Below are 130504 nucleotides of genomic sequence, written 5' to 3'. Positions count from 1 at the left end.
GAAGAAGGCAAAAAAAAGGAAGTTAAAGACAAGGAGAACGGCAAAAAAGAAGTAGAGAAATGTGAGAAGAAGGCGAGAAACTAGGAAGTAGAGGCATGAAGGGAAAGATGAGAAAACAGAAGACAGGGAAAAAGGAAGTAGATAGAAAAGGGGACGAGAAGAGGCAAAAATAGGAAGCTAGCAGACTAGAGTGGAACGACAGCGCATTAAAAAAGGAAGTTGAAGAAACAGAAGAAGGCAAAAAAAAGGAAGTTAAAGACAAGGAGAACGGCAAAAAAGAAGTAGAGAAATGTGAGAAGAAGGCGAGAAACTAGGAAGTAGAGAACAGGGAGAAGGCGAAAAAACGGAAGTGAAAGAAAGAGGAGACGCAAAAAGGAGTAGAAGAAAGGAGAGAAAAGGCGAAAATCGAAGCAGAAGAAAAGTGAAAGAAGGCGGGAAAAAGGAAGTTGAAAGAAAAACAGAAGAAGGCGACAAGGAAGTAGAAGAAAAAGGGAAGAAGCAAAAAAGGAAGTAGAAGAAACAGGGAAGAAGGCGAACTAGAAAGTAGTAAGACATGGGAAGAGGCGAAAAAGAAGCAAAGAAAAGGAAGTTAAAGAAACAGGAAGAAAGGCAAAGAAGAAGTTGAAGAAAAGAAGGCGAAAAGCGGAAGTTTAAGAAAGGAAAGAAGCGAATAAAATAAGTAGAAGATACAGGGAAGAAGGCGAAAAAAGAGCAGAACAAAAGTGAGAAGGCGAAAAAGGAATTTGAAGAACAAGAAGTAGAGCGAAGAAAGAAGTTGAAGAGAAACAGAATTTAAGAATTAAAGAATATGAGAAATGGAAAACTTGGCATGTAAGAGAATTTGTGAAATTGACAATTTAATTAATCGCCTGACATGCGAGATTTCGCAAATGTCGGCCAGATCTCGCAAATTTTGGCCGAATCTCTCGAGACCCACTAGCCTCGCAAGCAAATTCCGAAGTAGAGAATAAGGAAGGAGCAAAAAGGAAATGAAGAAAACAGAAGAGGGAAAAAAGGAAGTGAGAAAGGAAGAACAAAAAGGAATAGAAGAAAAGAAGAAGGCAAAAAAAGAAGTTAAGGAAGTAGAAAAGGGAAGAACGAAAAAAGAAGTAGAAGAACAGGAAGAACGAATTAGAAAGTAGAAAGAAACATGAAGAAGGCGAAAAGACAAAAAGCTTAAGTAAGAACAGGAGAAAGGCCAAAGAAGAATTGAAGAAAACAGAAGCGAAAAAGGAAGTTTAAAACAGGGTTAGGAGTAGAAGAAACAGGAAGAAGGCGAAAAGGAAGCAGAACCAAAGTGAAGAAGCGAAAAAGGAATTTGAGAACAGGGAGTAGTGCGAAGAAGAAGTTAAGAAAACAGAATTTGAGAAAAGAATATGGAGTATGAAATTTGACAATTTAAGAAAGAATTAGAATTAAAGCATATGAAATATTTGATTAATTTATCGACAATTAAGAATTTATGAATAAAGAATTGCAGCAATGACAATGATGACAATTTAAGAATTTGAACAAGTTTAAGAATTGACATTTTAAGATATATGACAATTAAGAATATGACAATTTAAGAATGACAATAAGAATATGGATTTGGGAATTTGACCAATTAAAGAATTAGAATTTGAGGATTTTTATGGAAATTTGAGAAAATTGAGAATTAGGAATTTCGAATCGACTTTTTTCAAACATTTCCTCCTTTTCAATTCCATCTGCCTACTTTTCATCAAATTTTTCCATTTCATCATTTTTATTCCATTTTCACATTTTTCACCATTTCCTCCTTTTCATCATTCTCCCTATTTTCATCCATTTTCCGCATTGTTTAACTTTTGTCTGTCCATCCCTTTTCATTTTTAATCATTTTGCCAACATTGTCCTCCTTTTCATCAATTATCCCTATTTTTCATATTTGTTTCCCATTTCATCATTTTAATTATGTCATCAATTTTTTCACCCATTCTCATTTTTCTTCCTTCGCGAGGTGCAGAATTTCGCAATTCAACCTGATTCGAAAATTTTGGCGAGATCTCACGAACCCACGAACCGCCGATTAATCGCAAAATTCCCCGAAATTCTCGAAAAAAAATTCGTTCTCCGCGAGAAGCCGCAGAGACTATCGCGTACTTGCGAGATTGTGCAAAATTCGACGATCTCGCAAATTTTGGGCGACACTTCTCACTACCTCCGACTATCGAAAGTTCGCCGACAGTAGAAAAACGGAAGGAGCAAGAAAGAAGCATGAAGCAAACAGGCAAGAGAAGAAAAGGAAAAGCAAAAGGACAGTAGAAAGAGAAACGAAGAAAGCAACGGTAGAGAAAGGAGAAGGCAAAGGATACAGAAGGGAAGAGTTAAAGAAACAGAAGAACGAAAAGGAAAGCAAAGGAAAAGTAGAAGAGGTGAAGGCAGGAAGGAAGCAAAAAGGAATCAACAGAAGTGGCTAGAGAAGTAGTAAGAACATGGAAGAAGGCGAAAAGAAGCAAAAGTTGAAGAAGAAAAGAAGTTAAAACAGGATGAAAGGCGAAGAAGAAGGAAAAAACAGAGAATTAAAGAAATATGAAAAGGGAACTTGGCAATTAGAGAAACAGGATTAAGAAGTTAAGAAAAAATTAAGTAGAAGAAACGGACCAAATTTAAGATATACAAATTTAAGAATAGAGAAGGAATTGACAATTTAAAAGAACAGAAAAAATCACTTTTAGAATTTTGATAATAGAATTAACCGCAATTGACAATTTAAAGAATTAAGAATTTAGAAATTTGGAATAATGCAGTAAGAAAATTTAAGAAGATTGTGAGAATTTAAAATTAAAGAATAGGATATTTAGGCAATTAGAAGAATTGTAAATGACATTTAAAGAATTATGATTTAAAGAAGTTTGAGAATATCGACAATTTAAGAATTGTGACATTAAGAATAGACAATTTAACACATAGACAACTTTAAAGAACATTTAAAGAAATGAAGAAACTTTGGGAATTTGACCATTTAAGAATTTAAGAATTTGAGATTTTAAGGAATTGAGAAATTTGGGAGAAAATTCGAAGAAGCTTTTTCATTGAAAGTTGAAGAAAACGAGATGTCGGAATCTCATTTACCAAGATAAAGAATATGAGAATATGGGAACTTAAGCAATCTTTTCTAGAGAATTGCTAGTGCAAAATTGAATTAGGAAAGAAGTGACAATAAGAAAGGGAAGAAGGCAAAAAAAGGAAGTTAAGAGACATTAGAAGAAAAGGGAAGAAGGCAAAAAAAGGAAAAAGTAGAACTAATATAAGAAGCGCAGAAGAAAAGGAAGTTACAAAGAAGGAATTGAAGAAAAAGAATATGAGAATATGAATTACAATTTAAGAACTATCGACAATTAGAATATAGAATTTTGGAATTTGACAATTTTAAGAAATTTAAAATTGAGAATATTGAATATTAGAATTTAAGATTTTGACAATTAAGAAATTAAATGTGAATTTGGAATTATGGGATATGAGAATTTGACATTTTAAGAATTTGAGAGATTTAAGAATTAAAGAATATGAGAATATGGAATTAGCAATTAGAGAAACTGACAATTAAGAATTTATGCATTAAGAATTGAGAATATGACATTTAGAATTGAATATTCAGATATGAAACCAATTTAAGATTGACATTTACAAATGACCAATTAAGAATTTACAATTAAGAATAGTGAGATTTGGAATTGACAATTAAGAATTTAAGAATTTAGATTTAGGGAATTTGAGAAATTTGAGATTCGGATTTTCGATACATTTTTCCTCATCATCTTCTTCCTACTTTTTCAATTATTCCATTTATCATTTTTATTCCAAATTTTCCCCATTTTTCCTTCCTTTTTTCATTCTCCCCATTTCATTCCATTTTCCCAATTTTTAATCTTTTCTTCATCCCTTTTTTTCATTCCTTGAATCATTTTGCCAACATTTCCTTCCTTTTTCTCATTTGTCCCATTCATTATTTTGTTTCATTATTCATAACATTTTTTATTCATTTCTCATCCTCGAAAAAAAAAATTTCGTGTCTCGGCGAGAGCCCGCATTTTTTCATTTTTTCTTCCTTCGCGAGTACTTGGCGAGATTTCGCAAATGTCGACCGACATCTCGCAATTTGGCGACATGCTCTCGAGACCCACGAGACTCGCGACTAATCGCGAATTTCGCGAAGTAGCAACAAGATTAAAGGACGCAAGAAAGGAAGATGAATGAAAAATAGAAGGGGAAAAAAGTAGAAGAAAGGGGAAGAAGGCGAAAAAAGGGGAAGTAGAAGAAAGGGGGAAGAAGGCAAAAAAAAAGTTGAAGGAAAAAGAAGAAGGCGACAAAGAGGGAAAAGGAAGAAGTGAAAAAGGAAGTAGTAAGACAGGGAAGAAGCGAACTAGAAAGTAGAAAGAACACTGGAAGAAGGCGAAAAAGGAAGCAGAAGAAAAGGAAGTTAAAGAACAGGGAGAAAGGCAAAGAAGGAAGTTGAAGAAAACAGAAGGCGAAAAGGGAAGTTTAAGAACAGGGAAGAAGGCGAAAAAATAAGTAGAAGAACAGGGAAGAAGGCGAAAAAGGAAGCAGAACAAAAGTGAAGAAGGCGAAAAAGGAATTTGAAGAACAGGGAAGTAGGCGAAGAAGGAAGTTGAAGAAAACAGAATTTAAGAATTAAAGAATATGAGAATATGGGAACTTGGCAATTAGAGAATTTGTGAATTTGACAATTTAAGAATTTAAGAATTTAAGAATTAAGAATTTGAGAATATGGGAATTTGACAATTTAAGAATATGACAATTTAAGAATATGAGAATTTGGGAATTTGACAATTTAAGAATTTAAAAATTTGAGAATTTTGATAATTTAGGAATTTAAGAATTTGACAATTTAAGAATTTAAGAATGTGAGAATTTGGGAATATGGGAGTATGAGAATTTGACAATTTAAGAATTTGAGAATTTAAGAATTAAAGAATATGAGAATATGGGAATTAGGCAATTAGAGAATTTGGTAATGACAATTTAAGAATTTATGATTTAAAGAATTTGAGAATATGACAATTTAAGAATTTGACAATTTAAGAATATGACAATTTAAGAATTTGACAATTTAAGAATATGACAATTTAAGAATTTGACAATTTAAGAATATGAGAATTTGGGAATTTGACAATTTAAGAATTTAAGAATTTGAGATTTTAGGAATTTGAGAATTTGAGAATTTCGGAATTTCGATCACTTTTTTCAACTTTATTCCTCCTTTTTTTCATCATTCTTTGCCCTACTTTATTCAAATTTTTCCATTTTCATCATTTTTTTATTCCATTTTTCATCATTTTTCCACCATTTTTCCTCCTTTTTCATCATTCTCCCTTATTTTCATCATTTTTTCCCATTTTTTAATTTTTTTCTTGTTTCCATCCCTTTTTTTTTCTTTGAATCATTTTGCCAACATTCTTCCTTCCTTTTCATCATTATCCCTATTTTTCATTATTTTGTTTCCATTTTCATCATTTTTTTATTCATTTTTCATCTTTTTTTTTTTTCATTTTTTCTTCCTTCGCCATTTTTCTTCGAGATTCGAAAAATTTTCGAAGATTTCCGATTTTTTCGCGAGAAGTTGGCGAGAGCAAATGTCGACCGATTCGCAATTTTGGGCGACATCTCTCGAGACCCACGAGACCTCCGGATCTATCGCAAAATTCGCGAAGTAGAAGAAAAGGGAAGGAGGCAAGAAAGGAAGATGAGAACAGAAGAAGGGGAAAAAGGAAGTAGAAAAGGCCAGAAGAAGGCGAAAAAAGGAAGTAGAGAAAAGGGAAGAAGGCAAAAAAAGGAAGTTGAAGAAAACAAGAAGGCGACAAGGAAGTAGAAGAAAAGGGAAGAAGGCAAAAAGGAAGTAGAAGAACAGGAAGAAGGCGAACTAGAAAGTAGAAGAACATGGGAAGAAGGCGAAAAAGGAAGCAGAAGAAAAGGAAGTTAAAGAACAGGGAGAAAGGCAAAGAAGGAAGTTGAAGAAAACAGAAGGCGAAAAGGGAAGTTTAAGAACAGGGAAGAAGGCGAAAAAATAAGTAGAAGAACAGGGAAGAAGGCGAAAAAGGAAGCAGAACAAAAGTGAAGAAGGCGAAAAAGGAATTTGAAGAACAGGGAAGTAGGCGAAGAAGGAAGTTGAAGAAAACAGAATTTAAGAATTAAAGAATATGAGAATATGGGAACTTGGCAATTAGAGAATTTGTGAATTTGACAATTTAAGAATTTAAGAATTTAAGAATTTAAAGAATTTGAGAATATGGGAATTTGACAATTTAAGAATATGACAATTTAAGAATATGAGAATTTGGGAATTTGACAATTTAAGAATTTAAAAATTTGAGAATTTTGATAATTTAGGAATTTAAGAATTTGACAATTTAAGAATTTAAGAATGTGAGAATTTGGGAATATGGGAGTATGAGAATTTGACAATTTAAGAATTTGAGAATTTAAGAATTAAAGAATATGAGAATATGGGAATTAGGCAATTAGAGAATTTGGTAATGACAATTTAAGAATTTATGAATTAAAGAATTTGAGAATATGACAATTTAAGAATTTGACAATTTAAGAATATGACAATTTAAGAATTTGACAATTTAAGAATATGACAATTTAAGAATTTGACAATTTAAGAATATGAGAATTTGGGAATTTGACAATTTAAGAATTTAAGAATTTGAGATTTTAGGAATTTGAGAATTTGAGAATTTCGGAATTTCGATCACTTTTTTCAACATTTTTCCTCCTTTTTTCATCATTCTTCCCTACTTTTCATCAAATTTTTCCATTTTCATCATTTTTTATTCCATTTTTCATCATTTTTTCCACCATTTTTCCTCCTTTTTCATCATTCTCCCCTATTTTCATCATTTTTTCCCATTTTTAATCTTTTTTCTTGTTTCCATCCCTTTTTTCATTTTTGAATCATTTTTGCCAACATTTTCCTTCCTTTTTCATCATTATCCCCTATTTTTCATTATTTTGTTTCCATTTTCATCATTTTTTATTCATTTTTCATCATTTTTTCACCATTTTCTTCATTTTTTCTTCCTTCGCGAGAGTTGGCGAGATTTCGCAAATGTCGACCGATCTCGCAAATTTTGGGCGACATCTCTCGAGACCCACGAGACCTCGCGATCTATCGCAAAATTTCGCGAAGTAGAAGAAAAGGGAAGGAGGCAAGAAAGGAAGATGAAGAAAACAGAAGAAGGGGAAAAAGGAAGTAGAAGAAAAGGGAAGAAGGCAAAAAAGGAAGTAGAAGAAAAGGGAAGAAGGCAAAAAAAGGAAGTTGAAGAAAACAGAAGAAGGCGACAAAGGAAGTAGAAGAAAAGGGAAGAAGGCAAAAAAGGAAGTAGAAGAACAGGGAAGAAGGCGAACTAGAAAGTAGAAGAACATGGGAAGAAGGCGAAAAAGGAAGCAGAAGAAAAGGAAGTTAAAGAACAGGGAGAAAGGCAAAGAAGGAAGTTGAAGAAAACAGAAGGCGAAAAGGGAAGTTTAAGAACAGGGAAGAAGGCGAAAAAATAAGTAGAAGAACAGGGAAGAAGGCGAAAAAGGAAGCAGAACAAAAGTGAAGAAGGCGAAAAAGGAATTTGAAGAACAGGAAGTAGGCGAAGAAGGAAGTTGAAGAAACAGAATTTAAGAATTAAAAGAATATGAGAATATGGGAACTTGGCAATTAGAGAATTTTGTGAATTTGACAATTTTTAAGAATTTAAGCAATTTAAGAATTTAAGAATTTGAGAATATGGGAATTTGACAATTTAAGAATATGAGAATTTGGGAATTTGACAATTTAAGAATTTAAAAATTTGAGAATTTTGATAATTTAGGAATTTAAGAATTTGACAATTTAAGAATTTAAGAATGTGAGAATTTGGGAATATGGGAGTATGAGAATTTGACAATTTAAGAATTTGAGAATTTAAGAATTAAAGAATATGAGAATATGGGAATTAGGCAATTAGAGAATTTGGTAATGACAATTTAAGAATTTATGATTTAAAGAATTTGAGAATATGACAATTTAAGAATTTGACAATTTAAGAATATGACAATTTAAGAATTTGACAATTTAAGAATATGACAATTTAAGAATTTGACAATTTAAGAATATGAGAATTTGGGAATTTGACAATTTAAGAATTTAAGAATTTGAGATTTTAGGATTTTGAGAATTTGAGAATTTCGAATTTCGATCACTTTTTTTCAACATTTTTCCTCTTTTTCATCATTCTTCCCTACTTTTCATCAAATTTTTCCATTTTCATCATTTTTTATTCCATTTTCATCATTTTCCACCATTTTTCTCCTTTTTCATCATTCTCCCCTATTTTCATCATTTTTTCCCATTTTTAATCTTTTTTCTTGTTTCCATCCCTTTTTTCATTTTTGAATCATTTTTGCCAACATTTTCCTTCCTTTTTCATCATTATCCCCTATTTTTCATTATTTTGTTTCCATTTTCATCATTTTTTATTCATTTTTCATCATTTTTTCACCATTTTCTTCATTTTTTCTTCCTTCGCGAGAGTTGGCGAGATTTCGCAAATGTCAACCGATCTCGAAAATTTTGGGCGAGATCTCACGAGACCCACGAGACCTCGCGATTTATCGCAAAATTTCCCCGAGAAATCTCGAAAAAAAATTTCGTGATCTCGCGAGAGCGCGAGACTTCGCGAGACTTTTGGGCGAGATCTCTCGAGACCCACGGGGCCTCTCGATTTATCGCAAAATTTCATCGAAATCTCTGAAAAAAATTTGGTGATCTCTTCTACTTCCTTTTTCGCCTTTTTCCCTTTTCTTCAACTTCCTTTTTCGCCTTTTTCTTTTTTTTTCAACTTCCTAGTTCGCCTTCTTCCCTGTTCTTCTACTTCCTAGTTCGCCTTCTCTCCTGTCCTTCTACTTCCTTTTTTGCCTTCTTCCCTTTTCTTCTACTTCCTTTTTTGCCTTCTTCTGTTTTCTTCTACTTCCCTTTTCGCCATCTTCCCTGTTCTTTTACTTTTTTCTCATTCTTCCCCTTCGCCTTCTTACCTTTTTTACTACTTCCTTTTTCGCCTTCTTCCCTTTCTTCTACTTCCTTTTTTGCCTTCTTCCCTTTTCTACTACTTCCTTTTTCGCCATCTTCTGTTTTTCTTCAACTTCCTTCTTCACCTTCTTCCTTGTTCTTCAACTTCCTTTTTCGCCTTCTTCACTTTTCTTCTACTTCCTTTTTCGCCTTCTTCCCTGTTTTACTACTTCCTTTTTCAATTTCTTCCCTTTTCTTCAATTTCCTTTTTTGCCTTCTTCCCTTATCTTTTACTTCCTTTTCCGCCTTTTTCTGTTTTCTTCAACTTCCTTTTTTGTCTTCTTCCCTTTTCTTCTACTTCCTTTTTCGCCTTCTTCCCTTTTCTTCGAAAAATGGAAGGAAAAAAGGACGGAAATGGGGAAAAAATGATGAAAAAATGGGGAAAAATGATGAAAAAGGGAATAAAAAAATGATGAAAAATAGGGTGAATGGTGAAAAAGGAGGAAAAATGGTTGAAGATATGATGAAAAACGGAATAAAAAATGATGAAAATGGGGGAAAATGGTGGAAAAAATTATTAAAAATGGAAGAAAAAAATGAACAAAATGGGGAAAAAATGATGAAAAATGAAAGAAAAATGGATGGAAACAAGAAAAAAGATGAAAAATGGGAAAATATGAAAAATAGGGGAAAATGATGAAAAAGGAGGAAAAAATGGTGAAAAAAATGATTAAATATGGAAGAAAAAATGATGGAAAATAGGGGTGAATGATGGAAAAGGAGGAAAAAAATGGTGAAAAAAATGATTAAAAATGGAATAAAAAAATGATGAAAATTGGAAAATATGATCTTCTTCTTCGTCGTTCACTCAAATGGACACGCCTGCCTCCTGCACAAATGATGCTGTGCGCCGCAGGTCCTCCAGGCTGCCGTGTAGCTTCCTCAGTACTGGCGTCTCATCAGTCCAAATGCGGTGCCTGAGTTCTTCGTGCATGGGACATTCTTGCAGTAGATGTACTGTTGTCTGACTGCCTGTCTGGCACGGGCACTGGTCTGTCTGGCCGATCCGGAGCTTGGTATATAGATGGTGATTGAGATGGTTGTGGCCTGTCCTCAGCCTGAAAATAATGACCTGCTCAGCTCTTGTAAGCAGGTAGTATGGGTCGTTTCGGTTGAAACGTGGGTGCTGCTGCAGCCACTTGTTGTGCTGTTTGGCCTTTATGATGGATTTGACTTCACTGTAGGTGGTGGACCTGTCTTGCTGCTCTTTTTTGGATCCTTCCTTGGCAAGAGTGTCTGCGGCTTCGTTGCCAAAAACCCCACAGTGGGAGGGAATCCACTGTAAGACGACTGTGCAGTCTCTGCATAAGGAGGAGAGAGCAGTGGACAGGTCGTTCAGTTTCTTGTCTCTGGCAGTCTGTAAGGCCTGCAGGACAGACAGTGCGTCCGTAAAGATGACGACGTTGTTGGAGGTGTCTGGACTGTTTTCAACGTGGGTGGCACCGGTCTGAATGGCAACTGCTTCAGCCTTGAAGTTGGTGGAGTAGAGGCCGGTTGCGAGAGAAAGACGGTCTTCTCTTCCTCCTGGGTACCGGATGTAAATTCCGGCGCCACCATTCCTCACGGCTTGTTCAGCTGACCCGTCGGTGAACACGTGAGTCCACTGATCTTGTGGAAAGTTGTTGTGGATATACTCCATAGTACAGGACTTCTTTACAGCGTCTTGGGAGTCTTTCTTGCTGACACCAGGGATGCTGCAGTGAATCAGGGGGAAAGCAGTTTCATTCCATGCTGGGTTTGTCCGGCACAGGGGGATCTCTCTGAGGTCGTGTTCCAAGATGTCTCGGTGTTTTCGTTCAAGGATCCTAGCCTGTGGATGAAACTTCCCCTTTTCAACCTTCCCTTCGTCGGCTGAGCCAGTCTGTTTCTCATGGGGTGATTTGGAAGTCTCTTGAACTTGGCGGCTTGGACGAGCATCTTTGTGTCACGTCGGTCCTCAAGTGGTTCCAACCTGTGATTGTCTCCAGTTCTTGTATGGGCGTAGATCTCATGGCTCCAGTGATGAGTCTGGCTGCTTGGTTCTGAACCTTGCTGACCTTCTCAAAATTGGATTTTGCTGCTGTGCCCCATGCTGTCATGCCATACTCTAGGACTGGTCTGACCCTTCCGGTGTACAGCTTCTTGAGGATTCTGTCATCCGCGCCCCAGTTCGTGCCAGCCAACTTCTTCATAATTGCAAGTCGCACCTTGGCTCTGGCTTCGACCTTCTTGGTCTGAGGCTTCCATGTAAGTCTCTTATCGAAGGTTACCCCAAGGTAGGTAGGCGTTGTCCTCCAGTGGGAGAATCTGTCCATCGAACTTCAGAGTGGCCTTCTGTTCCCTAGTGGACAGACTAAAGATAGTGTAGGTGGTCTTTTTGGGGTTGACTTTGACAAGCCACCTTTTCGTCCAGTCCTGCAGGACATTAAGCGCCTCTTGGAGTCGGTAGTTGGCAGTTGTCAGGTGTTCTTCTGTGCACCAAAGGACCAGGTCATCTGCATAGATGGCTCCTTGGACATTTCGGGGGAGGTCCTTGATGATGTCGTTTATGAAGACAAGGAACAGGGTAGGACTGAGTACTCCCCCTTGAGGAACTCCTTCTCTCAGCGTCTTCTTTCGGCTGTATGTTCCGCCAACGTGGACTCTGGCCTTCCTATTTTTCAGGTATTGAGAGATCCACTGGTACATACAGCCGGTTACACCACACTTCTGGAGTTTCAACCTCAGTCCATCTTTCCAGACCTTGTCGAAGGCTTTTTCCATGTCTATCCACACCGTCAGCGTGTGCTTCTTGTCCTGGTAACCATCTTCGATCTTCTGGGCGATGTATGCAACCTGGTCTTCAGTTGAGCGATGTTGTCTGAAGCCTGCTTGTTCTGGTGTAAGGATGTTGTTCTTTTCCAAGTGCCATGATAATCTGGTGTTGATGAGGCGCTCCATTAACTTGCCCACGCAACTGGTGAGGCTTATGGGTCTGTAACTGTCCACCTTCTCTCGGTCTTTGCCTTTCTTGTGGACGGGCACCATGTCTGCCTCTCGCCAGATTTGTGGTACATGGCCGCTGTTCCAGCTGTTGTTGAAGAGGTCGAGGAGTTTGGTCTTGGCTCGTGGGCCCAGGTGTTGCAGCATTTCATTGGTGACCTTATCTGGTCCAGGGGATTTCTTCTGACTTAGGGTCTTGACTGCTTCTTCAAACTCTCTCATGTTGAATGGTTTGTTCATGTAGTCTTCCTGGTGTTTTTGCTGGCTGAATTCTCTTCTTTCTTCATGAACTTGCTGTTTCTTTTCTTCTGGTACTGTGATGTTGCTGACCTCTTCATAGCTGTCAATGAAAGCGTTTGCTGCTTTTCTACCTGTTAGCATATCTTGTGCTTGTTGTATGACGATCGGTGCACTTCTAGTATCTTCATCATTCATCGCCCTTGCCAGCTTCCATAACTTGTTTCCTTCTCTGTCTAGATTCAGTTCCTCTGTCTTTTCTCTCCATCTCTTTCTTGCAGCTTCGTTGCAGGCTTTTCTGTATTTGGCGCTTGATTCTTTCAGTGCTATGTTGTTTTCTATGGTGGGGTCATTTTCAACCTTTTCCCTGGTCTTGGAGACTTCATCTTCTAGTTCTTGGAGTTCTTCTGTCCAGTATGGCCTATAGTTCTTTCGTGCGCCTCTTGGTATTGCTTCTGAGGCAGCTTTTAAGATCGCCTTGTTGAATGCATCGATGGCACGGTTGATGTTCTGGTCCGCCACACGTATTCCTTTGGTGTACTGGTCTGACAATGAGACGAAAGTATCCCAGTTGGCTTTCTTGTAATTCCACCTGGGAAATGTCTTTGAATCTTGGGGCCTGTACTGCAAGTTGATGGCCAGTTTAACTGGTCTGTGGTCGCTGCCGCCTAACTGGTTCTGTACCCCTCTGGTTGTTTTCTTGGAGAGGTCGTCAGTGGCGAAAGCAAGGTCAGGGGTCGTTGAGGAGACCCATCTGCGCGAGAAGAAAGTCGGTGGGTCTTCTGGATCGTTCAACAGGATCATCTTGCTATCGATCTGCCAGTTCTCCACTTCCTCTCCTCTATTATCCGTCTCGTCGTAGCCCCAGCAGGTTGAGTGGCTGTTGAAGTCGCCGACAGCCAAGCAGTTTTCAGCAGGGATATCAAGAGTCTGCAGGGAAAGTTCTTTGTCGGGTGGGCAGTACAGGTTGAAGATAGTGAGCACAGTGCTGTCTACTGTAATCTTGACTCCATTTATTTCAGCTTGCTGATTCGTGTCCACTTGAAAATCTCTTGCTGGGATGTTATTCTTTACAAGAATCAGCACACCTCCCTTGTGTCTTCCTTCTCTGTCCATCCTGAAGGTTTGGTAACCTCTGATGGTAAATCTGTGGTTGGGGTTCAGGTGTGTTTCTTGAATACAGGCCACATCTATTTTTTCAGCATGTAGTCTTTCGGTGAGGGCTAATTTTTTGTTGTAAACGCCCTCGGCGTTCCACTGTAGGATGTTGAGAGGCCTCAGGGTCTCTTCTGTGGTTGTTGTTCCTTTTCGGCCAGTAGCCATTTCCCTCCGCCTCCGAAGCCTGGCTCCTCGCATCGGGGCGTGGTGACCACCAGTATTATGGGGTGGGCCCTGTTGAGGCGCAGGGCCCGGCACTTCGCCCGCCTGGCGGGACCTCACAGGCAAAGCACCATATCGTTTAGAGTGAGCGTTGTCCATTCCATGCGAGTGTCAGTGCGTTGTGCTGCCGTTAAGCGCACGATGGCCCAGCACATCCGTCTTCGGCGTCAGTTTTCTTTTCCGAGTGTCTTTCTCGTAGAGAGACTTGCCGTCCAAGGCTAACGACCATCCTCTGGCCGGGTGCAACACTTTAGTCTGGCCTCTACCCTGACAGACCTGTTCGGCTTGGTTGGACCTGCCAGGAGCACAAGGCTCCCGCCGACATAGCTCTGTGGGTCGACGAGGCACACAAGCCACCACACCACTACAAGGTAAGTTGCACCAATTGGTGGTGGGGAAAATATGATGAAAAGTAGGTGAGAATGATGAAAAAAGGAGGAAAAATGTTGGAAAAAATGATTAAATATGGAAGAAAAAATGATGGAAAATAAGGGGTGAATGATGGAAAAGGAGGAAAAAAATGGTGACAAAAATGATTAAAAATGGAAGATATAAATGATATATGTCAAAATAAATTCACATGATCTAACAACATCTGAATGAGACTTTAGCAAAATTTTTACGAGATTTCCAAAAATTTTAGCGTGATCTCGCGACAGGTAAACGAGGCTTAGCGAGATCACGCTAAAATTTTTGGAAATCTCGTAAAAATTTTGCTAAAGTCTCATTCAGATGTTGTTAGATCATGTGAATTTATTTTGACATATCGTAAACATTTTGCGAGAGATCTTGCAAAGTCTCGTTTAGATCTTGTTAGATCACGTGAACTTTTTTTGAAATCGAGTAAAAATTTTCCGAGATCTCGCGAGATCAGGCGAAAATGTTCGGAAATCTGGTAAAAATTTTGCGAGATCATGTGATGTCTTGTTGACCTCTCACGAGATCACGCAAAAATTTTTTGAAATCTCATAATAATTTCTGAGATCTTGTGAAGTATTGTTGAGATCTCGTGAGATCACGTGAAATTATTTTGAAATCTTATAAAAATTTTGCGAGATCTCGCGAGTTCACGTGAAATTATTTTGAAAACGGATAAAAATTTTGCGAGATCTCGTGCACTCTCATTGTGATTTTGTACACTTTCGTCGTGATCTCGCGCACTCTATTCGTGATCTCGCGCACTCTCCTCGTGTTGTCGCGCACTCTCGTCGTGTTCTCTCGCACTCTCGTCGTGATCTTGCACACTCATGTCGTGATCTCGCACACTCTCGTCGTGTTCTCGCGCACTCTCGTCGTGTTCTCTCGCACTCTCGTCGTGATCTTGCACACTCTTTCGTTGTGTTCTCGCATTGTAGTCGTTTGGCAAGTGAAACTCGTCTGTCAGATAGATCCTTCTTTCTTTTTCGAGCAATTTCATTGTGTTGAAAAATTGTCGGAATTGCATCTGGCAGAAGCTGTGCCTTGAAGGCCAAACCTAACTGTTTGTACATTCGGGTCCGGCGAGTAAAGCACTCGTCAACAAAATGCTTGCATAACATGTCCCACTCTCTGGGCTCCCAAATGTGTGGGATCAAGCCTTGTTCCCAGCCTGCATGGGCTTTGGGTGTTTGAACGGCCCCGATAGGGAAGTGAGACTTTGGGATGGGAAGCGTGTAACTCGATCCTAAATTGACGCGTCCATCGCGCTTTTTTTCTTCAGCCGCTCTCGATTTGGTAGCCACGTGATCGTGTCGCATCCTTCCACCCGCTGTTACCCTCCCCCCTCTTTTCCCCCACGTGTACCTGCGGGTTAATCAGAGGTCACATCGGCCGGTTCAGCTTTGACCGGCACGCAGACATTTTGAACTGTACGTCCATCTTCAAGTGAAACACCGCCGATTTCTGAAGTAAGTCTTAATAAAGTTAAGTGAAAGATGCCATTAAAACAACTATACTTTATAACAGTGGATAGTCATGAATAATTTATGATCATATATAAGTATTGTAGTGCTTTTTGTGAAATGTTTCACGTGTTGTGCCCGGCAGGTCTCACACATACATCGCTAGCAACTCGCTTTTACATGACGCTGTCTTCTATATGTGCTGTAAATAATTTAAATGGTTTAACCATATCCTTCTTGTTGTAAATAATCAAATTGCTTAATCGTATCTCTTGCCTACTAATTGCACGTATTTACTAATTACAGAAACGAAATGTTGAGCGCGAATACGATTGGCGGAAGCAAGAGGACAGTGCATGATGGGTTCAAATCAACTAGTCAAGAGGTAAAGTACACACACACACAATCTCTCGTATCATTGATGATTAACTTCGAAGTTGAAATCTATGACATGAACTCATTGAGTCATGCTTGAAATTCGTCGTCTGCTTTCTCAATAACAGCGGTGCTGCGATTACCAAACGTTTGTGTCCGTCTTGGTGCATTCTAGGGGAAAGCAACGAGACAATCACATTGCTTTCTGAACAACTAAAATTTTGGAAAATTAATGCAAAGCAAAAGAAAGAATTTTATTTTGTACTTATACACTTTGAAATTAAAACAAAATGTATGAAATCCAATGCTATGCAATGAACTTTGTCAAAGTCTGTCATTTTTCTAACAATCACTTATCTGATCACATATATTTTCTTTGTCTTTAAAATGCTGCATGCCATTTTTTTCAGTTTATTTACATGATTTACAAAAAGAACTAATTATAACAATCTTTAATTGCAGATCACACTGACTAGGTCTGACTCAGTGAATTTTACCAGTAAGTTTATTTTGTCTCCCTCTATGATTTCATCAGGATCACTATACAAGCACAGGTTTTGTGTTTTTAGTGGTCTACATGCACATCCTTATTATATCCATCTAAACATTTTCTGTTAATTAAAAAAATTGTCAATAGACTTACATCCATAGTTTTGTTTTGTCATTACTTTAAAGACTAAAAGTAACATTTTGATTTCAAATACATTTTTGAACAGAGTTCTCAGCAAAGTTGATGAGCAGAGCAAAGCACTACAGAATGTAGTTCACAAACTGAATCAGGTCACCCTGCTTCTTCAAAATATGGGGAAAGAGGAGCTGATGAAGAAAGGAATTAGAACAAAAGTGGTATGTCATTTAAGTATAATGTGTTAGTACTAGACACCTTTTTTAAATGTTACCTTTAGCTTTAGCTAATATATCAGTTAATATGTATGTTATGCTTTACAGTCTTGATAAACCATTTAACAAACAGGCAGGCATAGCATCGGCTTACAGGTTAACTCTCCTGACAAGAATGTGTGGTCAGTGTAATATTTGTATTAAAAATAATACACATTTTATGAAGTACAAAATAATGTAGTATTTTATATGCATAGATTTTATTTATAAAATAATTCTGTTACTTGCTTTTCATGGTGTCAAAATGAGCAGTCTGTGTGTGTCTATTAACTATGACCACTAAAATTGTTCTACTTTCATAAAGAACAGCTTTGATTAAACTCTTAATTAACTTGGTGATTTGAGTCACTTAATGCCATTATTTTCTCTGAAGTCCCACTAGGTTTATTTAAGAGACTGGGTCTGGTTTGTAGCTATATTCATCATGCAACCATTGATCCCTCATCAGTGGAGTAGGGTTCAGCATTATATCTTAAACTTATCCAATCCAGTGAATTAATTTATTTCGCATTTGTATTGTAGTATTTTACATGTGGAAACAACTAAAGATTTTTTTTTAACAGGTTCAGCACCTCTCGTGCACGGAGAATTTAAAAACGGCTGCTATCTTCAGAGTTGGCTCAGTGGAACCAAAGGGGAAAAAGTTTCCAGTCACTTCAGCTGAGAAGTATATTAATTGGTGTGTAGTTTTTGTTTGGTTTTGATTTCTTTGAGGTGTACGTCAATATGAACTTAAAAGGACAAGTTTCCGAACAATTTAAAAAAAATAGTGAATCTAAGTATTATTTTCTCTACATTTACAAATTTATTATTGTGTACAATAGCATTTAAGTCTACCTTACAATTTCTATTTGTGCACAGCTGCAGTCCAAGAGACATGGATTGAGGAATGATTCGAAGGGTGATGCCATCTAAAAGTGAGTGGAATTACAAAATGAGTTTGTCAAGTTAAAATTATTAATGTGAGCATTGTTTTATTCTTCGTGGATTTATTCAGTAGGCCTATTTACTTTACTTTTTGTACTAAAGATTAATTGGTTACTTTCAGATATTATCCAAAACTTCTTATACACACAAATGGCCATCAAGACATTACCGTTTAAAAATCTTTTTATTCCACTCTTGTTCAAGTTCTTGTAATCTCACTAGTAATTAGTAGATTTATGAAAGCTTTAACTCTTTCTTTACACAAGGCTAAAGGCGGTCAAAGCCCCTGTACGCATGAATTTAACCTTTTTCAAAAAATTATTAAAAAATAACTAAACAAGATGGAACAGAAATTTAAATTGATTATGACAGATCAAAATGTGTAGAAGTGGAACAATTTTACCGTAATCTTGCTCTTGAACTCACTTTTATGATAATCCAACCAAAATTAGGTATATTATGTGAAGTTTGGAAAAAATTTTTTTTTTTTACACATTTCAAACAAAAAATTCGGGAGCAGATGAAAACCATTTTTACACCATTCGTGGTCAAATTCTCCTTCATCTGAAGCAGGAATATCCTCTGGGATGTTCTTTCTTTTGTTATTCGACGTTTCAGATGCATGATGTTCGCAATGTGTACCATCGAAAAGGACAGGTAGTGTAGAATATCGGCGAGACTTTCGTTCAAACGTACGTCCTTCGTCATGTAAGGGAGATAATTGTGTTCGTAAAGGCCTAAACTATCTTATTTATTAATTTTTTCTTTTAAACCACGAGCTGTAAAGGCCTAAAAAAATTACAACAATGCATAAGCCCAATGTAAATACTGCGTAACAAGTGAGCAGGGCAAAATCGGCCACCCGTGTTGAGTGCATAAAGAAAGAGTTAAGCTTTCATCTATGTGAGAGGTTAGTTCTACTTACATAGCAAAAATCAAAATATGTAAATGCATTGTAACTTTTTTCTTTTCTTCTACAGGGATTCCACCACTCATGGATCGATTTTTGGTGTCATATTTTTCTATCTTTTATGTAAATTGTTTGACTTTATGTTATAAATAATTATTTCAAAAATAACTTTCATGGGGTAAAAAATTATTGACTGCAATTTTTATGTAAATAATTGGATGAATGCTTATGTTCAAAAACAATTTTAATGCTTTAAATAATGTAAACTGTTAAAATAGTTTTTTGGTGTAAATAATAAAATTGTTTAATGATATCTCTTGCCTACTATTTATGCGTTGTGAGGAAACGAGATTTTGAAAAGCTGTTGAATGTTTTCTTCATGGTGTGCAAGCCTGTGTACCAGTGTAAGTAAAAGTGAGAAAGGGTGAGGAATGCAGCAAGAGGGGAGTGGGAGTTGGGAGTTTGATGGGAAAACACGACTTCTCATGGGCGATCGGTGGGTATGCAATGGTTTTTTCGTGGGAAGGTGGGTGGGTCTTTCGTGGGAAAACATGGCAACCCGTGGGAATTCCCTACGAGGTCCCCTTAGGGTCCCGCCTCCAAAACCCGAGAGGGACCCAACTTTCTTCCCGAAGAGGTCCCATGAGGGACCCAAGAGTTCTTGCAGGCTGGGTTATTCGTATGACCCACTCTTTTTTGTAAGGCTCGATCTGTCTTTTGGAAACTGATGAAAAGACAATGTCGAATCTTTCCCCACCTTTTCGTGGCAATCGGGTGCAGCACATTCTCCAGGCATGGTTCGGTCTCACAGGTAAACAATCCTACTGAAACGTCATAAGGTCACGTGACCGAGAACGAGACTTCTTCGAAACAAACGAAAGAGTCCGTGTAATTTCTCTTATTAAACACAACATTCTACTAAAAACCTTCAACTTTTTCCACATGAACAGACATGAAAATAGACGAGATTCAAATTGATCCTACTCTTTACGAGTTTCTAAGCAGTTTTATTTTCCCTTGAGTATCCCTTAAAATTTAAGTCTGTAAGGGTGACCAACCAACGGCCCGCTTATTTTAACCAGACACAACATAATTTCATTGTTAACGCCATGATTTTAGCAAAACCGCCATGTTCTAGCCAGCGAGATTGTATGTCATGTCTAGTGCGGCCCTCAGGAGACAAGCGGTTGGGCATCACTGTGATAGAAGTTGGTGCCCTCATGGCGGTCTTCACCTTTAACCTACTGCTGACTCAACATCACAACAAAGTCAAACTTTGGACTCAAACTTTCGAATTTATTCGATATTATAATCCAATTCTCTTTTCGAATCATCTTTACCAAATTTACATCTACTACGTTTACTTGACTCAACAAATGACATCCAAAGTCCGTTTACAGAAATTACACTCGTATAGCTTTACATTCACCACGACCTTGACCTGTTGACAAGAACGACCTTGCCAGTCAGTGCAGTCCGCAAGCACACAAGGCAACACACACTCTCTCCTACAAGTCCTAGTCAATCATGGGCGACCGTAAATTTTTCGTAGGAGGAAACTGGAAAATGAATGGTGATAAGAAATCCATAGATGAAATCATCAAGTTTTTAAAGGAGGAACCATTGGATCCAGCGGCAGGTGAGACAGTTCATCGCAGAATGTTCAAGCTTTTTTGTTTGTAAGGATAGTTATGAATTTCTACCCGCTATATATTCTAGTACCACAATTCATTTACATCTGCAAGTGTGAGGGCATTTCACATTGCTTATTAGAGACACCGAAAGTTGCAAAGTCGGTGCTAATTATTTTCATCTGATCCATTTATAATGGCAAGCAAAAGCTACAGTACGTTATAAGTACTGGAAGTACAAGGCTCAAGCTCATTAATATAACAGTAAACTTAGTCAAAATAAAGTTAGGGCAATAGGCAGCCTTCCCCCTTGCAGCAGCAAAAAGGTGCTTAATCCTATCCACTTTCACAAATGTAGTGGAATAGGTCACACACAGAAGCATAGTTCTAGTTTTAATAAGGCAGTTCAGTAGACAGCAGAGGATTTCATGATGGCTAATAATTTCTGGATCGACTCTGAAGAAAAGGTAACTGGCATTGTTGCTTGATGTTGATGATGTGTACAGTTGTGGGGATAACAGGGTAAACTTTGTGATTCAGCAACAAATGACCATAGTACTATTCAGCATTTAGAATTCAACAACAGAACATTTTTCATCAGTGAATTCTATCAAGATATATATATATAGACTTTGATAATGATTTTTTTATATCCAGATTTTGTTTTTCAGAAGTAGTTGTGGCCCCTCCAGCACCCTATATTGATTATGTTTCTCAAAAACTGAGTTCAAAGGCAGCTGTGGCAGCACAGAACTGTTACAAAGAAGCCAGTGGAGCTTTCACCGGAGAAGTTAGGTATTCTGTTTCATTCTTATTGCAATTAAAACTAGGATAAATGATTTAACATGCTTATAGCAATAAACGTTGCATTTTGTAATGAGTTTGAACCACAACATTTAACATAATTTAATATAAATATCGTAAGTTCTTTCTCTCTTTCTGTGTATATTTAACTAAAAACTGAAATAAGACTGTAAGGGGATTTTTTTTTAAATTTAGAAAACATGAGAACTTAGGAAGCATGTTAAAAACTGAGTAAAAGTTACAAACATGCATATTATAAATAAAAAATTGTAATAAAAACAACTAGGAGGGTTTTAAATAATTTATAAAACCTAAACACTTAGGATGTATGTTGCAAATTGAGTAAAATCTAAAACTGACAAAGTTACTTCCTGTTTCCATACTGAATGTTTCAAGTGTGATTCAGTAACAAAATGAATAATGAAAACTTTTGTAAATGGTCAAACAAAAAATAAAATTAAAAAAAAATTGTGGGCAGTATGAATAGTAAACTTTTTGGATGGGGTGGGAGAGAAGGCTTCCCTATCATAAATGGCCTTGATAGCTCAGGAAATCACCAAACCTAAAATCTTCACATCAGCGCTGACATTAGAAATATGCTCAGGTGAGGAAATGCAAATTGTGGAACCTCAAAAGAAAAAGATAATGGGCTTCCAGAAACTCCATATGAGATTAAACAAAACTAATATAAATGGAAGCTGTTTGAAATTGTTTTTCTATGCTGACATTCATAAAGATTACAAAGAAACTAATCCTGTAAGTAAATGGACGTTAAGGATTTAAGTTATGGTAAAAAATTGCAATGCAGTCTCTACAGATTGTGCATAAAGGCTAGTTTGGAGTGTTACACTTCAGATAAGAAGAATTTAGTAGTTGTACTAATTATATACTGTAATGTAAAAAATTAAGGCATCAACCATAGTATCATCATCATTCTAATTTTTTCTTTGTTTCTTACAGTTGTGTAGATAACAAGCTTCTTTGTTTGGCGACTTTAGATTCTGAAGGATATCTTTTGTTTTGGAAACAAAGTTCTACATACATTACACACCTACAATGATTCATATTATGTCTGGTTATATTTAATAATAATAAATACATGATTTATAAAGCTCATGCTCGTAAGGAGTGTGCTTGTTTTTTGGGTTTTTTTTTCTTCTTTTGTCTTTGGTGTATGGAAATTATTAATTAGCAGAGGGAAGATATGGATACTGTTCCTCTCTTAGATAATTACTCATGGCATGGGTAGTCAGGAAACCCAACAGTAAATTGCACTTTTATTCTTTAGCCCTGGCATGATCAAGGACTGTGGTGGTACATGGGTCATTCTGGGACACTCAGAAAGGAGGCATGTCTTTGGAGAGTCAAATCAGGTGGGGATGTAAGAATCCTAGCCAGCTGTACAAAGCACACTGTGAAGAAGCTCACTAAACATTGAGACATCCACTCCTGCTTTGTTCTTGAAAACAGCCTGGAGATAGGAACTTGTTGATGTGCTGTGCACTTCCATTACTTCCTGCATTTCTAGCCCAGCTACATTTCACCATAACAATCTTCCTTAACCACTAGTTCACCTTAAGCATAACCTTAATCTCTAGCCCAGCGTATCCACAGATAGCATTTTAAATACATAAAAAGTATCCAAAACATTTGGAAAGTGATCTGATCATTGATCCTTTACACTATTTGGTTTGAGTGATTTTCTCTGTCTGCAGATGAGGAAAAACCATGTAATTAATAGGACTTTAGACTTAGTGTTTGCAGATGACAAACTGTATAGTAGGATATAAATGAGAGGATGGGCAGTACCACACACACACAATGTCATCTGGCAAGAAAATGGCAATGTTAACAAGAAATATTTGGTCACAATGACAACAGAAGACACATTCAGCTAGAATATGTATTGATACAGTAGTGGGAATAACACTTATACAGGTTTTGAAAATGCATAGTCATTGTTGATGTTTCATTCATCTAGAATGTGTATTGATACAGTTGAGAGAATAACGCTTAAAACATGTTGTAGAAATGTACAGTCACTATGTGGATATAAAACAGAACAGTGCTTTCTAATGCCTGCTTGTCTGTGTTGCAGTTGATTGGAGAAAAGGTCAAGTTTGCCCTTAATGCAGGCCTCAATCTCATCCCCTGTGTTGGTGAGAAGCTGGAAGAGCGTGAAGCTGGGAATACAGAAGCTGTTGTCTTTGAACAGATGAAAGCCATTGCTGGTGAGCTTCATGGAGTTTAATAGCTTCTAAAATATTCTTCCCTTGATGGATCGACATGGCAGATGATAAGACCTGCCACTCATGCCTGTCTTGGGTGATGGTGAGCAGGTCCTGAATAAGACAACCACTCCACTCCTTTATGTGGGTAAGCCAGTTCTTCCTCAGGCCACCACAATGTTGACCCTCCAAAGTACCTTGAAGGATGGTCTTTGACAGAGTTTCGAACCAGGTCACATGGCCTAACCAGACCAGTTTACATCAGGGCTTTTGCTTACGCAAACAATTGTGTACAGTACGCATTAAAAGTTCAGAGGACCCCTTCAAATTTGGGCGAAGAACAGATACAAAATAGGGTAAGTGTAGTGTCTGACGTCGTACCCCAATCTATTGTTGTTGTCCGCTACAAGGTGAGAGTTACTTCCCTTGCACTGAGTTTTTTTACCCTTACCGGGAAGAGTTCCATCATAGACAGCATGGTTAAAATCATCGTCTCAGAAACGGAAAGAAAGTGAGCACCTCAAGTACAGTGAGCATAAGCTCATCACAGATGCTTGTACACTCTTCACAGCACAGAAATCTCGCCGTTTCTGACTAGAGATTACAGTGCTTTGTGTGCCTGAAAGGCAGTTGAACAAAGTATGTTGATTTGTTTTTTTCACATTGTAAAGGAACCCCTTAGAGTTAGCCTGGGACCCCTTAGAAATGTGTGCATTATACAAAGAGGTCAGTTTTTATGTTTTCTAACCGAGATCTGGCCTTGTATGCAGGAAGACCCGATTGGATGATCATTGTGATAATACATGAAAATTTGGATGCAGGGGCCCCTGTTACTGTGCTGTATCTTACGATAGCTAGTTACTGGAGGCTCCATCAGAATTTTCAAATGCTATTGTGATGATTGTCTAGCTGGGCCTTCCTGCCTTCGAGGCCTGGAGCAGTCTCCTCAGACTCTTGTTCTTGGATGTCTGACCTCTTCGTATTGGCAAGTAGAGTCCACAGTTCACATATGTAAGGCAGGACTGGTGCTATGAGGGACTTGTACAGATTGTGATGATGATGATGATGTAGTTTTATAACGCGCTAGTATCCGCATCACAAAGATGCGCTCAATGCGCGGTGATCCCGGCAGCCACCAAACTGCAGGTCAAATGATAACTTCAAATAATTTTAAACAAGTGAGTCTTAAGATTTTTCTTAAAAGATGCAAGACTAGCAGACTCCTTGGTCGAGAGGGGAAGCGAGTTCCACAAAAGCGGGGCTACATTTGAGAAGGATCTAAAACCCACAGTCTTCTTGTTAGTATTCCCTGACTGAACGGTCGGTCGATCAAGTCTGAATTGGGCTGCTGAATGAAGGTTCCGCTGAGGTTGGTGACGGTGAATAAGATCCTGTAGATATGCAGGCGCAAGGTCATGAAGACAGCCATATGTCAAGGTTAACAATTTGTGGTCAATTCTTTTCTCCACAGGAAGCCAATGTAGGTCACGTAGTACAGGAGTAATGTGGTCAACCTAATGTTATGGCTGTGCCAGACACTGTCCATCCTAGCCATTGCTGCTGTTATTGTCATGATCCTGATGAAGATCTCTTATCGTAGAGTTGCTGCTGTCATGATCCTGATTTAGAGATGTCATGATCTTGATCCAGATCTCTCCCGTAGAGCTGCTGTTACTTTCACTATCCTGAAGTAGATATCTCTCATGATCCTGATCCAGATATCTGTCATAGAGCTGCTGTTGCTGTCATGATCCTGATGCTATGGGTGTACCAGAACCTGTCCAGGCCAGCTATTGCTGCTGTTACTATCATCCTGATGCAGATATCTGTTGTAGAGCTGCTGTCATTGGAAATGATTGCTCCCATTAGTGATGCTTACCGGTAAAGGCTGACTTATTGACTGCACATTATGGTGTAGTGATGGCAGGTTTTGTGCACTTCACTATCCTGATTTCAAATACCAAAAATATTTTTTTTTGCGATAAGCAGAACACTTTATTACAACAAGAAATGTTCTTCAGTCGAAATTGTGATCTGCTATGTTTACTTAATAATAATAAATGCAAAATTTGTAAAGCACATACTCACATGCCTAAGGAGCATGCTCTTAGCGCTTAAAAACAAGAACTAAACAGGGACAGCATATGAGGGACAGGAAAACAAACAACATATGAGCTATAAAAGAATAAACAACTGTACTAAACGAAGAATAAAATCAAATACAGAAAACACGAAGAGGAACCAATTAACCAGAACAAGAGCTGAGAGTAACAGGATGTTGCAAAAGGAAAGGGCATGAAAAAGGACTAGTATTGTGGGAAAGGGTGTAATGTTTGTGGAATTACGGAAGAGGTGTGTGTAAAGGATTCAGTAATGGGTAGGTGGTGGATATGGAAAGGGAGAAAGTTCCATTGTTTCACTGCACAATAACTAAACATCCTGTGGCCATATGTTGTTTTGGTGACAGGAAAAGTAAGGAGACAATCATCAGACAAGGAGCAGAATTGTCTAGCTGGGATGTAAGATAAAAGCAGCTCAGAAATAATCAGGACAGGTGCCAATGAGAAATTAAAACACAGCACGGACAGATTTTTCATATTTAAAATCATTTTCTGCATGACCTATAGTCACCTTTTTTTTCCCCCCTTAATGGATACTCATTGTAGATATTTATTGGCGATGTTTTACTATTATTCAGCTTGGCGCATTAGCGATGAGAGTAATAATAAGTGACTTCACACATAGCAATAACCAGCAAGCAACTTCAGCCATCGGCTGATGATGTTGCTATATAAACAAGATTATGTTTGTTGTGCCATTCTCCTCTCTTCCAGATTGTTCTAGACTGCTTGAGCTGCATCGTTTCTTCCAATCAACACTTTCATCCACTAACGGCTTCTGTGTCACTTTGCCATCTTGTTTTGGGTTTTTGGCTTACCAGTATTATGAGCCTTCATTGACACGTAAACTTTTTCGATGTGGTAAACCATGTTGCTTTAATTCTGAGATCTTTGATCTCTGCACTTAAGCAGTGTCATCTGGTGATAAAATGCGTTTCATCCTGCATCTTGCTGTGCTTGATTCGTCAGTGCCAGGATTGTACTCTTTCAAATGTGTTGCCCAAAAACATTTTACTGGGCTGAATTTGTGGTCACTTCACAGGAAAGGCTGGTGCTGGTGAGAAGGAAGATCTGTCACTGCTTGCCACATCTGACAGACAACCAAATATCTCTACTGACTAGTGTGAAGGTGATGAAGACTGTAGCTTTATGTCAACTGTCAGCAACCTCACGCCTTTCACTAGCTACATGCTGCTATGGGTCCCTTGTTACTGTGGCTATGACCATAACAACGAAAACTCTTTAGTTCTTTAGACAACAACAGCCCCAAAGGATATCCAAAGAGACCCTAAACCTGCTTTCTAACAGGACAGGAATATAGTACCAATACCAACCATTGCTTTGGAAGCAGACCGACATGGAGTGTTAAATAGGGCAGGTGTGGCCATCATCTCAGGTGGACTAATGGCATTATTAGCTTGAAAGACAGCATCAATAAATTATTGTCGATCATCACAAAGTATGGAGGGCTCGACAACAAGTTGAGAAGGGCTTTAAGGGCAACTCCTATGAATCACGAAGAGGAAATCATGGCAATATTTTTTGGTTGGCGAAAAGACGTGACACTGGTGAGAGAGAAAAGAGGAGACAAGTGGTATAGTATAAGGAAATTGAAGAACACTATGTAATGATTGGTGAACCTGAAACTTTCTATCTGTGCCATTGAACGCTGGAATGAGACACAGGTTCTTGCTATTGCTGTTAGCATTCAGTGCAGTTGAAAATATGGGAATTACAACCAAGATCATGGGAAGCCTGGACCAATATCAATGGCCAGGTGGCTCACAAACTGTGAGTGAGGCATCAAATTCAGTCTATAGGATGGATTCAAGGGATAGTTACATTCGAGCTGTCATCAAAAGACTTTATGCTATCATTTCACACTAAGCAAGATTTTCATTCACCGTGTGACTAGAAACAAAAACCAGGGCAGAAAACTAGGTGTTCTGCTTATTTTCTTTGCTTTACATTTTTTAACTCAGCATAGCTGGTTGTACAAAACCCCAAATGTGCCTATTGATCCGTGACAATTCATATGACTACACCCTATTGCACATTGTGTCTTGGAAGACGTATATGGAAATAGGGTTAGTCTAGATAGAAGTTTGCCAGATTTAAAATTCAAGCATCTTGAAAATAGAGTACAGATTTGATAAATGACAATTGTTTATATTTCTAGAGTTCTAACGATTTATTATTTTTCTTCAAAGATAACACCAGTGACTGGAAACGTGTGGTGATTGCCTATGAACCTGTCTGGGCCATTGGAACAGGTAGAACTGCAACACCAGAGCAGGCTCAGGAAGTGCACAAGGCCATCAGGAACTGGCTGGCCAAGAATGTCTCAGAATCTGTGGCTAAATCCACAAGAATAATTTACGGAGGTAAGCGCCTGTTTGGATTTTATATTAAGTTTTAGAGAGTGTATCATGGATTATTTATATCAAGTTTTCCCTCATATTACACGGTGAACTTTATATAAAATCCTTGTCATAATTTTTTTGCCTAGGTAAAGTTTCGTCCGCCTATCCAGTAAATGTCTCGACATCTTGACAGTTTTTAATACTAAGATTTTTAAAAAAAATCTGCTGAACTCTTGAGAAATCACAACCTCAACTTTGATGCTAACCTTAACTGACTCAGTTTATTCTGAACACTAATGCTAGCATATCCAAAGCTGCAGGTTTGTCATCTTATGTTTTTTTATATCTGACAGGATCTGTTAAAGGAAGCAATGCTAAGGAATTGGCTGGGAAGGCTGATGTAGATGGTTTCCTGGTTGGAGGAGCCTCTCTAACTCGAGATTTTGTGGCAATTGTTAATGCAAGAAAGCATGAAAGTGGACCTCTTGATTGTTGCATGTCTGTTAAGACCAGCTCTTAGCCTGTCGTAAAGCTGTAGGCTATCAGATCTTGGTGAACCATTTAGCAGTTTAATATTTGGAACCGCGAAATCCCTTAGGTCAACAAAAGACCTGCAATAAATTTGTAAGTTATTTTTTATTTCAAAAGTCCTCAGCTTTGCTTACCACGACTTAGAACCAATAAACTGAAAACACGAAAGACCATAAAGCTTGAGCTTTTGTACCTGTCAGCATAAGAGTTCACATTGTCTACTCGTTCATGTTAAACCAGAGGTGAATTTGTGTTGTGGCCTCGTTCTAGTGGAAAATTTGCCTTCAAGCAGTCCAACAAAGATATACATCTGTTCAATCTCACTGCACTGCATCGCACCAATGTGCAGAGCACAAAATCTGACAAAGCACAGCAAATAATCTAGGGGAGATTTTTCTTCTCTCTAGAAGAGGCATACATGTAACTGTGCCTCTAGGTGTCATGTGACAGTGTTTTGATCCCTTCACCTTTAGTGGATGTGTTCTGCACAATTCTAGCTAATAAACTTATTTGAAGCTTGACTTCTTCTGTGTGTTCATGTACTTTACAAGAACCAGTGAAGTCAGTGGGTGGAGGTTAGGGTGACTGTTATTTTAACTCAATCATACGGGTGTATCCACATAACTGAGGGCTATAGCTATGAAGACGTTTGCAACCATAGGTGGAAACTAAGGGAAGAGTTAAAGGTTGGGTCATGTCAAGTCAAGTGAGAGGGATAAGGCCTTGAAAGTGTGTATGTTATTTTTGCAAATCTGACATTCCTGGTGACTAGAAAACTGATGCCTTACTAGAAGAAGAAATAAATATGTCTGCAGAAAACTGATAGCTTACTAGAAGATGAAGAAATTAAATCCCAAAGGAAAGATACCACTTCACTATTTTTGTCAGTCATTAATGCTGCTGGGAATATGTGGCCTCTTTAGATGGATACATACTACTGAATATACGGGAGGTAAAAAATATTATGCCAAATCGCAATATTCCACAAAATGTGTCAGGCCACAATATTCCTTATTTATAATCAAACATCCATTCATAAGTCAAAAAGATATTTATGCACCTTCCACCTTTTGTTGGGAATTTCTGACTTCCTTCCCTAACCCAACTGTCTTAGTCTTCAGTTCTCAGCAGTGCGTTTGTTCTTGCTTTTTTTTTTTTTCTTTTTTTTAGTTAAGTCCTTTCCTTGTTACTCCTTGAGGAGCAGAGGGCTGCAACAGCACCTCGCCAGCGGACTCGGTTTTGGGCAGCCTCCTTCAGTTGGGCCCATTTAGTTCCAACATCCTTTGTCTTGCTTTCTACTGTTCTTTTCCAAGTCTGCTTCGGTCTCCCAACTCTCCTCTTTGAGGGTTCCAATCAAGTGCCTGCCTGGCCATGGTCAGCTGGTGTGCACAGGGTGTGTCCTATCCAGCCCCCATTTGCACTTTTTGATGTCTTGGCTAGTGACATTCTGGTTCTTTTCCACAGGCTGCTGTTAGAGATCTTTTCAGGCCATCTTATTCCCAGGATATGGTGTAGGCATCGGTTGGTAAAGGTCTGCAGTTTGTTGTTGATGGCGTTTGTCACTCTTCAGGTTTCAGAACCATCCAGTAGGACTGCCTTCACATTGATGTTGAAGATATCAATAGACTGCTTAATGGTAATTCCACACACCAGAACTAAGTTTCAAGCATTTTCATGTAGTAGGCAAGATAAAAACTTCAGATTTGCTTTGTCATTTATTGAACACAGTGACAGAAAGTGATTAAGGAGTGAAATATCGGTGAGAAACCTTCACACTGCCCTACTAGAATATCAGTGAGAAACCTTGACATTACCTTACATGAATACGCCAACAGCTCATTTGTTAATGTTGCTTAATAGTAACCAAAATCTGTTGGCTAAAGTTACCAGACGTGAATACTGTGGACTAATGTAAATAATGTGCTAATACAGATACTAAAACAGTTATCCGGCACTCCCAAAACTGTTGTTCCACCTGATGTAGACATCAAGATCGCTGACAGAGACACTTGGTCGTACATGGAGCAGAGCTGATGCAAAATCACTCATAGTGATTGGGGGCACCTGCAACAAGAGTTTAGCCTTAACAAAACCTTTGAAACTTACTCTTCTGCACATCTGGTTCCATAAACGTAATTCTAAAGTCTGCATATCATAATTTATATATTTTACTGATGAACTGTTTGAAAGTTCTACCTGAATAGAATCTACCTAAACAGAACTGGCAATAAATTAATTGCTGTTTCCTTTAGTATTTTTCAACTTCTGAATTAACACTTTGGCCAAGACAGCATTATCGCACCAGAACAGACCCAACTGTCATTGCAGACCTCCGGCATTTGAAAGTCCATGTGCTTTGGTGACATGGACAGACATGAAGACATTCTTGCAGCCATCCCCACACCGCACTCCATATGTGGAGGTGAAATAATGTTGAAATGGTTTGTGACAAATCTGCTGATCAACAGAGTTCTCTCTCTGATGTCACAATTCACTGCTTTGTATTAGGAAGCAGCTTTAGGGTTGGTTTTTCTCTCTTTACTCAGCACTCTCAGATGTCAAGGACATCATTTGCCACCCAGATAAAGTTAATGAAGTTGAGAAAAAGATCCTGCTGATGAAGATGTTGTTCTATCAGGATCAGATAGTTGAAAACTGAAGAGCTTTTTCTTTGTCTAAATCCAGCCTGTCCTGGTAAGTTTCTAAACAGTGGTCTCATAAGATTTTTCTGATGCTGTGAATTGACATTCAATGCTTGTGACCCTAAAAAAAAAAGAGGGGGGGTTATTGAAATCAAAGTTTAAGCACTTGATTAAGGTTAGCCAAAAGATCAGCATGAAGAGGCTTAGAGAGTGGTGTATCTTTGCTGCAGCGTGATGCTGACCTGGCTTGCACAAATAGTCTCCATCTGCTCAAAAGGTATACTTCTGATAGGTCCCAAGGCTGCCTCCCGACAAAGATTGGCCATGTCTGCACCTGAGAAACCTGCAGGCATAAAGTTATGTATGAATAAAATGTAACATAACTACAATAAAGTTATGATTATGGATGGAACATAGCAAAACTGCAATAAAGTTGTTCAGAAATTAACATACCTAGTAGTCATTTAAAATATAAAGAACAGCTAAAGGTGGACTGTGCTGCTGCTCTAGTTCAATTTGTCATGCATTTCTGAATTTGTATTCATGAACCATAACTACTACAATTGTAGTAACTACTGCATATCACAGCTGAATTATTTCTACACAAGTTTCTTTTGTTTGAATCTAGTGACAAGATGTCATAATTTTCACATATAATTCCTTTGCATCGCAAGGCTGTGCACTCATGGACATGACAGAAATGGTCTAGTGCTAACATGAGCAAAGGTACAAGGCACTTAATATAATAGCCTTGCATTAACATGAGGTACAAAGTACAAGGGATACAAGGTCCTTGTCTCAGTGGTACTGAGATGTTCAAAAGTCAGTTATCTGCATGCCATACAATGTGAAACCTATATAGTTTCATACAGTGGAACCTCCATTATCACCACACCTCATCTGGATAATAAAAAATCACAGATAATCAAAACTTTGCAAATGCTAGAATAAATGCAATATCACGCATTGTTTGATTAACAATGGAAGCTTAGCCATTGATTTCCCCTTTTTCAACACATTCAACAATTTTACAGTTTTGTAGCAATCGATTAAAGAACTTTTTTTTGGCACCAACTTACACAGCAACTTTCTAGCCTAACAACTGAATTAACTTGGAACAAGGCGTCACGTACACAGACGGTGCAACCTGTGCACAATCTTTTCCAAGAAAAGCATGGAAGCAGAAGACAAATGTCAAAACTTAGTAACAAATGGCAGTTGTGAGATTTAGGGAAAAGGAGAGGGAGAATGTTCGGAACAAATCTTCTGCATTGGATTAAGTCTAATGGTTTTTCACAGAAGGTGTGGCTGGTGCACAGATTCTATACTTTCAATCCTTTTAGAATAATTCTCAGAAACCCATTGACAAAGAAAACTTGACCCGTGGCACATGTAGTGTACATTTCTGTAGTCGAAATTCTTTGCAGTCTTGTAATATCTAGCAGTTTTTTTTTAGGCGATCCCTGATAACCGAAGGCAAGGTTAATTGAAGACCAGATAATCAAGGTTCCACTGTGTATATGTGTGTATATATATATCCACACACACTTGTATATCTGGACACACATGGGACACCAACAGTGCACATTTAATGTTTCATAACACATGGAGATTAATATATAAGAGAGCAAGAAAAATATTGAATGTTCAGCAAAGTCCTAGTTTGGTGCTAACAAACAAGTGGTCAGTACTGACTAACTCTAAGGATGTCTGCCCACCTTCAGTTTGCTGACTGATAGAGATAAAGTCCCACTCAGTCAGCTGACAGTTCTGTTCTGCCATCAATCTGCTGACAATGTGCTGCCTGGCTTCACTGTCAGGAAGAGGGATATACAGGCGCTTCACAAAGCGACGCCTTGCAGCCTCATCTATCTCCTGTGGTCTGAATATAGTACAATTATGTCGGGTAATTGAAATCTAGTCTTTCAACAAACAAGACCTTAATTATAAAAACAAATAGACAATTTAAATGATCCACATTTTAAATACCACCAAATATTACAGACTGAGGGCAAGTCTTGCACTGCTGTGCCACTGAGTGGAGTATTTCAACACCTCTGTCAAGTCAATCTTGATAAAGGTCCCATTCCAGCCCTCTGGAAACTACACATCAACCTAATGATTTTTTTTTTTTAACCAACATCACTAACCTCCCTTGTAATGAAGATGGGAGAAAAGCCTCAATAAATTGACCCCCTGCAATTTGCTTACCAGAAGTGCAGGGATGTTGAAAATGCCAATTTATTCATTTTTTTTAATGCATTGTATAAACACCTGGAAAAGCCAAAGGCACATGCAAGACTATATTTTGCTGATCCCTCACTTTCTCTCTACCAATGCTACCAACAGTCTTGTCTGTGTGTGTGTTCTTTTAAAGAAAATCTTGATGCTAACACGGAATCAGCGGGCAAAACCTTTCACAATGAGACGGCCAGGACCCAGCGAATAAGTGTTGATGACGGCGACTACCGGCTGTGGTTCACTTGGAGAAGAGTTGGGCTACCCAGTGCATAATTCTCAACAACTCACCCACCAGTTAAAACGGTACCAGTGGGACATTGTAGGACTGGCGGAGGTCAGATAGACAGGCTATGGGGAAACAACAAAAGATGACGGCCACAAACTGTGGTACAGTGGAGAGGGCACCAGACTTCTATACGGCGTGGACTTCCTTATGCACAAAGTCGTCCTGTACAGGACCTGCTGACTATTGCCCAAAATAGACAAGAGTGGCGGGCCCTGTCAGCTGCCTCCTCTACCCATGTCATCCCCCCAGCGGCGGTTAAGGGGCAACTGACTGACTACTTCCCTGCTCATCTTCCTCTGCAGAATCATGATATTCTCAGTTCTTGTTACATGGTTCCTCTTTGCATTTTTTTATTTGTCTTTTATTCACCATCAGTACTATTGTTAATTCTTCTATCCATTGTATGCTGTCCGGCCATGTCTCATTCTTGTATTAAGCGCTAACAGCATGCTCCATACCAGTGTATGCGCTATGCAAATCTTTCATTTATTATCTTAAGAAGGGTCTAGATATAAGATTGTGTGTTTTTAAGTTTCCTATTAAGCACAGCCTTGTTCTTATACAATACAATACATCATTATTGTTTATGTCTGGCTGCAACAGAGATAGAAATTTTCCTTTGTTGCTGGGAGCTCCCACAGTCAACTGAGAAAAATATACATAATAAAGTGAAGAGATTACTCAGGCAGTTATACTCATGCTTAACCCACTCATACGACACAATTGTCAGATACACTTCCTCTCTTACACACACATATATATTCAGACTAGGTACATTTGGGAGATCTGTTTAAGAGTGCTATTGCGGTCGGTAAAAATGACTTGGCAAAGTTATTTAGTAACTAGCACTCGTTCCGTCTTTATTATTGTGATCTGAAGTACAGATGCCCACTGGTAATAAAACTGGTCACTGTCACTGCCCTCTGATGAAACCAAGATATTCTCACGTGCCACAACAAACCAAGAAAAGTTTATACCCTAAATAAAAGGATGAAATACTGTATCTTCCAACAAAAATAAGTAAACCTTTCCCATACAACTTGTAACAAGGAAACATTTCCTCAAACCAAGCAAATATGAAATAAAATGCTCTCTACCTGTTGGTAGCTCCAATAATCAGAAGTCGCTCTTCCGCTTGAGTAGCAGCACCATCCTGTAGTGACAAGCAGTTATAGTCAGTTCTTTAAGAACATGAATGTACAATAAAGTGACACTTATTTTACTTATCAAAGCTTTGGATATTACCATCATATTGTGAGTTTCAGATTTCTCGTGGCTCATGTGCTGTTCGGGCTGAGCTCAGCCTTCATCCAAGTGGACAGGGCTGGGTATTTAAGCCCGACTGTTAATAGACAGAGGTTGCTGCTGGTTGCTGTTGAGAAGCTGCTGCTGGTGTTTGGTTGGAAGCTGTTGAAGAGACCCAAAGCTGTCATTGGGAATGCGCTTAATGCTTGTGTGCCGTAGCATAGCATCTGGTTGAAAATGGAACAGAAACCCGAGCTCAAGGGAAGGCTGGGACTGATGCTGAAGCACAGGACCACTAGAGCAGGTGTAAGGAAGGCAACAAGAGACTGGCAATCTGATGTTGAGCAAAGGGGTTCCATCGTTTGCTTAACAGTCATGGAGACACATCATAGAACGGCCACCCACTGAGCTACTCAGACGAGGGGGGACAGTCTGGTCTCAATCTATTTTTGGTATGCTCTAGTCTCAGGTGGGTGAATATTTAATTCTTTAGTCCCGTAGCTAAGTCAATCGCTACAATACTGCCTTAATTGTCATTTGTATGGTACACGGACTTTTCGCCGACGGACGTTTCGCCGCCGGACGTTTCGGAGCCGGACGTTTTGTCGACTGGACGTTTCGCCGCTGGACGTTTCGGAGTCGGACGTTTTGCCGACTGGCTTTTCGCCGCCGGACGTTTCGGCGCGGGGCACTTCATTTCGGCATTTCACGTGGGACCTTTAGCCGAAGTCAAGTGTGGGACGCCCCTTAGCTCACACATTTCTCTCGCCATTGTATCAATGTATCAATGAACTCTCTCTCACTATCCCTCCTCATGTGAACCGTTAGCTCACACATTTCTCTCGCCATTGTATCAATGTTTTTTCTCAAAGCTGTTGCGCATAATCTGTGACAATCAAAGTGAACTGTCTGTGAAGTCTGTGTGTAAAATTTGTTTGAAATAAAGAATTATTGTGTAATCTAGTAGTTACTTTCATTCTTTGAGAAGTAAGTAAGCTCTCTCTCTCTCTCTCTCTGACATAATGCGGCGAAACGTCCGGCGGCGAAAAGCCAGTCGGCAAAACGTCCGACTCCGAAACGTCCAGCGGCGAAACGTCCAGTCGACAAAACGTCCGGCTCCGAAACGTCCGGCGGAGAAACGTCCGTCGGCAAAACGTCCGCACACGCATTTGTATATGTTGTAACTGTTTGTCTTTGTATAGCCCATGTTGGTATCTTACGCCGGGCTATGTGACTTTTATAAAAGGCTGTGGTTTAATTATTTCATCTTACATAAGCTTTAAAATTGTGTGTAGGCCTGCTAGCAGAATGTGCACCGCTGTTTTGTGTGGTTTTTTAACTTTGTATTATGTTATTTGTCTGGATTGCTATTTTTACTGAATAATTACTTGTGGTACCTTTTAGGCAGGGACGCCCCAAACTGAAGTGATCTGAGTTTTTCTGTTAGAAAGAATGCGCATGTCCACCCCGAGCATTTGACAAAAACATGACTGATGTACACCGTGCATCCAACCACTTTACTTATTAATGCTTCGGCTATTACTATTAGATCATGACTAATGTAATAATAGCTTGTACAATAATGCTAGCCCCAACACAAGGAAGCTCAATGCACTTTAACATCATGTAGATCAATGTCCTCTTTGTGCCGGCTGGCACATGAGGAAACAAGGGACCTCCATCTGTCTGCTGCTGTTCTGGGGGCTGTTTTGAGTGACAGCTCTTAAGTCTTCTTGATGGTTCGCCTTCCTGTTTCTTTGTGCCTCCCGATGTTCCTCTTTTCTTGAGGTGTCTATAGTTCTGAGGATGGAGTTTAGAGGCATGTGGCACATGTGACCTAGCCATTGCCAGTCCTGCAGCTGATTTGCTTCTGCCCAGGTGCACGTCCCTGCCTTGTCTTGCTCTTAATTCAAGATGGTGTTGGGCCAGGAGATCGTTTGTATGCGCCGCAAACACTTGGTTTGGAACTCTTCTACCTTTTTCTTGATGGAGGCTGTGGTCTTCCAGCACTCTGATCCATATAGGGTAAGACTAAGGATGTTGCTTCTGAAGATCCTGATCTTTGTGTGGATGTTGAGGAGGTCGGTGGATCTCCAGATTGGCTTAAAGCACTGCAAAAGCTTGGTTTGCAGATAGTGATTGTGTCTGTAAGGTAAAGGGTTCTGTCAGCTGGTTGTTGTGGATGACTTGGCCCTGGGTGTTTTCATATAAAGAGTTGATGACGTGTTGACCAGTTTCTTTGGGATGCCACATAGTGAAGTAGAATCTTCCACAGAGTGGCATGATGTAGGCTGTCAAATGCCTTCTTGAAGTCAAACATTTGGATAAGCTCAAAACACATGCCAGATTACTCTTCACTCATTTTTAGTTCTGCATTCAATACAGTGCAACCAGACCTTCTGGCTTTGAGACTGATTTCTGATTTTGATCTTTCACATCAACTGGTTCTGTGGATAGCGGACTTTTTGACTTGCAGACAACAGAGGGAGCATGTCAATAGTAATTATTCTGATATTGTTTTTTCAAGCATTGAGTCCCCACAAGGCTGTTGTCTATCACCCCTGTTGTTTATGATATACACTGACATATATACACATGTTGCATAAAATGTTAGGATCTCACCAGTTGAACTAGAAATTCTGTCTTGATGCGACGTGATGCCTCATGCTCCCCATCACATCGCTGAGACAGCAAGGAATCCACTTCATCAATGAAGATGACTGCTGGCTGGTAGCACCGAGCTACTTGAAACAGTCCTCGAACCATTTTCTCTCCTTCTCCAACCTGTTCACACCGACATCCAAATAACTCTGTCATAGCAAATAGGCTACATACTTGATGAAAATGAGGCACATAACATTTGTATGTTTTTCTGCACTACACAAAGACAATTTAACAGCCATGAGAAATAAAAACTTCACACACTGTCACACACACACACACACACACACTATCCACAAGCAAAAAACAAAAGTTCAGTTGAGCAATTCATCTTCACGATCTGGATAAGGTACAGGCCAGAACAGAAATGTGTCCTCCATCCCAACCATACAGTTTACCCCCCCACCCACTCCAAATAAAATAATGCTAAGAAAATATTGTAGAATACAGAATCCTTCTGCCTATTACTGAGGATGGCTGTAAATATAAACAAAGGACCTCTGGCATGAATTTCTTCTGTATGCTGCCTCTAGCAGAGCAGAAGCTGCAGTTTCCCATAAAGTACAAAATCTGCTGGGCCAGGGTTAGATACATGGGTTGTGTGATTAGAGTGAGTAAGTACCCATGGTTTGTTGTTCAGTGTTAGTACACACGGTTAGTGGGATCAAAATGAGTACATATAGCTTGTGTGATCAGGGATGGTACATGTGGTTTGCGTGATTGGGGTTAGTACGCATGGTTACTAATATAAGTGAGACTTTATAAAGTGCAACATCTCAGCCAAAGGTGACTCATTGTGCTGAACAAAATCACAAAATAGTGACAAAGATGTAGAAGGAAGAGCAATGCGAGGACTCGCTGTGCTCCAGCAGTAAAGGGCGATCAGGAGAACACAGGTATTGATTAATCTTGTGAATATGAAGAAATATTATCACATGAAAACTGCAAGAGGGTGATTATTACTTTAGTTTACTCAAGGTCGCTGCTGAAGCGAGTGAAGTGGAATCCAGCCAATAGATTCTAACAGTTCGCACCTCAACATAACATTATATACCGTCCTGTTGCAAACCAGAAGAAGAAAACGCAGCAGAAGCATGTGTAAACATGAAGGTCAAACACTTTTATCCACACCGAAGCACTACAACAAAACATAAACAAAATGAAGGAGGCCAATCCCCTCAGCCTGTTAGGCCCAGGGACAGAACTCTCATCCTCCAATTAGTGTGATCAAAATGAGAGTACACATGGTTTGTGTGATTGGGGTTAGTGCAATGGTTTCTGTGATCATGGGTTAGTACACATAGTGTAATCTCCATCAAAATTAGTCCACATGGTTTGTGTAATCAGAATGAGAGCCTTTCATCCATGACTGTGACAAACCAGATTAGGTCACTTGAGTGTTACAAATAGGAGTTCCTGGTGTCCTATAAGTGTGGTGACCAAGCTTCATAAAAAGTCATTGGTTCTGTTTTCAGTACAAGATTTGGAGCAGCCTCCTCAGGCACTTGTTCTCAAATACCTTGATTCTCCTCTCTGTATCAGCAAGCAGAGTCAACATCTCACATCCATAAAGCAGAATCAAAATGAGAAGCTTGTACATATTTGCTTGGTAGTAAGCTCCCAGCGACAAAGATTTGAGCCTGTCCCAGTCCAGGGACAGGCTTGTGGTGTCTGTGACGATTGCAATATCATGTAAAGCTGCCAAATGAACACCATCTTCATGCGAAGTTCTCTGTTCCTTTGGAGAGGCGGCAAACCCAGCAGATGTTCTCCTCCCTTGGGAACAATGACTTCTGGTGGCCTTGGCATTGAACATGACCTCTCACAGGTAGTGCAAGTCCTGGTAGTGTAGTTCTTCCATTTTTTTCTGGCGACAGCAGGCAGTCCTGATAGCTTCTTGTTACTGACTCGCCCCCTTTCTCAAAGTTCTCTAACCCAGGCACCCCTCCTCTTGAGTCTTGCCCCAAGACTTAAAACTCAGTCTCTAGGAAAAAGTGAAGTCATTTCGACTGCTGACTGGTTGCTCCGTTCATGCTGATATCGTGCTGAGAAATGTCTTGCAATGTTCTTGTTTCCCTATTTTGCTTCGTCCATTTCTACAGACACGTACACATCATCAAGTAGCCAACACTGACAAGAGGAAAACCACTCTACTGACCTGACTCACCTAAGTGGAGTGGTGGACAGCAGGTGACTACACCCCTCCTCGTCAACCTGGCAGAGGTGTGGGACCCCTGAGGTATCACTCTCTCCCTAGGGGGCGTTGATCCCTCCACCAGTCGGGTGGTTATGCTTGGCGTACTGTAACCGCTCAAAGTTATCTATTCCGTGTAGCACCTCTACGCTTCTACCTCATACAACACCTCTATGCTGGCACATACTTCCCCCTTTCTGCCTTGTAAACAAGCTACCCTAGACCCTAATTGGGGTGATTGTCACTTCCCCTTTAAGGGCAGGGTGCCCAGTAGTGTAGTGGTTAAAACTTGCTTGTCACCACTGAAGTGAGCAGCTTAGGTATCAGATCTTGTCTCAGAACACTCTGATCTGTATGTGACACCTGTCTGCAGGGCTTGGTGTTGGGGGTTTTCTCCGGTTTCCTCCCTTTCCCCCATAGTGCGAAATCACTGTTAACTGGAAGCACTTTCCTACCAAATAAACCAACCAACCAACCATCCCCTTTAAGGTTACCACATAACAGATGCCTTGTATAATGCCTCATACACATAAAGGCACAACCTCTTAAGATACAGGATGCACAAAGCTTTATGTAGCCCTACTTTGAAGTGAGAAAGCATATAACCTACCCACTTGGATGTCAATGATGAGGCGCTGATACAGAAGAAAGTTGACTTGGACTGGCTGGCGATGCACTTTCCTGAAGTGGCCACACCAAAAATGTTTAATATATTCAAGAACCCAGTCACAGACAGATGTAACCCAACACTCCACAAGCAAACATTTATATACTGAGTTGTCAGAAAAGTCATGATGCATTTCTACAACAGGCAATAATAATAATGGAAAAAAATATGTGATAGCTCTCACTCTCTGCGAAGACCAGTAATGATGAACATTAGATAACAGCCAGTGGATGGTGAGATGACACTAATTTTCATTTTTGAAAGTACTAGTCATTCCCATCATCATCATTGCTATGTCATTTGATAGCTGACAGTTCTAGCTTTAGTCTAAAAAAAGTTTTAGCAGTTTGGTTGAGTTTTTGAGATTTTACAACAAGCTGAAGAAAGAGGACCAAGCTGTGCATTTTTGGCAATATTTTACTGTTTTACGTAGGTAAAGGGAAGAAAGAGTGTCAAGTTTGTGAAAAGTTGTGTAAAGTTTATGGTGACAATGAACTAGAAAAACATCAGAGCCAACAATGGTTCACGAAATTCTGTTCTGGTAATTGATCTCAACAACACTCTTCAGTCAGTGAGGCCTACCAAGGTTGATGATGTCAAAACAAAGATATTCATCGAGTCAAACCCACATTACACAACATGAGAGATTGCAGAAACATTGAACATCAATCATTCAAGCATTTATGACCCCAGGAAGAAGTTTTGATACATAAGCAAGCTTGATATTTGGGTTCCTCAAGAACTCAAAGAAACACCAACAATATGCTCATTAAACGTGAAGAAAGCCATCCTTTTTTTTTGAAGTGACTGATAACTGATGATGAGAAACTGTTTACAACAATGTGGTGTCCTGATGCGATGATTCACCTGAAACGACATCAAAAGCAGAGATTCCTCAGCGGAAGGCTATGCTCTCAGTGTGGTGGGATTTTAAAGGTGCCATGTTTTTCGAGCTCCTACCAATGAACCAAACAATCAATTTCGATATGTACCGTCAGCTATTGGATAGTTTAAATGAATCCATCATCAGCAAACGTCCAGGTCTCATTAATCCTAAAGTTGTGTTCCATCATGACAATGTGAGACACCACAAAAATTACACTGGTCAACACTGAAATTATTACTGACTTAAAAAGGTCCTAATGTGTAGTATCTTGGTGAGCGGAACATGAATATGACCATGAAAAAAGTTTTTGGGCTCTCGTTTTGAAGATATTTGATATAGTTTATTGTCTATGTTTCACCGCGTCAATGTATCCAGTAGGACTGTTACAACATCCTAAATAAGCCTAGAATGTTATCTGATGCAATGCAGTACTACTGCCAGCTGATGTCACAGTATACTATATATAGCCCAGTCACAAAGGTTGAGCATTTAAAATATTTCAAACTTGGTGGGATACAGTTTAAGCTACTATTACATAAAACTGTTATTATTTTATCCATTTAGTTACTATACACAACACTAATGCCTCCAAAGTGTGTTAATACCCTGGACAAATTTTGCTGTATTTGTGGGCAAGTGACATTTGCCAACCAGAAGCAAAGTATCACATCTTAAGTGAAGAAGGCAAATCATCTTTTCTTCGGATGCAAGACTGACGACCAAGACAAGCCTTGGGCCCTGCATGTATACTGTGCTACATGTGAAACACAACTTTCACAGTGGGTGAATGGCAAAAGACCATCAATGCCATTTGCAGGCCCCATGGTATGGAGACAGCCAAGCAAGCACACAAATGACTTATTACTTCTGCTTGGTTCCTCCTCTTTCCGGCAGGATAACGAAGCAAAAGAAGTGAAGAATAGTCTACCCAGATTTTCACTGTGGTGCATCATCAACCCCACAGGGAATAACAGGAAGAACTAAATGACCTGGTTCATGATTTGAACTTATCCAAGAACAAGGCAGAATTTCTAGGTTCAGGGCTCCAATGAAATCTTCTAGAAGATAATGTTACAATTACTTCATATTGAAAGCGCCACCAGCAGTTAGAGCCTTTCTTCACAAAGGAAGGTAATCTGGTATTCTGCTCTGATATCAAGGGCCTCATGAATGCCTTAGAAATCACTCATGACCCACAAGAAAGGAAAATATTTGCAAAATCTCTGAAACTGAGTCTTAAGGCTGTGCTTTTGCACAATGGAAACCGTCTTCCATGTATTCCAGTAGCACACGCTGAAAGAGACTACGATAACTTCAAGAAGCTACTGAATTCCATTGAGTATAACAAGTACAGTTGCCATCTCTGTGGTGATTTGAAGACAGTTGCTCTTTTAACTTCATTGCAGCAGGAAGATACAAAATAAATGTTTCTTATGTGAGTGTGATAGACGAGCAAGGGAACTGCACTACTTGTTTGTTTATTGTTGGAGTTTTATGCTGTGCCAGCAACTAGGGCTATATCACGGCAATAAAAGTAATTTTAAGTTTGCAGAAGGAATGGACTTGCATACAAAATGTAGCAGTTAGAGAGAAGAATATCCAGTACCCAGCTCTGGTTAAGGCTCATAAAATCCTGCTAAACCACTCTTCATATCAAACTAGATTTGAGGAAGAAATTCGTGAACGCCATGGACCAGACTTAACCAGCTTTCTAATACCTGCCTGAAAAATTCTTTTAACTCAGATAGGCAAAGATTAAAGAGGGAGTTTTTGTGGGTTCCAGAGCTCTTCAAAGATGACTGGTTCAACAACCTGCTGCAGGATGATGTAAAACAAGAATGGAATGCTTTTCATCTAGTGTCTCCAAAATTTCTCAGCAATGTTAGGGCAAAAAACTACAAGGAACTTAGTAGAAGACAGGCTGATGCAGTATCAGACACTTGGCTGCAATATGTCTCTAACAATCCACTTCCTTCATTTCCATCTGAATTTCTTTTCTGGCAACTGTTGTGTGATTTGTATGATTTATACAAACATGGCCAACGTTTTCATCAAGATATCGCAACTATGGAAAAAAGATAGCAGGGAAAATTGCCCACTACCATGCTGCCTGACTATTGCTGGACACGCCCTAGAGATGCTCCCAAACAAGAGACAGGCAAAGACATCTAAGAAGTCTATGACTTGACTGTTTACAGGTGTTAACCAGAGGTCAGTTAGTATCAGCATGCATTTCTTGATGTACACAATAATTATTGCAGATTACAACAAAACTAGAGCCAATTTTGCATTTGATTGTCACATTTGTGTTGAGCACATAAAAATGTATGAGAAATAACTAATTTTATTTCAGTAAAATGACAGGTCTTTCTACAAATGAGGAATTATGAAGCTAACTGAAAGACGACAAAAGGTTATTCAACAAAACAGGCAATATGTCTTTAGTTGATCTTTCTTCTTTATAAAAGACCTTTGAAAAACAAACAAAATAAATCCATCATGATTTTTCTGACAACCAACAATATATATATACACACATATATATATATAACCACATCTATATGAGCAGATATATATTATTATACAGTCATGTGTGTGTTTTTCTCTACAGTCATGCGTTTTCAAGTCAATGCTTAGTCTCCCCTAAGCCTCTCCTGCTATTTGATCTAAATATGTATGCAGCATGTATATATATACAGTCATGCAGCATATGTGTAAATGTCTACATTTAGTTATGCAGCTTATGTGCCACAAGTGATCTATGATGTTACTCTTATAGGTATAGCAGCACCTGGACCCTACCTATTAAGGTTTTCCCTGTGCCTGGTGGTCCAAAGAGTAACAGTCCTTTAGGGGGTCCTCTTAATCCTGTGAAGATGTCTCTAGAAAAAATAAAACAAAAGCAAGTATTTACTCTTAAAAAAGTCATAAGTATTAGGGAAAGTGACAGTGGTAAGAACTCTAAATGTATCCAAAAGTTTATCTATTTTTAACTACTATTGGTCCTAGTGACCAAATTCTGAAGGAACTAGATACTCAGCTTTTCAGATTTGCATGGAATGGTAAATAAAGAAAACAACTATATGTCAAGTGCACAAAGAAAGTTAAAATGATTAATGTTTATTCATTTGTAATGGCATGAAAGATTACTTAGTTGAAGGGCATAGACTAAGATTACAAAATTAGTAATCATATTTCTCTTAGTTCTTTTGATAATTGCATTATACACCATAATGTAAATACTGAGTGTTGAAGAATGTGTCAGAGGGCAGGCAGAAGGAAAACAGGGGTAGAGTTACTGTAAGAGCTTTTTTGCTGGGTGAGGAGAGCGGAACGCCGTGCTCAAAGGAGGCTGAGACTGAGGATGAGACACAGGACAGCTGGTGCAGGTGTGAGAAAGATGACCCGGGACCAGCAAGAAGGTACTCCACCGCCAACTTGATAGCAGCCACATAGGAGCACCGTGGAATGGCCACCAACTTACTGAGGGGAGGGACGATTGCTGCGAGGGCCAACGCAAAGCCGATGTGATTTACACTTCTTCATCCGGAGCCGTTAACCGTTCAGTCTTGAGGACCACGTGGGGCAGAAGCGTGAGCTGGAAAGGGACTAACTACATCAGGACAAAATCGTACAGTAAGACTTTTCCATCTTGGTAGACGGATAAACAGAGAAAGGGGATGGTTTGGTCCCTATCTACTTTAGTACGATTAGTCTTTTCAGGCAGGAGAACTGAACTGTTCAAGGTTTTTCTGCAATCCACCTCCTTCAACTGTGAGTGTTGGAGAGAAACATTGGGCAGTCTCCCAGTACTTATGTCATATGGAGCCGTTAGCCGTATAACTGTTCGTGTTTTTGCTTAGTCAGTATTGTTGCTCAGTGCACAGTGTCACATTATATTTCAGAAAAGTGACTGTAAATTTGATTCATTTAAAATGGTGCATTTGAACAGAACATTTTTTGGGAGGTTGATTTTGTGCTTGCATGTGTTGCTGGTATTGGTACTTGTGCTTGGTGTCGTGAACTCTGGGAAATGAGCACGCGAAGATGGTCAGAGGTTGTGATTCCGCTGCCTCAGGCTGATCACACTCTCGACACCTCTACCAACTCGCGCCAACATAACGTGTACGCGCACACTTACACTAAATTGCTAATTACACTTTAATTGACTCAGAGCCCCCAGTGTACCTCCCCAATAAACAACGCAAGGCAATTTAGTGTATTAAAGAAAGTTATTAATACTCGAGAGCATTTTCAACAATTTGCAAGATGATGCAATCACACAATATGGCCGTTATCTAGGGTGTCCCGTTATTTGTCTATCCCTAGTCTAGGTAACGTGAGCCACTAATTAGCTTAGCTAATACACACAACACACGCACTCGTGTAACACACACTCGCCTTTTATCTCTTCACGCAAAAGTCTCTTGTCACGTGAGGGGGCCCCTCCCATGTTGACGTCCGAGAAACCGTTGATGATGCTCCGTCGTCGTAGCTGACTCCTTCACGAGCGCTGAGACTCTGGCACCACCGCGTGCCACCACGTGCCTGTCTCATCCCTAGGCCGGACTGCTGTCTCAAGCTTAACAGCGCCTACAGGACCGACACTTATCTACCAGCTTGCCTCTACTGTTTACGACCAAACAGATACTGGAGATGAAGCGTCGTACACTCTGCGACAGAGCGGGTCTTCCACACCTCTGAGTCGGTTGTGCTAGAGCCGTCACGATTCCAAGACAAACTCACAGCGGATAATCTGAATAGCCTTGAACAGATTTCTGCTACAACCTTCTTCTTCGACCACCAGTGCGAAAGACCACGAGTCTTGACCGATCACAATACTAAATCTTCATCTGCGAGGATCATCCTCTCTCGTGAAACACACTTCAGTCTTACTTTCGACCATTCTGCTACACTCCGTAGCTAACACATGATAGACAGGTGGTCACTGTGACTTATTCCAGCACAAACTACACCCCCTCTTTACCCCCTCTCACTAGTAACGCGATCTGCGACTAGTGCGCCATCCCGTCTGGCTTCCTATTCACTACCTGTGTCCACCGGGTGGCAATAAAAGGTAGCGCTGTTGTCCTGTTTCAGGTGTACCGCGGACTTCTATAATTAACGGGCGTAGACTGACCACTGCTCTCTCCTTCTCTGAGAGATCCCCTGCAGCGACAACTACCCTCCCGCATTCCGACCTGACCCTGCGCCATGTCCGTCGTGACGTAAGCGGTTCACAGGTCTACTGATTCCAGGGGAGATAAACGGTGGTGAGACGTCTTGGCCCTTTGTCCCCCAGACGGTCAAGTGCCGCCAAAGGCCGACTACTCTGTCCTCGACATAACTCACCGCTAACACGTCCCCACAGTTACCCATTTCACCTTCTGACAGTCAGCTTACAGCGCGTCCGCCTGTTTTGTGGAGGGAGCAGAAGTGGGACACCAGCACTATAGCCCTATACTAGTTATCACATGACACTTGGATAATTTAATTGCTTCATATGTGCCCTTTTGGCTAAGGCAATCTTGTGTTGCATTTAGGGAAGAATGTGCATGTCCTCAAGTGGTGTGTGACAGTATGCGTACACCATAATGTAAATATTTATTGCTAAAGAATGTTTTTGTCATATTCGATTTGGAATCTTGGTCAACAAGTTTCAACTAGGTAATCTTTCATTCAGTCACAACCAATGGACTGAATACTGTTGTGACATGTACCACTTCCCATTGGCAACAGACCTTAACATCCTCCAAGACAACCAGGATACAAACGCAGACCCAGCAGACATACAAGTCCTACAGGAAGAGGTCAAACTGGCTTTTCGCAGTCTGAAGGGAGAATAGAAATAGGTAAAGACAAGACCACAGAAATGGTGAACACAACTGGACCTGGGAAAGTGGATATCCCCATGAATGGAGAACAACTGTAGGGGTTTCAGAGCATTAAGCACCTGGGCGTGACCAGCACAAAGGACAGTGTCTGTGGCAGACATTCATCTCAGAATCACATCAGCGGCAACATTATGAGAAACAGGTCTTTTGATTACTCACGGACGCAACAAAGGCCAAACAACAATTTCTTTTATTGTTTTCTTAGCATAGCTGAGGCCAGCAATGTCCTCCCAGTTCATGTGCGGCTTGTGATCCATTATCTGTTTAAAAAGCAGTTTCAGTGAGATATGAGAAACTGAAAGATACTGCTTTTGAGAAACAAATTATGTGCATGATACAAAGAAACAGTCTGCAACTCAAATAGTAAGAAAGTCTACAGAAAAGGTTACAGTTATAAAACAGTTAAAACAAACAATATTTTCATGTGTTTTTTCTTGATATTTCCAGTATATTACTAAATGAATATAACTAACGAATATGCTATATTTTCTCTCTTTTATATATCTCTATATATATATGTGTGTGTGAGCTGCCACCATAAAATGAATCTTCAGTTGCAGAGACCAGTTTTGTAGCATTGGCCTAAAAAGTTGATTAGAGTCAACTCTGTGCCATTGGACTTGCACACTTCAAACCTTTATAACTCAATTTTAGGACTAGAAGAACAATATTATCAAAAGAAATGTCAAAACCTGCACATTTTACAAATATACAATTTGCAAAATCTCAGCTTTATGACTTAAAAACTCATTCTGAGGCAGCGGGTCACATGTATATACATTTGTAAACCTCATTCTTAATAAGCTGTATTATCTTCGGGTCAATGCTTTTCAGTCTGTCATCAGGTTCCATCTCAGCAACAGGACACTGGTTATCTCTCTGAAGAACACCACCAGTGCTGGGCACAACATGAAATCATTAAAGGCTAGGGTTAGCAGTTTACACTTTGGCCAAACAACATAGTTGGAAAAAAATGTAATAAAGAAGACATCTTAACTTGTAATACTGGATTTTGGAATTCATTCCATGTTTTCTTTTTTCAGATTAACGAAAAACAAAGACAAGGAAGACTACTCGTGCACAAGCATATTTCGAAATTACCTCTCCATGCCTCTTCCCATAACAGGTGGAATGAATCTATTATTTGGACCCCTCCTGCATGAACAAATTACAGGAGAAAAGTTACTTTATGCAAAGCCATTTGGTGTGTGAAAATAGTTGATTCATAATCATGTGGCGTACAAGTATGAACCTCCCACTTTAATCTATTTCTATTTTCATGGAATTATCATTTGTAGCACACAGCACGAGAACATAAGCCCTCATTCATTAAGCATTATAAAAAGGCTCTTACCTTGTCCCTAGTGACTTCTTTCCCTGTCTGTAGGAACAAGCTAAAGTCCCCTGGTCTTGCCCAGAGTTTTTCATGATATCCGTAATCTGCCAAATCAAACAAAACTACTGACTGGTTGCAACGTGAGAACAGAACTGTCTACTGGTCAAGCTGCTCTGTCCCAGTTACACCTGTCTACTGTCTACTAATGAAGCTGCTAAGTGTCTGTCCCAACCAGCAGTCTACTGGTAAGGTGACCAGACGTCCCGCTTTTGACCTCGTGTCCCGCCTGCTCATCGGGCGGCACGCCCAATGTCCCGCTTTCTGGCAAGTCCATCAAAGTGCCGCTTGTCTTTACAAATCTGTTTACCGTACACCGAGTCGTATCCGCGCCTTTGGTTTTGGCTTTTGCATTTTGGCGTTGTCTTGTTGATCCCTATTTATTTTTCGCTGCTGTGCGGGCTCCGGTGTTTGACCCGTGACGATAATGACCTGCCGGCCGATATCTTATTGCACGCGCCGCTGGTACATCGCCGGTGGTCGTCTGATCGTTCCTCTTAAGGTGTCATCTTCTTTGGTTACGGTTGTCTGAGTTCCCTCACTTCCCAGTGGCATTAACTTTTCTCCCTACCCTAACCCCACGCCAGGTGACTACACCCCAAACCTAGTGATAATGGAAAGGACAACCAATGAGTACATAATGGCTTTCACCTGCCGACTTTATTGTGTAAAGCTGTTTGTAGTCGCTCACTTTCCTTTGAAGGCAGCCACCCCCTTTGCCCTCTAACGACGTTTCTCCTCGCCTTTCGGCATTTCGTCCTCCCGCGTGTTTTCCGCTGCACGGCATTTTATTCACTTCCAGTAATTCTTTTCTTTGACTTGATTAGTGACTAAACTAATGTCGGGGACGAAACGAACATCGCCAGTGAAAAGACAGTTAAATGTGGAAACACTGAGAGGACTTTTAATTGTGAAGTGCAACTTTAACAGCGAAAATTCAGGAAATCCTTGTGAAAAAATTTATGTCACTATCTTGCACGAACCAAAGCTTTACAAGGAGATTCACGGTCTATGAAGTACGGTTTGGGGGCAACAGCCCCGCAAGATGACGAATGTGCCGGACCATCGTCGGCACGATATTTTATACAGCGCCTCACCTGCACGTCCGCAAAGTTGGCTGAGCGGTAGATAAGGTAGGAATATTTTAATTTAAATTTTAAATACCGTTTTTCTTTTTTTTTTTCTTTTTAAAAATGGAATAGTATAGTGGCGTGGACAGATTTGCCGTTGAAAGCACCACGACTCGTTAAAGTCAGAGGAAAGGTTCCTTTTCGGCGTTCTTTGTCGGTGACGACACCATCATCGCCACGCGTCCCGCTCTCGCTGCCGAAACGTCTGGTCACCTAAAGTAGTCTACTGGTCAAGCTGCTAAGTCTCTCTCCTAATCAGACTTTAACCTCTGGTTTTTCTTTGAAGCATGTGTTGCACAACTCTTCTTTATCAAAAATGAAGCTGATATTTACTGAAGTTGTAGTGTAATAATCTGTCATTATATAATTAACTATACAAAACACAAGTTACATAAACCTTCATCTGTCAATTTATCTGTTTCAACAACCAAACACATACAGCTAAATGCACATGTGCACACATATGCTGTATGCAGAAACACAAAAAAATCACGTTACTAATATTAATAGACAGAGATTGTCCAAGCATAAGCTATACATATTGCTCTCTGGCTGTTCTGAAAAAGTTCTGCTGAGATGGCCTTTCTTCCCTTTCACAGACTTGCTCCTCTGTGTCTAATTCTTGACAGGGAATCTTCCTCTGTGAACATGTTTGGTTCAAGATTTAAGACAAATTGCAACATGGAAACATTTTAACATGACAAACTCCATTCTTATTAATTATAATTAAAACAATATAAATTACACAGGGCTGATATTGGAGATTTGTACAAATGTTATCAAGCTCTAGATAGCCAGCATGCTTCTAAGCGGCTTTAGCTCATAACCACATACTTTTCATAGTGCACCATGATCACAGCTAAAACCCTCAAGTTATGTCAGCATGCTTCTAAGTGCTTTAGTTTATATTTCATAACCACATATCAGAATTGAAAGGACTGTCAAGTTATGTCTTTACAGTTTTTAAGATTAGACCAAGAAGAGTTTAACTTCTTTTAACTTTTAGGTCCTGACCTTCCCACTGCATGAGGCCATCTGAGTTACTGGTGTTTGGCATTCCAACAGGTGATGTGATGCATGACTGGATTGATGACCACAATATTTAGATGCTGTTGAAATAAAATATCTGTTAGTTAACTTACCATACAAACCTACAATTACCAAGCCGACCTCACACTCAAGAAGTGCATTTACCCAGCCTGAAGGTAGACTGACTAACTGGATATAACAACTCTAACCAAATATTAATGGACTTAGAGCAGGTCTACCCAAATCATTTTACCAGCCAGTATTTTATGGGAAGAATCCCTTTTCCACAACCTTCTCCTACATAAAACAAATATGGTGGCAGTGAAGAGTGACTCAATTGAAGCCAACACTAAATTCTAGATCTATCAAATAAACTGGATAGATATAATGGCTCAGAACTGTTTGGTAAATATCATTTTCGTTAAATTCATAATCTGGGTAGCAGATTCCATAAAACTTAACAATGCAATTGACATTGCATCCTTTTTTCCTGCTGTTGATTTGTTTCCCAACGGTACACGGACGTTTCGCCGCCGGACGTTTCGGAGCCGGACGTTTTGCCGACCGGACGTTTCGGAGCCGGACGTTTTGCCGACCGGACGTTTCGGCGCCGGACGTTTTGCCGACCGGACGTTTCGGAGCCGGACGTTTTGCCGACCGGACGTTTCGGCGCCGGACGTTTCGCCGCCGGACGTTTCGGAGCCGGACGTTTTGCCGACCGGACGTTTCGGCGCCGGACGTTTTGCCGACCGGACGTTTCGGAGCCGGACGTTTTGCCGACCGGACGTTTCGGAGCCGGACGTTTTGCCGCCGGACGTTTCGGAGTCGGACATTTTGCCCACCGGCGTTTCGTCGCGGGGCACTTCATTTCGGCATTTCACGCGGGACCTTTAGCCGAAGTCAAGTGTGTGACGCCCCTTAGCTCACACATTTCTCTCGCCATTGTATCAATGTATCAGTGAACTCTCTCTCACTACAGTGGCGTAGGTGGTGGAGAGACCTGTGCCCGTCTCTGGGAGTAGTCGGGGGTTTGCCACGTGCTGTGTGTACTGTCGCTGGAACTGGCGTACGTGGTGTCTAGAAGAGGGTTCCAGCAACCAGCGTATTTTCCCCGCGTTTGTTGTGAGATAGAACAAAGCGTGTCACGAGCCGTTGGGTGAGTAGGCTTAATTAATCTTTACTTTGTTTTTCCACCCGATGGCTACCCTGGCCAGTATGCAGAACGCAGTTTTTTCTGCCTTAAAACGAACAAAAAACATACCTGAGAAGTTCCATGACACAAACGCGCTTGAATAACTGTCTCATTATGCATGTATTTAAAGAGAGGGTTGATCTACTTAATCTGGACGAGATTGCAATGGAGTTCATTAATAAAAATCACCGAAGACACAGTTTTTTGGCACACTGACTTGCCAACCTTGATTAATATGATTTATATGATTATAACGTTTATCACATTTCTTGTGAATGCGTTAGCCGGGGAGTCATTCTTTAATTTGTTTTTTCTTATTTAATGCTGCTTTGCCTTTTAACAATAAAGCAGTGTGTTGTGATGCTACCACTGTGTACGTGCGTGCAGTACTCCCCACCCCATCCTTTTTTACGTAATGTGCGAGTGCGAACACCGTTCACTGTCAGCAGGGAGTTTGCCCCCCCCCCCCCCAACGCCGAACATCTTCCTACGCCACTGCACTATCCCTCCTCATGTGAACCGTTAGCTCACACATTTCTCTCGCCATTGTATCAATGTTTTTTCTCAAAGCTGTTGCGCATAATCTGTGACACAATCAAAGTGAACTGTCTGTGAAGTCTGTGTGTAAAATTTGTTTGAAATAAAGAATTATTGTGTAATCTAGTAGTTACTTTTTATTCTTTGAGAAGTAAGTAAGCTCTCTCTCTGACATAATGCAGTGAAACGTCCGGTCGGCAAAACGTCCGGCTCCGAAACGTCCGGCGGCGAAACGTCCGTCGGCAAAACGTCCGCACACGAGTTAAGACAATGGTTTTATTGGTTTCTCCATAGACTGAAGTATAATAGTATAATTAAAATCACACAGTTGCTGACTATCAGTTGTATCCAGCAAAGAATCTTTAGTAAAAAAATGTGCCCTAACCCTCTCTCGATCTCGAATCTCTCCAATCTCGAATATTTATATACCTTCCCCCCATTGAATCTTCCAGAACCTCTTTCACCACCTCTTGTCTGGCACGTGGCTACATCCTGGCATTGATTGGTAGGCCTCATTAAATAAGTATGCTGGCTGGCCAAGTCCTGAGCCCCACAACGTGTGTGTGCGCGCGTGCATGCATGCATCCCCCATCCCTCTCTGCCTGACCTAAAAGCCCAAAATATAAAGTCAGGCAACCTAAGTTGGGGTGGGGGCAGTAGGCCAAGTGGAAGGACGAGAGGTTCAAGGTTGATCGAATGGGGATGTTTCATAAATAGCACAAAAAATGAAAGAAAAAGAAAGACATTGCTAACTGGGTCACTAACATCCTGTATCTGACTAACAGAAATAAAATAATATTTAAAAAAAATGATCAGCACATACAAAATACTCAATTCTTGTAACAACTAGGGTGTTCCTAAGTTCCTGTGATGGAGAATCTTAAAAACGGATTAAAAAACTCTGAATCTCGATCTGAAACTCTGAACAAGACTGAATCCTGAAACCTCTAACCTCGACTAGGCATTACCAGTTAAATCTCTAACTTCGACTACTGATATCCATTAAACTCTCCAGCAACTGTCAATTCATCCATTCACCCATTTGCCCACTCTTGAGCAATTACAGAGGTCAAGTTGGCTCAGCGGTAAAGTAGCTGCCCAATTCCTAAGTGCATTCGTGCATATCTGTGTGTGTGTACCCATGCACCAACCATGTGTGCAAATGTATCAGGGACCTAGTCAGAGTACTAGGACTGAGTGCACGTGTGCGGACGAAAGTCGTGAGTGATGGGAGTTTCTGGAATGCATGGCCGTTTGATGTTAACGAAGAAAGAAAGGAAAGGTGTGACGGGAGATGGAGAGAGCGGCCAGCGAGGACAGATTTGGGGTAGAAAGCAATGGGCGAGAGGCGCTTAATGGTGGGGACCCTAGTAGCATTGAAAGAGGAATAGGAGGATTGTGTTTCTGATGGAAACGAGAAGCAACTGCCGGGACAGTGTGCTGACAGAGAAGGGATTGGGACATTGAGGTGGACGCATCATTCAGAGGAGAGAGACATTGCCAAGACAGTGAGCCTCACTAGTGTGTAAGGGATTGAGTGTGTTAGTCAAGGGAAACTCATTGCCAAGACAGTGAGCTTTAATAGTTCGTAATAGATTCAATGGAATTTTGTGACTGTGTTGTTCGGAGTAGAGGCCATTGCCGAGTCATTGTGTTTCATAGCGTGTAGAAGATTCAGTGGATTTTGTGATAGTGTTAGTCGAGGGAAGAGCCATTGCAGAGACTGTGCTTTAATTGGGTGTAAGGGATTCAGTGGATTGTTGGCGATTGTGTTAATCGAAGAGGAAGCCATGGCAGAGACAGTGTGCTTTAATGGTGGGTAAGAGATTCAGTGGATACTTGTGGTTGTATTAGTCGAGGGAAGAGCCATTGCAGAGACAGTGTGCTTGACTGGAACATAAGAAATTCATTGCTTTTGTGACTGTGTTTTTCATAGTTAGTTTTTTTATATTTTGTTTTGAATAAACGTAGGCAGATTCGTACAGGCAAATCATTTTGTTTTATTGGAGAGAAAGAACGCGCTATTGTCTGACCCGCTGGTGTGCATCGAGAGAGTGTGACCGAGTGTGACCGAGAGACGCTAGCGGTGTCGTGACAATTCGCTCGTGTGCAAGTATGAAACATTGCATGTGTGCAAGCACGCCACTGTCTGTGTGCAAGTATGCCACTCTGTGTGAGTGCAAATATGCGACTACATGTGTGCAAGTATGAAACATTGCATGTGTGTGTCATGAACCAGCCTGGTTCAAGGCCAGAAAACAGGGCCGAACTAGTAATAGAAACATTAAAGAGGGGCAGTTGGTACCCTGAGGCGATACCAGGCTGAGTGGACAATAGGGGTCACCACTTCTCAGGTACGTTACTTCACGGGTGCTAATGGAAAGGCCAGGCCCCGTATGCAGGGAGCACCGATAGCGCCGCTATAGGTACGATATCCCTTTCGTCACGATAGCGCGGGAAAATTCGCAAGCAGGGACCGCCGATAGCCGGCTATCGTAGCTCTACGGCTAATGGAGCCTCACCCCTCCGTTAGCTCGCTATCGTACCGAAAGCACAAGATGGCGGACTGTGTTCGGGGACCGTATTCGACGCTGTTTGCGCCGCGAACGTGTTTTTCGGGACAGGAATCCTCCCCTTGACTGGTACAACGACCAAGAACTGTACTAGAAATATAAATTTAGAAGACACGATGGTTTAGAACTGACAAATGACATTGCAGCAGCAATCGAATCGTCGAATCGACGTGGGTGGCTTTCTCCAGTGTTACGGGTACAGAATAAATGAGTTATTATGCTGCTGATAAAACTTGTTCAGCTTGTTGTATATTTGATTTTAGCCATGATTAGTTGCTTTTTAAATGATATTTTAAATTTGAAAAAGGCAAAATTAACATCCTAGCTTAGGTATTGTGGAGACTAACATGACTGTAAAGTGACAGTCAAACCTTCTAGTTCTTGACATAGGATTGTGTGAGAGAGTTTGTGTGTGTTGAGGCTTTGTACTGTAACCCAAAAATTTTTAGTTTGCATTGCATCTCACTTCTGAATACCTGTTGCAGGGTGTGTGTGTGTGTTGATGCTTTGTAATGTAACCCACATTTTTTTGTGCATTGCATCTCACTTCTGAATACCTGTTACAGATATGTGTGTGTTGAGACTTTGTACTGTCACCCACATTTTTTCATTTTGCTTTGCATCTCACTTCAGAATATCTGTTGCAGGTGTGTGAGTTTGTGTGTGTTAAGGCTTTATACTGTAACTGACAAATTTTTATTTTGCATTGCATCTCACTGCTAAATACCTTTTGTAGGGTGTGTGTGTGTGTTGATGCTTTGTAATGTAACCCACTTTTTTTTTTTTTTTGCATTGCATCTCACTTCTGAATACCTGTTACAGGTGAGTGTGTGTGTGTGTTTTGAGACTATGTACTGTAACCCACATTTTTTTTATTTCGCATTCCATCTCACTTCAGAATATGTGTTGCAGGTGTGTGAGTGTGTGTGTGTTGAGGCTTTGTACTGTAACCCACATTTTTTAGTTTGCATTGCATCTCACTTTTGAATAGCTGTTGCAGGGATGTGTGTGTGTGACTTTGTACTGTCACCCACATTTTTTCATTTTGCATTGTATCTCACTTCAGAATATGTGTTGCAGGTGTGTGAGTGTGTGTGCTGAGGCTTTGTACTGTAACCCACACTTTTTAACTGTATACAGATCCACTCTAATATACAAAAATGCATACACTGGCAGTACTGCTAGTTTTAATTATCATTTATCTCTTTGTCTAGCTTGCTTATTTAGCTTTTAGCAGCCAGACTTCTAGTTTGAGATTTTAAATTCTAGTTCCATTTGGCTTATTATAGACTGCTTTTTGGTCTTTGAAATGCTAGATCATGAGCTGTTGCTCTGTATCTCCTTTGCTGGCTGTTTTTCTTTTTTTCATTCTAAGGGTTTTCTAAGGGTGGTGTTGACGAGTAGAAATTTGCCAACGATTTGAAGGGACTTGAATATTCTGTGGCAGAGCAAAGAAAAATATGTAGTAAATGATGGTTGCAAGAGTGGCAATTAGATTTCTGCATATACATCAATAGCATTCTATAGAAAAGTGATGTTATCCACAAACTGATTTAGTGTAAAGTGGCAGAAAATTATCAATCCTGCAAAAATTTACTGAAAATATCATTTAAATGTATATATATATTTGTGTGTGGATGCAATAATTCACTTTTCATTTTGCTTTTGTTTTAAAATGTGTGATTGTGACTGTTTGAGAGTAAAATAAATTTCTCTATGTAAATTTTAAGATATTGTGTATGATTTGCAAACATAATCACATTTTCTATTATAATATTATAATTTCATAAAAAATATAAATAAAAATAATTAATTATTCTGTCATTTACTGTTTTATATACTTTTTTAGCCAGTTAATGTGTCACTTTCCTCCAATACCACTGTTCAGGGTTTTCCATGGATATATCCTCTAACAAAATTTTTATTTCCATGTCACTGAAATTGGCTTTTCACATACGTTTCGTTTCCCGTTTTTCTGCAACTAGGACATCGTCAGGGAGAAAAAGTAAACGCTACTTTTAAAACAAATACATATGCGCAGTAGCGCATGAAAATCGGGTCTACCCGGAAGCTATTTATAGAACTGCCTTCCCGCGCCGAAAGCTAGTGGAGCTCTATCGGCGTTCCCTGCATACCACGTTAGTGGGGAGACTATCGCTGCTATAGCTTTCGGACCGAAAGGCTCTATCGCGACGATTGGCTAACGGTGTTTCTTGCATACGGGGCCAGGTGTATGCAGGCAGCTGCACCCGTCTTCAGGAAACAACGACGTCCAGTTCAGAAGTCATCTCTACTACGAGTATCGTCGCCGCATCCATTGCCTGGGGCAACTGTGGTGGGACAGTGACAAGGAATCGCCTAGAAGCCCAGGTGTACGCAGCCAGCTCCACCCATCTTCAGGAAGCAACGGGCGAAGTAGTCTAGTGGGACTATCGGTACGATATTATTCCAAGACTGTGAATTGTGGGTCAGGGACGGACCGTGTGTCCGGACATATGTGCAGATACGTGCAGATGCGTAAGACCAAATCATCTTCTAAATTCATTGTTGTTTAATTGTCTTCATGTCAACCTAATTTGCTTTTGTTTTAATTATAATCTTTTACGTTGTACACTGTCTTGTCAGTTGAGTGTTTGCGCACGCGGGTGAGACTGCTAGTCAGGACGCGTGCAGACGTGCGTACAGGCGGGCGATTGTGTGTGAGGGCGAAAGCCGGGTGGAGCGAGCCAGCTAAAGAGACCCTTTCCCCTCGGGCGAGTCAAACCAGCCTTCTCCCAGCCTAGTTACGTCACAGTGTGCAAGCACGCCACTGTCTGTGTGCAAGTATGCCACTGTCTGTGTGCAAGTATGAAACATTGCATGTGTGCAAGCACGTCACTGTCTGTGTGCAAGTATGCCACTCTGTGTGAGTGCAGATATGCGACTACATGTGTGCAAGTATGAAACATTGCATGTGTGCAGGCCTGTGCTTGTTCAAGTGGGTGCATGTATATTTCCCCCCTCAATCCCCCTCTGCCTGACCTAGAAACCACAGACTTCAAATACCCAAATGGACTTCAAATGGATCAGGCAGCCTTGTCTGAGATACTTTGTCCAGAGAAAATAAACCAAGAAAGCTGGAACCAAAAGATTTAAGGTTAGTCAAGTGGCTATATTACATAACTCGTGTTGTAAAGGGGCAAAGAACAGGCGAATTAACTAGCGCCGTAGTTACACATTAAAGGTATCTATATGTCAACACCAAAAATACAGGAATAAATTATCAATATAATTCTTTCCAAGGTGCTATATGTTAGGAACATCCTGCTAAACAAGAACACAAAGAGCAGACAAAGAAGATAAATGAACGTTCATGTACTTATTAGATTCACATAAAATGCTTAAATACATGTGAATAATCTCTAGGATATCAACAAGGAACAAACATACCCTTCTGGTCTAAACTCTCAGCTTGTAAGTGCTTGTCATCTTTAGCCTGTGAACTAGATTCAGTCTGGCCTTGAAATAATTTTTTTTCTTTGCATCCTTCAGGCAACAGTTTCCATTGCAACACCTAAGGTAAAGGGACCCAACAGGTTTATCCATTATTCATTAACAGTATCTGTAGTCTAAATATACATAAGTCTACCCTAAACATCAAAGCACTGCAGCACAGTGCCTGCGATAAAGACACTTCTTTGTTAAAACTGGGAACTCCATAGACCATATGGTAAATAAAACTTCTTTGTGGACACCTGATAATGAGATGTTACATGGGTGCAAGTTGCAGGTTGGGCATCTATAAAGATAGCATAGGCCAGAATAGAATTGGTGTTTATTAGTGTCAACTTTGTCCGTAAAATATTTCTTAATACTCTAGCAGATATAAATAATGAAAAGATCTCCTAATAGAATCTGAAAAGATATACTCAGATGATATGCTCAGAGTCAATTTAATTAAATTAATTTATTTAATCAATCTATCTAATCCTCTTCGTGCATCAGGTTGCACATAAGGCCTCAACCAGAGTCCGCCACCGATGTCGATCGGCTGAAACCCGCTCTAGGTGACCCCATGTCCAGCCCTTTCCTTTCATCTCCCTTTCCACTGTTCTTCTCCAAGTTTCCTTTGGGCGGCCTCGCTTTCTTCGGCCGTCTGGAGTCCATCGTAGGGCGACTGTGGAGAGGTCTGCTGTCTGCTGGCGGAGCACATGTCCAATCCATCGCCAACACATTTGTTGAACCTGCGTGGTGATGGACTCGGTTTCAGTTCTTCGGTGGAGTTCTTCGTTGGTGATGGTGTTTGGCCAAAAGATGTTAAGTATGCGCCTGAGGCATCTGTTTTGGAAGACGTCAAGCTTGTTACTGATGGTTTTGGTCATCTTCCATGATTCTGATCCGTAAAGGAGGGTGCTGATCACATTTAACTTGAAGATTCGCAGCTTGATCTTCTTACTGATGTTTTTTGCCTTCCATGTGCTCCTGAGTGAGGAGAAGGCCTGGTTGGCTTTCGCCAGTCGGGCTCGAATCTCCACCTCCGCATCCCCGGTGTTTGACATTTTGGACCCAAGATAGGTGAAACTGTCAACTTCCTCAATCTCTTCTCCATTTAGTTTGATGCTGTCTTGGACTCTGGCGTTCACTCTCATACTTTTCGTTTTCTTTGCACTGACCTTCAAGCCAAGGTTTCCAGCTGTTTCTGAGAAGGCATTTGTTTTTTCCTGCATGTCTTGGTGGCGATGTGACAACAGGGCAATGTCATCAGCAAAGTCCAAGTCTTCCAGCGTTGTTGTTGCTGTCATAGTCATGGTCCATCTGATCCCTCTCCTCTCACTGTCGGTGGAAGTCTTCATGATCCAGTCCATGGCCAGGATGAAGAGGAACGGCGACAGAATGCAGCCCTGCTTCACCCCAGTACTGACGTTGAAGGGGTCTGTGAGCTCCGTGTCACACACAACCTGGGATTTGAAATCGCTGTACAGCATTGCAATGACCTGAACAAGTTTTGCAGGGACTCCGTAATGCCTCAGGATCTTCCATAAAGACTCTCGGTGGATGCTGTCAAAAGCCTTCTCCAGGTCGATGAAATTGATGTACAGCGGTGTGTTCCACTCGTTGCTCTGCTCCAGAATCTGTCGCAGAATGAAGATGTGTTTGGAGCAGGATCGCCCAGGGCGAAATCCTGCTTGCTGTGGTCGGAGGTCTTTCTCAAGAGTTGCCGTAAGTCTTGACAAAACAATCATGCTGAAGACCTTGCTGGTGAGGAAAAGAAGTGTTATGCCCCTCCAATTATTGCAGTCTCCAAGATCTCCTTTCTTGGGTAATTTGAAGATGAGCCCTGTCTTCCACGCATCCGGGACCTGCCCGGATTCCCAAACTTGCCTGAAGATTTCAGTCAGCATGGGAGCTGTCACATTCACATCTGCTTTCAACATCTCTGCTGTAATTCCATCTGCCCCTGGTGCTTTGCCACTCTTCATTGCCTTGATTGCTGCTGTCACTTCTTCCAGGCTTGGCGGGTCTGTGCAGATGTCAAGGTCTATAGCTGCTGGCTGGATGTCTGCAAGCTGAGGGGGATCTGGTCTGTTCAGAACTGACTCAAAATGCTCCTTCCAGCGCTGTAGTTTTCCTGCCTCTCTATAACATTACTGTTCATGTCTTTCACTGGCACATCACTGTTCTTAAACCCGTTGTTTAGCTGTTTGTTCATCTTGTACAGTGTCTTCAGGTCATTTTTGCTAGCTGCTTTTTCAGCTTCATCTGCCAGTTTCTCTGTGTAGTCTCTTGTCGGCTTTTGTCATCCTCTTTACCTCTTTGTTTAGTGTTGTATATCTTTGTCTGTGTTGTTCCTTCAGGCGTTCGGATCTAGTGCTGTTGATTTTTGTTTGGCTGACTTTCTCTCATCTATCTTCTTCCATGTCTCTTCTCTGATCCACTGTTCTTTCTTCTTCTGTTGGAAGCCCAGTATTTTCTCTCCTGATTCCTGTAAGACTCGATTGAAGTCGTCTAAGGTCATCTCTTGTTGTTCTCCTAGTGCCTGGAACCTGTTCTTTACTTCCATAGCAAAAGCTCGTTTGGTGGCTGGATGTTTTAGTTTGCCGGAGTCCACTCTCTGCTTCAGAGAAACTGCGGCTATCACAAGAGTGTGGTCACTGGCAACATCTGCTCCTCTGTAGGCTCTGACATCTTGAAGTGTATTCCTCCATTTTCGGTTGATGATGACATGGTCTATCTGGTTCTTTGTGATCCCATCTGGTGATGTCCATGTTGCCTTGTGGATGTCTTTGTGTGGGAAGAGTGTGCCACCAATCAGTAGGTTGTTTTCTTCACAAACGTCTGCCAGTCTCTCTCCGTTGTCATTGATGGTTCCAATTCCTTGCTTGCCCATGACATGCTCCCTGCAGGTGTTGTCACTTCCCACCTTGGCATTGAGGTCGCTGATGATGAGCAACATATCATGGGCTCGAACGCTCTCAGAGGCTGCCTGGAGCTGATCGTAAAAAGCATCCTTGTCTTCTGTTGGTGCATAGCAGGCTAGCACTGTCAGCTTGGTGTACTTTGAATGGAATCTTGCTCTCAAAAGCCTGGGTCCATAAGGCTTCCATTCCAGCAGTGCCTTTGCCGTTTTCTTGTTGAGGAGTAGAGCTACTCCTTCAGAGTGCTGAGCGTCTGATCTTCCTGAGAACAAGATGGTATGTCCTGACGCTAGTCTCCTCTTTCCCGTGCCGGTCCATCTGACCTCACTGACTCCCAGGATGTCCAAGTTGTAGTTGTCAAACTGCTTGACTAGTTGGCGCATCCTGCCAGTCTGGTACAAGGTCTGGACGTTCCAGCACCACACCCTCAACTTTTGCCTCGGCTTGAGTAAATCCACTGTCGGGGCGCCAGCTCCCTTTTGGGTTTGGCTGTTGTCCGTCATGTCCAGTCTCCTGGTGTGCTTCATTACCTTCGCCAACCGTAGCGAGTATTCTGGTATTGGTTTCTGTAACATCTATTTTTTACATGGTGGGGTTGTTAGCCCTACCACAACCTATTTTACCTCTAGGTGAGGTGTCCACCTTAGTCGCCTCTTACGACATGCTTGGCTGGATGGCAGGGACCCTATTCTTACAATGCTCGCTAGGCAAGCATACCCCGGGGTCCCACAGAGGATTTAATCAATATCACGCTGCATATATGTCCAGTAGTTAGGATCTCTGTAAAGTGTAGACTGATAGAGATATTTATTTCACTGCAATGCAACAACAAAGTACAGATAAAGAATTAAGTCCATTATCTCAGCAGTATGCTTCTGCTGATCATGTGGCTGAATCATATCAAAATAAGGATGGGATAGAGTGGAGTTGAAAAGACAGGCTAAGACATTGTGACATAAGGCAAGTGTTGGCCTTATTCCGAAAATGTAAATATCCGTAAAAGGTTTAGTGCGTGGTCTGACTGGAGAGTTTATTGAATGCCACCACTCATAATACCCACAAACCAATAACACCACATGGTGTCAGAAGTGAGCAGCAAAGTGCTAGCTATGATTTCTCCAGAAACTTTCAGGTGGGCAAGTTTTTCCCATTTCGAAATATTGCGCAGTACGTTCCAGTTCGCAATGTGACATTTCTCGCAGCATGTCTTTATAGTGTGCAGTTGGATGATTCAAAGTTTTGTGTACTCTACATAAGTTTTGACTTGCGGTGCTTAGTACAAACATTCGTGTACGCCACTTCAAGAACGTTGGTTACTTCGTTTTTTGGTGGACGCCAGCAACATGGCAGAGACACACCAGAGAAAACACTTCACTGCAAATGTTCCGGTTCCCTCAAAGCTGGATTTGTCTTCTAACATTGAAGTAAATTGGAAAAAATTTCTTCGTCAGTGGCAGAACTATGAGGTAGCTACGCGCCTTGATAAAGAAGATTCAGCTTATCGTTGTGCAGTTCTATTAGCTTGCATTGGTGAGGACGCACAAGAAATCTACGAAGGATTATCCTTTGCAGAAGGGGAGAACAACAAAGATATCCAGACTGTCATCGACAACTTCAACGACTTTTGTTTGGGTAGCACACATGAGGTGTATGAGAGCTACAAGTTTCATAGCCGAAACCAAAACAAGGATGAGTCAGTTGATACTTATGTCACAGCTTTACGCAAGTTAGCAAAATCATGTGATTTCAAGGATGTTGACCGCATGATTCGTGACAGACTTGTGATCGGTGTTCAAGATGACACTATGCGTGAAAAATTGTTGCAGAAGAAAACACTCAAGCTTCCAGAAGCAATAGAAATTTGCAGAGCTCATGAGACTTCCAAGACTCAAGCACACTCGATGTTGGTAAGCAACAGCGGGAGTACAGTTGAAAAAACCATCAACAAGATGCAGAAAGGTCAGCGAAAAGTTTGTTGCGGTATGAAGCCAGGCCTTCTGGGAAAACCAGAGACTAAGCCATGCTCTCGATGCGGCAAAGGTTCCCACAACAGAGATGGTTGTCCTGCAAAGAACGCTAAATGCAGAAAATGTTCCAAGATTGGTCACTACGCTGCAGTCTGTCGCTCTTCAGGTTCTTCTAAGATTCACGCAGTGGAAGAGGAAGAAGAAGACGAAGAAGCTTACATGGGTATGATTGTGGGCAGTGTGACAACAGATCCTTGGAAAGTCAGTCTCCTGATGGAAGACGCAGAGAATGTGCTTAAGCTTGACACCGGAGCTGATGTTACCGTCGTACCTCAGACCGCAGTTCCAGCAGCCAAGCGACCATTGCAGAAAGTGCGCAAGAAACTGTATGGTCCAGGTCGTGTTGAGATAGCTGTGGAAGGCATGTTCAAGGCAAAACTGACATACAAAAATGTCTCTACACTGCAAGATGTGTATGTCGTAAAAACACTCGAAGAACCATTGCTAGGTCGACCAGCCATTACAGCGTTGAAGTTGATTAAGAGAATCAACACAGTTATAGAGGATCAGGAAAAGCAGTACAAGGAAGAATTCCCAAAACTTTTCAGAGGACTAGGAAGTCTACAAGATCCTTACAAGATTCGTCTGAAACAACAAGCTGTCCCATATGCAGTAGCAGCTCCAAGGCGCTTACCTTTGCCCTTGAAACAGAAAGTCAAGACAGAATTGGATCAACTTGAAGAACAGGGAGTGATTCGCACAGTCACCAAGCCCAGTGATTGGTGCGCCCCAATAGTAGTGGTGCCCAAGAGCGACGAGAGAGTCAGAATCTGCGTCGATCTGAGCAAACTAAACGAAGCAGTTCGCAGAGAGAACTACCCGTTGCCGTCAACAGATGAACTGTTAGCCCAGCTGTCAGGAGCAAAAAATGTTCACAAAGCTTGATTGCAAAAAGGGCTTCTATCAACTTCCACTGGATGAAGGAAGTCAGGAGTTAACCTTCATTACACCTTTTGGAAGGTACTGTTATACACGCTTACCTTTCGGGATAAGTTCAGGGCCAGAAGTATTTCAACGACGAATGTCTCAACTTCTTGCGAACAATGAAAATGTCATTTGTGACATTGAAGACCTGCTCATTTTCGGTAAAAACAAGCAAGAACATGATCGTCACTTGAAGAAAGTGATGTCGACGCTTCAAGAAGCGGGCATTACCCTGAACGACGAGAAGTGCCAGTTTGCCAAAGAGAAGATATCCTTTCTCGGGCACATCATCTCGAAAGACGGGATCGCCATCGACCCAGAGAAACTGTCTGCTGTAAAGAATTTTCCCAAGCCAGAGAACATTTCTGATCTCAGAAGATTGTTAGGAATGGTTAACCACGTTGCGAAGTTTGCAGGCCCTAACCTCGCAAACGACAGCAAACCGCTACGTGACCTGCTCAAGAAAAACATAGAGTGGTGTTGGGACACTGCTCAAGAAACCTCGTCTGAGAGAATTAAGAAACAGCTGACTGAAGCTCCAGTGTTGGCACACTATGGTACTGACAAAACGACCGTCGTCTCAACAGATGCTTCATCTTTCGGTCTCGGTGCAGTATTACTTCAGAAACAGTCAGATGGTCACCTCAAGCCAGTTTTCTACGCATCAAGAAGTATGACGGAAACTGAGCGCAGGTACGCACAAGTTGAGCGTGAAGCACTCGCAGTGACTTGGGCGTGTGAAAAGTTCTGTGACTACATCACAGGACTTCGTGATCTGACAATCGAAACTGACCACAAGCCATTATTGGCTCTACTGAAAACAAAGAACCTTGAAGATCTACCTCCGAGAATTCAGAGATTCCGCATGCGCCTGATGAGGTTCAAGTACAACATTGTTTACACAAAAGGCAAGAATCTCGTGACTGCTGACACTCTCTCACGAGCCCCAGCAAGAAACACTCCGAAAGATGAGAGAAGTGAAGAAGAAGAGATCTTCATCAAGCAAGTGATTCAGAGCATGCCAGCCAGTGAAAAACGCATTGAAGAAATCAAGAACGAGACTGCAAGAGATACTGTTTGTAAGACAGTGCTGTATTATCTCCACAATGGATGGCCACGTTCTAGTCCAGAACATGAAGAACTGAAAGCGTTTTGGACAGTACGTTCAGAAGTCGCAGAACATGATGGACTTCTTCTCTACAGATCAAGACTGATCATCCCTGAAGTACTGAGAACAGACATTCTCCACAGACTTCACATTGGACATCAAGGCATCGTAAAATGTCGTCCCTTGGCCAGAGAGAGCGTTTGGTGGCCAAAGCTTTCTCAGCAGATAGAGTCCATGGTACAGAAGTGCACAATTTGCATCAAGGAGAGGCCAATCCCCCCTGAGCCACTCATTCCCTCTGTCACACCAGCATTCCCTTGGCAGAAAGTTGGCATGGACATCTTTGAACTGAAAAAAGAGCAGTACTTACTAGTGGTGGACTATTATTCACGTTATATTGAGTTGGCACACCTGAAGAATACTTCGGCGGAAACAGTCACCAACCATGTTAAGAGCATTTTTTCCCGCCATGGAATTCCACAAATCGTCATCTCAGACAACGGCCCGCAGTTCTCCAGCAAGCAGTTCCAAACGTTCGCTCAACAGTACGAGTTCACTCACACAGCAAGCAGCCCGTACTACCCACAAGCGAATGGCGAAGCCGAACGCGCCGTTCAAACCGTAAAATCAATCCTGAAGAAGGCAGATGATCCTTATTTAGCGATTCTCACATTTCGCGCTACGCCACTTCAGCAAGGTCTCAGTCCAGCAGAACTGTTGTTCGGGAGAAGACTACGCACCATGGTCCCCACAATACCATCTCAGTTTTCCGAGAAAATGGAAAAGGAAAAAGAAAGGAAGGACTTTCATAAGAAAGACGAGATGCAGAAGTTGAAACATAAACAGAACTTCGACAGAGCACACCGTGCCAGATCAGCCGCTAAGTTGGAACCAGGTCAGCCGGTTTGGGTGAAGCCAACCCAGACACCAGGGACAATCATCAAGTCTCTGCCCAACAGATCATATGAGGTAGAGACTCCCTACGGTCGCCAACGACGCAACCGCCGTCTCTTGATTCCCAGATATCCCAATCCCGAGAATCCCAGACCTATCCCAAAGAATCTGTCGTCCCTTATTCCAACAAACTCAAAGTCCGAAGAGGATCCCGACCCCTGGTCTGGTACACACTCAGACGATCCAGACGTTCCTGTTGCCAATCCAGAGCCATGTCCAGGAGCCGCAGAAGAAAAGGTGCCAGCGTCCAAAGTCATCGCTCCTCCAGATCAGCCTGTCAAGACGACCAAGAGTGGTCGCACCATCAAGATCCCACATAAACATGACTTGTAAATGATTGACTCGAATCAAACGCACATAGACTTGAATAGGAAATTCAAGAATATTAAAAGTTGTGTTATAGTGTAAGAAAATTGCAAAAATAATAAATGCACTAACTAGGAAAGTTAGGCTTGAAGGATACAGGCTAAAATTAATGTTAATTAAGTTAGGTTGAAACATTAATGTCCATTTTAACTAAAGAAAGGGAGATGTGACATAAGACAAGTGTTGGCCTTATTCCGAAAATGTAATTATCCGTAAAAGGTTTAGTTCCGTTTTGGGTTGAATATATTTGGGCCAGAGCCTACAAGAAGATGTCTCTTGTGCGTGGTCTGACTGGAGATTTCATTGAATGCCACCACTCATAATACCCACAAACCAATAACACCACAGACATGACTGAGATGTTAATTTTTCACCAAATTATATGTAAATATCCATGCAAACCCTCTCCCCCAAAAAAAAAACCCAATAAAATTAAAATATGAATTTATGCACCTACATTTGAATGACCACAAAAATCCATACACAAACATTTGCATATACATACACATGTGATCACATATACAGTGGAACCTCAGTTAACGAACACAATCCGTTATGGAAAGTTGTTCGTTATCCAAAATGTTCGTTATCTTAAACAATTTTTCCCATTAGAAATAAAGGAAATATATTTAATTGGTTCCCAGCCCCTAATGACTCGCTAATATTTGAAAGTTACAGGCTATATTAGTATATACATGTAGGTATTTTTTAATGAGAACAGCTATAATACAATATAAAGGAGTTAAATAAACATAAAAAATTAATGAAAGCATTTAAACATCAGGAAACTTGCCGTTTTGACGGCGTGGGTGGATGGAGGTGTGGGGAGGAAGGGGTGGAATTACTGCTTTGATTCCTCCTCCCTGAGCACGTGACATTGTAAAATTGGGGGTGACTTCCCTTTCTGTCGCTTTGAGGTTGAAGGAAAAAACTTTACAGTGTCTGTTGCTTCTGTTATTTCTTTAAGCTGCTCCTTTTGCTTTCAAATAGTTGAGATTATCCACCTCGACATGCCGTATTTGGCGGCGATATCTGACAGATGCATGCCTCCTTCATACTTTGAAATCATTTCCTTTTTCAATTGAATTGTTGGCCGCTTCCTTAATTGTCATTATCTCACTGCTATTGCTCTTAATCTTTTTTGAAGCCATGATTGATGATTATCTTATTAAAATTATTAAAATAAAGCACAAAAATCACTAAATAAGAAGGATGCGCACAGATAAGGAAGACCAATCGTAACTGTGTCTCGAGCGCGAATGATGACATGTGTGGTTCACGTGGCTGTTCGTTATCCGAAATTTTGCTCGCTATCCGAGACAAATTTTTAACGAAATTTTTGTTCGTTATCCGAAATATTTGCTCTCTGAGATGTTCGCAAACCGAGGTTCCCCTGTACAAACATACACTGCCTGTGGAAAAGAACCAACCAGAAAGCTGCTAGCCAAGACATCAAAAACGCTCAAATGGGGCAGGGTCGGACACACCCTGCACAAACCAGTCCTGCGTACCGTAACGCGTGCGCTCACCGCGGATGCCCGCGGGCGCTCACTCACGCCCTAGAGAGCCTGTGATACCCTTCGCCCACCGTGGGCGCCTGTTAAAATGGCGGCTGACAGCGAAGTCGAGAATATAATTTTTTTGATGGACATATTTGACAACGACGACGAATTAATACAAGCAATTTGTCGTCACGATTCGAAGTTTCAAGGTCGAAGGCAAATTCATCTACCATCTCTAGAAAGACATGACGATGAAATCTGAACTTTTAATACACTTCTTTGTCGTCGTATATATCTATCTGTTGCAAAATACTTATTTATTAGAAGATAAACCGTAAATATCATCGATACGCCTAAACTCGACAACCATGGCGGCCATCTTTGCCCGTGGCGTACTACCTCTAGAGCAGGGGTCTCAAACTCATATTAACATGTGGGCCGCAGTGGAAAGTAACAGCCAGTCAGCGGGCCGCACCACGAAAAGAAAATGTTTTGTCATTAAATTTTACGAACACTACTGTCACTGCAGTTAAATGCTAAAATTAAGTTTTTATAATTATTAATTACATTTAGTGTAGTTTATTACATGCACAGGCAGTTTAGTTTATTAAAATAAGTTGACGTTGTCTCTGTCACTAATAAAAAAAGCAGAAACTGTAGTTCCCCCCCCAAAAAAAAAACAAAACCCAACTATAATTACTAGGCCTACTACAGATGGCTCGTCACTCATGTTTCTGTCCACTCAGCTGAGATCGTTTGGCAGAGACCAGACATGGACGTTAGGCCTGAAGTCGCTGTAGTGGCAAGCCGCAAGGTTGCTGTCAGATGCTCATCAGTCAGTCTTGATCGTAATGCTGTTTTGTTGATCTTCATTCTGGAGAAAAACTGTTCGCAAACGTACGTACTCCCAAACATCGCTAGAATTCTAGCAGCTGTGCAGAAAAAGTTTGGAAAATTCTCTCTAGGAAGAAACTGGTAGAAATGTGGAACTCCAACATCAACGTATTTTTGCTTCAGAACAGTGTCACACTGCAGGTGCAGTAGTTCCATCTGGACTTCCTCTGGAACGTTTTTCACGTCAACTGCGAACGGAGTGGCAACAAGTAAACACTGTGGTTCGAGAGCAGTGAATTGCTGAAAGCGGTGTTCAAAATCTTCCAGTAGTCTGGAGAGGATGTCTACGTAGTCTTTCAGGCGCTGTGGTTCAACCGTTATGCTCTGTAGAAAAGAGAAATGAGCCAGGTTTCCATCTGCCACCTGAGTGGCCCCCAAAGTCAGCTTGCATCTGAATGATTTGATGCGGTCAAACATCACGGTAATCAGCTGCTTCGAGCCCTGTAGTTGTGAATTGAGTGTATTGAGATGTTGCTTGATGTCAGTAAGAAAAGCAAGATCCGACAAAAACATTGGGTCACTGAGCTGAGGTATGTCTCTAGTCTTTCATTGCCATGAACAATGCTATTTCCCGTCTCAGTTCAAAAAATGTCTGCAGCACTTTTCCACGACTCAACCATCTGACTTCCGTATGATACAGCAACTCTCCGTATTCCGTTTCTAAATCAGCTAGAAATGACACAAACTGTCTGTGGTTGAGACCCCGTGCACGTATGAAGTTCACCGTCTTCACAACAACATCCATCACGTTCTTCATTTGTAGACTTTTGGCACAGAGTGCTTCTTGGTGCAGAATGCAGTGTAGGGCTGCAAAAGGTCCCGCCAAGCTGAGCTGATTCCGTTTCTCTACCATTAATCCAGCAACACCAACCTTCTCTGAACACATTGCTCACTCACTCACTCACTCACCGTCCGTAGCCACTGAAACAAGTTTTTCCCACGGTAGCCCACACCTGTCAATACAAGCTTCCAGTTCTTGAAACACGTCCCGTCCAGTCGTCGTAAGTCCAATAGCTCTTCAACAATGTTCAAGTTTTCGTCGACCCCACGAATGACAACGGCACAGTATGCGGTGTGTGTTACACCAGTACACTCCTCCAGTGCAATGGAATATGCTACAAAATCTTTGGCAGCGGCAATCAGTTGCTGTTGAACATTTGTCGCTGACTCGGTGATCCTGCTTGCAACTGTGTTCGCAGACAAACTTATGCCTTCGAAGAGCTTCTTTTTCTCGGGGCAGATAATTTCACACGCCTGTAGCATACACTCTTTCACAAACTGGCCTTCCGTGAATGGTCGCGATGCCTTTGCTATCATCTCGCTAACAAAGCTTGCCTTCACAGAATCTTCGCTTGCTGTGTTGATGCGTGCAAAAAAGTTTCTTTGTTTGCTGAAATATGCATATACACCGCGGACGTGGCCGCGGGCCGCACAAAAATGTTTCGCGGGCCGCACAAAAACGTTTCGCGGGCCGCATGCGGGCCGCGTGTTTGAGACCCCTGCTCTAGAGTCTAGAGCAAGTACGCGTGCGCCCGCGGGCGCTCACTCAAATTTCGCTGCGGTACGGCTCGCCCGTCGTAGGCGCCCGCGCGCGCCCGCGTTGCGGTACGCAGGGCTGATACCATGATCAGGCAGGCACGTGACTGAAACCCTCAGGGGAAGAGGAGAGTTGGGAGACCAAAACAGATTTGAAAAAAAAAAAACAGTAGAAAGCGAGGCAAGGGACATTGAAACCTCATGGGCCCAACATGGTTTTGGGGCTGTCCAAGACCAGGTCCACTGGCAAGGTGTTATTGCGGCCCTATGCTCCTCCAGGAGTAATGAGGAATACTATGAACACATAAACATGTGCATCTATATATATATACACACACATATAAACAAACATGTGATCACAATACAGGTATACCTATAGTCCTCGGGTTACGGCAGTCTCGAGTTACGTCGTTTCGTGGTTACGACGTTCATTCCAACTTACGAGGTTTAGCGTCATAAGTCGAACTGTACGTGCGCCACATTCCACAATCTGAGAAGGGGGAAACAACAACAGAAATTGGCAGGTCATTAAGACTTAGTCGTTCGACTGTCACTACGATTATCAAGGATAAAGATCGCATCCTTGAACACGTGACAGGATCTGCTCCGATGACAGCGACAGTGATAACAAAGCGTACTGTACTGCACAATATTGTACTGTACTTATGTTTATTGATAATTATGTAGGGTGCTGTGTTAGGATAGGTGTTTTGATAGGCTAAGTGTTTGCAGTACTGTACTGTTATTATGGTACAGTACTGTATGAACGTATGATCCGACTTACGTCGAAATTCGGTTTACGACGCCGCATAAGAACGGATCAGCGTCGTAAGTCGAGGACTACCTGTATACAAATACAGTGATACCTCGGTTCTCGAACATAATTCGTTCCGGGAGGACGTTCGAGAACCAAATTGTTCGAGAACCGAAGCAATGAAACCCATAGGAAATAATGGAAACTGGATTAATTGTTCCAAGCCCCAGAACTGGCCTAATTTGTATATAATATGTAGAAAAACATGAGTCTCAACAAGAAATAAGAAATAAAAGTGTATTTATTAAAACAAAACAAAAATAAATAAAATGTACTGTACAGTACAGTACAGTACAGTACAGTACAGTAAATTGTGTTTCATTTACTGTACCTGTACCAAACTTTATGGCAGGAGGGAATGAATGTGGTGGGAGGAGGGAAGGGGGATGGTTATTGTTTTGAAGGGGAGTCCTCTTCAATAAAAACAGAGGGTAACTGCTCTTCGGGTGTTTCTGTTCTCTGTATCTTTTGCTGAGGAGAATCAGAATCTTGCTCTGCAGTTGCATGTCTGATTTCTTTACGGAAGAATTTGTCAATTGTTTGTTGTTTTTTTCTCCTCTGCACTCACACTGATGACGCAAGCAAGGCGCGCTGGGCCGAATGAACGCCATTCGGCTCAACTCGGCTTATCTCGGAAGTTCGGATGTTCGAGTTCCAAATATTTGTTCGGATTCCAAGACAAAATTTTCTCGAATTTCCTGGTCGAATACCGATTTGGTCGAAAGTCAAGGCGTTCGAGAACCGAGGTATCACTGTATACACATACATGTGATATACACAAGCATGTGATCACAAATATAAATACACATTTATATAAACATGTGATTACAAATCTATATATATATAGATACACACGTGCATCCATATATACATATAAACAAGCATGTGATCATAATATAAACATACACAACCATGTGATCACAAATCTATACATGCGATATATAAATATATATGCACACACAAGATCACACATATAAATGTACATACATACATGAGATATATACATACCTGACTATATGATCACACACACACACAAGCATGTGCATATATATATATACACAAGCACATGCTCACCTATACACAATTATGTGTATGCCCATACACACAAGCATGTACATATATACACCTGTACTTATGCAAGCCTTACCTTGCAATTGTTGAGACTTTGTTGAACACTGTCAAGTCCTTTCACCTCATTTATGGTAAACAGTGACCCAAATGTGGATGGCACTGTAATAGAATAGAAAACCAAAAGGATTGATAAGGTTATGGGCACTAATCACCTCATCTTAGCTTAGCTTAGCTACCTTGTACACCACCTTTCCTCTTAGCTGCCTGGTAAAAGGACTGATAAGTTGTGCACTAATCACCTCATTTTAGCTTAGCTATCTTGTACACCACCTTTTCTCTTAGAGTAAATTGAATCGAAGGGATTTGGAGAAAGGTAAAGGTTTCTCCAGGCCTCAAACAAAGAACAGAACCAACAACTTTGTACAAAACAAGACTGCCACACTTGCAGGACACCAGGACTACTTTCAATGGGCAGGCGACATAAGCTGAGTCTATGAATGAGAGTAGTGTGGTCTATAGTATCAAAGGTCTAACATGGTGAGAAATGAGATGTCACCTGTATCCAGAGCAGACAAAATGTTGTTTGTCACCTTAAGCAGGCCAGTCTCAGTGCTATGAAAAGGATGATAAGCGGACTGTGATGGAGAAATAAAATTTTCGGGATAGAAGTTGCTTGAAAATAGTGTGGCAGCTCTAGCCCTAACCCTGTGATTTAGAGAACCCCTACAGGATTGATGCATATTTGGAGCACGCCTACATGATTTGTGCATATTTGGAGCACTACTACATGATTTAAATATATTTTCACACAATGAGAAACACCAACTATATATGTATAGCAAGTATGTTGTCATATATTACCATTTAAAATATCTACATTCCTTCATGACTGAATTTCCTCATGTCTAGCTTGATTAAAAAACATTCTTTTAATAGGCTTCTCATGGACCAGGGCTGATGTAAGGGAATTTCTAAGGATCTTTTACACAACCATATAAGGACTTAAATAATAGTATTTATATCTAAGTGTATGTGGAGTTCATAAGGAGTTGGTTGCTTGCTTGTTGGCAGCTGATGTCAGCAAGATCAGCAAGAAAGGCTATATAAAAACAAGAAATGCCCCATAAAATTCTAAGGATAAACATCCATAAGCAGAAGTAATAAAAAAACTTAAATCTTTCTAAATTATATATAGTATATTACTAAATACTGAGACAGAAGAAGTTATTTTTGATGCATCTGTGCCAATATTGTATAAATCACATTGGAAACAGTCTCAAAGTTAAAACTGGCCAATTCAGAAGGTAAAATCTCCTGATGGCCATACAGTTTAATTCTTTTTCATGAAAGGATCTGTAATCTAAATGTAAGATTGAATGAGTTTAAACTATTCAATACTTCATTATGTTCATAGCAAATTTTTTAGAAGAAAAATTGTTCAGACTTATTTGTCAATATGATGGTACAGATTTTCTGTAGTGTAACAGTTGCCAACCATCACAAACATGGTGGAATAGAACATAAGGTGACCAGACGTTCCGCTTTAGGCGGGACAGTCTCGCTTTTGACCTTGTGTCCCGCCTGCTCATGGGGCGGAACGCCCAATGTCCCGCTTTCTGGCTTTCTGGCAAGTCCATCAAATGTCCCGGTTGTCTTTAAAAATCACTTTTTTCGGCTTTCTTTGACGAAGACGACACCATCATCGGCACGTGTCCCGCTTTCGCCGCCGAAACGTCTGGTCACCTTATAGAACATCTACTACAAGGGACCATGGTTATGAATGTTATGTCATCTGCTTTGCCTAGTCAATACCCTAAACCTAGATGTCCCCTTAAAACTAACTTCTAAGTGATGTCACTTGACAAAGCTCCAGCCTAATTGTAAACAATGCCAAAAACTAAAATTTCTGTCACCCAGTTCATTAAAAGAAATTCATTAATGGGACACAACTCCATGTCTGCTTCCCTTGTTCAATCTGAACTCAGTCTAATTGGATAGCTTCTATCACATCACCTATCTACAGTTATGCTATACTAAACTTATGCCAAAATAGTCACTGGTAACAAAAGATAAACTTATTAACCAGCCCACTGGTGTCTCTAACTCTAACCCTAAATTCTTCTGATTCTCATCTCACCCCTCCAGAACCACCGTCTACCCTTAGTTCTCTTTGAGATACCAACAATCCAAGTTAAAATATAATCCTTATACACTGCCTGATGTACCAACAATCCAAATTAAAATATAACCCTTACATTCATTGATGTACCCACAATAAAAATTAAAATATAACTCTAACCCTTACTGTTGTAACAACAATACAAGTTAAAATATAACACTCATCCTCATAGAAGTACCAGCAATCCAAGTTAAAATATAACCCTTACTCCCATCGAAGTACCAACAATTCAAGTTTTATTTTCCTCTTCCCCATCTCTTCTGCATAAAGAATCATCTACATTCTGCACTCAACAATTAAAGAGGTGCTCAAATATCAACTTGGAATTGAAATAGGACTGCAGAAAAAAGTGGTAAATACTTGATCAAGCAACTGAAAGGGCCAGATGATGAACACAAAGACTTGTAAAGAACTACATAGCAGAAAAAAGGACTTAAATTGTAACGACTGGTACAAATCCAGTGAGCCCTGTCTAAATTGGACATTCTCTGTGATTGTGACAGTAATAGTATCAATAATTGTCATTAAATTTACATCCAACTCCAAAATTCACTAACCTTTTTGCATGTCCACACTGTCCACGAATTTTCCATATAGTTCGTCATAGTATCTTTTATAATGTGGTGTGAAAGATGCAGGGTCGTCTGTGCTGCAATTATTACATGAACAAATTGTGAGAGACCAATACCAATTTGTTAACATAGTTTGCATTTAACTTTGTATTTATGTGCTTCTTTCTTCAACCTTGCACTAAGTACAGTGAGGACTTAGTGTCTTAGTCCTTCTAACCTTTTCTTCATAACCTTACCGAAAATACAGTAAAAACTGATCCTTCAGTCTTCATTGAAACTGTAGTTCCCCCTTTATGACTTTAATTATATATCACTTCAAATATAACATAACATCTCTTTATGAAATGATTTAGAACACCTTTGAAAATGGGTAATTCGACTTCATAAAAAGTGCGTCGTTTTCTGCCTCGAGTGTCCTTAGCTCGCACATCTGGAGTACATACATGATGTGGAGTAAGTACATCATGTGAAGTACATACAACAATACAAGATAAGAAATGACGTTTTTATGAAGTTGAATAGCCCATTTCTATTCTCTACACACCTTTGCTCATGCGAGCAGTTATACAACCCCGTCTCACCTTATTTTTCGGGTAGACTGACAATGAACAAGCAGATTTCGCACTTTGCCGCTGTTGCTATTTGTGCCACAGTCACCATTCTCATGCTGCTGATCATCTACTCGGAAGAAATGCAATTGATCGTAACGCGTTTGATCCGAACAGTCTGGGCTGCTGCATCGGCCACAGTGATGAAACATTAGTGTTTCCTGATACTAGTACTGTACGGGAGAAAAGTAATATTTACAATTTTTAGATGAAAGTAAGCCTTTTTCCTAACATTTATTTCTACTGCCAAGTCATGAAAGTTCAAAACTTCGCGGCTACAAAACGGGCCGGTATTCTTATACAGCATTGTGGCCAGTGTCAGGATGCTAAAAGATAATGGGCAGAGGGTTGGGCTGGTGGACTCAAAGTCTGTAGTAGACTTAATTTCTATCAAATAGATAAAACTGTCTCTAAAAAAACAAAAACAAAAAAGAACGTTGAAAACAAGGACGTTTAGTTTCATACTGTAGTGATCAGGAATAAATGAAGGTGTGTACGTGCAACGTTTAAAATACTTTGAGGAACGATCGCTTTGGGCAGTCCGTTTTTTGCACGCTATGATTGTAGGTAGACAAAATGACACGACTGCTCAGCTGATGAACTCGTGCTTGATGTCGGCATCTCAAGTGTACTAACATCACGGGTCACAATGACTCTAGCTTTTCACCTTCGGTATTTGCATATAGTTCAAACTTGCAGCCTGGTCTCCACGTATATTGAAGTAACCTACAGAAAAATAATACTTGACATATTACATAAGTCAAATGGTCGAAATGCTTCTAGGCAGTAAATATGGGTTAATTAAGTCAGGGTTTCATTTCTTTTACAGATAAAGTAAACCCTTAACTATTGGCTAAATTTGCTCAGATGTGGCCAACTCTACAAATTTCAACCAATGAAACAATGCGTTGCTGGGGAGTGGCGCATGAATACCTGCGCATGCTTCAAAAGTTGGGCATGTCGTGGACCTTGTCACACACAGGGGTGTTTGGTGAGTAGCTGGGCCACGTACCATCGCGATAACCACACATAACTTGTTTGACTTGCTTCTTTTCTTACACCTAATGTGCAATTTTCTTCGCTTTTGACAGAACAAAGGGTCATCCACATTGGAGTTAAAGGAAGGACATCACAGTTTTTAGGACGGACTTTCGCGGACGCAGTACTTGTAAGTACCACACACTAACATTGACACGTTCCATAAGGTAACATGCTAACCTTATCTCGCCTTCTTACATGTCCATGTGACAACGTGGACATCAGTCAGCAGGCAATAACAATGCCAGTTTGTAGAAATACATATGCTTGTCGCGTGTCAAGTAAGTCAGTGAGTAAACGGTAACAAAAAAAAAAAAAAAGACAGGATGCCACACCTGGATTAATGCCATTCACTTGATTTAGTGCTGAGTTCATCAAGTTGGTGAGTGAATTGTAGTTGACTGGTAGATTCTTTCACACAAGATTCACATTTATAGTTTTTCAGACCATTTGCCAAAGAAGAATTATGCTATAAAAATAAGAGGATGAAGTTTTAAAGACAGTTGTGAGAGAGTGCTTAGAACAGTGATGAAGTTTAATATATAGATATAATTTATTAAGCAACATTTAACAGTTGTGTTCTTGTGACTTGCTTCTTAAAGTGTGTTAAAAAGACTTCTGTTCACAGCTACTATTATGTTGGTTATGTTTTATATGCATCAGCCAAAATCAAAGCTGTTTTATTCTTGAATAAATACATTTGAAAAATTCAGAATAGTGTGCCAGACAGCTAAGCACTTAAACTTAAATGTTTCTTTGTGGGTGAAATGGGTGTGCATGTTGATAACCAACAGTGTTGCCTTCTTATTTCTCATGTATTTTGTCCCAAAAATGTCTCGAGGCAATACAGTAAGATAAGCAGACCTAAAAAAAAAAAACCATTTAGGGGTATGTTTTGAATTCCTGCTGATGTATACCAAATTGAAAGCATGCAATGACAAGTGATATATTGTGTTTCTTACCTTGTGAGTCAAAACTGTGTGTTCTGGTTTCTAGTTTGAGGAATTTGGAGTCAATGTCTATGACTTATATTATGTCTATGTACTTTACTTCTCAATCAGAGCTCAGGTGTCTCCAGAGCACAAAGATATTTTCATAACCTTCCATAAATTGAAATGGACAAGTTCAACGATAAGCCTTGGTCGGTGCACCACCACAGAAGTATTAACCACTAGAGAAATCAAAATCAAATGGTTCATAATTTATGGCATTTGCATTACTTTTAAAAATAATCGTAATTTGCATAAAAGCAGCAGTGAAAATTCCATTTTGTATTTTTACGTTGTGTGAAAATTTTTTTAAATTCTATGAAAGGTTGTACTGTACGGCCTGGCAAGTCTACCGACTTTTGAATTTTCACAATGGCTTCTAACATGGATGGTGAAGTCGTGCCAAGTGTTGATGAACAAGCTTTTGATCCGGAACCTCCAACCTACGATGCGGCCTTTCCTGCCCTTCCCTCTGAGTCTCGTCATGATCGTCCTCTTGTCAATGCGGGACCATGGCAGCCCAAATTCCAAAGTCGCTCTTCCAGATGTACACAGGTAAAAATGTTCCAGATTGTGCTAGTGTCTTGTTTCATTGGTCAGAGAACTATTCCTAAGATTGACCAAAAGAATTGAATATTTTTTTAGTGTTCTGTATCCCAAACTCAAATGAACATTTTACAAACTACTGAATACTATATTGTATAGATCTTTATTTCCTGATTTTCCAAAATCAAGTTTCCAGGTCAATTGGAAACAGTTATAAATTTTTTAAAAATTAACTTTTAGCTCAATTTTTCAAATTTATTGATTTGCAAGGTTTCCATGCTTTTAGTAATAGTTGGAGTGGTTGTTGGGCTAAATATTCTACATAACTTTTCTTATAATTAAGCTACGGTCATTCTTTCTGGCATCAGTGGAAAGAGAGTGATGTGAGCCAATGAACTTGTCTTTATCAATACAATTTACTAAAGTCGTTTTGTAATATTGTTGACTACATGTGACCTGCCACCACAAAATAAGTCCTAAGTTGAAATTTTGAGAACAAATTTTTAAAATAATTAAAATCTTGTCTTGAGCTTTCTTTTGATACCAACATTGTCCTTCTAGCCCCACAATTGAGTGCGTTTTACAGGTTTGAAATGTGCAAGTGTGGTAGCAGCCCTTTTGAGAAAAGCAGGTTCAAAGTTTTCCAGCAATCCCACAAGGTTTTCTTTAGCAATGGATACTTCCAATTGTACTAAATTTTGTAGAATGATAAAACACATCAACCTACATTTCAATTCACAAAAATGTGCACAGCATTGAATATTTGTAAGTTTCTAGCACTTTGCCCTGTTAGTAAAACAAGCAGCAGTGGGTAAAAAGTGTTATTGCATTCCAGTCAGAGCACTCAGATTACTTTTTTAAAAAAATCATATACACCTCCATTCTAAAAATGAATTAAGCGAGTGGTACATTAACATCTATATCATTGTGATTACTGTTCTCTGTAAAGTGTTCCACTCACACAGAGTCTTTGAAGTTACTCGCTGTTATCTGCAGAATCTTCTTTCCTGAAATATTCTGTAATTTGTCTTACGAGTTTAAATTGTTCTAAATGTGGAAGAGTTAAAGATTAGAACTAAGATTATATCAGGTTACATAAACAAAGTAATATAAAAACTAACAGTTTTTGGAAAGTAAAGTTACTTTGTAGTTCTACGTTGATCAAACAGCATAACAAGATCATGCAATGTTTGCATCGCCATATACCAGGGCTTCTGCTAAGGCTAAATTCTTTGGGGTCCCAGGGACCCCTTCTTCAAATTTTTAAGGGGTCCCTGTTCTTTGCCCAAATTTGAATGGGACCCCATTGACGAAAATTGAAGGGGTCCTCCGAACTTTTAATGCGTACTGTACGCAATTTTTTGCGTAAGCAGAAGCCCTGATATACAGTTGCATACAAAGATGAAATAAGCGACAAAAGTTGCTGTTATACATTTTATTATTTGCTGACATCTGGGTAAATCTGAACTGGGTAGTCACCCAGCATTTCAAAAAGAGTAACTTGTGTGGCACAACAACTGTTGTATCTCAGCTTGTGTCTTTACTGTATAAGTAAGCACCATATAATATGTGCTCGAAGGATTGCTAATAGGAGAATAGTCCAACTGCTGAAACCTGAAAAAAAATGTTTTTCGGTTTTTTTATTTGTGCTGCTGTTTACAAGAAAATTTGTTTGTTTTTTTTAAAAAATATTTTTCTGTTGTTTTAATTTTTGTATTTATGCATTTTTGCATTGTATTTTTCTTATTTTGAGAGTGTGTGTTTCGGGGGTAAAGTGTTATCAGCTGGGTAAAAAGAAATGCTGCTTATTTGTTAATTTTCAGGTTATTCTCTTCCTTTTAGTCCTATTCAAAACTAAAATACACTTTTATGCTTTTAAATCAAAGCACAAAAACTAACAAGGCAGGTCAATGACAGTGAGTTTCACAGTTGTGAACTATGAATCAGGAAGTCTTGTTAGTCATTTTTTTATAGTTTACAGTTGAAATTCTCTGCACTTTGATACCCATTAAATAATAATGAAACATTTTGAATAGCGTTTCTTTTCCAGCACCCCACGAAAGATGATTTGCTCAGAGTGATAAATATAAAGATCGAACTAACTAACATGTAGCGAAAGTGCTCACTTCTACAACAAGGAGTAAAACGAAGGTAATACAAATACATCTTTATTCTTGTCCATCTGTTCTTTCGTCGCAACAGAGATAGAATTTCCTTTTTGGTTTTTTTGCTGCTGGGAACATGAATACAGACACATTAATAATAATAAGTTAATAATAATTAGTTTGATTTGAACAGGATTCTTTCTGTCTCAAATTGATGCAGGTTTTTACAGTTCCAGTGGAAGAAAGAAAATTCAGAGAAATGAATGAGCACAAGTTTGGAGATGAAAGTGAACAGTCCAAAATATGCAAAGATATCATGCAAAAAACAGGTGAGATCCTTGCATAGGTACTAGTTGATGAAAACTTTGTACTTATTCATCTGATATCATCAGTGGATAAATCAGACACTGGATAGACATACGAATGGCGATATAGGCTTACAAAATTTATGCATGGCGGCGACTTAGCCTTGAATGGTATGGACATTCCATTCTTTTGTGTTAGCTGCCTAACTGATGATGGGTAACAGACCAGACCCGTTTGTGCTGCTTCACTGTTACCATAAGAGGCTGATCCAAAAAGAGACTGCTTCCTACACACTTGGTTTTGCATTCCGTAGGAAATGAGGGGCAGATTCCTTAGGTGCTAGTTCTTCAATGATTGAATTTCTCTGCATTGACAATGCGAGTTCATATCTGACATGTACAGCAGGGATGGGACTATCATTTGTACAGTCTGTTCTTGTAATGCACCTAAGAGTATTGATGCACAGAGCTGTCGAAGCGCGGCATTGCAATCGATGGGAACTTAAGTATGCTGAAACGTCATCCTATAAAGGTGGTCCGTTTACTTGAAGCTGTTCACTACTTAACTGAGGAAGAGATTCTGCTTTGTGTTGGCCCTTAGGAATTAACGTGAACTTGGTCAGTGCTGGTCCCCCATATGCATGTAATGTCTCCAGTTTGTGGATAGAAGTTAAGGTTTTAAGGCCATCACCGGTCATAAATTGACAGAGGAAATTTACATTTAGCTAGGGATTTAGATTTAGATTACTTCAATGGAAAGTTTCAATTCACTCACCAAGTGATTTTCATAGAACCAATCTAGAAATTGTAATAAAAACAATTATTCTATCCAATTACGTTCCAATGTCAAATTTAGAGGAAACAAAATGTTTGGGACATAACAACCCTGTCCGCACGCGAGAAACGAGTCGACATCGGCAATGACGGAAAGTATCGTAACTTTCTAATAAGGCTGAATTCAAAGCGATAGAAGGTGGCTTGCTATGGATTTGAGCTCTTTTCTAGAGACACCAGAGGTCGGAATTCCTGAGGACGCCAACAGAAATACTTTTTATAGCCGCAATTCAGAATTCACTAATGCCCAACCTAGACGGGGTCAAGTTCACGACGAACAGGCGTAGTGTTCTGTTGTCCTGCATGCAACTGTCATGGTTCCGGATGCTAAACAATAATGCGACAGTAACTCAAACGATGTTCTGGGATACTTTCTTCCGAGACACGATTACATTATATGTTAAATTGTTCATTGTGCCTATCAGGACGATCATTTCCTCTAAAAAACGTGGGAAAGAATAAACCAGAGGACATTCTTAGACCATCGTAGAGAAAAAAAAAAAAGAAAAAGTATTAACTTAGTGAACCAATTCTGCTGTTGAAATCACCGGCATGATTCCATGGTATGGCATCTCGAAAATAAAAAAGTTTAAGTTTGCTGCAAATCTTAGAGTATCAGGACTGGATACGTGACACGATTTTACAAATTTGAGGAACTGCAATGCTAGTTATTTATGTACTTTGTTTTGGATGTAAGGAAACAGAGCTTCACATTTCATATACCACAGCTAACAGAAGGTGGGTGGGATGAATTTGTTTTACTCCAAACCACCCAATATAACAAACAGGAATTGGGAATGATGTATGACATTCGTAAGAAGAAAAATGCCATTCAGTGCAAGTTTTAGCATTCAGTGTCAGGGAAGCACATCATGAAGCCCTCCAAAAGGGCCAACAGTTGGTGCGTATTCCAGAATTGATAGAGAAATAAACACGACCACAGCACAAAATAAAGAAACATCTAATCCATGGTGATTACAAGTATTCATAAAATATAATTGAAAGAGGCATAACAGTAAAGGGAAAGGACAAGTGAGCGAGGCTGCTCAAATTCTTGGCGCATAAGTGATGTATCTCTAAGGATTTCATAATACTGTTTACTCCCCTATATCTTTTGAAATATTTCTTTAATGAAAAAGAATTATGTATGTTGATCATAGTTTTGATGTCTCCATCCCATTCACCTGCAAACTGAGGCTAAGAAGAAGAGTGGTTGCCTACTAATGCTGCTATTGCAGTTAGATGCTCACAAAATTTGGAAGCAATGTGAAGACAGATCACTAAGTGATAGCCAAAGACCGAAGATGGCATTAAAACCATGAAGCCTAGTCAACATTTGGATACACAAGGACAACATTGATTTTCCTAAATTGAAACAAAAATAATTAATTTTATTAGTTATGTAAAGTATATATGTAGTAAACAGTGAAAAGATGCGTTATATTTCTTCGGAAGGTAATTAACGGAAAGCTTAGATAAAACAAATGTTACTAAGCTTGAACTTATGATCTCAGCTTTTTCGTTCCTTGTTGTTTATTACAGTTTTTACTTAAATCCAATTAACTTTATATGGACATTGTGATACAGCTAAAATTTGAATTGTTTTTTTATACATATTTAAACATTATTCATTGAGAGCTTTAAAAAAATATTGAGTAGCTTTAGTAGTTCACTAAGCTTTCAGTTTCTTTTTTCGATTTTCTCAGTTTCTTTTTTGGTTAGAGACTGAGTTATAAGCTATAATTTTAATTGACAAGAAGATATCGACCTGCAGTTTTGGTAGAGCTTATTTTTCATACAAATTTAAACTTCGCTATGAGAGTTTAAAGAATACTTTGCAGTAGTTGGTGATAATCGTTTAATAAAAATATTAAAATTCAACAATGTTTTACAAATAATTAATTCATAAAAACAGAATAAGCCGATTTGCAAAAGATGCCTGTCACTGAATTGTAAATCTTTTTTAACGGTAACATATTTCACACGAAGTTTGAGTCTATTCACAAATTGACGAACTTTTAAGCTTTTTAAAGTGTTGTTTGGCGCATTTTGGTTGTTCCATTGTAAACTGATTTTGGGAAAAAATTGGGAAAATGCAGTAGAGAGGATAAGTTGTCTTTGGAGTAGGATAGATGAGAGAATGTGAAAAGTCTGGGTGGGGGCTATTATTCAACTAGATTGTAAACAACTATAACACGGTAAACACACATTTGGTCCAGGCTGCAGAACAGAATGCACTAGGCCTATTATAAGGGATGAAAATTGTTATTGTACAACGCTTCAGTAAGTAACAATGCTCAAGCCCAGATTTCCCGACCTCACTGGGGGTAAAGCTCACATTGTTAGGAACTGTAGGTTCACCAAGAGAAAATGGGAAACTGAGCACATGATACACTATGTTCTTTATTTTGTTCCAAATTACAACTTTTAATTGAGGTGGAGTCATAGAGTTCCTTTCGCCATTTTGTGTCTTATATAGCGGCAAGTGGTTAGTGCCTGTCACCAAATACAATGAGGGTTTAGCTCTCATCTCAGGCACGCGTGTTCTCTTGGCATCTGTTCAGAGTTGGTTGCCTTTCCTGAATAGCTTAGTTGCGTGGAATCGGGTGAAAAGCACCAATCACCCCTTCACTTCCGATGTGTGCTGCTTCATGCTTAGTGTTCATGGGCTATGGGAGAACTTCTAGAAGCCCTACCTGAATGGTGATCTTTGAAGCACCAGCTGTGCAACTGTGATCTGTGTGGTGTTTCTTCACTGGGTCCTACTTGTATAAACGGACATTTTAAAGACAAGACCAATAGAAACAAGAACCCAGAACAATTTTAAAGACCAAAATAACTTCTATCGGTTCGACCGATAAGGACTGTCATTTCTGTACTGGTCATCTGACACCAAGACACTGTTACTTTCGGTGGCCACCACAGGCATATGTCACAAGAGTTTGTGTGTGGTGGTTTGGAGGTAGCATACCACCCTGGCGTTTCTCTTCACTGGTCGTCAATCTGAAGTATGGCGCTCCGCCAAGTTGAATGTCTTTATCTTGGAGTATACCATAATGATGTCTAGGTACACAAGAAGGACTGAAATTAAAAAGTTGGCAATGGTGGTCTGCTTAACTCTGGAAAGTGGCTGTGTGGTACGTCAGACCATTGGCTCTGGAACGGGCCTGTGTTGCCAGCGGCCCTGAGCCGTCTTTGTGACAATGTCTTCTACCAAGATGAGCTTCATGCACGGCTGCCTGTACTGCTGCGCCTACATCTGCGGTAGAATCCATTATCCGATCAAAGACGTTCTTCCCTGTAGAAGCGACATGCGCCTCTGAGTCTCACTTGTGAACACATCGAACCAGGTCCTTGATCACCAGGATAGGAACCTCCTCAACGCTTGGCCGTAAACATGTCCACTCACCGCCACTTCCTGAGTTTTGTTTTAGCTGTAAGTCCCTGTTGTGCCCTGTGTGCACTCGTCAGTTGACGCTGTCGTTACTCACTGCCTGGTGTCGAGCACGCACATATCCCTAATGCAGTAAATGACAACCTCCGCCGTCGGACACTTTCCATCAGGCCAGTACACTTTATATTCCTGTCCAATCCTGTTACGGAAAACGGGGCAGTCATTTTCCCTGACCGGTCGGGCCGCGTCCTCGAGATGGTGTCATCGCCGCAACTTCGACGCTCTGCAGCCGCCTTCTACCGTCGCCGGCTATAGATTCTGGAGCTTCGCGGCGTATTCGTCAACCACCTCATCACCGTTGCTGTGGAACTGAATTTTTTTCGTTTCCGTTCGTCCGTAACGCTCCACTAGACACCAAGATCTTTCTTGCGTATCTCTGCGTCAGCGGAAGCAGTCATAACTCGACGTCTGGCAGGTCCTGCGCAGCGAGCTCAAGATGTAACCTACGACGCATTCTGACACCTCGGGTTTAGGGCGAGAGCTAAATCGACTCTGTTTCAATCTCGTCGCACTACTCGTTGTCCACCGGCATCACTAACTGGGGAAAGCCGGACTAACTAGTATGCTCGTAGAGCCTCTTGCCCTCCCAACGGATAGCATCATGGCCTCTCTATGTATAATCTTCTGTCGTGGGGCTTCTGCCGTGAATGAAACAAAGGTTTTCTTTTTGTCAGCAGTGCTTTTTAGCCCTTGGTACCCTAAGGCGTTTTGTTGTTAGGATAATACATACACTGCTTTGATGGACTGGTGAATTCAACCACTATTTTACTCCTCACTTTTACTTCTAACTGGTGTGTTAATGTCTGTATGGGTATGTGAGCTATAAGACAAATTTCTGTCCTCCTGGGCAGACAAGTAATAGTCTGTTTTGATTTGATTTGATTTGATTTGATCTTTCTCTATTTTCAATGTAACTCCCCCTCTTACCGACGCACATAGCCTAGTTGCTGACATACATTTTACACTTCAACAAGAACCAATCAACTACTTCACGTTCGAATTTGGGGCAGAACAGATGCCAAAGCCTTCCAACGACCAATCATTGCTTGCTTCTCAGTTGGTGGAGACTGATCTGCACCTAGGGACTGCAGGACAGATCTGGGTGGGGTAAAAAAAGACGTACCACAACTAGACATAAGCCATTCAAAGCAATGGAATGGCGACCAGCAACTGAAAAGAGCAAAGTTAGATCAATAGAGTGGGCAAATGCAGAGATCTATATAAGCAGCCGGATAACTTGATAGAGGTGAGCAGCTTCTCCAAGGGACAGCTAGCTTCCAACACCTTTAGTTATTATGCGTGCAGGATTGGGCATACAGCCCACTGAGGCTAGCATGGTTGGACCTAGAGCATAGCGGAAAACTGCATAGGCATAATATAAGGTTCACTACCAAGTACAAGCTGTGCAAAATCCTGGCATGAACGCTCTTTCTCTAATGATGGGACACGTGGACTCTGCTGCGTTGAAACGGCAAAGTAATATCCCAGGCATTAAAGAATTAAAGTCGCCGAGGAGGACTACTTCTCAGACTCAAGCAAAGATCTAGAACAACGATTTTATATGAAAAAGATGGCACCTCATTAGGACTCCTGGAACTTCTAATTTCAACAGTCAAGTTACGTAAGATGGTCTTCTTTGGTCATGCGACCCAGCATGACATTTTAGTCATTGCTGTGGTGGCCAGAGAAAAAACTGGCTTAAAAATGTCAAAGACAGGAGTGGTTGTCTTGTATAGGACCTGCTGACATATACCCAGAAGGTCTAAGAGTGCAGGCCCTGTCGCTGATGCGTGTACTTCCATTGTGCTTCCCCTCAGTGATCAGAATGTAAGAATGGGACGACTGACTGTTGTTTTAGCCTTGTACGGGAGATTTCCTTTAGGCAATAGGGCCATTTATGTTCAGCTGGTAGCGGGGATTTCAGACTTAGCTGCCCTCAACAAGTTTGGCTCGCCTGCCAAAGCAATGTGCTGGTTTGTACCTGCAGTTGTATGCTTGGAGGCACTGGTGTTAGTCAAGTGGAAGATGGGAACCCAAGACACATGAACTGCCCTGAGGGGACACAAGTTACCACAACACAGGTATTACCCCTATCTGTCCACCGCAAGCACCCAAACAGTTCATACTTCTGCACACACACACACAAATAAAAACAACCTTAGGGTAAGATACTAGCTATCTTACAGTGGAATTGTGCTTATAATCACACGTCGTAGCATGTTGTTTTATTGCATCCAGTATAGTTTACATAAATGCTTTTACATGATTTGATTGTGGGTCAGTATCTTGTCAGCATTTTTCCATTCTTTGGGTAACATAGTTTTGTTTGTATGGGTTTAAGGCACTCATACAACAACAGATATGCGCAGCAAACGCAATGTACGAAAAGTTTGATCGCTTTGTATATCAAGCATTGTTTTGACACTGGTAACCAAGTATTTATAAAGCATTCTTTTCACATTGAAATGTCTTATTGCAGGTGTTTCCATTGAGATTAGCCTTGCCAAAGATCAGAGTATGACGGTGGTTATCAACGGTCGCTCAGAGAGTGTCTTAAAAGCAAGGCGAGAAATTGTTGGCAAACTCCAGACACAGGTCAGTGCAGGTTAAGCAAGCTGTAGAAATGAGGTTTAAATTGACATTCTTTTATATATGTTTAAAAACTGGTGCAAAGAATTCATGTAACTCATGGAATGATTTTATTTAAAGTCAGGAAGCACGTTCAAGAAATAGGCCTGTTTTATGGATCACGTGTAAAACGTACAGTTAATGCTCATAATATCTGAGCACGTAAGTGGGCAATGTCTTTTAACTGCTAAATAAATTTTAATGGCATCAACAGTTATGCTGAGGATAAAATAGAAATGTCAACTCCTCATTAATATTCTGATAACAATTTATTAAAATAACCATTTGTTTGGAATCTAAGAGAATCTGCCTAAGGTCAGAATGCTACTCCAAAAATGAAATTTTTTAACAATTTCTAATGTTCTTGTATTAAACTATCAAAAAAACTATCACTTACAACAGTGGCCACAATGAAAATTTTAAATTAACTCAGTAATTCTGTAGAAAACTGTACTGTTATTTCATGATTCCATTGAGAAAATACCCTAAATCATAGACCACTGGTTTTAGTGTCATTGTAAAGTTCAAACTGGGATCCAATTTTGCTGGCATAGTCTTTTTGGTATTTTTCAAGGGTTATGAAGTAAAAATAGGTACTAAAAACTTTTCAGCTAACAGAAAACAACAATTTTGAAGGCTAGTTAAGCCAAAATCAACAGTCAGCTTAGATCAACCGGCTAGTGCTTAAATTTGTAGATTATTTATGTTTAAGTAAGACTACAAAATTTCATTATTATTATCAATCATCATCATCATCATCATCAAACTCTTCGTGCATCAGGTTGCACATAAGGCCTCGACTAGGAGTCCGACACATTGTCGATCGGCTGAAACTCGCTCTAGGTGACCCCATGGTGAACAAGCCCTTCCTTTCATCTCCCTTTCCACTGTTCTTCTCCAAGTTTCCTTAGGAGATTAAGGCGGCCTCACTGTCTTAGGGCGGCCATCTGGTCCTTATCGCACCGCGCTGTGGGGGCGACTAAGATTATATATATTAATATTATTATTACGCGGGGTGTCTGGGTGATATTATTCTTTTAGATGAACACTTTGAAGAAATGCTATTTTGAGTTTCTCATTTTATAGTAAACATAATAACTAAAGTGCAGTAACTTACCATATACTTAACATAGCATCTTAGTATTCAAGAAGAAGTACTCACAAAAGTTGTATTATTTGTTGCTCATCCGCAGTAGTCATCCCCCCAACATCACTACATTAGGGTATGGATAAACTACACTGTTTCAGTTGATGTAGAGGTCCACTAAAATGAATGTGGACATGCCACCTATTTAGTCTGTTAATGCGAGATATAGTTATAATTTTACAGTTGACATTTAAAGTAAAGCAGGGGATTTTTTTTAGGGGGGTTCCCCCCCTGGGGGTTTGGGGGGGTATTAATGAGAAAAGATTTATAGTATCTCTAGACAGTAAAATCTCCTCATCGAGACCTTCCCAATTATGATACCTCTTAGTTACGACCCAAACATTTTTCACAAATGTAATTGGCTACATAAACATCATTGTCTTGGATGGAAATGCCAGAAAGTCAAAACAGGCAGTGTGATGAAGGTTCCACCATATCTCTGCCCTTAGTAAAAGGTCCATAGGGTTAGTGGTAGATGTACAGACTTAGGCAGGTGGGAGATGTGGTGCTGGCTTATATTTTCTTCATGTGACTGTTCAGTCTGTTGTGTAAATACTTTATGTCATTTTTATCAGGACAAAAAGAGAAGTTAGCTGTGGCTTAAAAAAAAAGTTTAACTTAAATTTTGAAATCTTAACTTTGTATTTAAGTCAAAACAGCACTAAGTTACCTATCTTGACAATTTCAAGACCAGGAATATTTAATATTTTATTGATATTTGTGTGAAGGCAAGCATCACGATCAAAATTCCTCGTGAGCACCACCGCTTCATCCTTGGCAAAAGTGGGAAGAAACTGCAAGAACTGGAGCTTACCACTGCCACAAAGATTACCATACCACGACCAGAAGAGAATACTGATAGCATTAAGATTTCGGGCACTAAAGAAGGGATTGACAAGGCACGCCATGAAATTGAATGCATTTCAGAAGAACAGGTAAATGACAACTTTTGATTGCCATGCTTGACCAGCCTTTTTTTTTGTGGATGTCAGATGAGAAAAGCCTCAGGTGACTTTTCTCTGCCTGGGTTATTGAGCTGGCCCACTGTTAATTGCCTGTGAATAAACCATAAATTTTCCACTATGGTTACAAATAAAACCAATCTTGGTTTATCCAGAAGAATGAGAGGGTTATATCAACTAATACTCTTTTCCTTACTTTACTCCCTAAATACCCAACTCCGTCCTATCAAATATCTGCTGGTTAGGGTTTCACTTTTTGTTCCCTCTGGGTTGCGCTGTTTCTAGGAAGACATCTCTATTTAACTTAATATTTGGTCTCGGGTGTCCGCTGCAGCATTCTCTGCCTTGTGGAGATGTTGAGGCCATCTATTACCACCAGCCCCCAAAACAGTGGCAGAAGGATCCTTCTGATCCCACTTCTCTTCAGTTACCATGCAAACCTTATGCAGTTGCAAAACCTCTAGAACACATGCACTCAGAATTGGCATCTTGAGTCTCAAGGTCTTCTCTCCAACCTGCAGTCTGGCTTCAGAAAATGCTGCAGCACCCTGGACCATCTGGCCCATTTTGAAATTTTTGTCGGGGATGCTTTTGTCGGAAAAGAACATGTTCTATGGGTGTTTTTGATTTGGAAAAGGCTTACAAAATAACCTGGAAGCAAGGTATTCTGTTGGACTTAGCTCCCTTGGTTTACAGGATTGTATGCCACTCTTCATGAAGAATTTCCTTTCGCACTACCTCTTTCTGGTTCAAGTAGTGAAAGTTCACGCCATCTTGCTTGTCTTGTAGCACGTACAGCGGTCCGGTGGCGCAACGGTTAGCGCTGTTAGCGCCTTCACCAATACAGTGAAGGTTGGCTGCCCTGAGTTCATTTCTCGTCTCGGGCACTGCTGCGATCTTTCTCAGCCAACCCAGTGGCATCTGTTTACAGGGTGGCTTGCTTGCCGTAATATACCTTAGCTGCTGACTACGCGCGTAAATCACTCAAGCCAACACCCCCTCCTTGTAGCGATCCACGTACACCGTGTTTGGGAGCTTGTAAGGCCAGACACCGGTCGAAAATTAAAAATTGTCCAAAAAAAATATGTCATTTTGGCCATTTTCCAGATTACTTCATTAACTGCTCAAAGTTCACTATTTTTGTTCTACAAAATTCACTCGCCAAGGTTTCATAAGAGAATACTATCTTAGAAATATTCCTATTTTGTTCAATGAAAACATCTACTTCTATCCTATTTACTTTTCCGCGAGCCGCAGAATTAGCGAGCATAGAGAAGTTTGAAGCATATCTGCTCAACGACACCATCGCCACGTGGCACTGTGTAGATTGCATCGTATATCGGCGTCGAAGGGTCATGACATGAATTTTCAACAAAGGGCTTGAGTCAAAACCCTTAGAAGGCCCCCAAGCTATGACAAGCTCTTTTCATAGACGACACAAAGGGTCGGAAACTTCCTTATATGGACGTTCCATGCGTAAACCCTACTTGCATATAGCCAATCAGAAATTCACTAATGCCGATATGACGGGGTCACATAGGGCACACGAACACGCTCTCGGCTGTGCTCGGTATCCCACAAGGCAACTGTCATGGCCTCCGGATGTATAAACAAATGCGACGCAACTCAAAAGCTGTTCTGGATATTTCTCTTTTCTAAGACATTAACGTTGATATTAAATGTTTATTGTGCCTGTCAGACGCTTCATTTTCTCTCACAATACCACGTGCAAAAAAATAAGAAACCACATGGACATTCTTTAACCGTCGTAGCAGCTAAAAAAAGTAAACTTAGTGAACCGAATTCGGCTGTCGAAAAACACCATCAGTCATGTGGTAAGCGAGCTGAAATAAAGCGAAGTTTCATTTCTGCTGCATAATCTCGGTAGTAATCAGGACTAGATGCGAACATTTACACATTTGAGTCAACTTGCAATGCTAGTTATTTATGTACTTTGTCAGGAATGTAAGGGAAACAGAGCTTACATCATTTGCACAGAAAACAAAGGTTGGGTGGGGGGTTGGATGGTCTTACTCCACCAAATGTAACAAACAGAATGTGAAGACAATTATGTATAGCATTCCTAACAAACAATGAAAACTGCTATCTAGTCAAGTTTGAAAGCCATTCAGTGTCTAGAGAGCACATCATTGTCAGCCCCCCTAAAAGGCCAGACAGCTATAGTGCTTTTCCCAGAAATCTTTGACAGAAAATAAGATACCCCCTAGCTACAAAAATCAACCCATCTTTAATCCATGTGACTACAGAGGTAATTCATAAAAATAATCCTAGCATACAGAGGAACAGAACATGAGCAGCTGCTTAAATTCTGGTGCACTCAGTGATGTATCTCTAATTTTCATGAATAGGTTATTCTTTATTCCTATTTGCCCCCAGTGGAGCATAGGGCTGCAAGAATTGGTTATACTCCCCTATAAGCTTTTGAAATAAATTTCTTTAATTGATGTTCATCCCATCACCCTGCAACAACTGAAGGCTAAGAAAGATGAGAGTGTTTCCTACTAATGCTGCTACTTCAGTAGATGCTCGCAAAAATTGAAAGCAATATGCGACATCATCACTAAATGTTAGATAGCAAAAGACCAAAGATGGCAAAAACCATGAAGCTAGTGGACACTGAACTTCTATATAACTAACTAAACCTATAACTGTGTTGCTCAATGTTTGCAAACACCATTGTTTTTATTACTGTGTGCTTCTCTAAAGCCTGGTCAGCAGTTGGGTACACAACACAACCATGTTGACTTTTCTAAAAGTGAATAAAATAATTAATTTTATTAGTAATGTTAAAGTTTAGTATGTATAACACATTGAAAGATGGTTATATTTTTCATTCAGCAGGTAAATTACATGAAAGGCTTAGATAAAACAAAGTTACTAAGCTTGATATTTCTGCTCGCGCTTTTTCCGTTCATTGTTTTGTTACAGTTTGTTTACTTAAAATCCCTATAACTTTATATTGACCATGTGATACAGGCCTAAAATTTGAATGAAGTTTTCTTCATACATATGTAAACATTTCAGTGAGAGCTTTTTAAAAAATATTTAGTGGTTTAGTAGTTTACTAAGCTTTCACTTTGTTTTCCTTCGCCTTTTCAGTTTCTTGTTTTAGTAAGCTTGTTAGTTCAAAAGCTTATAACTTTATATTGGCATGTGATACAGGCCTAAAATTGGGTTGAAGTTTCTTTATTCATATTTAAACATTTCTATGAGAGCTTTTAAAAAAATATTGAGTAGTTTAGAAGTTACTAAGCTTTAAGTTTTTCTTTCCGCGATTTCTCAGTTCTTGTTTTGGTTAGAGACTGTTTACTTCAAAAGCTAACTCCTTCTTTTTTTGACAAGAGATATAGATCTGCAATTTGGTTGAGCTTTTCTTCATACATATAAAAACATTTCTATGAATAGATTTTTAAAAATTACTTAGTAGTTTTGGTAGTTATACCGTTTCCATCAAAATTTCTTAAAATTTAAACACACTTTTTTACAAAAAAAAATTATTAAAAAAAACTAAGAGGAATTCGCAAATTATTTATCATAGAAATGTAGATCTGTCTTTTAGGTAACTATTTCAAAAAGAATTTTTGAGTCTACTCACAAAATTGAAGAAGGAGTTAGCTTTTAAAATTGTTTGTTTTGGCGCCATTTTGGATTGTTTCCATGGCAACCGATAGCGCGACGAGTGCAGTAAAACCATTTTTTGAAACCCATTCCAAGGGCTAAATAGCTGATACAAAAAAATCCGCGCTATCCCGTGAAACAAAAAAAAATTTTTTTCGACCGGTGTCTGGCCTTAACTTTTTGATTATTTCAGGCTCCCTTTCTGCCATCCAAGCTCTTCTTTCCAATTGTTTTGACCATCTCTCTTGGTCCAACTTCTTAAAATTCATGTGGCACTAATTCATTGCAACAAAGACATTGTCATCAAGGCTGCATGTCACTCTCCAGGCAAATTAAACTCGCTGGTGTCATTGGACTGTGAATCTGTTTTTGGCCTGTGTTCATTCCCAGCAGCAACGGCATTGGGACACTCTGGGTTCCCTGTCTTTCTGACCGCCAGCCTTCATGCCATCCTATGCAGCCGAAGGAGGTAGTTCTGACAAGACTACATTAAGGACACCTTTTCCACGCAATTGCACCTATTATGAGATGAACCATCACCAATTCGTCTATGGTGTCAAGGAACTTTTAGTGTTGTACATGTTTTAATTACTTGTCCTGAACTCCAGAGTATCTGGCAGCACTTTTTTTACAACAGCTTCTGTGATTTCCTTGTTCAAGTCCATCCCAACAGCAGCTATTTTTAACTTTTTAAGAAAAATAGGGCTCTATAATAAGATTTAAGTTTTTTGTGTTCTGATGGCTTTGGTTTTGACTTGTTGGTGGCCTTTCGGGCCACAACCCTTTTTTTATACACTTACTCACTTTTTTTTTATAGTATTCTTGCTTCTTTTGTTGGCTTTTATTAAGATTTTGTTATATCACTTGGGGGATTTGCCCCTAAGCTTTTAAAAATATGATTACTTTATGTGGCCGTGATATAGCTTTAGTTCAGGGGTGGGCAATTAATTTTCCCAAGGGGCCGCATGAGAAATTGGGATGGTTTTAGAGGGCCGGACTAATATACTTAACTCAGTTTTTCCCGATACTGTATATATAGTATATATACTGGCGGGCTGGCCGGTCAGAGACAGGAGGGTCACCCCTTGCTCAGATCTGCCTTAGTTGCTGGCACAGCATAAAACACAACCACACAACCCCCTTGGGATTATGGCATGTTTCCCAAGGCCCTTCGTACATCTTAGTAATCGCAGCTCGGATGTGTTTGTGTGATTGTTATGATTCCACGAGGCTGTCTCTTGCCTTCTTATGGGAAGGTTTTCCCCTTCTTATCAGTAGCATGCTCATTTTATATCATTCTTGTCACTGCTATTACTCAGCCTTGTGTGGCTTAACGCCACTTGTTCTTTTACAAACTAGTTAGCAGGCTAGAGTCTTATTCATTATTAGAATTAACCTCATTGCCCCACTAAGAGCTGTCATGCACCACCACCCACTGGATCGAGAAAAAATTATCAATCTGTTTATCCTTTCTTTTATTAGTGCGAGATCCTGATTTGCCCCTTAACTTTTCTTATGTCACCGTGATAAGGCCTTAGTTGCAGGCACGGTGTTAACCAATAAATTTGTCAGGTGCTTTGGTAGTGACATTTGCCTGTTTTTGTTTTTGTTTTTTTTGTTATTTTTGTTTTTTTAAAAATTGATAACAGGATGATGATAGGTTATCAGAGCTGTTATGACCAACTGTGCAATGTCTTTCTTCTTTGTGCAGGCAAAGCTTGCATTTGAAAGACTGCCCGTGCCAAAGGCGTATCATCCATTTGTGTGTGGACCCTTCAACCAGAATATCAAGCAGTTGATGGAAGAGACAGGGGCACGCATTAATGTCCCACCTGCCAGTGTGGACAAAGACGAGATTGTTGTGTCTGGAGAGAAAGAGGGTGTTGCTAAATGTAAACAAGTTATCATGGGAATTTGTGATGAAAAGGTGAGATCGAGCTGTTAAACTTAATGACTTTTTCTAATTGCAATTCCAGAAGGAAAAGTGCACGGCAGTGCATGGTCATTTTCAGGCATAATTTCATTGTTAGACAGTTATTTCGAATTTTACCTTAGACTTTTGTTCACATACTTATGGAATCATAAGATTATAGTTTGAGGGTTGGATTGTCTTGCCTATGTAATAATAATTTTCCTTGATTGTTTGTCCTATTCAGTGTAGAGTTAGAACATGGCCTGACGAGGTTGTGGGACTCAGTGCTATACAAGCATTATTATTCTCATGAAAAAAATGTAACTTACTCAGATTTTTAAAATCAAAATCTTCACTTGTAATGAACCAGCCATAAATGGTTCTGTTTGTTGTATGTTGATTTGCAGTGCTGTTTTTTTTTTTTTTTTTTTTTTTTTTTTGTACAATTTCTTTATACATGGGGAAACAAAATATCACAGATTGGAATATATTTTTTAGTTGAGCTTTCAACATTTAAAGGAGGAGATATAAAATCACTAATTGATCCATATAATACTGTTATGAATTAAATTGTGTTTATGGCCAGCAGTTCCATGGTTTGAGCCCAGGATCGTATGCTTTATTTTACTTAAGCTGCTGCCTTCTAGATCTAACACCAGTTTTTGACCTTCTAGTGTTTGCATGTGGCTTTGTGGCTGATGACATTGTTACTCCCTGGAATGTTTGGTATGATACAACACATACATGAATGATATTTAGACTGTATTTAGATTGGTTTTTGGATGCTGTATATAATAACCACGGTGTGGGAATAGAGATAGTGGCTGTGCACAGAGATCATACAAGTATTAGATAATCAAGCATGTTTTTGCCTTTAGCTAACGTGTCTGCTGATCGTTCATTGTAAATCATTGACACTTTGCACAAGTGGGAGAATGCAGTAGCAGGCATGTTTGACATACTTGAATTGTCAGGTACCTGTTAAAACTATAGAGACTTTAACACATTTTCTGTGTTGGAGGATTTGTTATGGTTAACATCACTTTGTTGTAATCCCACCAAATAGCCCAAAGCAGGTTCTTGTGTATTTTTTTCTCCCAGAGAAGAAAATGTCAGACTGTATCAGTTGAGGTCAGCAAGTCTCAGCATCGCTATGTCATAGGACCACGAGGAAGCAACATTCAAGAAATTTTGGCAGCTACAGGTGTTGCAGTTGATGTTCCACCTCTGGAAACACCTTCTGAGACAATCACTCTTCGGGGTGAGCAGGACAAGCTGGGCCCTGCTCTCACTATGGTGTACTCCAAGGTCAGTGTTGGAGCCACCTTTTGTACTTTGATAAATCTACTGCAATATGGGTCTTCTGCTGTATCTCTCCATTATCAGACATAGCAGCTTTTATTGTAAGGTAAGTACAGTTTAGGAAAAGATTGTTCTGTTCGGTTGTGTCAAAATGGGCCCCTTCAAACTAAAAAAGGACATTTGGAGAGGATTTAGGCCTCTTGTCTCAAAGGATGGGATCCTGGAGATCGAGGTCCCTGATGAGTCCCAGCCCATAAAATCAACACTTTTCTTTGGGCTGGACTTTTTCTAGAAGAGGGAATCATTTGGCTGATTGTCCAGCGCCCTTGTTTGGGAGCCTGGGTCAAGCTCTATGGTACCACTTGGTCACTTCCCTTATTGGGCTCTATGGTTCAGTACTTTTCTTACTAGATCATCCCATCGTCTGGTTTTTCACTATGTCAAAGGGTATGTGACTCTTTCTTGCCATAATGATAACCTTCATCGGTGGCATAGAATTACACACAATGTGATCAATCTCGCGCACTCAAAATAGCTTACCTTGTGTTATTTGTCCTTCATCAGACAGTATTGTATTTTTGGATAAGTGATGCAGTGTGCCAGTGTGGTCAGTCTTATATGCTCAGAGCAGCTTACCTTTTGTTTTTCCTTCCTCAGGCCAACAGTGTCATATTCTCGGATGTAGTAGCACCAGCATGGTTGCATCGATTTGTGATTGGTCGAAAAGGGGCCAGCATTAAAAAAATCACTGAGGACTTTCCAAAGGTATGTTAAATATCTTGTTACAGAAAAAAGCTATGACTGCCTTATGTTCATATTACCATATCCTGAGGTTCACTTCTGAAACTTTGAATGGGTAGTAAACTAAAGTTAATGATTGTTTTTTTTTTCTTCTTAGGTTCACATTGAGTTCACTGAAGGTCAGGATAAGATCACTGTGGAAGGGCCACCAGAGGAAGTTCAGGAGGCTGTTCATGCTTTGGAACAGATCATCAGTGACCTTGTATGAATTATTTGCTTGTTTGAAGTTTGACATTGCAGGATTAAAAAAAAATGTTCTTGTCTGTTAATCAAGTAATAAGTAATTTTGTTTCTTACAATGTTTATTTAGAACATGTTCATTCTGATCCTGTCATAAAAGTATGGAGAGTGGTTGAAATAAGAAATTTTTTAGATAGAAATGCAGTCACGTTGGAGTTAGAAAATGTTTGCTACACCTGTACCAATATAAGTTTGCTTAGCATTTGAAAACATGTAGTTCAAGGGTTAGGGTAAGGGTTATAGAACATGCTAAGAGACTGCTAAGAGGCCTCTCCAAAAAAACCGAAACAGCAAGCAGTGTCAGAACTACAAAACCATAAGCAGTCACCCAAGCAAAATCATGCTAAAGGTCATACAGCACCGCATCATAACCACCGCAGAAGAGCTGCTAGCATAGAAATACAGCAGATATCCAAATGTCACGTCCTTGTAGAAAAGCCATCTTCACTGTCAGTGAAACCTCTACCATAACATTAGCTTTAAATGCAAATCATCGAAGCGCTGGACAACAGCTCAATGAGCACAATGCTGATGAACAATCAGATAAGAGCTTTCACACCACAGTAGACGAACAACAAGGATGTATCCTATCACTGATGATTTTTAATATCTTGGAGAACATCATGCTCTAAGCTCTCCACAACCACCAGATTTCCATTTCCATTGGTTTTTTTCACTCATCTGCAAAATACTCTTTGCAGAAAACATAGATCTGTTAGCAGGCACTAACAAAGAACTGCAAGACCTTACCAACAGACTGACAAACAGTCAAGTCACCAAAGCGCTGTACAATAGCTGAACAAATAGTGCTGCTGAACAACGGAATAGCTTACTTTCGCACCACAGTAGGCTTTTCTCAAAAATGTCCCCTATCACCCTGCTGTTTAACATCATCTCGGAGAACATCATGCATGAAGCTCTCCATGACCATTATACTTCCATTTCCATTGGTGTACTTGCCAGTAATACCAAGTTTCTAAGCCAAAACAGGAACACTGGCCCTGGAGAACCAGGCATGTGGGTGATAGTTAGGCCTTAACTCCTACTACCCACATCAACGTAAACGTGCAGGGGAACCATGCGTGCAATAATTACACGCCGATCACTCAGTTTTCACTAAGCGGCTCACGAGCCCCCACCCCTGGTATTTTCCGAACACAAGACTCAGTGATGTGTAATTTAACTTACAATACTAAAAGATTTATTTAGCATAAAAAGTTATAAAAATATGTGCATGCAACAAAAAGACTTGTCTAGAGGGTGTCCCAGTGCTATCAGTGCTAAATGTTATTGATGCCTCTACCAGCCAATTGGTTGAGGTTGGTAACCACTTATGGCCGTCTCCCCATGCGACACCTCTATGCTTCTACCCCACGCAGCTCTATCTGGCACATATGCCCCCCCCCCCCCCGCCCATTTCTTGCCTAAGGGGTCTCAGGCTTGTCAACAAGCCACCCTAGACCTTAATTGGGGTGATTGTTACTTCCCTATTCATGTTACCACGTGACATGGAGAAAGACTAATCTAATCTGCAACTTACGCTTTGCAGGTGACATAGATCTGTTAGCAGGTACTAACAAAGAACTGCAAGACCTGAACTCTTCTCCATTTGCTGCTATTTTTGCTCTTTTTTGAGCAAAAGAGTAGAAAGCCACAAAATTGCCCACTATCTTTAGTGACTTTTTAGATGATAACCCCCAAAATGTCTTTGACCTGCTAGTGCTGAACTTCTTTGTGTGATATATATCAGATCAGATAAATTTTGGATATACCCTTTCTCCAGCCCATTTTTTCTTTGCACTTTGGTGTTCATCACGTTCAAAATATCTATCATAACCTGCTAACTTTTCTGCCCACCTCTCATTTCCCATGCACATTGTTACAGTTCACCATTGGATTGTCTGTATTCTGCTACTTTTGTTTTTATCATGATCTTCTTTGGATATGAAACTTTCAGTTGTTTGTCATCTTTGGAGTACAGTCCACTGAGCTTGCCTTCTCATGGAAACTACTGTGCTTATAAATTTAATTATTATTGGGGTTTTATGACAAGACATTCACAGGCTAGAATTTAGAGGACATTTACATTTTGAGGTTAAAGGAATGTTCGAGTGGTTGTATAAACTGCCTAAAAATTAATATTTCCTTATAGTTTAAGTAGTTACAGTTTCCAGTGGAAGTAAAAGAGCATGTATGTTTTAGAAACAACTTCCGCTATGCCCACACCTTTAAATGTAATGTGTGTAAAAACTTTTGAGATGCCCTCCAAAAATAAATTCATGAGGCAATCGGCAAATTACAATACTTTCAGGTCAGAATACAATAGTGTATATATATATATACTATGACAGTCCTACCAGAATTTTAGGTGACTTTAAAGTACAGATTTGGTTTAAATAGTTTCCAGTTGCATTCATGTTTGTATAATTCCATTTTTTCCTAGAAAATGCGAATGGATTATGCAGAAATTGTAGTTGACCAGAAGTTCCACAAACATATCATCGGGAAAAATGGTGTCAACAGTGAGTACACATAATATGCTTCTGTTGGTCTAATAGTTGGTGACCCATGATATGAGCTTCGTGTTTTGCAGGTATGGTAAGCTTAAAGTGACTGTCTTTGTGACTTAAAACTGCAATTGTGTACTATGTCATTTCAGCATTTGGCTGTAAAATATGAGTCAACAAATGTGATTTTGAGAGCTTTCTGTAAATGAGAGATGTCCATTTTCGTGTGACAGTAATCATTAGTGTCAGTGTATTTTGTAGACTGATATACTTGTCAGCCCTACATATAAACCTTAAACAAGGTGCCTTTATCCTGATTAAGCCTCACCATTAAGTGCAGACGTTTCTCCAAGAAACTTTCCAACTTTCTCCAAGAAAACTTGACACGTTGGCTGCTTCATAGAGTATGCTCAAAGCAAAAACAAACCCACAAGTTGTCAGTCAGGAAAACATTCATTTTCTCCATATGCTTTTTTTATACTTTAACAAAAATGATTACAAGTTTGCCACATTAAAAAAATTTTTTTATTATGTGGATTTATTTGTGGATTAGTAGCCTTTATGTGTATATGTATACAAATGCACACAAGCATACTGGTGCAGCAAATATGCATTTTGATGTCTTCCAGTCACCAGAATCAAGAACGAAACAGGTGTTTCTGTGCGCATTCCATCTGATGGGGACAATAGTAACATAATCAGGATTGAAGGCGACCCAGCTGGTGTGGCCAAAGCCAAGCAAGAGCTACAGGAAATGGCATTAAGAATGGTGAGTTCCATAATAATGGAATTGGAATAGGTTGTTAAAATTCTGAGTTAATTGTGGAATTAGATTAGCTTAGCTAGAATTCATTGGCCAATGAATTCTAGCTAAGCTAATCTAAAGAGGACAAGAATGTAATTAGCTACTGGCACCCCAAATTTAAAAATGTATTTCAAAATAATAATTATTATTGAAATCTATTAAGAATTGTAAGGGTAGACAAACAAACCCAAGTCTCCAGATATTGTGATTTCAAATTGTCTAATATTGCCACAGGAGTGAACTGTTCTTTTTTTTTCTAAAATTTTTTTGGTTGATTGTGTCATATAGATAATGCTGGCAATAGCATACTACAGAGATGATCAGTGTAATAAATACATTTGTTCATGGCTTATTTATATTGCTAGGTGGCCATTAGCTTGAGGGGTTTAATGGTCACAATAATAGATGACATTGTCAAAATTACACCGATAATCCTTAGCTGAGTCTAATTTTTGATTATTCAAGCAAAAGTATCACCATGACAAAAGTGCAGCTGTCAGTGAAAATGTGGATTGAAGGAATTGGTTTCTTCATCTTATAGACAAAAGGACAAGTGATAATAATGTAAAGGGAATAAAAGAAGAGTTATTTCCCTCAAAAATCATATCACCCCAGCTACATTGACCTGTCACCTGAGTCGAATCAACCTTGACAACATACCATACCTTGTAAGACCAAATCATCCCAACACTGAAAGTCAAATTGATGTAGGCTCAGGCTAAATCAGTTCCCAAGCAGTGATGTTGCATTTGTTCCATTAATTTTCATTGCTAGGTGGCCATTATTATTTAGCAAGATAATGGGCAGACTTCTTTAAACAATGCATGGCTCTTTTGGTAGTATTTGGTGTTGAAATCTACTCCTCTCAATAGAAATCAATGTGACATTCGGGCTTAGATCAATTAAGTGTTGGGATGAAAACTGCTCTAACTCGGGTAAGTGATAGATATGACTGAAGTAATGTGGTTTGGGGTCGAATTGACCAGTGATCCAACAAACAAGCAGTATCTTTAAAAAGGTACTTAATTTAACTTAAAATAAATCACCTCTGTAAACAGTGATGTAAAAAGAGTGGCTTTGATGAATTCACAATGATTTGTTTTATATTATATTAAAAGTGCTTTTAATTTAGAAGAAAAATCCTATTCAAGCTTTGTTCTGTGACATGAAGAAAATAAATGTTGGTAACAATACCACACCTGATTCAGAATGAATTAAAAAGCTTCTTAAAAACGTTTTAAAAATAATTATGAAAAAGTTGACTAACAAGTTTGATGTCATGCTATTTGGTCCATGGATGGGTGCATGTTTGGCATACTTCTCAGGAATGACATTGACACTAGCGCCAGAGTCGACCTGACATGCAACTTTTGTGCCGGCAATGATCATCCTTGCCTTGATCACTTTCTTCTTGAGTTTTTTCTTTAGCCTCTTAGAGCCAATAGCGCTCACGAGTTCCTCCTCTGATGAGAAATAGAAGCAGTCGTCTGTAGGGGAGTTGGAGGATTCATCAGACGATGTATTGTGTTGAGCACAATAAAGCTGTTTCTTTCCTCTCCTGACAGACTTCTTGGGACACCTGACAGCAAAGTGGTTCTTTCTTTGGCATCTAGAGCATGTCTGACCCCAAGCAGGGCAGACTTCCTTCTTCATGACATGCTTTTGTGCACAGAATTTGCAGGTGGGCTTGGAGTGGTCCCTTTTGGACCTGGAGATAGCAGCACATGCTTCATTAACAAGGGAAGTGTCGGATGTTGTCAGAGGCAGCTCAGATTTAAGAGATTTCAGCTGCTTGTTAGTAGCTTCCGACGCACGGCAGATGTTTATGCAAGACTTTAGAGTGAGCTCAGCAATTTGTAATAGCTGCTTTCTAGTTTCATCGTCCTGAATACCTAGAATGATGCGGTCTCGTAGTAGGGACTCTGCCATATGCTCGCAGTAGTTGCATGTTTTCTGTAGGGTACGCAGAGCTGTTATATAGTCATCGAAGCTTTCACCTTGTTGCTGGTCCCTTTTATTGAACATATAACGTTCGTACGTTTCATTGGTTTTGCCGATGAAGTAGTCATCGAATGCGGCAATGATGTCCGCAGCAGTGTGGCCTTCACGTAGTTGGAGTCCATTATAAATAGACAGGCCGTCTGGGCCTACAGTGTGTAGGAACAGTGCCCTCACATAGCCAGCATCTTCATCATGGATACGGGAAATGATGCAATAGTTAGTCCACATCTGTTTGAAGAGCTGCCAGGACTCTTTTGTCCCTGGAGATTTGAGGGGTGGTGGGGGCTGCACCCGGTGTGTGTTGCGTCTTACAGTTTGGTGTTCTGCCATTTTCTAACGGCTTGAGTCAAGGCACAAAGAGAAAGAATCGGAATGCGCAGCGAGCGGAGTGGATAACGTCGACTACTCACAGTAGCCAGTTGTATATACGTACCAGTCGCATATATATACAGTTGCAGAAGACTTAGAACAAACGACTTGCTGCTGCCACCATGTTATGTTTTATACCAAAGCTGCGTTACTAACGAACACACAGAGATAGCTCCGACTCACAATACCGAAGAGTAAATCAAGGGGCGTAACTAGGATATCGTAACAGTCCACAGGTTCAGAGAAGCAGCTGCCAGTACCTAACATAATGGTATTCACAAAATTCCCCCCCCCCCCCCCTTTTCTTTTTTTTTTTTCATAGTAGGGCAGGATTAAGATAGTCCCCCTTATTTGCTGTTACAGGAGAATGAAACTTCCAGAGACATCATCATAGAGCAACGATTCCATGGTACTATCATTGGAGCAAGAGGAGAAAACATTCGAGAAATCCGGGAGAAATTTAATCAGGTTCAGATAACCTTTCCAGACCCTGGGAAGAAGAGTGATGTGGTGACCTTGAGAGGACCTAAAAATGATGTGGACAAGTGCTACAAACATCTGCAGACTCTTCATAAGGAAATGGTGAGCTGCCTTCTGAGTTGCAATGACATTTTTTGATGGAACAACTTTTTCACAAAGGACAGGGTCTGTTAATCATGATCAGCTTCCTTCCTTTGCTATCATTGTTAAAAGATTTCATTGTTTCCAATGTATTGAAAACTGTTGAAGCAGATGAGGCATGGTCCCTAGCAGACCTTGAAGCTGAGGGTAAAGAGTTGGCACATGTAGTCACAAAAGAGCTGGATGGTGATGGTGATGTTTAAAATGAATCATTTAAATCCAGACATCACATATTTTCTCTAGTTCCTTTCTAAAAGTTATTTTAGCAGGTACAGAATATTTTTTCTGTAGATAGTGGGATAACAGGCTGTGGAATAAATTTCTACATTTCTTCTACTTGAAAGTTTGAACATGTGCTAGGTGGCATAAATGGAGATACTCAGCTGTAGAATAAGGGAACAGGGATTGAGGAAAATATAAAAGGTTTGTCTTAACAGACTAAATAGGCACTTCAGACGCTGGTTCAGACATGACAGTAAACTAGGTTCTTGGTGGCTAAACCTAATATTAGCTTTCACGTTGAAAGAGACAAACAGTAGCAGCAATGCTGAAGCATGCAGTGGTATTATGTGGGAAAAAAGCAAAATGACACTTGTTATAACAAACATTAATAATAATCCTTAGACCACACAGTCATCCTCTGACAAGTATTTTTCACAATTCGTTCAATACATTTCTAAATTTACAGTAAAGAAAGTAATTCATATAAAATGAAATAGCTCTTAAACAGCAAAATTCCACAGTCTGGTTGAATTGTTTTATTGTAATAGATCTAGTTGGAAAATATAAACAGAATACTTTGCACACCATAAGCAAGTAGAATGTAGCACATGCTTCAATATTCAAATCATAATTCTTCCCATACACACTGCTAAAGTGAAATAATAGTAAATATTCTGTTCAGCCAGTCCCTGAAAACTCAGTTCTTTCACCATTAAGTTAAACAAGTAAAATGTCTGTAAGACTAGTTGTCTGCATGGGAATGCCTCCATTCCACATAATGTCTATAGATCTGGGAAAATAAGAAAATATTGAGCAATTAAGAACAAAATTGAACCAGATTCGGACACGGAGCACTTAAACCTGAAGAGTCGAGATTCACAAGTCGATTTTGCTTAGAATTTCAGGGAAAATCCTTTTAACCAAGACTAAAGCCATCACAAAACTAGACTAGTTCAATACTTTGTGAACATTTATATTGCTAACTCTTTTGGGGTATAAATGTCCAGAAAGACAATTGGATAAACTAAAAAAATGGGCTGTGCATCACTCAATATATTGTAAACTATTTTAAACATTTTACAGCGATTATCTGTTATGGTATCTGCTTTCTTACTTCATCCATAGCCACAATATATATATTTTAAAATATGAGCAAGTAATCTGTAATTCTTAAATGTCAGTTAATGGACTAAGAAAAGGCTAAATATCACTCCACCTATCATACACTAACAGGGCCTACAACTCTGCTAGAATCATTGTTTGCTGATTAATTTTGTTGTTACTCTGTCAGGTCTTCACTTTTCACAGTTGGTTTATAACTATGATACTTTTGATAGTTGTTTTCTCTCTCTTCTTTTTTTTTTTTTTTTTTTTTTTTTATAAAAAAAGCACCAAGGGATTTTGAGGTGTAGATAATCATATTGAGTGTAACATGTGCTTTGAAAGTATTCCATTTAATCCCTTTCCTTCCTTTCCACTTTCTTTTATTTTCATCTTGAGTCTCACCTGGAATGCTAGATGGTCAGTTGTGGAGTTTTTTTTGGTTTTTTTTTTTCAGATTGAAAGTAACTATCAAGCACAGGTCCACATCTTCAAGGATTTCCACAAGAACATAATTGGGAAGGGTGGAGCAAACATTAAAAAGGTATGATTCTAATATAGCTGATGTTGTGTAATGTTATTCTTTGCTGCTTCTCAAGGAGCTTAAGGCATCAACAAATGTTGCATAAACAACTAGATGATAAATACAGTTACTTAAGCTCTAGATGAAACGCTATAATCAGGAAGAATTCTGGTAACATTGTCTGCAATAATAAAAACATAAGTGTCACTTGTACAGTGCATTCCAATACCAGGACTCATCAGACTCATTGCTGGAAAATAGTTAATTGAGATTAGGTTACCCTTGAACCATGCTGGTGAGATGAGCACGGTGTGCACATATCAACAGTCCATGGAAGAGTGTCCTCACAGATAAAATTGCTGTAGCAACTTTGTAGTAATTGGGACAGCTGCTCAGGAGAGGTTCACATGGAAGGCAGAAGAAATAGTAGCCGGTATCATATCTTTCTTTATCCATTAAATATAATGACTGGTGCAATCTATACTTTTTTTACTTCCAACTGTGTGATTTACTTCTAACTGTGTGTTAAATGTCTGTATGAGTATGTATGCCTGCCCTTGTGAGCGAAGACAAATTTCTGTCCTGGGTCTCCTCGACAGACAATAAAGTCTGTTTTGATTTTGATTTGATTTTGATCAGCTCAATATATCTGTATGTGTAACATTTTTCTTTTCATTATCAGCGAGCTGTGCTGCCTTTAAATCAATGCTATAGTAGTAGTATTATTAGTTGCAGTGGTGTATCTTTAGCCATTAAACATAAGTCACATAAATGAATCTGTATGTAACTTTTCTGTTCATGATCAGTGAGCTGTACAATCTTTAAATCTATTGTAGTATCAAATCTTTATCCAGATTTTCTGTTTATATGCACATTCATTGTGTGTGTGTGTGTTGTTATTTTTTTAAGATCCGTGATGAAACTAATACACGCATTGAGCTTCCAAGTGAACATGCAGAGTCAGATGTGATTACCATTACTGGGAAAAAGGCTGATGTGGAATTGGCTCGTAGCAAGATTGAGGACATTCAGAAGGAACTGGCAAGTTGTTTGTCATTCTTTGTGTATGATTTTAAACATACTTGCTCACAATATCATTTTTTGTTTGTCTGATTAGTTAAATGCTGAATGCCTATTTTGTCCCTTTAGTTTTCACCATGGGAAGTAGTTATCATGCCAGAAGGCTCCCTTTACCCTATGTCTTCATCACATCATTTCCCCGTGACAAGGGTAGAGCATTGGTGAGTGAGGCTATGTGTATTCCACTTCTTCCCCCTTGGGACCACTGGGACACTCTGGGCCAAAATAAGTACACTCTTATCTTTCCTTGTCTTTCCGACTGCCTACCTGCATGCCGCCCTGTGCGGCAGGAGGAGGTAGTTCTGACAAGACTACGTTTAGGACACACCTTTGAGGTGAACCATCACCAATTCATCCGTGGTGTCAAGGAACTTTTAGTGTTGTACATGTTTTAATAACTTGTCCTGAACTCCAGCTTCTTTGTTTTCCTTCTTCAAATCCATCCCAACAGCAGCTATTTTTACTTTTTTAAGAAATATGAGGCTCGATAATAAGATTTAAGCTTTTTATATTCTGATAGTTTTTGGTTTTGACTGCAGGCTAACATAAAAGAAATGACTGTAGAAATTCCTCATCGTCTTCACAATTCCATCATTGGGTCCAAAGGACGTCTCATTCGTGCAATCATGGAAGAATGTGGAGGTGTTATCATCCGTTTTCCTCCAGAGGGAACCACCAGTGACAAAGTTACCATCCGTGGTCCAAAAGATGATGTTGAGAATGCACGCAAGCAGTTACTGGACCTTGTAAATGAAAAAGTAAGCTCTTGTATTATGCAAGTTATGAGAGGGATAAAAGTAGGATGAGTACCAAGATGAATTGCTATCACTCTTTTGAATACCGTTACCATTTTTAGTGATTATCAGGTTGGGAAAATATTTCTTGTAATAATAAATGCAAAATTTGTCAAAGCACATTCTTACACTCCTAACTAAGGAGCAAGCTCTTAGCGCCTAAGAGCAGAAACGAAACATGGACAGCATAAGAGGGACAGGAAAACAAACGAATAGCATATGAGCTATACAAGAATAAACAACTGGACTAAACAAAGAATAAAATCAAATACAGAAAACACACAGAGGAACCAAATAACAAGAACAAGAGCTGAGAGTAACATGATATTACAAAATGAAGGGTGTGACAAAGGACTAGTATTATGGGAAAGGTTAGGAGTAATGTTTACAGAAGAGGTGTGTTTTCAGTGCACATGTAAAGGACTCAATAGTGGGTAGGTGGGGATATGGAAATGGAGTGAGTTCCATTGTTTCACTGCACAATAACTAAAAATCCTGTGACCATGTATTGTTGTTTTGATGACAGGAACACTTATGGCTGCATGATAAGTGCCAAGGCATTATGATAAAGTTCTACCCATTCAATCTTTTAGGACAACAGAGTTCAGCGTTTGTTGAAATGAGATAACAAATTCTTTTGTCCATATTAAATTTTTTGGATGATGGCTTGTCTACAAAAATTTAGCAGGCCATCAGAAAGTCCACTACAGGCCCACTCAGTGTTGCTTGTTCAGCATTAGCAGAAAAAGATTTGAAAACTGTACCAAAAAAAGCAGCTTTTATCTATGATTATAACAAAGAACCTAATAATAGTGGACTGTGTCCTCTGAAAGCTTGAAATCAGGCGATGGCCATGGCATACACTGTCACCCCATCTTCACTAAACACTACTTGCTGATTGTTTGTATGGCATTGTGGTTATGTTTGTGGACTACAAACTATTTTTAGAAGGAAATACAGAAGAGAGAAGCTCACATTAACTCAGTACAAAGTGAGTTAAAACAGAATCGGTGGCATGAAGTACAACTTCTACCCCTATTATTTGAGAGTGATGTCATGTAGCCTAACTGAAGGGGACTAGCTCACTGAGTTTTGTTGTTGTCTTCGATGGGCTGCTCTGAGATTCGTCCCTATTATTTGTTACATGCTTCTTCCTCTTTCTGTTCAAATGATCTGCTTGTCTGCGGCCTGATTGTTTCAACTATGGCCTTCAGTTGTCCCATTGAAAGCCAGCCTCTTCATAGCAGCTTCTTTGTGCCATTCGTCAGTGAGAAGGTCACACGGTGCAGTCCACTCTATTGTCTCTGCTTCAGTGCCAATGTATCATCAATTCTGGTGATCTACAGATGATTTTATCTTAGACAAGACAATTTCCACATTTAACTTGATCAGCTTTTATCACAGATTCATAACGACTGTGTAGATGTGCACTACATAATCTGTGATCTGGCCTCCATTTGCCATTTGTGGCTACTGTTGATTGTTGATTTGGTGCTCTTTAAAAGAAAGAATGAAACAAAAAGAAAACACTCTAATAATCAATTTTTTGTGAGATTCTTTTCTGAGGAAGCTTCTACCCATTCTGGACAATTCATAAAGTGCCAGATCAAACCATATCTGGTGTTTCTTGTGCTGTTCGTCGCATAATGTTCGTCGTTTCAATCTCTACAGCCACTTTCTCTCTGTTGTCTGAAACTTGTGTCTTTGTGTCTTTAGGGCCACAACACTCCTTTTTTTTTTTTTTAACATACTACTTTTTTTTTAACATTGTTCTTGCTTCTTGTGTTGGCTTTTATTAAGATTTGTGGTTATATCCCATGGAAGATTTGATTCTAAACTTTTTAAGGCAAGATGACTTTGTCGCCTTGTTATGGCCTCTGTTGCTGGCACGGCGTAAAACACAACCAACCTTTATAGAGAGTTGTTACATTGTATAAGCCACATCTGTGGTTACACAGCCCAAGAAATAACACGTCAGGTGTATGTTTTTTTGTAAACGACAGGGATGGCTTATATTCTGTTCTGCTCGTTCTTCTGCTCGAAAAGCCTGTAGTCTTGATATGACCATTTGTTTGCTTTTTCGAATGGGTCATTTATCTTATTTGTTAGCTTTTCAAATGTTTAATGGATTTCTGGTGTCTCATATAAGATTAAGTTAACTGAGTTTCTTTAATTTAAGAAAGAGTTTGAATAGTGTCTTTATGGGTACATTCTCTGCGTCAAACAGCTATCTTGTGTTACTTTTTACCTCTACTGTCTCAAACCCAGACAGGCCATTCTGCTTCCCATCCATCTGCAGAAAAATAGTTCTAAAATTCCGGATCAGCATGTAGCCAGTATTTTGACACATTGATGGCAACTTAGTAATTGTAACTCTTGTAACCGGACTGACTGACCCTGCGCTAACACCCTATGCTACAGCTTATCTTAGCGCCAAATCGATCGGTCCGTTCCTCTTTGTTGTTCCAGGGAAGAGGACGGAAGTTCCCAAGGAGAATTTTCCACTCTATGAAAATCCTAGCTCTCGTAGTCGGGTGCGTCGTCTGGTCCTTTTGCCTCGCGTTGTGTTCTTTTTTTTTTTTTTACCTATCCATTACACGCACCCGAACTCAGCCGACCTTGGAGTCCACAAAAGACCCTGCTTTACTTTCCACTAAGTGTCTTTTCAATCGGTGTGTCAATTCCGCCGGACCGTCTCGTATGTTCTTTCTCTGCTGCTGTGTTACGACTGCATACATGGACAGTACACAAACCTCACTCGCGTTCACACAGCGGAGACATGCGTACGACACACTAGCACTCGCTGGCACTAACACGCTTACACAAGTACTTACGGTTCAAAGACATAAATTTATTTACAAGATATACAAAACAACTACCAAACTTATTCTTACCTACCTATCTAGCCAAAACCTAACACCTAACTCCGTGGGGTGGGAAAAGGAGGCTGAGTGATGCGAGCCGCTATTTCCAGTGGACCAGAGCGCCTTGCGGCACCAAGGTACTTCTCACTAGCTCAGGGGTGGGGGAAGAAGCTGAGTGTCACGAGCCGCTATTTCCAGCGGATCAGAGCGCCTCACGGCACTAAGGTACTTCTCGCTAACTCGACTTCCTGGGGTGGGGACGAGAGAGACTGAGTGTCACGAGCCGCTATTTCCAGCAGACCAGAGTGCCTTGTGGTACTAAGGTACTTCTCGCTAACTCAGTCTCAAGGTTCTTCACTTACTGCTATACCCAGCAGGACCAGTTCTCGTACCGAGAGAAAAGGCGCGGGCGCTGCTCTTTGCCCGCTTTTTGTACAGGGCAGCTTGGGTGCCATGTCACCTGCTGTTGCTGCCCGTCTCGCGCTGCGCGCCGTTCGCGCGACCAGTGCGTGGGGTGGAAGGGGGTGTGGGGTGGAGGGACTAGGCACTGTCAGCAGTACCTGCTGACCTAAACAGCGCTCCCGCTACACTGTCTTATTTTAATTACTGCATCATGCCAAATTGATAGATACTTTAGCGCTCCTACCTTACCTGTGAAGAAACAATCAGATTATCGTGTAGGATATTTTTAGATGTTTTTGTCTGCATGGATAATTTACGACAAAACTTGCTTAACTACAAAATTTCCCCAAAGAAGTTTGAATAAAAAATTTTTCCTCTTAAGACCTAAAGTTAAATTGAACTAAAGACCGTTTGGTTGAATGTGCATAGAAACCAGTGTGAATTACTATGTGTAACACTGAACAACTGTGATTTCCTCTCTGAAGAGAATTCCTGCTTCATGTTTCCCAATATATAATATATAAGCCCTTGTGATGATGATGATGATGATGTAGTTTTGTAGCGCGCTTGTATCCGCATCACAAAGATGCGCTCAATGCGCGGTGATCCCAGCAGCCACCAAACTGCAGGTTAAATGATAACTTCAAATAAGTTTAAACAAGTGAGTCTTAAGATTTTTCTTGAAAGATGCAATACTATCAGACTCCTTGGTCGAGAGGGGAAGCGAGTTCCACAAAAGCGGGGCTACATTGGAGAAGGATCTGAAACCCGCAGTCTTCTTGTTAGTATTCCCTGACTGAACACTCGGTCGTTCAAGTCTGAAGTGGGCTGCTGAACGAAGGTTCCGCTGGGGTTGGTAACAGCGAATGAGTTCTTGTAGATAGACAGGCGCAAGGTCGTGAAGACAGCCATAGGTTAAAGTTAACAATTTGTGCTCAATTCTCTTCTCCACAGGAAGCCAATGTAGGTCACGAAGTACAGGAGTAATATGGTCAGTTGTTTTCTTTCCTGCAACTATCCTCGCAGCCGTATTTTGCACTCGCTGTAGCCTCGACAACTCGCTCTTTGAAATCCCCCAGAGGCAGCTGTTGGCATAGTCTAATTTAGAACCGATGAGGGACACAGCAACTGCATTTGCAGTTTTCTTATTAAGACTAACAAAGGACTACTAAGGTGTTACTCTTAAATGAAATTTTTATTATTTCTGATTTTTTATTATTCTGTGATCTACGCAAGTCAGCAAATGTGAACTTGATTCCCTGATCTGTTGTCTGCAATCCTGCCTTCTGCTTCTTCACTCCTATTCTGTTGCAACCTCTCTGTCGCTATGATATAGCCTTAGTTGCTGGCATGGCATTAAAAACGAACAGCGACGTCAGTAACATTCACATTTGCGCCAAAAATGGACAACTGTATGATGCTACTGTGACTAGCTCCACTATTACCACTTATACCACTACAACTACAGATAACTGCAAGTCAATAGATTGTTAGACAAGAAGGCTAGGTATGGATACTTTGATAGTGGTACTGCTGAAGTGACTGCATTATGCCAGTTTGACATGATCTGTTTTCTGTGTGCAGAAAGAGTCCAGCTTCACAGCAGAGATACGTGCCAAGCCTCAGTACCACAAGTTTCTCATTGGCCGTGGAGGTGCCAACATTAAAAAGGTCAGCATAACACTTTGCTGGGCTGAATTATATGTGGAAAAGGTCAAATATAAATGTAATATACTTTACATAATGATGAAGAGCTGGTTTAAGATATTTCTGGAATCGTCAAGAATAAAACTTATTTTATTCTCACAGATAAACTGTATTTATTCTGAAGAACAATATAGAAGGTAGCACATTATGACAGGTACGCGAGAACACCGCAACACGAATTATTTTCCCTGCAAGTGGGGATGCTGATCAAGAATTGATTACCATCATGGGCAAAGAGGAGAATGTCAAGCAGGCCAAGGAGGAATTGCAGACACTCATTAAAAACCTGGTAAGGACTTTCGCATGTTCTTATGGAGCTCTTTTTTTGTGTATAGAAACATGTTTTGATTTAACCTAAGTATGTGCTGATTATTTTCATTATTCAGTTTGTAGGTGGTATGAAACATCAAAATTTTGTAGTTTGCATTGAAATATCTTGAACTTCTTTGTAGTTAGCTTCTGTCAAACTGTTATTAGAGACTATTTATCAACATAACTTAAATGTTTCATTCTAGGATAACGTGGTGGAGGCAGAGATGACTGTGGATGCCAAACATCATCGATTTTTTGTGGCACGCCGAGGTGAGGTGTTGCGCAATATTGCTGAAGAATATGGAGGAGTTGCCGTTAGCTTTCCTCGCAGTGGAGTCAAAAGCGACAAAGTCACCATCAAGGGCTCCAAGGACTGTGTGGAGGCAGCCAAGAAGAAGATAGCTGAAATGGTTGCAGATTTGGTAGGGTGGATTGTTTAGAGTTAAGATTTAGTGTGACAGATTTGGTAGGGCCGATTGTGTAACCAAGAGAAAGAGACATTTTGTGTTGAGTTTAAATTCTGACGTTACTTTTTACAACAAAGGTAGAGAAAGGTCAGCCTTGTTGTTTACAGCAAGTCATCAAATAAGTCTGTCATGGCAAGCTTGTTCATCTAGGCAAATAGATTTTACATTCCTCCAGCCCACAGTATTGGATCCAAAAGGCATGCACTCTACCCAGTTCAATAGCTGTGTGACGCAGTATACATCCCTAGGTTGCCCCAGCAGCATGAGGATAGGGCTGTATCAAAAGATTTAAGCTTTTTCTGTTCTGATAGTTTTGGTTTGGGGTTTTGGTCTGTTGGTGGCCTTATGGGTCTCAACACTCTTTTTACACTTTACCTACTCTTTTACGTTATTCTTTTTTGTGCTGGCTTTATTAAGAGGTTGTTATTATATCATTGCAGTTTTGTTTGGTTTTTTTTTTTTGCAACCTAAACATTGGTAAGATTACTTTATCTAACTGTGACATGGCCTAGTTGCTGGCTCGGCTTAAAACACAACCAACCTAGCTGCTCCAGCTGTCAAGTGGTACCAGATTTCATAGAAGTTTGGGGTAGGTAAGGCAAGAAGGAAAAGTAGTTGTGCACCACCCTCATAAAAGCTGACCCCAGGATAAATTAGGGCTTTAAGGTCACATGACTCTTTTATTACCTTTTTTTTTTGTTGTTGTTGTTTTTTTTTTTGTTGTTGTTTTTTTTTTTTTTGTTTAACATTGCACCACAAAACTGTCATGTAAGTTGGGGGGTCTGGAACACCTAGCCTGCATGCTGTGTAATGCCCACGAAATTGTTTGGTCTGACCCTTTTCATGCTGTGAAACTACATTGTGGCTATGTACAGCAGGTTAATCAGTTGATAATAATGTATGGCCCACAAGTGATCTGATAAATATCCAAGTGGATCTCAGAAGAGAAAAAGTCCCACAACTCTGCTGTTAAGTGAAAGCCTGCCTGTAGCCTATATAGCCTGACCTGTGCATTGATGTGCAAGCTTCTGCAGCGTATTAGGTAAAGACTTTACTCGGAGACGAGACCACCACAGGTACCAGTATTAGCAAATGTCACCCATTTAGGTGTGTGCATTACCAAACATATACACATGCAGAACTTTAATTTTAAAAATTGATGTTTCCTTTGTGAGTTAAATTTTGACAGGTTGTAGCAGAAGCAAACCTTGCAAAGCAAAGTACAGGCATATTGGGAAGAGGAAAGGTGGTGAAATTTTAACCCAATTGAGCACTGTTCTTTTTTCAGCAATAAGAAGTTAAGAGTTAACTTTTTGATGAAGCAGTGTGTATCCATACCTGTATTTTAGATGGGTGTTGTGAGGTCCAGACTTCATTGAAATGTAACTGTTGTCTGCCAAGTTTATGGGTTAACTCAGCGGTTCTCAACCTTTTACTTGTGACGCCCCCCTGACGAACAAAAGTACGTCTGCGCACCCTCTTAGCCAGCAATGTAAGTTAATTTCACTGATACCGGTATAAGAAACTTTTAAAAAATGACCACCTTCCCTTGTAAGCACGTCGCGCCCCCCTGGGGGCGGCGCGCCCCACTGGTTGAGAACCGCTGGGTTAACTCATTCACTACGTCAGGGTTCAAGGTCACATTCCCCTCGTATGCATGGAAATTCGCCAATTTCAAAATATCATAAAAAAAAATAACTTAAAGAGATAGAAAAAAATTTTAAACAAATAATACGAGATCAAGCTGTGTGAAACAAAAATGCTTACATCTGAATCCTGCATGAACAGTCACTTATGAGGTAATCCAAAGCAAATTAGGTAGGTGTAATGGAATTTAAAAGAAAAATTTCACACAGGGTTGCACAGGATATATCATGCTAGCAGAAGATACACCTCCAGGAATCACACTTTAATAACTGCATATAAACTTGAAATGAATAAACATTGTTCTTGTCAACAACAAAAAATCAGATTGATGCATTTAATATTATCGGTACGCTAAGAAGGTACAGAGCCGCGCGAAGATAATTCACTACGAAGCACTGAGTGCATGCAAAGAAAATGTTCACCGGTGTTTTCAAAAAATTATATCTGTTAAACTACAAAAAAGACAAATAATGTGATACGCCGTTTAAAAGAGCATTTTAAAAACATTTGCATGGTGTTAATTTCAAGAATTATAGGTTTTGTTTTCTTGTGGTAAGCTCACATCAAAGATAGTAACTGTATGGGGCATGATTTTCCAAACCAGGCGAAAGGTCACAATCAGAATATTTTTTTTTTTATATAATATATGTATAAACATAAAGTCCCAAACAAGATCATTTTTTAATAGAATATACATTAGAATTTAAATATTACTTATTGTTTGCTTCTCATTTTCTGTTGTTTGAGTACAAATCCAGTCAAATCGAGTTGCGAGCAACGAATGTCAATATGGCGCTCTAGTAAACAAACCACGTTTTTTTAAGTCTTTCAAAGACGAGAAAATACCTGATTGGTTGATTTTTTCAGACTTTAAAGGGAAGCAATCGAAAAAGGAAAGTATCCTAAAGGTTCTTATATTTTCTCCCTTATTTCCGTTGATTTACGCACAGGGTTACAAATTTAAACAGTACACTGGTTACAGAAGTGCGTCGGGCACAGGAGTCCGACACATACAAGTTACGTGAAGCGGTTTGGTCGGACTGCTGGAGCCGACGCAGAGCGAAAGTGTTAAGAGCTTTTGGGAATGTTTGAGGAAAAGGACCCATCAGAGAATGATCTTTCAAGTAACTGCAGAAGCAGACATTGCGAATATAGGGTTTTATTTCATTTATTTTGTATTTCTTGTACACTGTTTTTATGGCAACAGCTTACAAATTGTATGCTCTAGGAGATCCAGCGACTGCTGATAAAATATTATATGCTTTTATAAAGAAGTGGCCAAAGTGACAACTTATAAATTGTACCATGAAGGAGGCCCATGTGAAAGTGGAATGTGTCATACCTCAGCAGTACCATCACAACGGCTTATAATATTTTCTGCTTATAAATTTTATCTTATAGGAGGCCCAGGTGACAGTGGAATGTGTTATACCTCAGCAGTACCACCGCACAATCATGGGGGCAGGAGGATCACGGGTGCGAGAGGTCACACGTGTGCATGAGGTTGGAATCAAGTTTCCTGACAAACCAGTGGCCAATGGCAGTAAGTAGTTTTGAATTCATTGGGAAAGTTTTCAGGGGATATTGTCAGTTTGTTCTTTTTAATTTTCCTTTTTAAGTGATCCCTCTGCCCTGTGTCCTGTATTTTCCTGTGCCAAAGGGATTTGTAGGAAATGAGCTTCATTTGCTCTTCAAGAATAAGCTCTTGGTTTTGAGTTTTAAACTCAGTCAGCAACTTAGGCTATATCAAAGCCAAATAATGCAGTACATGTACCTTAAACAGATGTCACACTAAAGAAATTTCTAGATGAGACCTGAACCCACAGTCAGATACCAATTTATTTCAGTCTCAGTAGCAGTGCTTTATTAAAAGTGTCCAGTCTGGGTTGTGGCAGATTAAGCCATATTTAATGCATTTATTCTGTGCCATCCATTTCTCTTAATGGGTTAACCCTAATTGCCATCAACTGGTTTTATTCTTTAAAATTGGCAATTTTACAATGCTGTTAAAGCTGTTCTTAAGTTTAATGGCTTAAAGTGAAGCTAAATGTGGCCATAGAGTTTGGAAGAAAGAGCCAGACAAAACTACTAAAAATATACACCGTTGTATGTACAAGTATACAGACGCAAACTTCTTGCTACTGCAGCATCACTACCTTTTTTTCTATGTCTAATAAAAGAAACCAGTTTTAGTCTGGCATGTAAACTGACAATCTGTACAACCCACATGTTGATAGATGAATGATTCAAACAGCAGACCTAGTTTAACTGACATAGACAATATGTACAACCCATATATTGATGGGGGAATGATTCAAATGGTTATCAGGCCTAGTTTAACTGACAGGTGAGTGATGCAAACCATTAGCAGACCTAGTTTATTTGCTTAAAATGTTGCACGTAATAGCGGTTATTTGTTATAAAAGCTAGTTGACCATTAAGTCTATCACTAACAGCTTACTATATAACAGCTGTTGTCTTACAAAAAGCAGGATGTGCCTATATGTGTGCGTGCGTGCATGCTTGTGTAATTGGCATCTGTTCAAAATTACAGCGTCTGTACAGTCTTATGGGAAGGTCATTTTGGTATTTGGATTATGAATTTTGCTTTAGAGATATCTCGGTGTTTATGCCTGCTAAAAATGTTACCGAAAGCTTGAAATAAAAAATGTGAGAAGTGCAAATTTTGCCAGGGACATATGAGAGATCCTGCAAGAGAGCTAGTGAATGGCATAGCGGCTGACACCACCATATTAAATAAACCTTGTGCTGCTGTGCTTGCTTGGTTGAGCTTTTGGCCAAGATAGCCTCCTCGCCACTCGAACACTCTGGGCCAAAATCAGTTACGTCACCCTTCCCAGTCTTTCAGACCACCTGCTTTCGTGCCGTCCTGTGCAGTGGGAGGAGGTAGTCTTTATAAGACTACTATTAGGACACACCTATGCCAAGCAGTCGTGCCTTTTCTGAGGCTTCCTCTGGTGTTGGGAAATTCTTACAGTGGTACATGTATTAATACAACATCCTGGTCTCTAGAATACTAAACAGACATTTTTTTTATCGCAGGTTCTTTGTATTCTTTGTTCTACCTTTTCCGATCCATCTCATCAGCAGCAATTTTTGAATTTAAAGAAGATATGGTTATACTAAAAGATTTAAGGGGTTTTTTCCTGGTAAAATTTCATTTTTACTTTCTGGTTTCTTGGTGGCTATTAGGCCGCAATACCCCCTTTTCTTACATATTACCTACCATTTTATAATACTTCTTCCTTATGTTAGATTTTTTTCCTTGTGCTGGCTTTTGTTTTAGGGGATACTACCAAACTCACCTGGAGTTTTCAATATCTTAACTATAGGTATTTAGCGGGACGTTGTCTTTCCGTGATACATCCTCAGTCGCTGGCATAGCATAAAATACAAACAACAGCTAGCAACCTCATGCCAGTGTAAGTAGTTGGGCCTGTAGCAGGGATGGAAGCATTGACCTACCTTTCAAAGGGGGTGTATTGTTATTTATGGGTTACCACTTGGGGGCTAAAGTTTAAAAATCCTTTCGGAACTGAGGGTTGTTTTTTAACGATGATTTTTAATGAGTAAGAAATGTTATATGATGATATATTACATATAGTAGTAAGAAATATAATAATAAATATTTGTCATTGCAGAAAAAGCTGAAGAGGAAGAAGACGCTGTTACCAATGGTGATGTGAATAATCTACAGGGGAGCAACAAGCTGGCTGGCAAGAGTGACATCATTATTATAACTGGCAAACCAGAGAACTGTGAACGAGCCAGGCAGGCATTGCTAGTGGGTTTTGTTACTGCAGTTAATCTTCAGTTGATGCTTTTGATTGACAGGCATATTTTGGTATCATTTTACTTTAGTAAGGATTCCTCTTATATTTGCATGAAGACAGTATTGGTGCAATGCTTAGCACAAGTTATGTGCTTTGTAATTTAGGTATAGTGTGATTTTACAAAGTTTTTCAGATGTAGTTTATTTAGTGTAAGTGTACAAGGTTTTATATACAGTGGAGTCTCGGTTAATGAACACAATTCGCTCTGGAAAGTTGTTCGTTATCCGAAATGTTCGTTATCGGAAACAATTTTTCCCATAAGAAATAAAGGAAATAGATTTAATTGGTTCCCAGCCCCTATTGACTCGCTAATATTTGAAAGTTACAGACTATATTAGTATATGGGTTGGTTTTTTTTAAAGAGAACAGTTATAATACAATATAAATGGAGTTAAATAAACATGAAAACATTAAAGAAAGCATTCAAACATCAGAAACTTGCCGTTTTGACGGCGTGGGTGGATGGAGGTGTGGGGAGGAAGGGGTGGAATTACTGCTTGAATTCCCTCTCCATGAGCACATGTGACATTGTAAAATTGAGGGTGACTTCCCTTTTCTGTCCCTTTGAGGTTGAAGGAAAAAACTTTACAGTGTCTGTTGCTTCTGCCCTTTTTGTAAAACTCTTCGGTAATACGACATCACATATAGTGGTCCGGTGGCGCAACGGTTAGCGCCTGTCACCAATACAGTGAAGGTCGGCTGCCCAGAGTTCATTTCTCGTCTCGGGCACGCTGTTCTTTCTCTGCACGTGGCGTCTGTTTACAGGGCCGGCTGCCTTGCCGTAATATAGCCTCAGTTGCTGGCACGGCGTAAAAAAAACAATCTTCCCCCCACCCCACCACCCCCCCCCCACGACATCACATATCCGACAGACGCATGCCTCCTTCATACTTTGAAATCATTTCCTTTTTCAATTCAATTGTTGGCCACTTCCTTGTCATTACTGCACTATTATTGCTCTTAATCTGCTTTAGAGCCATGATTGAGGATTATCTTATTAAAATAAAGCACAAAAAACTAAATAAGAAGGATGTGAACAGATAAGGAACGACCGATCGTAACTGTGTCTCGAGCGCGAATGATGACATGCTGGTCGGTCACATGTTGTTCACGTGGCTGTTCGTTATCCGAAATTTTGTTCACTATCCGAGACAAGTTTTTGACGAAATTTTTGTTCATTACCCGAGGCGTTCGCTAACCGAGGTTCCACTGTATAGTGTAACTGTACAATGCTGTTTAACTTGTTTTTCATATATATTGGTGCATATTTATAACTCATACATACAAGGATGAAGCTGTCTTGATAATGCTTGATATGGTTTGTGCAGCTAACTTTCATCTCTCATGCTTGTTTTTTCTGCAGGATCTGGTGCCTGTGACAGAAGAGGTTCCAGTTCCATTTGACATGCATCGATTCATTATTGGTCAGAAGGGACGTGATGTTCGGCGCATGATGGAGGAATATGATGTCAATATCTCTATTCCACCTGCCACAGAATCAAGTGACATTGTGCGTGTAACAGGACCGCCAGAGAATGTCAAAAAAGCTCGTGCTGCTCTCGAGGACAAGGTGGCTCAGCTGGAAGCTGAAAAGGAAGACAGGGTAAGAGATGACAACATAAGCATCAGACTTGCAGGGTCTTGTGCTTTGAGAACTTAGTAATATCTGTGTTTAACTTGATACACATATTTTGGGCAGTTGACCATTTATCAGAAATTAAATAGGATCAACCAAGACTTTTCTTGTTACAGCATTGTTAGTCTCCTCCCCTGAATAAAAAGATAATTACACAATGATGACAGTAGGTACCAACAGAAAAGTGCTGGACCTTACCAACAAACTGACTGTTCAACACATATGAATTGAAGACCAGCAGTGATAAGTCACTGGCAAAGCAGAGATCTACGTGAAGGGAGTACAGCTCAAAGAGGTAAACAGCTTTATTTGGGAGCCACCCCTCTCCATGACAGATAAACGCATCAGAATCACAACAGCAGTAGCGGCCAGGCTGAATGGGATCTGGCACAGCTATAATATTAGATTTGCTGTGAAGTAAAATCTGTACAAGTATCTCATGAAATGTGGACTCGGCTTGCCATTACAGAGGGGAGAATACAGGCAATCAAGAACATATGCCTGAGAAGGCTGCTCCAGATCTTAATCAGGGAACATGAAATCAGTGGCTTTTTTGTGAAGTATGATTGTCGCACGTGGGACACCAGGAATCACTAATTGCAGTAGTCAAGCGGCTTGAGCTGGTCTGGTTTGTCCATGTCACCTGGCAGGACACATTCATTTAATGTACCTTGGAAGGAGGTCAACGCGGCAATGACCAGAGGAAAAACTGGCTAATGTCCCATACAAAACCTGCTCACCATCACCCAAACAAAGGAAGGAGTAAATAAAGCTGTGTAATGTATCCATGTGCTGCCCACAACCACCATCAGCCAAGGAAATAGTAAATAATGCTGTGTAATGTATTCATGTGCTGTCCACAACCTCCTCTATCAGCAAAGGAAATAAAGCTGAGGAATGTGGAATCAAATCGTGATTTTTTTTTTTAAAAAAACTTGTCAATCTTTCCTGGTCTAGGCCAGTATCTCCTTCACTTTTTCTCTGCTTGCAATATGGCCTGAGGTCTTACCTACCTTAACCAAAAAATTGGCTTCCTGAAGTGACCCCCTCAGACCCTAATGGGTCTGGTCCCTATTTTATTTTAGACGCAGTGACCCAGTGCATCCACTGTGTGTTTGATCTCCATAATGGATCTGCCCATTCTTCTGTTTTTCATCTGCCCATTCTTCTGTTTATCATCTGGTCAGCCCCATTTTGCTGCAGCTATTTTGGTTGCTCAGCAGCTGTGGTTTTGGCAGAGCCCACCTCTTAAAAATCACATAATCTAGTAAAGTTAATGTTTCTTATAAATTTTCTTTCTTGATTACTTACCAGACAACCTGACTCAAGTGCCATCCCAGCCTTCCCCATCTCTGTTTGGGGGTTGAGGAAAAGAACGTTAAACTCTTTTATATGGCCTTACAAGGTGCTTGAGGGTTGGTGCACCCAGATATAGTGGGAGTCCCTACCACCCAGCATCCCTAACCTATCAAAGGGGGAATAATTCAGTTGGTTACAAAATAATTTTTGCTTCTGAATTATAGGCATGTTTGGTAAATATCAATGAAAGAATTTACAAGGAAAGTGTTCTATTCATTATCATTAAGCAGCTCTTTGACATAATGCTGGCAGCTTTGGCTCAAAACTGTGAGTGGGACTAGAGATGTCCAGTTACGGAACTAAATGTCTGTTTGTATGTGTACAGGCTCTTAAGAGCTTTCAGCTGAAGATAGAAGTAGACCCACAGCATCATCCCAAGATCATTGGCAAGAGAGGTGCAATTATTAGCAAGATCCGTGCAGACCATGATGTCAACATCCAGTTCCCAGATCGCAGTGATGAAAATCCAAATGTGATCACAATCACTGGCTATGAGGAAAATGCATGCAGGGCACGTGATGAGATTATGAATATTGTGAAAGAACTGGTCAGTTTTCTTTTCTTTTCTTTTCTTTTCTATAGGTTTTGAGGTGCTAATCCCTAGGCTGGGTTACTTCCCCATTAGGAAATAGAGGTGTACACAGAATGCATACAGTTCTTTTTATTTAGATGCTTTTAACTTTATAGATTTGTATGTTGACATTACTCTTTTGGCACTCAGCAGTTCAAGACTGTCAAAAAATGGAAATTACTATCACTAAAATAGTCTTGCCAGAATGTAGGGGAGACAAGTATTACAAATGAATGGGTTGGACGTCTGAGGAGGGATGGGAAGGTACTTGAAGTGGTGAAGCATGACTACATGTTTTGTTTACCTACCTTCCCCCGGGTTAAATCATTCTTCCTTGGGAGTTATTTGTCCTGCAAAGAAAATCTCAAAATGACTTTGGACAGAAAATAAAATTCTGATTTTGGGAGGGGGCGAGTGATGAAGAGAACGTGAAGTTGCTACAAATGAGGAGGAACAACTAAAAGACTAGATACTAAAAGAATCAGAGTAATGCAAGTTTTTAGCAGATTTGCACCTGCTATAATGTGACTGGAAACTAAAATTTTTCTGTCGGCAGGAGGACATGACTACAGAGAGCATTCACATCGATCATAGAATTCATTCACGCATCATCGGCAGCAAAGGACGAGCTGTACGTAGGCTGATGGATGACTTCAGAGTGGATATCCGCTTCCCACGCTCTGAGTCAACTGATCCGGACCTTGTTGTTATAACTGGACCAGAAGAAGCTGTGCTGGATTGCAAAGATCATCTGCTCAATCTGCAAGAGGAATATGTAAGCCTTTTGAGTAGCCCTCAGTTACATGAAATGAGATGTTTTTGATCTTTCTTAGAAGACTGGAGAACTAAAATCAGTTGCAGTCAATGAGGTTCCCTTGAGTACGTATTACAAAACAAATTGGGCTTCTAAGCACACCACACCACTGCCAGGTCAACATTTTATAGTTCTTTGGGTGCTTATCAATCGTTACATTTCTTTCTTTCTGTCCATTAACTGCAAACATAAGGTGGTTGGTGGGAGACACAAGATGCAGCGATGACAAAGATGTGTCCGTGAACCTTTTCATGCACCCCTCCCAGTGGGTCTCCCATCTGGTGGCCAGTCCAATTCTTGTTTGAAGCCACCCTTCTGTTTACTCCCCACTGTGGTGAAACTACATCTTCAAATATAGCTGGCTAATTTTGAGTGGCCCACAATGTTATATCAAAATGGCCTTTGGGAGAAAACATGTTCCCCATCCTTGATGTATGCTACAAAATCAACTACTTCAAATAATTATGTAAGTGAAAGTTAATTCCTGATTTATACAGTTTAGTATTTAGGTGACATTGCCATGAAAAAGAATTAGACTGTATGAGCATCAAACGTCTGACAGGTTCCATGGTTTTAGAAGATTCCACAGCCTCACTTTGAGACTATTAACAATTTTATTGATAAAGTCCTAGCAAATACATATCAAGAATAACTTAATGCTCTCCTAATAACTTGTTAGATGGCATTAAACACCAGCAACTAACCAACCCTTTATGGAATGTACATTTGAGGCATTGATAACAGTCATCATTACAATCCTGTGAAAGGTTCTTATCGGTCAACCATGATCTCTGTAAACCCAGCTGTATGTATTTTGATTGGGGAAACTTTAGCTGAAGGCAGTTACAGTGAGCTTGGGCATATGCTGACATGAGGTATGAGGCATGCTCCAGACGAAATTTGGCAGATGTTCTTTGCTCTTCCAACTGCACATTCAAAGCTTTTAAGGAATATCTTCATCCACTAAACTTCCCACTTGCATTCCTCATCATTGTTCATGCATTCCGTTAATGATTGCCACAGAATCATCCATTGGCTGCTTGTCTTTTTTTTTTTTTTATAGTTAACTGTTTATAGTCTTTTTGTATGCAGTGCATAGAGCTTGCCTTTACTATAATGGAAACAGCATTGAACAAACTGTCTAAACATATCAGTTTTATCTTTTTTAAGCCAACTTGAAATAGGGTTAAGGCACATGAGGGTTGAGGTGATCTTTGAACATCTACTGCATAAAACTGATGGCAACATAGGTTTATGAGATGAGGTTTTGTACAGGTTTTCACCTCCATAGTTTCAGATACCTTATGGCTGTGTATGTGTGTCATGTTTCATCATGTTTATTGCTATGTGCTTTTGTTCCAAATGACTCAAATACTGCATCAGCAGCTTCATGGTGTATTTCTTGTTGCAGCTGCAAGATGTGGTAGACATGGAGTATCTTCAGGACCTGCAGCACCCTCCCAGTAAAAGTCAAACTGGTCCACAGTCAGCCTCCCTGGCCACCCAAGGCTTTGTTGTGCGAGATGCTCCCTGGGACCGTGCTCCAGATACCAACAGCACTGAAGAGTTCCCATCATTTGGTGCTGTTGTTGCTCCCAAGTCTGGTCACTCCTGGGGACCAGGCAGGAAATATTAACTGTCCCACATTTCCCAGGCCATTGGTCACAGTGAGAGCTCAGTGGTCCATTTATGCGCACATGCACGCGCACACTCTCTCTTTTTCTCTCTCTCTCGAATTACATAAGGCTTGATTCTGGTGAGGCACTCACATGTTCTTCCTTCTTTGCATAACTGGCAACAATGGTTTATGTAGTAGTTTAATTGTTCAGGTCACCAATGACAAAGCTCAGCCATTGAGCAGATATGAGATAGGTGTTGTGAAGTGCAAGTCAGGATTCATTTAGTTGGAACCTTTTTTATTATTTTTTTTTGGCAGATCAGAGTTTGAGATCAAACTAGTTAGGGTTAGTTTTATGTACAGCCTATGTCAGCAGGCCAGTGCAGGGCATTCATTCCACTCTGGTCAGTCAGGGCAGTACCCAGAAAAGAGATTAAGAATGGGTTTGGTTGTGTTGCAGTGACTAGTGTCCATCAAGGCAAGTAACATGGTCATGATGTGTACAGTAAGATAGGCTTAGCACTACATTCAGCAAGATTCTGATGGGCACATTTAAACAGCCTCTTTGCCAGATTGACATTTGGTCTGAAAAATGGAAATAAGAGGCATTAACATGCTGCTTATTCTGTCTTAAAAAACTAAACAACTTCTCTGTCCTTCGTGGGAATAAGGTTAGATATAGAATGAAAGCAGGGAGAAAGAATTACAGGGTGAAATGATTTTACATCAGATTTGATGTTGGCAACATGTACAAATATCGCAAGTCTTCAAAATAATGGCAAACTATAATTTGTTTTGAGCAATGTTTTGAACCTGTTCAGATGAGTGCACTTATCAGAGCTCCAGCTATGGTTTCCATATTGTAAAGTAATACTTGGTTGTAATAGGATTACTGAACATTTGTGTTAATGCAGAATTGTGTAAAGTGATACAGGCAAATGATGAGTTTATGATTTTGTTGATAATGAGATTTTAGGACTTGAACACTTGCAAATGATGTGCAGAAGAAGCAGTCAAAATGATGACCTCGATGCCAATGACTGTTACGATAGCATGTCATGCAGTTTAGTCATTGAAATTTTCCAACAGTCCACTGTGTTATAAGCACTTTTTGCAATATGTTACATGGTTTAAAACCTGGTCATAACAAATGGCATCCTGTGCTCAAATGCAATATCATGCTGGTATCTACCAGCAGAGTTTAACACCAGCACTTTCATCCTTTGTTTACATAAAATAGACATTATGTTCCAACCCCCTCTACCCATAAAAAAAGTTTGGAGAGTGGGTTAGCATCCATTCTGTAAAAGATCTAGCTTTGTTGACGCTGGTGTGGGGTTGACAGGTTTAATGTTGGTTTTGCTGTAGTTTTAGGTTTTTGGTCCTCTCCACCTTTAGCTCATCTGCTTCTTTAGACATGCAGATGCTGTCTGTTGGGCAGACCCTGACCCTCGGTGACGGGAGGCAAACTGATTTTGGTCCTCTCCACCTTTAGCTCATCTGCTTCTTTATATGCAGATGGTGTCTGTTGGGCAGACCCAGCTCCCAGTGACAAGGGGGCAGACTGTTTTCTACATGGACCATGTTCATGCTGACTTGTGAGTTTGATGCTGGGTGTTGTGTTTGTAATCATTCATTTTCTGGAAGGTTATGGTCCACTTTCAACAGAAATCAGTGTGTGAGCCGATTAATGTGTTCTCTTTGAGAAAAAAGTGTCGCAAAGAACATGTTTATGCACTGTGCCCTGACAACAGGAAACTGACAATACATGGAAGAATCTGGTGCATTAAGCAACATTTTGTGAACATTGAAATTTTAAATGCTTCCTAAATTTTGTGACATGCAGAAAAATAAATAGAGTGCGAATGTAGTCTGAAATCTTCAGATAGTTTCATTGAAAATTTGCAGGGTTTAGTTTCCTGGATTGCGTCTGGGACTCTAGTGGACCAGTTAGTGCTGATCCCAATCATCTGTTAGTGTGCTTACAGCATTCTGATGTGACCAACAACAGTCCGCTCTAATTGTCTGTAAGCCTGTGGGGTTTTTGAGTCGGCATTCAGTACATAAGTAAACCATGGAGTTTGTGTACATTTTTACATGCTACAAATATATTTACCTGTACATGCTCCAGCATCAGGTGTCCCACTTTGAAAACTTTGTGCTTTGATTTTGGAGCATTTGATAATGGTTGGATCAGCTGTCCAGATTCTCCTGCAGCAGGTAGGTCCTTGCAGACCAGTTGGTGGCTGGGCCACCCAAGTCACCTCCACTTCCCCTCCCCACTGCTTCTGTTTTAGAAACTGTTTTTAAAGATTGCCAGTGGTATCGGTACCCTTTTTATGGGGGCTAGTGGGCTATGCATGCTAAAACAATTATGTATACACTCTGTAAATGCATTTTACATGAGGCAGAAGAGTGGGAGAGTGTATGCTTGTGGTGTGTTATCCAAGTGTACACTACTGGTATATCCAGCTTCATTTGTGGTATGATATCCAGGTGTACACTACTGGTATATCACACTTCATTTGAGGAATAAATTTCTGACTGTGTGATAGTATTGTCTGTCAGGACAGCTCTATGTGATGAATTTACAGGTATAGTGCAAGTATTTACCTGTTACACGTTCATTGGAATAAAAGTGTAAATACAGTATCGTCTGTTTCTGTGTTAAATGTATGCATGTGTGCACACATCACTTTTAACTTCTTTGTTAACATGTTTGCTAACAGGTAAACAGTTACCCCTGCCAAACTTTTGAGAATCTTTTACACAAATGCCTTTAAAAATGTGTGCAAGAATGAAAAAACTAACGAAATAATATAGTCGTGGAATGTGCTGTCAAGAGACTTATGTAGTATCCTTGTACTATGGAGAGACTGGGTCAGCTTGCAGCATCCTTGTTGTACAGAGACCAGGTTAGCATGTAGCATCCTTGTACAGAGAGACAGGGTTAACATGCAGCATCCCTGTCGTACAAAGAGACTGGGTTAGCTTGTAGCATCCCTGTCATGCAGAGACAAGGTTAACATATAGCATCCTTGGACTGAGACCCGGTTAGATTGTAGCGTTCCTGATTTCCAAACTTCTCCGGTCTGATATATGGGACAGAGAGAAAACCACGTTCAAAGCCGTTGATAGGATTAAAAAAAAAAAAAAATACTGGGACAATGCCGTAAGCCAGGGGTCTCAAACACGCGGGCCGCATGCGACCCGCGAAACATTTTTGTGCGGCCCGCGGCCACGTCCGCGGTGTCTAGGTATGCTGAGCTTGGTGATTAACTCCCGCGGTGAAAATTACCCCCGTTCACAAGCGAAATGAAAATAACACAAGGGAGGGAACTACTAAAACGTTCAGGAAATGCTGGATGATTTGCTTGCAGTGCATCTGTGTGCCCAAGCAATACAACATACGTAGACATTATGAAACATTGCATCGAGAACAGTATGCTGGACTGTCCGGCAAACTGCGCGAGGAAAAAGTCCATCACTTGAAAGCATCTTTCAGCAAACAAAGAAACTTTTTTGCACGCATCAACACAGCAAGCGAAGATTCTGTGAAGGCAAGCTTTGTTAGCGAGATGATAGCAAAGGCATCGCGACCATTCACGGAAGGCCAGTTTGTGAAAGAGTGTATGCTACAGGCGTGTGAAATTATCTGCCCCGAGAAAAAGAAGCTCTTCGAAGGCATAAGTTTGTCTGCGAACACAGTTGCAAGCAGGATCATCGAGTCAGCGACAAATGTTCAACAGCAACTGATTGCCGCTGCCAAAGATTTTGTAGCATATTCCATTGCACTGGAGGAGTGTACTGGTGTAACACACACCGCATACTGTGCCGTTGTCATTCGTGGGGTCGACGAAAACTTGAACATTGTTGAAGAGCTATTGGACTTACGACGACTGGACGGGACGTGTTTCAAGAACTGGAAGCTTGTATTGACAGGTGTGGGCTACCGTGGGAAAAACTTGTTTCAGTGGCTACGGACGGCGCACCAGCAATGTGTTCAGAGAAGGTTGGTGTTGTTGGATTAATGGTAGAGAAACGGAATCAGCTCAGCTTGGCGGGACCTTTTGCAGCCCTACACTGCATTCTGCACCAAGAAGCACTCTGTGCCAAAAGTCTACAAATGAAGAACGTGATGGATGTTGTTGTGAAGACGGTGAACTTCATACGTGCACGGGGTCTCAACCACAGACAGTTTGTGTCATTTCTAGCTGATTTAGAAACGGAATACGGAGAGTTGCTGTATCATACGGAAGTCAGATGGTTGAGTCGTGGAAAAGTGCTGCAGACATTTTTTGAACTGAGACGGGAAATAGCATTGCTCATGGCAATGAAAGACAAGAGACATACCTCAGCTCAGTGACCCAATGTTTTTGTCGGATCTTGCTTTTCTTACTGACATCAAGCAACATCTCAATACACTCAATTCACAACTACAGGGCTCAAAGCAGCTGATTACCGTGATGTTTGACCGCATCAAATCATTCAGATGCAAGCTGACTTTGGGGGCCACTCAGCTGGCAGATGGAAACCTGGCTCATTTCTCTTTTCTACAGAGCATAACGGTTGAACCACAGCGCCTGAAAGACTACGTAGACATCCTCTCCAGACTACTGGACGATTTTGAACACCGCTTTCAGCAATTCACTGCTCTCGAACCACAGTGTTTACTTGTTGCCACTCCGTTCGCAGTTGACGTGAAAAACGTTCCAGAGGAAGTCCAGATGGAACTACTGCACCTGCAGTGTGACACTGTTCTGAAGCAAAAATACGTTGATGTTGGAGTTCCACATTTCTACCAGTTTCTTCCTAGAGAGAATTTTCCAAACTTTTTCTGCACAGTTGCTAGAATTCTAGCGATGTTTGGGAGTACGTACGTTTGCGAACAGTTTTTCTCCAGAATGAAGATCAACAAAACAACATTACGATCAAGACTGACTGATGAGCATCTGACAGCAACCTTGCGGCTTGCCACTACAGCGACTTCAGGCCTAACGTCGATGTCTGGTCTCTGCCAAACGATCTCAGCTGAGTGGACAGAAACATGAGTGACGAGCCATCTGCAGTAGGCCTAGTAATTATAGTTGGGTTTTGTTTTTTTTTTGGGGGGGGAACTACAGTTTCTGCATTTTTGCATTTGCATTTTTAACATTTAACTGCAGTGACAGTAGTGTTTGTAAAATTTAATGAAAAAACATTTTCTTTTCGTGGTGCGGCCCGCTGACTGGCTGTTACTTTCCACTGCGGCCCACATGCTAATATGAGTTTGAGACCCCTGCCGTAAGCAATATGAAAGCAGAGTGGCAATTTCATTCAGCAAAACATATCAGTATCATTAGGCCATCTGCATTCAACAAGAGAGCACCAATGTTCCCTTCACGTCCTTTTTTATAACTGATACTTTGTGCATCTTATTTTGTCACAACAATCATTTCTTTAGCTCCTTTCCCTGCGGAGAGCAAGCACGGCCAGCTTC

At 40.2% G+C, this 130504-nt stretch overlaps 3 protein-coding genes across 8 annotated transcripts; 2 read left to right on the top strand and 1 right to left on the bottom strand.

Annotated features, from left to right (window-relative positions):
• The first annotated feature begins 20090 nt into the window (after positions 1-20090).
• On the top strand, positions 20091-28850 carry LOC112557278 (triosephosphate isomerase-like). Its single transcript, XM_025227033.1, has 6 exons — positions 20091-20291; positions 20955-21078; positions 22376-22460; positions 23186-23318; positions 27646-27819; positions 28152-28850. Exons 1-6 carry the CDS (start codon positions 20180-20182, stop codon positions 28316-28318), a joined length of 795 nt encoding a protein of 264 aa, XP_025082818.1. The 5' UTR covers positions 20091-20179; the 3' UTR covers positions 28319-28850.
• A 1175-nt stretch (positions 28851-30025) lies between these two features.
• LOC112556428 (fidgetin-like protein 1) lies at positions 30026-76655 on the bottom strand. Of its 6 annotated transcripts, none has more exons than XM_025225427.1 (19): positions 76517-76655; positions 75823-76022; positions 75227-75318; positions 72567-72649; positions 70804-70899; positions 58329-58452; positions 50583-50677; positions 50107-50208; positions 48400-48485; positions 48147-48200; positions 47835-47943; positions 47205-47305; positions 43954-44033; positions 40209-40279; positions 37366-37527; positions 34596-34651; positions 32690-32853; positions 31214-31314; positions 30026-30393 (listed from the first exon to the last, which is right to left on the bottom strand). In XM_025225427.1, the coding sequence occupies exons 2-19, from the start codon at positions 75999-76001 to the stop codon at positions 30274-30276; spliced, it is 1875 nt and encodes a 624-aa protein (XP_025081212.1). In that variant the 5' UTR covers positions 76002-76022; positions 76517-76655; the 3' UTR covers positions 30026-30273. The 6 variants fall into 6 exon arrangements, with proteins under 6 accessions (XP_025081212.1, XP_025081210.1, XP_025081213.1 ...); XM_025225425.1 differs by lacking the exon at positions 76517-76655 and adding an exon at positions 76315-76510; XM_025225428.1 differs by lacking the exon at positions 76517-76655 and adding an exon at positions 76351-76510.
• A 110-nt stretch (positions 76656-76765) lies between these two features.
• On the top strand, positions 76766-127677 carry LOC112556427 (vigilin-like). Its single transcript, XM_025225424.1, has 25 exons — positions 76766-76840; positions 76941-77017; positions 78202-78431; positions 80748-80856; positions 87600-87715; positions 89624-89830; positions 95208-95423; positions 96510-96716; positions 97368-97475; positions 97609-97713; positions 100195-100273; positions 100888-101027; positions 103797-104015; positions 105835-105921; positions 106810-106941; positions 107520-107738; positions 112625-112711; positions 112902-113036; positions 113263-113481; positions 116575-116716; positions 118836-118978; positions 120391-120630; positions 122348-122569; positions 123150-123368; positions 124819-127677. The coding sequence occupies exons 3-25, from the start codon at positions 78249-78251 to the stop codon at positions 125041-125043; spliced, it is 3759 nt and encodes a 1252-aa protein (XP_025081209.1). The 5' UTR covers positions 76766-76840; positions 76941-77017; positions 78202-78248; the 3' UTR covers positions 125044-127677.
• The last annotated feature ends 2827 nt before the right edge of the window (positions 127678-130504 follow it).

This window comes from Pomacea canaliculata, linkage group LG2 (genome assembly GCF_003073045.1).
Source record: "Pomacea canaliculata isolate SZHN2017 linkage group LG2, ASM307304v1, whole genome shotgun sequence".
Lineage (NCBI taxonomy): Eukaryota > Metazoa > Mollusca > Gastropoda > Architaenioglossa > Ampullariidae > Pomacea > Pomacea canaliculata.
Note: the sequence above shows the minus strand (reverse complement) of the source record. Positions and strands in the feature narration are given on the sequence as shown.

Excerpts from the sequence above, each read along its gene's own strand:
- LOC112557278 (XM_025227033.1), top strand. The coding sequence starts at position 20,180 with ATGGGCGACCGTAAATTTTTCGTAGGAGGAAACTGGAAAATGAATGGT. Across the intron at positions 23,319-27,645 it reads ACAGATGAAAGCCATTGCTG|ATAACACCAGTGACTGGAAA; the intron begins GTGAGCTTCATG and ends TTTTCTTCAAAG. Across the intron at positions 27,820-28,151 it reads CACAAGAATAATTTACGGAG|GATCTGTTAAAGGAAGCAAT; the intron begins GTAAGCGCCTGT and ends TATATCTGACAG.
- LOC112556428 (XM_025225427.1), bottom strand. The coding sequence starts at position 76,001 with ATGTTTCATCACTGTGGCCGATGCAGCAGCCCAGACTGTTCGGATCAA. Across the intron at positions 40,280-43,953 it reads CACAGGGAAAACCTTAATAG|GAAAGTGCATCGCCAGCCAG; the intron begins GTAGGGTCCAGG and ends TGGCCACTTCAG. Across the intron at positions 32,854-34,595 it reads ATTATTGGAGCTACCAACAG|ACCACAGGAGATAGATGAGG; the intron begins GTAGAGAGCATT and ends TACTATATTCAG.
- LOC112556427 (XM_025225424.1), top strand. The coding sequence starts at position 78,249 with ATGGCTTCTAACATGGATGGTGAAGTCGTGCCAAGTGTTGATGAACAA. Across the intron at positions 97,476-97,608 it reads TCACTGAGGACTTTCCAAAG|GTTCACATTGAGTTCACTGA; the intron begins GTATGTTAAATA and ends TTTTCTTCTTAG. Across the intron at positions 122,570-123,149 it reads TGAATATTGTGAAAGAACTG|GAGGACATGACTACAGAGAG; the intron begins GTCAGTTTTCTT and ends TTCTGTCGGCAG.